Source organism: Maniola hyperantus, chromosome 3, assembly GCF_902806685.2.
Source record: "Maniola hyperantus chromosome 3, iAphHyp1.2, whole genome shotgun sequence".
Taxonomy (NCBI): Eukaryota; Metazoa; Arthropoda; class Insecta; order Lepidoptera; family Nymphalidae; genus Maniola; species Maniola hyperantus.
In genome coordinates, this window is record NC_048538.1 from 10,364,472 (window position 1) to 10,473,162 (window position 108,691).

The window sequence follows — 108,691 nt, forward strand, 5'->3', positions numbered from 1 at the left end:
CCCGTTGGAACTCTTTAATTTTCCGGGGTAAAAAGTAACTTATGTCCTTCCCTGGGATGCAAGCCACCTCTGTACCAAATTTCGTCAAAATCGGTTTAACGGATGGGACGTGAAAAACTAACAGACAGATACACTTTCGCATTTAAAATATTAGCATGGATTGCGTGTATTAAAACGTTCGTTTCTTTCTTATTATACCTGCATAGGTATATGTATATCCATCCATTCATACGTCCATACATCCATCCGTACGTATATATGTACATACATACACCCCTAAAACATTATCCTCCTGGTGCAGTAGGCATGGCAGTAGGGTAAAAAGTTATGTACCCACACCATACCATCGTTCCTCACTTTTGAATTATTTTTCCACGCTATTCTGTGTATTATTGAAGCTTTTTTATTTAGTTCGTTAAATTATAAAAATGCAACAAGAAATAAATTCAGAACGCAAAAAGAAAAACATTCGGTGGGTATAAATCAACGGTGGGTCGTAATCGTCTCTAGTCGAATAGGTAAGTACCTACTAACTATGCTATTTCAGTTGAAGGCAATTTCTTGAACGTTTGTAGCGAGCGTAAAATTGTCGTTTTGTTTCTATTTCTTAATACTTACGTTACTTAACCAGCGTGATAGTTATACCTACGCTATCACAGCTAGACCATACGTTCCTCCTATTCCCAAACTACCAGACTGATACACTACCTAATCTAGTCTATACCTAAAGGAAAAGCTAACTGACTGATTGATTTATCTACGCACAGCTCAAACTACTGGACGGATCGGGCTGAAATTTGGCATGCTGATAGCTATTATGACGTAGACATCCGCTAAGAAAGGATTTTTGAAAATTCAATCCCTAAAAGGGTAGTTAAAATAGGTGTTTGAAATTTGCGTAGTCCACGTGGACGAAGTCACGAACATAAGCTAGTCGATATATGTATAAAAGGAAAAGTTAACTGACTGCCTACTAACAACCTCATCACAGCGTCTTCGCCGGCGAAGAAGAGGTCCCCGATTTCTAACGTCACCCGGACGTGGACTCACGCCACGGCCTCGGGGGCGTACGGACTAACCAGTAGTCCAACAACTCCGCCCATCCCAACGTCATCCTAAGCCGTGGTCCGAGCCTCACAGGAGGCGCCCTTAGGAGGACGTTGCCCCCCGACCTCTCGAATTATTTCTTCGAGCCCTAGGGCTCACCCCCAGGCGGAGCTTCGCGCTCGCCAACCCCCCGGTGACGCTGTAGCGGCCAGTAGGGCCTACGCAGCATAGTCAATCCGAAACAACACAAAAAAAGACTGCCTACTAGCTGATCTATAAACGCAGAGCTCAAACTACTGGACGGATTGGGCTGAAATTTGGCATGCAGATACTCGTAGCTATTATGAAGTAGAAAACCGATAAGAAAGCGTTTCTGAAAATTCAACCACTAAGGGCGTTTGTGCACTCATCCGTTAAATCACGGATTCCGTAAAAATACGAATCGAATGACTAGGTACATATCTGTATGACGGCCGCTTCGAAGAACCACGGATACGAACGAATACGGATGAGTGCACAAATAGGGGTTTGGAAATAGTGCTGTCCACGCGGTCGAAGTCATGGGAATAGCTAGTTAATAAATAATCGCAAATTATTTTTTTTAGCTTTCGTCGATGTATTCTTTTTATTTAAATTCCATTACAAGTTAGTCCTTGACTGCGATCTCACGTGATGGTAAGTCATGATGTAGTTTAAGATGGTAGCGGGCTAGCTTTTTATTATACCCATACCATACCCCTTATTGGTTTCTACACCGCATCGTACCGGAACGCTAAATTGTTTTGTGGTACGTTAGGGTACTATACGTATACTAGCCATGGCCGTAGCCTCCTACTAGACTAGACCAGAGACAATTATTTAGAAATCATGAATTCTTAAATTGCCTCCCATTTATAAGACCACAGCACTCACCACTGCACTACGCCTGTGAGGTCGTCAAACCTACAATAAAATGGTATTTACTATTTACCATAATATTATGCTCTTTATTTACAGTAGGTAGAGCTGCTAATAAAGGAGAGCCAGCGTGTGCCAGACCTTCATTATTTTATAAAAACTGAAAGTTTCTTTGCGTATTGTGCCCACCACGGGGAGGAAAGTTTGTTTGGATCATGGTGGCTTTGGGAGATAACAGGGTGCAAAAAATCTTACTTATTAAACTAAGGGTGTCTGGCAGAGGGTTGCCATGATACTAAGTTTCTGGCAATGTATGTCGTGATTTCTAATATTATTCTGAAGAAAATATAAAAAACTTTGACGTCGATTTTTACTCCTTTATTACTTGATATCTGGAAAAACCACCATGATCCAAACAAACATCCAAACAAATGTTCCTTCCAGTGTTGAGGACAATACGCAGATAAACTTTCAGCTTTTATAAAACGAAGGTCTGGCACGCGCTGGCTCTTAGTCCATAAAGGGCCTGTGATTACTGACCGAGAAAAGTAGACTGAAGTCTTTCACTCCAGTAATTATTATTAAAGGCAACTTTGTTGGCTTGCTCGCTGAATGAACAAAGCTGAAACGCGTAATATCAAAGAATATAGGCAGTGGCTTTTAACTTCCTTAATTTCAGTTTAGGTTCCTTTAATATACCTAAATCGGTTGATTTAGGTAAATAGGAACCTCACCCACTAATACTTAATTAGTGCAGAATACAGATTCTATACCTACCTACAGTACGCGACAGCTGGTCGAGATAGCAATTGGGGTGGAGACGCCCCGCGCCCCCGACGTGATGTGCAGGTGTGCGGGGCCTCCCCCCCGCCTCATACCCCGATTGCCATCTGGACCTGTTACGTTATACGTACCTACTATGCCTACCTACTTAGGTGTAATCATGGTGTTATCAATAGGAGTAGGCGGCATTTAAGGAAATATTTAAATAATTAAAACGGATTAATTAACCAGGCGGATATATTAATTTCATTTCTTAAAATATACAGAAGAAAGTCGTTAAATAAGTAGATAGGTAAAGTGCCTTTTTAACCAACTTCAAAAAAGGAGGAGGTTCTCAATTCGTCAGAATCTTTGTTTTTTAAGAATTAGGTATTACAGAGCAACCAACTAAGACGAAAAACAAATTGGCTCCATTCTTTAAAACTATTTAAAGAATGAAGGCAATTTGTATTTCTTACGGCCTTGTCTACATTTTACTCAATAGGTCTCAATACCTAGGTACTCATTTCTTGCTTCTATCTAAGATATATCGTGTTTTAAAGTTTTCTTGTAGTTTTGTTTAATATACTTAGAATAGACCGCTACATGACGACGGTAAGTGGTAAGTGAAGATGCAGTCTAAGCACAGGTCTAAGTTGCGGAAATATACGAATAGGTAGATCTATGCAATCGTAATATTCCTTAATCAATACTGCGTGGTCATATAATTAATTTGCTAATCACAAAGGTCCCCTTTCTGCTCTTTGTAGGTAAGCTTCTAGTTATACAAGAGCAGCACAAACATGAGTCATTCAATCACGGCTAGCATTCGTAAAGCTTTGTACACAGACACTCAAACTGAGGCATATTTGGTATGTGCCTAACTGCAGTTTTGTAGGTTCTATTTTTTAGGAACTAGATGATGCCTGCGACTTCGTCTACGTGGATTTAGATTTTTAAAAATCTCGTGGGAACTCTTTAATTTTCCGGGATAAAAAGTCCCTGGGATGTAAGCCAACTCTGTACCAAATTTCATCAAAATCGGTTAAACTGTTGGGCCGTGAAAAGCTAGCAGGCAGACAGACAGACACAGTTTCGCATTTATAATATTAAGTTTGGATCTAATTTACCGTTGTGTAAAAAGAGCGGTAAGAACCTACACCTTTTTTTCGTGAGAAAAATCCACCATGGATACCACTGGACTCTTTCTTGTGCTTTTAAACGCCTGCGACCACGAAAGGACTTCTTAGGTACTTCTACAAGACCATGTTCTAAAGTTGTAAGTATCGACCAATATACAACAAAATATATAATGCGCAAAAAATGACATCTCACGTGCCATTTTAACTTTGTGTCTAATTTCATATCAAAAGTACGATTTAATCCTTATTTTAAAGGTGAACCGTACTTCTGACACGACAGTTGACCCATAGAGTTACAATGGCGCGTGAGAAATCATTTTGTAAGGACTATATAGCTATGTATGTATACTTAGTCAAGTGTTAGCACTTAGCAGTGCATTTTATGTAAGTAGAACACAAATGGGAAGCTGCCCTTAGGCTAATGTTTATTCAGATACGGTCTTTGGTGACTGAATCGAGTTACGAAGCTAAATGTTTGTTTTACGTTTATTTACGCAGCACTGTACCTACTGTCAGGTTTATTGTTTAATAATTAATCTTGTTACGAGCCTATTTGCGAACGGCAGATGGCAGTTGCTTCGTGTACAACTTACAAGCTTTTTATATCAGAACTAGATGATGCCTGAGATATAGTCCGCGTAAGTTTCGGTCTTTTAAAAATGAAAACTCTGATTTTCTGAGGTAAATAGTACCTAGCCTACACTCTTCTCCGGGATACAAGCTATCTCTGTTCTGTACGTAATACATGATGCTTGCGAAAATCCCGTGGGCTCTTATTTTCCGGCACTAAAAGTAGGTAGGTAGGTAGGTAGATCTGGAAGGTCCTTTTCCGGGACGCAAGTTATCTTTGTACTCGTCGTAAAAACGACTAAACAGATGGACTTGGAAAGCTATAGCAGACAGACAGACAGACAGACTCACATTCTTAATAAATAGGAAATGGATCATAATATATGGATAGTAAGCAGATTCTGGTCCTAATCATACCGAAAAGTATATGCTAGAGCGAATAAAAAAGAGAAAGATGATAGAAACTTGTACCTAAAATATGAGTTTTTACTTTTATCATGGCATATTAATTTAGTCGTCTGTGCGGAAGACTGCTGCTAGTGGATAAAAAGTAACGTATACCAATCACGTCATGAGCTTAAAAGAGGCAATGTGTTTAGGTTTCAGAAGTGTTGAAGAAGGGAAGCAAACACATTAAGGAATGATGTTGCAATTTGTTCATGAGTCGGCTCCGGGCTCGCCGTCGTTGAAAAAAGCTCGAAGGGTCTATAAATTATCTCTTTATACTGTGGCTATGTTACTAATCTTGTTCACTCATTCGATTTTATCTTCCTATTTCTGTTTAGTAGTTAAATCTATCTTCTCGACTCGTCGTCGTCCACAGCTAGACACGATGCTGCACCACCTGCCGCATCCTTAATTGTTTGGGAACCTTCAACTTTTACTTAGGTACCTATTTACTTTTAGCCAGCTATTAATAATATTTCAACGTGGTGATTTGCGATATGACCAAAAAGCATTTATCAAGATTTAGAAGCCCGCCTAGAATTGGAGACCTGAGACTAGCGCCATATCTACCTAATCTCTGTTACTGAGTCTAGAATGCTCGCGCTTCATGCGCCAGAGTTAATTAATCTGCCTCAATTCAATTTTATTTATTTGTCTTTGCCTTTAAAGCAGATATAGTGATTTGAAACAAGTACCTATCTAAAGCGCGAATGGTGTGCTTTTGTTTCCTCCGACCACCTTCGCTGCCCACCTACGCTTGCCCCGCTAGTCGCTACGCGCCGGCTCAGGAGGCAGGATATATCTACCTAGTACCTAGGTACATGAAAACGACTGTGAGCTTAATTATTGTCCGGTGTCCCGAGTCATGAAGAACACGATCGCCCTGCGTCTTACTCTTGTTAATTAAATTGTCAATTAAAGAATGAGTTTTAACTTTTTACGTAGGTAGTTAGTTAATTTTGTAGGCTTTATGTGTGACCGAGCTAAGCGGGTCTACTGGAGTGAAATTGCACTTGTCCATCTGTCCGTCTGTCAGAGCCTTATCTATTCTGAATTACTGAACGTAAGTTTTACTTCTTTGAACATAAGTAATAAGTAAACTGATTGCAAAAAAAATATACAAAAAGCTTTATTTCAGGGGGGCTCAGATACGAAATAGAGGGCTTTAAAATGGAGATTGAATTTGACGCTATAATTAAGTCAAAAACGCGGCTACATATTAGAAACTGTAATACCAGTGATTGGATGTAGTGGTAAATGCGCATAATATACTTAGATAGGCAACCATATACCTACTTACCTACTGTATTCTTAACGTGAGATAGGTACAAACAATCGTCCCTGAATCGCAGGTCGCAATCCTGTAATGGAATTGTTTATTTACAGGACGCTCGTGGCTCCCTAACGAGTGAATCGAATTACAATGGTGAACATTTTGCTACAAAATCAGAGTTGCTCCGGTATTTTATTTAAGGAATTGTTAAGGTGCCGAAAAAAGGTGTTAGACGATCGGAGTCAAAAATTTATGAAAACGTTTAATAGGTAATTTCCTACGCTAAGCCTACGCTATAATTTGTTCGGTGCCCTGGCCATAGACATTGGCCCTGGCGCATTTCGGTCGAGGTCCGAAATTATTGTTCGATCGTTGCGCCATTTATTCAAGTTTTTAGAAATGGAGAAGGCAACCCACTGTAATACAGTGTTTACTAGTGCAGGGGTTGCCCATTCATACGTCTACTAAACCTAGGTCTACTTAATTATTACTTGTTTTTTTTATCTGTATTTTATATGTAATTTAATATGTAATAATATCCAATATCCAATTGTCAACCAACCGTATCCTACTCTAAAACAGATTGTAATTGTTCTCTATTTCATGAAGATATCTACATAATCTATACTTAATACCTTCCTACTAAAAAATACGCTAATACTCTTTCTATCATGAATGTAGCTTAAGTGGCGAGAAGAGAGGAACAGGGCTTTAGTAAAACTAATAAAAAAGTAGGTACCTACTTAAGTACGTACCTACTCCTAATTTATTTGAACTTAGTTATAACGTCCAGAGTTGTACAGACCTAGATTTATTTGAAAAACTATAGGCACGTACCTACGTAAAATTGTAATGTTGTTTTATAATTTATACCTACTGCAAAACGTACAAAAAAATAAAAAAACACCCTTTATTTATTCTCACTGAAACAAATATACCTTCTTTGTTCATGCTTAAAAATCCGAAACGATCATTTCTCAATAAGTCATCCGAAAGATCATCTCCCCATTTCGGCACATAGATACGAAGTACCGAGCATTTACTAGTGCCTGGGTCCTAGAAACGAGTGCTGCACGGCTGTTACATCCAGAGAAAATTACATTTCACGGTTGGCCTGGCGAATGGCGAACTCCGAGTATAGTGGATACCTAGAGCTTGCTTTTAACTTCAATCTAAGGACAGCATTATTTCTATAGCTAATAGGTACCTACTTATATTTCAGGTATATTTGTATAATTTTTTAGTGTTTTGCGTGTTTTGTACTCTATAAAATGGTGCATTTAAATCAATGACCTCTAGGTACTTATAATATTACTTAGTGGAGGCACAGTTAGAGGTCGGTGACCTTGGTGACTGAACTGTCTGATAATAATGATGTGTCACAGAAGCACACAATACCTATTGACAAAAGTTTTATTCAAATCTGAAACTTCGCCGATTATAGAGATTTGTTAGTGTTACCGCTAAGGTATGTATTGGCATAAAAATTTAAGTACATACAACTTTTTATTGTGGAATAGGGTTATCTATAATTACAAAAACGAGACAGCTTTATATCGCTGGCATAAATTCGTTTTGTTCAAGTCAAAGTGCGCTCTATAGATTTAGCCTGACTGAGCAAGAAAAAGGTGTCCTACCGTATACTTTTTTCAGACATAGATACACCTACCAATACTTACTACTTACCTTTCTAAAATGCAAAATGTGGTGAGGTCTACTAGGTAGACAAGCACTGGCATGTAAAATTTAATGCGCGACTATGAAAGACGAGTAGCCGTTGAAATGTGAGTACCTAATAGGTATGGAAGTACCAGTTGAACAGTAAGTAAGTAGATATTTAGATAGTACTAGCTTATGCTCGCAACTTCGTCCACGTGGACTACACAAATATCAAACCCCCATTTCACCCCCTTAGGGGTTAAACTTTCAAAAATCCTTTCTTAGCGGATGCCTACGTCATAATACCTATCTGCATGCCTTTCAGCCCGATCCGTCCAGTTGTTTGAGCTGTGTGTTGATAGATCAGTCAGTCAGTCAGTCAGTTAGTCACCTTTTTCTTTTATATATTTAGACTAGCTGATCCCCGCGGCTTCGCCCGCGTAGATTTTAAAGATCCCGTATAGCCTATGTCACTCAGGAATAATGTAGCTTTCTACTGGTGAAAGCATTTTAAAAATCGGTTCAGTAGTTCCAAAGATTACCCCCTACAAACAAACTTAACGACATTACCTCTTTATATAATAGTATAGATATAGATATAGATTCTTGCAATTGCAAAGAAAACTTTCAAAGTAGAAATAGGTAGGAACAAAGTAAACATTTGTTAAAATATAGCTGTCTGGTTCTACGGTTTATGTTATAACTATTCTGTATGGATCTATTTTTATTATAAATACCTACTTACCTATTTGTTATGTTTATTTGAACGTGGTTTTGTATATAATTACGAACGTTATATTTTAGCAGATGTATCTACAAAAATAAGAGGCCAAGAAGAGGTAGCCCCATTGCAGTGGTCTAAAAAGGACTCTGCTCTCAGTTCACTACGTCTCCACGTTACTCTCCACAATAGCGAAGACAGCTGATATGAATGGAGGAATATTGCGCGAGAGAAAGTTGTCCGTGGCAAAGATCCCGACCCTCAGCCAAAGGTGACTTGACGATGTTGAGAGCGGGGAAATTACATAAAATGGATTTGAACCTTGTTTTATTTTATTTTGGTGTGGACTTTCGTTTAAGTACTTGATTATTATTTATCACTCTACCGGCGTCCTACGGATTAGTCCGATGAGATGGATCGAAGTAGGTATTGTACGTGAAAGGATTTAAATAAAACTTCAGAATTTAAGTAAAGTTTTAAATCTTAGGTATCGTGTTAGTTGCTATTCAAGGAAAACACATGGTATGAACTATACCTACAATTAAATAGGTAGCTCAAATTGAAAACGTTGATTTGAACTTTGAAGGTCCCTAGTCCCTAGACTAAGGACACATCTTCAAGTAGGTATATATACTTATGTACCTAAATGATTCTAAACTTACTCAAGCAAATCACTATTTGCTCAATAAAACCTATTGAATAGTATAAAATATAATAAGTATAAAATTCATGCTTTATTCATAAAATAAATAAGATAATTTACTAAGATTTCTAATCTAATCCCAGCTGGGGCTAGTTTGTTATTTATTTATTTTTATTCAGATACAAGTTAGCCCTTGACTGCAATCTCACCTGGTGGTAAGTGATGATGCAATCTAAGATGGAAGTGGGCTAACCTGGAAGGAGTATGGCAGTTTTTATTAAACCCCTTTGGTGTCCACACAGCATCTTACCGGAACGCTAAATCGCTTGGCATTGCACTGGACTGAAATGTAGGTAGATAGATATGAAGGTACATTAAAATGGGGCTTATTTGCACCCGTTACACACCAGCGGAAAATCTGCTTTAAAATCAAGCACAATGAACAAAATCTCTTTATGCATCAGGCATAAAAAATATAACGTTTTTTTTATCGCCATTGCGGTTTTACTATTCCCTCGATTCTACTCAAGCCTATAAAAGCTCCATATTGCATTAAACGTATTGATTTCCACTTGGAAAATACAGTAATGGTCCAGAATGTGCGAACGATAAACATTTATACTGCAATGAAAACCCCGATCCAAAATCCAAGCCTTCTTTTATATAGAGTTGCTGGATTGGTGTTAAATTTTTAACGCTTTCATTTAACGGCCGAAATTAATAACAATCAATCCTATTTGTAATTTGTAGATAGGTTAGGTACCTAGCAACGGTGTTAATTGTCAAACAACATACATACAACGTACAATACCTACATAATATTTTTCGACAATTAACAACGTCGCTAAATAACTTATCGATAGTTTCCGGATAATTGAATTATTTTTAATTTCCGCCGTAGATATGTTCCAGCCTCCAACCCAAAACAAAATAATATCCACTCGTGCAATTATTGTTAAATCACTTAAGTTCATAAGATGAGGAAGCTTCGTTTTGGTCACGAACTGGCATATTTTCTTAGTGACATAAAATATCATAAATAAATTATTTATTATAATATCGCCTCTAGTGCTTTACTTTACCAATAATATTTTAAGTTAAGTTTATTTACAGCAGTCACAATGTCCACGTAGGTATATTTTTTATTGTTTTCCGACAGAACTAAGATATTTTCTGAAATAAAAAGTAGTAGGTGGACCTCAGGAATACAAACTATCTCATCTTTTTACTATATTTTACTACTTTTTTTTTTTTTATTTTTTATTCGGGTACAAGTTAACCCTTGACTGCAATCTCACCTGATGGTAAGTGACGATGCAGTCTAAGGTGGGAGCGGGTTAACCTGGAAGGAGTATGGCAGTTTTTACTAAACCCATACACCTTTGGTTTCTACACGGCATCGTACTACAAGGTATTAATTAAAATTTGACCTCAACCTCAATGATCTGCTTCAGGTTACTACCTATTACTGAGACCTCATTAACTTTTATTAGCCAAAATTAATTATTATTTATTATGCTACATCGCAATGTGCATGATATGAATTAAAAGTTTGTAGCCAGAACCAGATAAAATATAAGTACACTAGATACTTACCTACTTATTTATTTTTTAAGTTTCTAGTAATAGTAGGCTCAGCTCAGACAGATTTTTCCTAAATCATACATAAAGCTAATATGTATTTGAGTGTTAAAGAAAAATAACAAGTTAAAAAAACACTCACCTAATCGCTCGGTATTCGCGACTTTTTTATTTTTCATTTCCCAATTATTGTTTACTTAGTTTGGAATTTCCCCGCTATGCCGACAAAATATCGATATACGATAAAAACTGTGCTATTTAGTGCAGTCATATTCAGCTCTTGGGCAAAAACTCAATTTACTCTCAACTCTAAAACTCATCAATTAGCATAAAATTGATATTCGTTTCAGTGAAGTAGGTATGCCAGTCGTCGCCTACGCGATTTATCATGATGAATTCATAATGAAGAATCACCGCTATTGACCTTTTACAATGGACTGTAAAATGGCGAAGTCAGTAATGCTTTACCAACTCTTTCTTACTGAAGAAGTCAAAATTTTCTTGTCTATAGTTATAAGCTTTGTACGGAGGTATTACGAAACGTGGAAGCCTAATACAATAAACAGCACGCCTGTGTTGGCACTGAGGGGCCATTAAAGTTTATTAAATCAGGATGTATTGTGTTAGCCTGGTTGAACCTAATAAATAAATTCCTATTCCTCTAGGTTGGTAGTTGGTACCTAAATAAATATGGTCATATATGGCATCGAATTCTTCGATTTTACTGATAAGTATGGTACGACTAGATGTGTCATTATTAAATTCCGCTCAACAGTAGAAGTAAAGATTCACAAAATATTATTATGTTACTTAAATAGAGCTTAAAACTGTCGTGTTACATTAAGCTCTATATCTATGATTATTATGATTTACCTATATTAGTTTAATCGTATGGTGTTTGATATAAAGAATTCAAAATAATTTCCTTTTGTCTGGGATTTCGGGGAGGGGGGTTTGGACTCAAAAAAACACCCCCCCCCCCTGGCTACGGCCATGTGTTAACAAACAATTAAGCTTCACTAGTGACAGGATATTGTTTTAATTAAACGAACACCTGTGGCGGACGTGACACTATGTATTTTTTTTTGCATACTCGAATTGATCCCTTGATCAGTTTGTCGGGCAGAATCCTTTGTTACGACAAAACCGTGGCCCGTGCCGTGCTATAGAATGATTGTATTGATCTGCGGTTCATAGTATAATATTTCTACACACTCTTAGCATTATGTCTTTATGAGTAAATACATTTCGCTGCATGTAAAGTTATACCTTAAATATTGCAAAACTTTCTTAACATTAAAATAACACAATTCTCAAGGCGAAATCATGATCTTTGTTTAAATCTGCGTCTTAGGTCTGAACAGTAGGCATTAACTGAATAGCGTTTCCAGCGAATTTTATTGCTTTCCTAAAAGCATTATGCTGTTATAACAGATTTTCATGGTTACTCGCCGGAATTTCCTTCTTACATAGAAATATACTTGTTACTTATACTTTTTGACTATCGATGAAATAAAGAATAGGGTAGCTACCTACCTGCAACACGCACCTTGGTTTGCATGCATATACGCAGTTTATGTGACTATACTTAGCTACTCAGCTTTTTATATTTTACTTTTGTTTTTCGTTTTCGAGATTCAAATATAGGTTTTTTCGCTCTCAACTCGCTGTTTTTTTATACTACAATTGGCCCTATTTTTTCGCCTATGTTGTCTTTTCTATACTAACGTTAGGAAACTTGCAGTTTGCACTCAGCTTTTTCTCGCAACCCGCAATGTTTTTCCTACTGCATTTATCCCTATTTTTAATTTTGTCACTTGTAAGAGCCTCGATAGCTTAACAGTTTTAGGAGCGGACTGAAAACCGAAAGGTCGCCGGTTCAAACCCCACCCGTTGCACTATAATTGTCGTACCTACTCCTAGCACAATCTTTACGCTTTATTGGAGGCGATAAGTGAGCATGATAAACTTGGCTAATATTATTTATTTTTACACATAGAAACATAAATGGTAGGAAACCCTACATTTATATTAGGTATATCTCTCTATAGAGATTGAAATTTTAAAAAGCACTAAGTAATAAATATGCTGCCGCGATAGAAAATACGATTTCTCTATGTTAAATTACATATGAATCTATAAGTACGATTCAAAGTAAGTACAGTCTTTTTTATTTTAATACCATAGGATGAAAATATGCATAGCACAACTCGAAGAATTGATAAACGTTGGTATCCCTATAGGCACAGAATATAATAATAGTACTTAGCAGTGGCGTGCACAGGTATTCAAGCCAGGGTATGCAATTAGGTACGAACCTATTTAGTCATAGTGAAAAATAAGCATTGAGTTATTAGGACTAGGGTCATTAGGGTAAGCAGTGCATTTATGCCTCTATGACCTGCACGTCACTGGTACTTAGGTACTGGAATGGTGAACCCTTTCTGGAAAATGCTTCATTGGAAGACCACCACTGCTGGAAGCTGCGTTGCGAGTGAGCAGCTGTGCGACACAATGGCAACGTGTCCACGTTGCCATTGTGTCGCACAGCTGCTCACTCGTTGTGTGTATCAAGCTCAAACAGTTGTCTCATGTCTCTGAAAATATATAATCTAATTAAATAATTCCGTCAAACCCGCCACATGAGTTTACAATAATTGCTCGGCACCTGGCAGTCTCAAAGCCTTAACGCATGACTTATTTTTTTAGAGTTCCGCACCTTTAAAGGAAAAACGGAGCCCTTATAGGATCACTTTGTTGTCTACCTGAAAGTGAAACCTACAGGGTACTTCCCGTTGACCTAGAATCATGAAATTTAGCAGGTAGGTAGATCTTACAGCTGACATTTGGGGAAAAATCTGAAAACCGTGAATTTAGGGTTAGATCACACAAAAAAAAATTGTGGTCATGAACTAATAATTAGTATTTTCAACTTTCGAAGTGAGTGACTATTATCTAGTGGGGTATCATATGAAAGGTCTTCACCTGTGAATTTTTAAACAGATTTTTATTTATTTTTATGCATCACAGTTTTTGAATTATCGTGCAAAATGTCGAAAAAATACGACTGTAGTACGGAACCCTCATTGCGCGAGCCTTACTCGCACTTAGCCGGTTTTTATTTTAAAATAGCGAGCAATTGAGCAGGCGGGTCACCTGATGTTGAGTTATTACCGCCGCCCATGAACATCTGCTGTACCAGAGGAGCCTATGGAGATCTATGCGTTGCCGGCCTTTCAGGAATTTGGACATGTCCTATTTACATCTAAAATGTTTTGCCAGAAGCTGTTAAGTTAAGGCCACGTGCAAGGTTTTTTAATACAAGTTCTCAGCTACTAATATTATCACAAATAAACCAATATATTTTTTTACTATTTTTTTTTTAATACAATAAAACTTAAGGCTAGCCTTATCTAATTACTATATAAATCATGACCGCGTGGAATGGTGCCAAGAATACTGGCTGCATTTCCGCGCTGGACAGCCAGGCTGATCCGCTGCGCAAAAAATGAGCCAGCCCTTCTGTCACCAGTTGAGGCTATTAATCGCGGTGAAATGTCTCGTAAAAAATTTTTAGCACTAAGACTCCATGGCCCCAGGGGTCTCCACGGCAAACGGCACAAAAATGTAACTCTCTATAAGAGAGGCATACTTGCGCCGCTTGCCGTTTTCAGCTGTTTCTGCTGCGGCTCCCGGTCTTGATGCTGTCTTCCTGATATGACACGGGGCCAATGTGTCAACGCAAGTTGCGTCCCACATTAGCGCCCGTCCCCGTTCCCAGGGAACCAGCGTCAATCCATCAGGTCTCTTGCCATCATCCCGACTAATCCCTGCCGGCTCAATGAGCGCAGGAATATTTATGGTGGCAAGAGCTCTTTTAATTGTATCGTTAAGAGAGCCATGCCTAAACAGCCTACCGGAGCTCCTTTGGCAAGAGAGTCCGTGGATTCCAAATTTATCAACCTCTTTTCCACACGGACATCTGTGCTGATGGCACAGTGGTGTTCCCAATCTGAGACCTAGAGCCACACGAAAACTTTCGTTATCTAAAAGTGTGCCGAGATTTTTTGATGGCAAGGCATGCAGCCAATACCCAGATTCCTTTTCGGATAATGCTAGAAGCCTGGCACGATCTCTGTCACTTGTAAGATTTTGAACCAAATTCGTATGTGTCAGTTGAACCAATGGCAAATCCCAAAGTTTTTGTGTAGTACGTTCCTTCGGGATGTCGACATTGGGACATCTGACCTTCCAACTCTCTAGGGCCTCTGCGGCATAGGTCAATGATGAATTGGATTTGAGAATTTGAGAGCTAAGCTCTTTTATACTATGCACAGAGGACAGAAAAGCCGGAAGAGCTACACTGGAAATTTTCCTCACGCCGATGCCACCGTACTTGACCGGTAAAGTTGCTTGGTTCCAGGAGTGCTCATCAAAAGTTAAATTTAGAATTTGTTCTAGTGTACTTTTAAGGGTGGCATCCATGTTATCGAGTAGTCCATGAAATTTCCAAATTGGGCTCGCGCGGAGAATGTAAATTAATTTAGGTACAAAAAGGCAATATTTTAGGATCGAAAATGCAATGTGAGAATTTAGAGTGCCCAATTTGTCGGTATTAGCCGAAAATGTTCTGACTTTTTGATCCAAGAGTGGTTGTATGGATTCATTATAAAGAGGAGCACCGAGAAGGCAAAGTGAACGTTTATCAAGTATTTTAATATTAGGTGAAATTTCATTGAATAATTCAGAGGCCAATAGAATTCTTTCTTGCGACAGTTTTTCTGTAAAAAACAATTCGCATTTCGAAAAATTAAGTTCTAAACCAATTTTCCCAAACTGTTGCTTAATATGATTAAGATCTTTTAGAACGTCATCCACGTTGCCCCCAATGGTTCCATCATCAAGATACCATATGTTAAATTTAGATGTTAAATTTGAGATATGGTTATGGATCCCTAAGCTGAACAGGGCCGGACCTAAAGGATCCCCCTGCTGAACGCCTACAGAAGACTTAATATCGCTATCTCCAAAGAATAATTTAGAAGCAGAGCTGTAACATTGCCAAACATATGGGTAAATTTCAGGAAGTTGCGTTGAGACTTCTGTCAGCAAAGTTGCCCTGTCCAAAGAATTAAAAGCATTCTTTACATCTACTTTCAGCAGTACCTCAACCTCGCCATTCGTTAAGAAAGTACGAGCCGAATGAACTGCTGCTTCACAACCTCCTTTACTGCCGAATCCAACTTGAATAGGTTGGAATTTATCCTTTAGGGTAGAGACTATGTGACTACACGCTAATTTTGACGCCAAACGGCGAAAAGTACAGCCAACAGCGATGGGACGGATGCCACCATCTTTCTTATTGAAAGCACAAAGCCTCGCGCCATAAAGGAATGGTAGAAAGGATGAATTTACCTCGCCAGATAACATGAAATTACATAGTCTGGTAATGTCGCTCAGTAGCGCCTTGCCGGCGTCCCCAGCAGTAACTCCCACAAGATCCTTAAGATGTTGTGGCGTTATGCCGTCCATGCCACCAGCAGAGCCACTAGAAAACGACATTATCGCAGCGTAAGTTTCTTCATCCTTTATCTGTAAATAAGAAGTGTTAGAAGGTGGATCTGGCAGCACAGAATCGGTATTTGGTAAGGGATGCTTGTCACGTAAGGCTTCCAGCGTTATATCATTGAATGGAGCCAGTGTATCACTAGAAAACAAAATGCGGGCGGCGTTTTTAAGATCCCCATCCATAACCTTGTTTTCCACAATTTTCTTCAAATTGTAATTTTGTGTTCGAAATGAGCAGTCAGGGATTGGAAAAACGCGATCAGCCAAACTATTTTTTTTTAATTTTGTACATAGCGACCCGATTTCTGACTTATTAACATAGAAATGTCTATATGCAAAAAAAAAGAGGTTTTGCCAATCTAAAAGTGAATTTGATAGCACATTTTGGATTGTATGTGATAAGGATCTAGCTAACGATATCCTAGCTCCTCGCGGAATGCGTTTTATTAATGGAATATTTTGACTGTATTTGGATAATAAAATTTCAAATGGTACCTGGTTATCGCTTCCTGATTGGGTTTGATCGCACATCAAATTTGGGCAAGTAAGAGGCCGTGTAGGCGGTCCGTGACAACGTGCGATGTGAATATTAAGGCCTTTGCGACCCTTAAACTGCCTGCCATCGCTACAGTGGGGGCATTCTAGGTATTCACCTTGAGAAGCACTGGGGTTCATACTTCGAAACACGTAAAAATAAAAACACTAAAACACTACACAATAGCGTCTATAAGCGCGCGGACCAATATCCACTTACCGATCCAATTAAAAGATACCTGCTACTACATTAAGTGAAAATTGCATTAAATTTGTAGTTGTGCTCTTAATTGAAAATTTAACTAACCTAGTCGTATTTCCTTCAAACCACTGCACCACATTGTAGATTTGGCTAATTGAATTGTAAATCTAATGGCGACGACCAAAAATAGTCGCTTCGACGAAAGCTTTATTGTTCCTTAGTCGGCTGTTTTTATTTGAGTGCACACACAGATCTCATAAATGAAAAATCAGTACGTATTTCACATGATACAATAGGTAGTATATTGCTGGCACGGTTATAAAACATTCAGCTTTTAGGCTCAGCAAGAGAAGGGTCAGGGAGTCCGGTAAGTGCCAACCGCAGTATAATTAATGTTAATAAATTGTATTAAGTAAGTACCTTTTTAACATATTCTAGGGATTACAGAAAATAGCATTAAACCTGCATATTTTAGTAAGAAAAGGCTACCTACGTTATCTAAACTATGAGTTCCTACACTAATATTATAAAGGTAAAATGTGTAAGTTTGGATGTAAAAAGTAAAAACTCATGTGATTTCAAAAATTCTTTTACTATTAATTGAAAGGTTATTCCAGATGGACATTATCTATAGGTAATGATATTTACTACATAATATTAATATAAAGAGAAAAGATTTGTATGTTGTAATCGATAAACTCTGAAACTATTGAACCGATTCTAATAATTTTTCACCATTAGAAAGTTACATTATCTAGATCTAATAACATAAGTAGGCTATATGTATATACTTAGAATAACTGATCACAAATATAATAGCTATAGGTATATCAAATTTCATACGATCGAATCCGGGCGGATCAGCTAGTTACTCGTATGTATACATATACTACCTTTATCATATCCGAGCAAAGCCAAGCGGATCAGCTAGTCGGTAGTAAAAGCCTCCACGCCTTGACTCGTTGAAGCTTCAATAGTTCAACGACCAAGAAGTGGACTGAAATCCGAAAGGTCGATAGTTCGAAGCCAACCCATTTCTTTATTGTCACACCTTCCAGCACAAACTGTTTGGTTGGAGGAGAGAAGAAATATCATCAACATTATCATTTTCAACCGATACACGTTCGCCGCTGGCTATATACCTAAAGTCTCTTGCTCTTGAACTTAGTCGCACCATCAGGGTTTGATTTTTATTTTTGTTTTGGTACGGAACTCTAAACATAACAAAGACAGGTACATGTCAATAAAGAGAGAGACATACGAATTCACTCAAAAAGATTAAGGCTTACAGTCAGAAGGCCTGAGTCCACTTTATACAAAGCATTGAACTAGGATTTAGGAGAAGTGCTATAAAATCTAGGGACCACTCAGGCTAGATTTATTTAAAAGTTTGTGCTCGTAGAGGCCATGTAGAGGCCACGTAGAGGTCTCTACGTACTGCTACAAGCTTTACTACGACACTCGTGTGCTACGACGACGTTTCATATTATAAAATACCTACCTACCTATTACTAATTATTATACCTACGTCATTGAAATTTTGTATTTATATTTATAATGCTTGTAATTCTTTAACTAACCCTAGTGGAGCATGGCGCGGAAATTAACATGGTTTCGAAATCAATTTAATGACATTGTGTGGAATTACCCTACATTTGCATCTAGTAAGAGCCCTAATATAAACCGCACAAATTGTCTTGTATGTGTTCTATTTAATTTTTTTCTATATATCACGTTTATACTAGAATTTAAATAAGAAATAATAACTACTTGTTGTATGAATACTTATTGAATGGAATAAGCTATCATTATACTCTTCTACTGGCTTTAATAGCACGTTGTAAAATATCCGTTAAAATAAAGTGCACATTTGACCTACTTTTTAAATATTACGCACTAGATGATGCCTGTGACTTCGTCCACCTGGATTCAGGTTTTTAATTTTTTTTTAAACAGACAGACACACGTTTGCATTTATTATAATAAATATGGATTTACGTCGCAGTTAATTTCAAACCTATTTTCTTATCAGATAGTGATAACTGATAAATAAAATTAATGAATTAAAATGACTTATTAACTATTGTTTAAATCTTCTTATCTATTCAAGCATATCTAGAAGGAATATTTTAGGTAATCACTGTATTATCACTACAACCATCTCGTCTCTACTCGAATTTATTTGATAAATAATTATTAATGTTGTTTTGTGAGATTGGATTAATATGAAATCGATTACAGTGAAAATTTAGTATCGGTGAATTAAAAATATTTTCCGTTTTGGAGAGGTCAATCGTTACAACGAAGACATGTTGAATCCAGAGACGATAACGTTACTTTTTGCGTTTTATTCTGCAATCAATACCTATCCTACCTACCACTGAAAACTAATCTCCAACTAAAAAATTATAGTATTTACGAGGAGCTACCCGTGCAGTGTGCACCCACCGACTTCGCCCACCAGTGGGTGGAAGGCGAATTCGTATTCCCCCGTACACCCACTGTGTTAGGGTTGGAATCACATGTAATAATCAAAACCTGACCCATTGGTGTATAGGAAGTATAAAGTATGTGGGTACGAGGCAGGGTCCGGGTACTGAAATCTTTTATAATAAAATTCGTGTCACTAAAAAAATTTAGTCAGGTGAACTGAAAATTTTCTAGTCAGGTGAACTGAAAATTTTCTAGTCAGATGAACTGAGAAAATAGTATTCAGGGGAGCTGAATAATCAAAAATCTGGGACTGAATTATTTTGGAAGCATTAATCGTCACTACTCTTGCTATTGAATCTGGAAACGATACTAAAATTGTTAATTTTTGAGATTGTATTCTGCAATATTAAGTAGGTAGGTATATTGATATTATGAAATCTATGCATCTGAAATTTTTTCTAGTCTCTAACTGAAAAATAGTGGTAAATGTGTAAAAATCAAAAGTTCGTTACTGCAATCGTTACAACGGTGTTATAACGACGCGGAAGCTTAGATGCTGACTCTGGAGACGGTAATGAGGATGTAAATTGGCGTATAGGGAGTAGCAGGGACCGGGGGACGAGGCGGTGGCCCGGGAAACCTGTGGCGTATCTGTTGCGCCCGCCCCGGCGCCCGCGGCCGCGCTCCGGGCAGCAGCCAGTCTGCCTCTCCGCCTCGGATGGTCGCACCGTTCGCGATACCGCGCGCACTTCCGCAAAACGCACGTGCAAAACCTTTGTGATAAAAAAATCATCATGTATGCGAAAAGTTTACGAGTGGTCAGTGAGTCGAGCCCGCTCGATCTGTAACTTTGTTCCGCATTTTTCGTTAAGGTAATTTTGATATTTGTGCTGTGATTTATAATGTTCCCTATTGGATTGATCCAGTCAATTGAATTTTGTTTCGTATGTAGCAATTTTTTATCCAAATTTATTTTTATTGTTATTTATTATTTTTGATAATTTTAATAATGATTAGGCATTTTTATTTATGTAAATTATTACTGAACTTTATATTTCAGGAAAAGATGTTTAATATGTAAACAGTTGTAAGAACAGATTTATTTTTATTACATCATATAAATTTACGAGTATAAATTATCTACTCATAAAACAAAAGCGATTAAATCTTTTTCATTCAGACAAACCGCGCTCATAAGTTTGAATAAATGAAAATGGTATGATATTTACATTATACTTCGTTCGAAATACCTATTTAGTGTGAGTGGATAACACGTTAAAGAATTCAAACGTACACCGTCAAAATATGTATCCACGTATCTACTATAATTATGTAGGTATATAAAAGTACCTATACTTACATTTGTATTTAGACGTTTCTTTGGATATATTATATAGCTATTGACCGCGACTTCGTCCGCGTTGTTTAATTTATAGCAGGTAGCACTCGAGTATAAATTAGATAGCTATCTTTCGATGAAAGAATTTTTACAATCAATCGGATTATTACTTCCGGAGATTACTCCCTACATAAAAACTTACAAACTAACAAACTTTACCTCTTTGTTATTTTAAGAAAAGTGCATGTTGTTTAAACCCCTAAATCCACGATGCCATCGACGATGGTTGCAGCAGTCAACTAATATTATATTATACTAGGCATCTATTAACTTTACGAGGTTATAATATTATACCATCAAACTACGTTTCCACTTAGTAGGTAATCCACATTCGCGCAGGTAATAAAGAGCGAGCTGTATTGTTGACGTTGGTTAAATATTTATCTTGTATCTCTACATTAGATGAGTCAATATAATATTCGGTTACGTGTGACTAAAGGTTGATTCATATCACAACGTGTCTACGTTCTATTACGTCACATGTTCTATTACATTGGGAATGAAACGTTTTTAATGTGATATTTCAAAGGTGCCTTTCTAGGTGACCTATATTATGCCAACAGCCCCATCGTTACACACTAAATTAAAACCAAATTGTAATTAAATCTAAAGCTACTTATAAAAATTTGAGAAAATCACTAAATTTTTACAGAACTAGATAAAGCCCGCGACTTCGTCCGCGTGGATTTAGGTTTTTAAAAATTCCGTGGGAACAAGCTAGCTGGATACAAGCTATCGCTGTGCCCATGTTCGTCAAAATCGCTTGAACGGATGGGCCGTGAAAGGCTAGCAGACAGACGGACAGACAGACAGGCAGACTTTCGCATTCATAATATTAGTATGAAAATATAGAATAGTTTTGTATAGATATTCCATTCAGAATGTTCCAAACTCAGGTTTCAGAGTGAGAAAATGCAACGGTCCTATAGGCAACGTTGAGTAGGTATGAAATTAACCTTTACTTAACCATGATACTGAATATAAAATTATGAAATAGTTGGTATAATTATGATGAAACTATCTATCAGCTTACCTACTCATTACTTGAAAGAAAAACTAGGGAGGAAAACATAATCATATTATCACTCTGCCATGCATTCCTACCTTTTATGACATTTAAAATAATACTAAATCAGTATTAAAAATTACTTAAATTTGCTCACATGACGCATCTATCAGTGAAAGAATTTTCGAAATCAGTTGAATAGTTTAGGAGATTACATCCTACATCAAAACTTACAAACTTTACTCTTTACAATATACGTGTAGATAGAGCCACTGTTTTTTTTGTGATGTTGGTTATGTTGCTTTAATCAAACAAGCTTCACATAAGTGTGAACTAATGTGTGAGTTGAAAGTTGATAAAAAATACAAAATTCTATTTTGTAATTTAGGATTTAACAAAACAAAGGCAATATCATTACTTAACGACAGTATAATGTCTCATCAAGACCGAAGACAAGAACAATGTTCTGAGAATAAAGTCTTTAAACCTAAATAAACAGGCAGATTTTTATGACATGATAAGCATATTTGATCGCCGCGTTTGGTTTTTCCAAGTTTTCATCACAGTTTTCTTATATATTAGCATAATTTATGCAATGTAAATAATTTGAATTGACGTAAGTTACTCGTGGAGTCAATTTAGAGATTCCTAAGTTTGATTTTTGATAAGCTCGATTTATTTAATTATTAACGACCTTATTTAACTCAAAGAATTGCTAAGCTGAAGTATAAATGATCGGGGTACATTGCTTGTCGTATTGATAGAAGTTTTTTTTGTTCCATTACAAGTTAGCCCTTGACTGCAATCTCACTTAATAGTAAGTGATGATGCAGTCTAAGATGAAAGCTGGCTTAGGAAAAACTTGGAAGGGGTGTGGCGGTTTTTATTAGGAACACCCATACCCCTAATGGTTTCTACACATTATCGTACCGGGACACTAAATTATTTGGCACCGGCTTTGCTGGTAGGGTGGTAACTAGCCACGTCCGTAACATCTCACCAGGTCCAGACCAGACCAGAAACAATTGAAAGATTATAAATTGTGCCTGCCGGAAATTAAACCTCGGACCTCCCACTTATAAGACCAGAACGCTCACCACTGAGCCAGGGAGGGACGGAGGGAGCCAGACAGGGACGTTTAGGTAACAAGATATTACTGGATAGTCGACATTGTACCGGAAGTACTGACGTATAGTATTGATTGACCCTCCACTCCACTTCGTAGAAAAACGATAAACGCACAAAGCCGTAGTCTGGAAAATCCTATAGAACTTGGCGGACACACTAACGTGTGTCTCCATAAAAATTCTTTGTACAGCTGCAGTGGAAGCATTGTTGGTTGACCCCCCACTATGGAGAGAAAAGATAGTTAGGTAAATGCTGAAAACCATGGAGTCTGCTAAATCCTACAAGAAACCTTTGTGTTGTGTTGAGTTGACGAAGACGACATGACCTCTTAGTCGGAAATACCTTTGGCATTTACCTACTTGTAGGATGTAGCGTGTTAAAGACGCAATATAGACAGTCATAGAGACGTCTAACACAAACGTTCCATTAAACATGGAAGCTGAAAGTAGGTAGTAAGTTCTTTTGATTCTAATCCACAATCATTGCGGCATGTGGAATCCACTCGGAACAATCCCGATCACTACAGAGCTGAAGTTATTGGATTGTATAGCTACCTATTTTTGTCCACTATCTTTATCTGCTATCTAGGATCGATACGTACATTAGTCACAGTCGAACATATCGCACGACCTTGATCCTTAATTTATAAAAACGAGACGAAAATAGAACTGTAGTTATAATGACTTAGGTACACTGATCTCTATTAATACAAGTACGCTGGACCTGCGATTGCCGATCTGTTTTTGAAGCAACTTAATTTTGCCATTGTGACGCAGGTCTGGTAGCAGCAGTGAACGTCATGTGAGCGTACTTGGACCTGACCTAATTGCACTGTTAATGATGAGACATCTATCAACATAGTGCCAACATGAAGACCATTTGACACAGTGTCAATTTTAATTCCCGACATGCTCGGTGGGCGCTTCGAATCGATATAAAACATATAAAACAAGGTATAAAAAAAAATTGACATTTATTTGGAACTAGCTGCCCTGACGAACTTCGTTAACCCCGTCTAACAGTCGATTCAAACTTTTTAAACGTACTTCAAGGAATCACCTCCTTACTTCCTTCAGGAAGGAAGGTAGGAATATTATAAAAAAAGAATTAGCGAAATCGGTTCAGCTGTTCACGAGATTTGCGATGACCAACACATTTAGGGATTCATTTTTATATTATAGAAGATGAATCCAGCTTATTAGTATCTTTTAAGCTATTTCAGTGGTACTTAAGTATACAAAAAAAGATTCATCAGATTAGATGCCTATATCGTAGAGTTTACTCATACACTACTTTCAGCATATTATCACCAAACCACAAGACGCCGTCATTTTACCTGCGGTCGTCGTGTCGTAATCGTTAACTTTTTAAAATGTTTTTACGACCAAGAGAAGAGTTGTTATCTATGTTACACTGTATAATAAATACACCTAATAGGTGAATGTTTTTGGTTGCATTAAAAAAGTAAAGCTAGAGCTGAGGTTTTTAATAATTTTAAGATAATTAAATCAAAATTAGAGGTTTGATATAGTCCACGCGGACGAAGGGAGTACCTAAGCTAGTAAATGCATATTTTTGCTAGCGGACTATCCAGGTTAGAATATTTGCTGAATAAACTAAAAAAAATGATATATTTTATCTACAGATTTTAGTTGGCTAAATTGTCATAAAAGCTTAGTCATCACGATCATTATCTACCCATCGCCGGCTCATTACTGAGTACGGATCTCAGAATGAGATGGATGCTCATTCTGAGATCCGTATTCAGTAGTCCACCACGGTGGGCAAGTGCGGATTGGCATATCTTTAAAATATACTTAGTTAGAATTTTCTCAAAGGGGTGTGAATAATTATTTAACTGTCACATTCCTTTATCTCTTCCATTTCGACTCATACGTTACAAGTAGGTAGGTATTAAGTAGGTACACAAAATCGATCAAGTTTCACCTTATTGAGCAATTTCTTTGAAGTAGATTACAAGCGCTCAGCGTTGTACGGAAAAGTGCTATAAATACCGCTGTAAAGAGTTGAGCAGATGATACAGAAAATAATCAACATTCAAGTGCCATAGCTTCATCGATTGCCGCGTGCATCTTGCCTGTAAAATAATCCATACTACTTAATATGTATTATAAACGCGAAAGTCTGTCTGTCTGTATGGCTTTTCACGGCCCATTCGTTTAACCGATTTTGACGAAATTTGGCAGAGATAATTTGCATCCCGGGGAAGGACATAGGCTTACTTAGTAGGTACTTTTTATCCCGGAAAATCAAAGAGTTCCCACGGATTTTAAAAAACCGAAATTTACTCGGACGAAGTAGACCTCACATAGTAATTAATAAATAGGTATATCTACTTATTACTTATTAAGCTTGTGTCACACATCTTTGAAATACACATGCCTTTGTCGTGATTACGTTCAAATGATCTGCAAAGACCCTGTACCCTTATTATAAATGCGAAAGTGTGTTTGTTTGTTGGTTTGTAACCCCAACACAACACCCCAAATAATTTGGGATACGACTACGAGTCATATTGTAAAGCAGGTAAGCAGATATGAAATATACTTTCTACACCATTAAGCGATTTTTATTCTATATCTTGTGAGAGTATGGTGAATAAAGAGGGCTATAAAGTGGAATGGATATGATTGAGATACGGTATCGGAAAGGTCCCTTGAATGCATCGTTTATATAGGTAAGTAGGTTGTGTTTGATTTGCTAAATATTCAATTTACAACGCTGGATCAATCAACTGGAATATTAGGTATGTAAATGTTTTTCTTTATTTAAGTACTATCTCTCCTGTGGAAAGGTGTGGCCCAAGACAAGATAAGCTTGCCTATGATGCTATAGGATGTATTGTATGAGCATAATGTGATAAAGATATTAAAAAAGTCTTACCGCAAACAATACCCGCGTACATATACAAAACCGCGTGTTTATTTTATTTCATGCAAAACAATCAAAATTGTCAATATATAAAGATTGCAATATCAAAAACCCAAACAAAATCTTCTCTTGTTAGTGGCACAATTTTTCGACCAATGATTTTACCTATCATGTAAACAATGTAAATTGTTTATAGAAGCACTATTATTATGTATTAAGAAGTAGACGGAATGACACACTTTATAAGCCTTCGTGGTTTTTTGCTGTGTCTAAATTGGATTTGTTAAAACTTCTTTATGTTGGTAATTTAAAAAAAAATTTATGAACTTTTCAATATTACCTACTTATCTAAATTAAAACTATGTAGTTATTATACCTATAATGTAACACAGAAAAAAATCACGGGGCCGAAGTCGCGGGCGTCAGCTAGTAATTTATAAATCACAATGCGAGACTAGGCGTTGACTAGAATAGAAAAACATTGGATTGCGAGATTGCAGTACCTACTGCAGGAAATGATGACGACGCATTTGCAGCATTTGCATATCTTTAACGAATTCGGGTTTCAAATTCAGTTTGATAGCATGCAGGCGGCTCGGTTAATCTTCCGATTTCCTTCTTGATTCAGTATGATTTTCTACTTCACCAATTCTGCCTACCTCTTCGAAGAAAAATCGTGATGCGATATAGGTACTCTTAGTCGCCACACTGAATTTCACGCGGGTGTAGCCACGCTAGTGTTAGCTAAGTCTAGACCAGAGTGGATGAAACCGACAAGTTTTGGCGGGGGCAAGTAGATCGATCGTCGAGAGCATCGTTCCCGTACACGTGCAACTTCTCAGCAGCTGTCGCCTCTTGATTTCCTACTACACCTGCTCTCGAGACTGTTATATATAGCCATCTCAAGCTAAATGAATGGCAAATCCTCTTTTTGTGTGAGAATATGAATAATGATACTTAACTTAATATCTGAAGAGTCTAGAGTCTAGACAATATAACACGTTTACAACTTTGGATGTAAACCATTTTATTATTAACTTAGTAGATAAGTACCGCAAGATACATGTGCAACTACTTATGCAAGTTTCTGCTGTAAACAAGTCTATGCGAGAGTAAACATACAATCTCTTGGTGTACTAGGTACAATGAAGCATAGGTATTTAATTTAATTTCAACAGGTAACGTTTGGTACAAGAACTGATAACTACTACATACGTACTATAAGTTCGCGACAGGTCGAGATGGCAATCGGGGTATGAGGCGAGGGGAAGCCCCGCACACCCGCACGTCACCCGCGCCCGCCTGCACCGGGTTAGCGCGAGGACTGTGCGAGTGTGCGGGGCATTCCCTCCGGCCCCGATTGCCAGCTCGTCCTGTCGCGTATTACAGGTACATTTCGAAATATTACATTATACTTACTTAAAGACAATGAAAAAAATAATTTCAAGATCTACTTATCATAAAGATTTCTTACCCTATAGGTACGTTGACACAAGTAAATGAAAAGAAAATTTGGGATATTCACTTCGAAATTTATGTGTTGCTACTTTAAAAAATTCATATTATAAGATATAACCATACCTAAAGCCTGCCAATCCGCACTTGGCCAGCGTGGTAGACTACCGCCAAACCCATCTCACTCTGAAAGGAGACACGTGCTCTGTAGTGAGCGCGGCAATGGGTTGATCATGATGATGATGATGATGATGATACCTAAAGCAAATATTAATTACTATAAGTAGGTGTTTCTACAGTAACAGCCACAAAATTGTTAGAAATACTTTTGAGTATCAACCTATGGTGACCGGGTTGGCTGTTAGCCGGGAGAGCTTAATCGATCGACAAGTCTGGTGCATCGTACCTACAGGCTACATACGTGTACCTCCCAGCGACTGTTTTGATTTCCTACTACACCGACTCAATCTCCTGCTCCCGAACTGAACAAATACTACGTTTACGAACAGAAATAAATGTGTAGGTATATCTACGGAAAAGTGAAATAAAATAAAGCTTATGGATAAAGTTTGTCGTTGTAAGTTTAGAGACGTTTTCCATTTCAATACGTTTCTTATCATGTTCTTCTATGTTTGTTATATTAGTACCTATGGATATTGAATAACCATATTCCGTACCAATATTATAATTACGAAAAGCTAGCAGACAGACAGACATAGACGCGTACCTATGTCTGTCTGTCTGCTAGCTTTTCACGACCCATCCAGTCAACCAATTCTGAAAGTTAGCTTACATCCGAGGGACGGACATGGGCTACTTCTTGTCCCAGAAAATCAAAGAGTTCTCACGAGATTAAAAAAAATTAAACTTATGCCGACATAGGCGCGGGCAACATCTAGTAAGTAAATAAATAAATAGCAGGTAAATTAATTACAAACGTAAAGCTTTTAAAATTCAAAACAGCTTATGAGTCGGGATGATCGTAATAAGTAATATTAGATTCACAACAACCAGTCTTGAGCTTACATTTACCAATATAAATTCAAACACGCGATATGGAGAAGCCTACCCACGTAAAAGTAATCTCGTAGGAAAAGCTCTGGTATTATACGATTGAAGAATGTAAATTCGTGGATTGAACTTTATAAAGGGAAATAAATGAATCATATTTGCACGTACCTACTTAATTAGCTGTATTTTTAATTGAAAAAGTAAATCGACGAGCAGGTAAGTTATTAATTATAATAGGTGTTGGTTTTTTGGTGCAATCTAAGGCATGTAAGTACCAATAATTAACTGTTCAATAACGGATCATTGATGTTAGGATTTGTAAAGTTGATTTAAATTAAGAAGGTAGGTAAGTACATAAGTATAATTTCGTTACTTTTAATTAGGTGCCTATACGCGTACAGTAGCTTTTTCTTCTCCAAGATTTCAATGGGTCAAGTGAGGTCGGTACTCGAACTTGGGGCCATAATAATGAATTTGGACTCTTGATTCTTAAACGAAATTAATGTATTTTAACTTTTATGTAGTTACCTATGTAAATAAGGTATATTCAAAAAAGAGCGATTATTTTATACGGGTCATGCATATTATTAAAAACAAGTAGGCATTTTATTTCACAAATTGCTAAAGGTTTCAACCAAGTATTTTTAAATAAAATTTATCGTATGGTGAAGTCAGTAGGTATACGTATTTGGATTGCTTGATTTTTATTACCTACGTAAAATGTGTTCCTCCTAATTTGTTGGTAAGTGTTATAAAGGAAAGTATACGTATTAACATACCTTTATCTTGTGTCGGAGAATGTATTAGTTAAGTATGCAGATGATGTGACGTAATAGTCAAAGAATTTTCGTATACCTAGGAATTGTTCTGCGGGTACAGCGCCAATTTGCTCTTGTGGGCGTGAAAAATTTTTGTTTTTTTTTTTATTTTTTTTTATTTATATAGCGAGCAAGCGAGCAGGCGGGTCACCTGATGTTAAGTGATTACCGCCGCCCATGAACATTTGCAGCACCAGAGGAGCCGCCGATGCGTTGCCGGCCTTTTAGGAATTTGTTGGTCCGCCCCAAAATGTAATAAAAAATGTATATTTGATTGCAAAATATACTAAAGTGCTCGCAGTGCAAAGTTTTGGAAATTCTTTTGTTTTAATGTACTTACAGCTTTACAATTTCAACTTTGGATTTCAGTATTAAAGAGAAGACGGCTCTCTTTAGGAGTTCTCTATCGACTCTATAATTGGGGAGTAAGTATGCGCTTCTGAAGACTATAGGCGTTTGTACTGATATTCTTCCGCACCGCACCTTCCCGGTTTTGCCCTTTGGATATTGTTAGGTACTTCGGGCAAGTATTATTAATTGTGCCTCGCAAATGTAAATCGTGGAAGAGGTATACCTATCGCATTTACCAAAAACTACGATTTAGGATTATTCAAGGGGCAACGCATTAGAAATTCCTCTGGCTCTGCAGATATTCATTTAAATACAAGTCGACAGCATTAGTTGTTGCGGAAATAAGCTGCTGTGATGGACGGATGGAAAATTTTGGGATTCCTTTTTTACAATTTTGTCACTGGATACTTACTATAACTAGTTATACTACAACATTTAAATCCATTGAATGTGGGCATGATGTTATATTTAGAGACTGAGATTTGATTTACATTATCACCTGGACATGCTAAGTGAAGATAATCTGTTGTCAGACGGACGTATTGTATATGTATACATAAGTATTTCACTTTTTATTTCACGTCCTTGTCAGCTTCTAGAGCTAGACGTCAGAGTCAGTGATGGTTGTGATAGTTTCCCAGGTAACCTTCCCGTAACTATTCGTACTTTGAATTCAGAGGAGTTATAAGCTATCTGATGCCAGATTAAATAATTCAAACAGCTCTATTGTGGCAATTTAATTCGTTATTTTTAGCCGTTCTAACACAAAATCAACAATTTCCGGCTCAATGAAATTGAAACTGGGTCCTGTTTTATATTTTTTTATCAAAGCAGTAACATAATTTTCATTCTTGGAATAGAGAGGATATTTAAATTTTTATCTTAAATCTTTTAAGGATTAGGTCACATTCTTGAGGATACGTATTTAAATTCCACGTCATTCGGATTTTAATACGGTAACCGTGTAACGTGCTTTTTCACTAGAAATGTGCTATGCAGCTATGCTGTGAGTAGGTCAAAGCTAAGCTATGAAACTTTTTCCACTAATGCTAAGTGGTGTAGCGGAGCGGGTAATTTGTGCTATGAAGATGCGCTCCCGCGAGGTAGCTGTGCGAGGTAATAGATGGCTGATACGCGACTCGAGGTAAGCGATCGACGGTAGGGAGAGCATGCGGCCTGCACCACCCGCGCATCTGTAGGTCGCATCCGTAGCTGATAGCTCTCATCCATAATACGCATCCATAGCACATGAGTAGATAGCACGCATCCCTTCATATTATAAAATTGACATTGTTCTGAGGAGGTTATAAGTGTTCAGATTGATTTATGTATTATTTAATTTATTATTGTGACAAAATTTTATAAATATTTATACTTTTTTTTTTGTAAAATAAGCAAATTTAAAATAATAATTAAAAAAACGTAAAATAATTCTAACATAATATTGCATGCCTTAGTATATAAGGTATTTGGCTGTACTTACCACAATGTATGACTAAGAACCATTGTTAACCCAAATAAGCAATAAATAATTTGATTTGATTTGATTTTGATTTGAAAAAAAAACATACCTTTGTTGAACCCGGTTCCACCAATTCTAAGCTACCTGGAGCAATGAAAATGATTGGTGGATATCACACGCATCCATAACAACATAACATAGCACATCTTTGGTAGAAAAGCAGCCTTATCGTAATACGTAGCTGCTTCTTTCTTTGGTTATTTGGTTTCAATATCGTTTGGTAGATAATAAAGCCCGTATATAGAGATAATAAGGCTCAGTCTTGTAGAAAGTCGAACGAATTGAAGATGCTTTTGATGTCAGTCGTGATTTGATGAGTGGCGTTGCTATTCATTTCGCATAGGTAGTCAAATAAATTCCGCGCTTAGGGGACTCGTCGAATTTAAATAATGTATTCCATAGGTAAATCTTTGTGATACTATAATATTATATTTCTGTATTTTTAGGGTTCCGTACCAAGGAAAAAAGGAACCCTTATAGGATCACTTTGTTGTCTGCCTATCTGTCTGTAGCTGTCAATGTAATCAAAACCTATGGAGTACTTCCCGTTGATCTAGAATTACCTATGTTTGGCAGATAATAATGTCTTATAGAGAGACTAGCTTATGCTTGCGACTTCGTCCGCGTGGACTACACAATTTTCAAACCCCTATTTCACCCCCTTAGAGGTTGAATTTTCAAAAATCCTTTCTTAGCGGATGCCTACGTCATAATAGCTATCTGCATGCCAAATTTCAGCCCGATCCGTCCAGTAGTTTGAGCTGTGCGTTGATAGATCAGTCAGTCAGTCAGTCAGTCAGTCAGTCAGTCAGTCAGTCAGTCAGTCAGTCACCTTTTTCTTTTATATATTTAGAAAATCTGAAAACCGTGAAAAAAATTTAAAGAGTGTTATTGTACATACGATGCATCGATGGTACGGAACCCTTTGTGTGCGAGTGTCACATTTGACTGGGGTTTTTTTTAAAGAATAGAAGTGCCTATTCGTATATTTTACTGATGATTGCAGCCTTGCGTGGGTGTAATGTTGCACTAAGCTTAGTTTAGATGATAAAGCTCAGCAGGCAGGCACGCGTAGGGGATAATCTACATATATGAGCGGGGCTTATCTACCTTCACAAAGGACACTTAGTTAATTACACCTTTTGATGTTGTCACACATTTCTCTTCACACAGCTGACCTTCGGGCTGACCAATCCACTTTGCATTCCCGTAACCGGTAGCTTGTTAATTATTATGTTGATGAATATATCTTACTCGTATTCTGTTAACGATATTAATTCTAGCGTTCAAACTATCGTGAGTGGTATACTTATTATATCCATTATAAATAAAACTATAATAACCGACTAGACTCACGTCATTAGTCGAAGACACGTGAGTCTCACGACTTCAACTCTCGAGGTGGCTCCAGATCATCACCCAACAGTACCTGCAAATCTTCATCACTGCCACTACCACCGTAGTCTGCATGAATGCTGGACATGGTGTCCTCTCCCACGGATGATGGCATTGTCTTAGCGTTAAAAAGCGGTTTCCACGTGAGTCTAGTTGGTTATTAGTTATTTTTATAATTAAACTAGCTTATGCTCGCGACTACGTCCGCGTGGACTACAAAAATTTCAAACCCCTATTTCACCCCCTTAGGGGTTGAATTTTGAAAAATCCTTTCTGAGCGGATGCCTACGTCATAATAGCTATCTGCATGCCAAATTTCAGCCCGATCCGTCCAGTGGTTTAAGCTGTGCGTTGATAGATCAGTCAGTCAGTCAGTCAGTCACCTTTTCCTTTTATATATTTAGATTTTGCACAACATCGTGTCGTAACGTTGAAATGAACTAAACGGTTGTGGCCACTTACAGTATCGGGGTTAGCTATATAAAATAGAGCTTAAAAATGTATTCGCGCACCAGAGATGTCGTCACAAAAAACGTGATCTTTGTTTTGTAGCCTCGTAAGTTGTAAATAACATAACACAGATTACTCTGAGGTTCCATAAAGCTTTGTTTGTTTATTGTATAAAAATGTAAAAGAAGGCTTCAGCTTCCACATAAAACTGAATATTCGTCTATTAAACTGCTAGGACTTTTCGTATAATTCAATTTCAGCAATCCCACAGTCCTCCATAAAAGTGTTTTTATAACTACTTTTTACTATGGTTGTATAATTATAAAACGCGTAAATGACTGCGAATTTATTGCACAATTTTTTTTTTTCTACGTTCATTGGACATTTATCCGAGCCATATTTACTATATGATGTTGTTGTTTGGAGCGCAATAATTCTCAGGCCAGTACTGTGGTTAAGTGAAGATGGACATGGACACGCATACTTATATAAATACTATAGTACGCGAAAGGTCGAAATGGCAATCGGGGAGGGAACGCGCTACACACCCGCACAGCCCCCGCGCTAACCCGATGCAGGCGAGCGCGGGTGACGTGTGGGTGGGGGGCTCTAGTGCACCCCATTCGTTGCGTAGCCAGGTTTCAGGTTCCGTAACCTTGCATTTACATAATATATTCACCATCGCATCGCATCGCGCCCGCACTACACTCCCTGTCATATTGTCATGTTGGTGCCAACATATCACTCACGCGTCAAGTTACGATGAACGGGCACACGTCATGTCGCCACAATCTCGATTGCGATGAGACCTTGGACGATTTAACCTAAAAGGTAAAATCTGTAGGTAAAATCTGTAGGTTAAATCGTCCAAGGATGAGACGGGTTGAATGTGTGAACAAGTAGTTCGCATTCCAGTTCGCCACTCTTTGCGTCCTCTTTTGCGAATGTGTAAATGCACCTTTAAACAAATTGCGATATGCGATAATGTATCACGCATACGTCAATACGTCCATATCAGGGAAGTAGGTAATAGGTATATACTCACCTATGCGATAGTGAGTGACCCTCTTTCTACTTAGCTTTATCCCGAATTATCCGGGTCCGTTTTCCGGATTACCCTACTTCACTTTGACTGAAATTGAGCTTCCGTTTTATACGAGGTTTATTGACTCTCATATTATCTGCTCTCTGCAATGTGTCGAGCTTACCTTTCTTTGGGCTGTTAGTCACAGATCACATAATCATCTGAAGGCCTCCTTACTACACAGTAAGTAATATATATTTTACGGGGAAAATCAGTATAGTTTATCGATTTCTATCTTTTTATCATTTAGTACTTAGCTGATAACGACTCGTTCTGACTTTATAATGGCAGACATCCCAATGTAATCAAAACCTATGAGTACTTCCCGTTGTACTAGAATTATGTTTGGCAGATAACAATGTCTTATAGCATAAGTAAAGAGAAAATCTGAAAACCGTGAAAAAATTTAAACGTTTAATTAAATATTCTGTGCTTCTAAAGACTATAATGTGAATTTTTTGAATGATGGTCGAAGTCATAAGCGAACATTTTTGTGACTTTATACCTACCTACTATGCAAAATAGAAAGATAAAAATAAAATAAACTTTACAAGAGCATTTGAACCGTCGAGTGATTTGTGCCACTGCAGTGGTTGGAATGCCCTGCCTACCGAGAACTACCAGCAAGATACTCGTAAAAATTAACTTCAATCAATCAGCCTGTTTGCGTCCACAGCTGGACATCCCTGGTCTTCCCGAGAGCTCCGCTTTCCTCATTCACCCACTCCCCATTGCCTCAGTCCAGCGGGTTGGAGGCCTACACTCCAGAACACGTCTGCCCTAGCGGCCATCGGTTCTGCGACAGACTTGGCCTGTCATTTCAGCTTGCTAATTCGTTGAGCTATGTCGGTCACTTTGGTTCTCCTACGAATTTCAACGTTATGGATTTTGTCCCTCAAAGAGACACCCAACATAGCCCGCTCCATAGCGCGCTGAACAACTTTGAACGTGTGGACAAGGCCGACTGTCAGTGTCCACGTTGATGAACTGATTTTATTTATTTAATATTAGTTAAGACAGTTAAGCGTCTAAAGTAGTTAATTTACTGTACTTAGTATGATTTGTAGTATCTTTTTGAAGTCCTACTTAAGTAAATAATTGCAAATCTGAAGATGGTCCAGTTTCCATTCGAATCAAAAAAAAACTAGAAACGGTAGTTACGTACACTACGATAATTGGCAAACAAGAAGACTAAGGATTGGTCTAGCGGTCTTTCAAGTCCAATTACTGGATATTTTATTTCCAAGTTTGTAAACCCAGTAGGTACTGGTACCTATATCTAGGTAGGTTTCTATTCAGATATCTGCAGTGACCTGGACACTACTTGCAAAATGCATTTATATGAAACCTATCTAAGTACTTATTGTTTTTAAGAAATATTAGCCATATTAAACATCATCATCATCATCATCGCGTGCCTTCTTCGCAACAAAGTTTGGCGATCATCATGCGAAAAGCTTCCCTATTTAAAGCCACCTCTTTTAACTTTGAGTAACTAGCCCTGTCCACCATCGTCCAACCATTTGCGTCTTTGGCGACCTGGAGCCCTTTTGCCTTCTATTCTTCCTTGTAAAACTAATCTTGGGAATGTTAAACATAATAATTTATTAAGGTTACACTTCATACGCGCTTGTCCAAACAAACAAACATATTACGCGGATTAATCTATTATTAGATATTTGTTGTTCTAGAATCTAGATCTAAAACAAATTCATGATCGATTCGAGCACCCCAAAGTCGGTTACGGTCAACGTTGCTTAGCGAGCACAATCCAAACTCCAAACCAGCACAATATGTGAGATCTGAGACTATCCATTTTAAGATCCTTGTGTTACACTTACTAGGTACCTATTAGTTAATTAACTAAGTAATCGGTTTTGGTAAATCAATAAACCGATCTTATGCCTAACAATTTGTCAAGCAAATTTACATAGGTAATGTAGATATTTAGTTTAATAGCGTTAGATCCATAGAGGAATAGAGTTCCATTATTAATGTACAATGTAGTTGTACATGTACCTATGCTTTTACAATCTACACCACTGAGTATAGATTACGGAGATTACAAAACTGCCACAGACCACATTAAAAACACATCAGTCGTCGAAAACCCCCCAAATCAAGGATGTATAATGGAATTAATAAATTATATTTTTTATATTAATTTATTTAAGTACCTATTTCCTCTACACTTGAATGAAAGAGTTGCGTCACATATTACCAATGAATGACAAAATATAAATTCTAAGAAGCGCTTAAAAACTGTAAAAAGTAATTTTTTTATCACCAAAACGAGAGAATATTCAGAACTGATCTTTCTGAAAAATGCTATGTAGGGCCAAACGAAAAACTAACTAAAAACCGTGGTCCTACTATGTAATAATATGTATTCCTTTTTTAGAAACATCACTTTTTTTGTAAATTCTCACGTTTTTTTGGCGATAATTCTTAAACTATTTTTTGCAGCTAAGCGCTTTTTAGAAATAGAAAGGCAGTGATACAGCTTTTCTGTAATTGACCGGCTGATCCTTTATGACATTGAGACCGTTTTGCAGAACTACCTACTCCATTCTTAGCACCTCTCTGGCTTGGGGTATATATACCTAACTACAAAACCAGCTAAACTGTTCAAAGGGAGGGTTTAGACTTGCGGTTTTATCAGTTTATCTGGTTTTTTTGTGTTGTCGCAGCATATGACAATCCGAAACAACACAAAAAAACCAGCTAAACTGATAAAACCGCAAGTCTAAACCCTCCCTTTGAACTGGTCTTTGTAGAGCCTAATGTTTAAAGTTAAATCTTAAAATGTGATTAAAGTTTTGTTAAAGCTTGCAAAGTTACTGCTTTCGGTATTATTTACCTCACAAATCCATTTATGCGGGTTGAAGGAATGCCTAAAGTGTTTTATTATGTTCCGTAATGAAAAGACGAATGAAATATAATGTAATGAATAACGCTTTATGAAATCGTATTATGTAAGCTTCGACTAAAATTTATATACAACGATAACGAGTAGGTACATGCCAAATTGCCAAAACGAACGTAAGTATAATGCGCAGAAAAAACTCTAGTATGTAACCAGTGGCGTGCACAGAGTTCGAAGCCAGGGTAAGCATTAGTAAGATAGGCCTGATACACCTTATATAGACCTACTGAATGGCATGTCATAAAGAAAAATGGGCTCTGGTCATTTCAACAAGGGTAAGCAGTACTTTTATGCCTCTATGAATTGCACGCCACTGTATGTAACCTCCTATAATTGTTTTGTGAGTGCTTATTTATGCTGCTATTGCTGATTGCGCCTCCGCCCGGGGAGCCACCATATTGATACTTAAAGATAAATAATATCGAAATGAAACGCTTGGTTATCGCCAAGCCATACAGGGATTTGCTTACTAATGTAAGGGCTGAAATATTGGCTTTTCAAAAAGGTAATAATCGTTTAATAACTTTTTATAAGTAGAAATACTAAATTTCAACTTAATTGGTCCAGTAGATTCGGAGCAAATTGCCTGTGACAATTGGACAGACAGGCACACGAGTGATCCTATATTATGGGTTCAAGTTTTTTATTCGGATGTCCGTCGTCGTTAGGTAACCTAAAAATGTATAAGTGCCACTATTTTATTATTACTCACCAAGCTCTGAGAGTTTTAGTTTTTTTTAGCTAAGTAGATACAAGTACTTGGGTGGCCTATGCTTTAAAATAGATAAAGGTTGTTTAAATATTAAAATGTTGAACATATGGGATCAGTTCAAAGGTGGTGTTTGTTCTCTTTTAAACATTTTTTATTGCTACCAAGAAGTAAACTAATTAATAAAGAGGCAAGGCAAGCGGCGGTATATTCCAGATTTTGGCTATTTGCCAAACCACGTCAACCAATACCTAATTGATAGTATCGTTCGAAATATTCGTCGTGTTCCAATATGTGTACACAGAATGTTGCTCTACAACAAACCTGGAACAGGTTCCTATTCCTATTTTTATTTAAGTAGGTAGGTGCCATATATTACTGATATTTTAATAATTCTTTCATCATTAGAAAGCTGATTTATCCAAAAGTTACAGCGTCATATCGTCTTACACATAGTGCAAAAATCCTTTGTGGGGTAGAGTATACGTTGTATAACATGATTCCGAAGGAATTCTTAGATTTGCCATTGCATAGATTTAAACATTGTATTAAACATCATTTGCTTACTCGTGGATAATATGCAGTTGAGGAATTTCTAAATGACAAGGTTGCATGGTAACGGTTGGCTTGGCATTCAGCAGCCCAAAATGTAGTGTAATAGTTACATGGCTTATGTATATTTGATTAGGTACATATTGTAATATTTTGTTTTAAAAACGAAAAACAATAACTACTGAGTTTCTGACCGGCTCTTCTCATACTGCATTCCAAACCGTTGGTAGAGTCTTATCCACCATTGGCACCATGATGTTAAATATGAAATAAATTAACTTCATTTTCATTTTCATTTTCGAAGTAGCACAGGTTGTATCGCAACATCCGTGTGGATTCATGTTTTTAAAAATTTCTCGGCGTCTTTCTTTTTCCAGGATGAAAAGTATGTATCATAATATGTATAAGTATTATAATATGATACGGGATGAAAAGTATGTATCATAATAATGTATAAGTATTAAAAATATATAAATATAATGTATAAGTATTAAAACGGAAAAAGAAAGAAGCCGAGAAAATTTTAAAAACCTGAATCCACACGGATGGTGCGGGCAAAGCTTGCAAAGGCTCGTTCAAGCCACACGTCAGTGTGTTCGCCAAGTTCTATTATATTCTTCAGTATTCCTTTTATTACTTAGTAATTAGTACCTATCTACAGCGGATACATGGAATTTATAAAACTTCAGTTTTCTGTTCATCACTTAATGAAAAGAAATAACTAATCAATACAGGTAAATAGATTGATTTAAATGGGGTTTATAGTTTATCAAAATCGACAACAAATCCATAGTCATAAAACATGTTAAGCGTAAATCTCGTCAGTAAGTATCTTTATAAATTAATACTGCTTTTAATACCGCATACCGAAAACTGGATCATCATCATTCAAAGTCTCTATGTAGGTATATTACGTGGACCGTGGTCCCGATTACAATATCCTTTTCAAGCTATTGAAAAGTTTTTGTTGCGTCCATTTTAAATAAGTAGGTGTGTACCCTACAACGTTATTTTTATCAATAGGAAAGCCGAATTTTTTATTAAAATTCTGTGTAAGTATTTTTTTGAATAATAAAATATGAGAATAGCCGTTGTTGGGTCGTTGTCGGCACAAAATCATAGGTATTAGTACGGACAGGTTGAAATGGCAATCGGGGAGGGAACGTCCCACACACCCGCACAGCCCCCGCACTAGCCCAGTGCGGGCGTCCGTCCCACCGCCTCATACCCCGATTCCCATCTCAATCTGTCGCGGACTATAGGTAGTAAGTACTTAATACCTACCTACTAGTAGGTACCCGACACGTATCGTCTGTCGTATATAAGTAGAATGTAATGTACTGTGTAAAATGTAACTACTTAGGTTTGAAAATTATTGGAATCGATTAAGTTACTGATTCGGCACAACTTATTTTCATGTCAATAAAATAATAACGTATTTATCCTGCCGACAATAATAAGTAAAATCAGAAAAACATAACGTGAATGTAAGCGCGGCGCGACGGAAACGTGTTCCACGCGGCTCTAACAAGTTGTCATACAAAGGGTGCCTTCACATGGCGCAGCGCGTGTAGGGACTAGTGCCACGCTCCAGTAGCCATGCGTAGTCAGCTTTAGCCCGCTGCAGCGCGAGCGTGACGTCGAGCTTCATACGGTGAACGACAAAGCATAGAAATATTCCGTCCGCTTGTTTTAACGTAACGGAATCTCTATGGTGCATAATAATATATACTCTACCATACGTGTCTTCAATTCGATTTTAGCTCCATAACTGTCACGTTGATTCAGCTAACCACGGCAGCGTGGTGTGATATGTATAAAACCGCGTGCAGTTGTCATCGCACCGCGCTGCTTTATATACAACGCGTATAATTTAACTCCTCACGCGCCATTTTAACTTTTTGTGTTAAATTTCATATCAAAAGTACGATTTTAGTCCATTATTTAAAGGTGAACCGTACTTTTGACATGACAGTTAACCCATAGCGTAAAAATGGCGCGTAAGAAGTCATTTTTACGGACTATACCTACTAGTATTTTGATAAGAAAATGTTCTTTCTTACTCGAAGTGCTATGATCACGCCATTAATCACAAAATGAAGTTCATTGTTGTTTGTGATTTCACATCAAAGATATTCTCGAAAAATAAAAAGTTGCCTATGTCCTTCCCCGGGATGCAAGCTATCCCTGTACCAAACTTCATCAAAATCCGTTGAATGGATGGCCCGTGAAAAACTAGCAGACAGACAGACAGACACATTTTCGCATTTATAATATTAGTATGAATTATAAAGATTTTTAGTTTCTTTAAACCGATACCAAACATTAATTGAATTAATTGAAATCCGTGATAAATTCAAAATACAAACACTTTTGGAGTTTTAGCTTCGATAAAGTGGATCTCAGGGGACTACTTATACAGAGAGGGAACGAAGTAGCAAACGCCATTTGTTAAGTAAATAAAGGTTATATAGATTAAATGCTAATTGTAGAATTGTTATCAAAGGAGAAAATGATGAGAGGTTTTTAAGATACAAATGGAATTTTTAGCAAGCTTCTATTTTTTTTTCTCTTTGTCTTGTTACCTACTGAATGTCTCGAAACTGGGTTTGTTACAGTTTATGAGTTCAAATATAATAAAAGTGATAACTGATAGTCGAGTTCACATATAGCGGTCGCTATATAATAGTGTCGTGTGATGTCACTGAAACAAAATGGCGTGGTATCTTGAGAATATTTTTGTCATCGAAATGTCGCTGTCGAACCATGCTCTAGTCTAGTGGTGCTCTCGCCACTCACAGTGGTAGTCGTTGTGTGAAGGCACTACTAATCTCAAAATCTAAAGCCTAATGCAAAATGTCCATTAGCAATGAAACTTACAGAAGATAGCCCTGGCAAGTCACTTGCACTCTGTAATTTTCATAAGTTGTAAAATTCTGAAATTATATTTCAAATTTCAATACAAAGACTTACAGAAATTGACTTCAGAATTCGTGTATAATATTACTTATGTATCATATTAAATTCTACTGGCTTATTCCTGCGACTTCGTCGGCTTGGACTACACAAATTCCAAACTCCTATTTTACCCCTTTAGGGAAATTGAATTTTCAAAAATCCTTTCTTAGCAGATGTCTACGTCATACCAAATCTATCTATCTATCTCTCATCCCCATCTCTATTATCTATGTCTATCTTCATGCCTTTCAGCCCGATCCGTCCAGTAGTTTGAGCTGTGCGTTGATAGATCAGTCAGTTTGTCAGTCAGCTTTTCCTTTTATATAATTATAAATTTAAAGATTTTAAACAATGAATACTGAAAGTGAAAACACCTACGTATCCTTCGAAGATACGGAACTCTCGGTATGAGAGTCTGATTCGCACTTGGCCGGTTTTTATAGGTAGGTATGTAGAATAGAAAATAGTAAACATTGAGACACGTCATGTCCAAAGCGAGCAGGTGCGTTTCTGTTATCTCCGAGAGCCATTGGTTGACGAATATCTCGTGTAGCTACGGCGATAAAGGATTGCGTTTAGTCTAGGCTATTTAAAAACGTTATTGAACAGTAACGTTTTTAAATAGAATAGTAACGTTACTGAAAAAAAAGCTGTGATAGACTAGTGGTCAGGACGTCCGCCTTCTAATCGGAGGTCGGGGGTTCGATCCCGGACACGCACCTCTAACTTATTGGAGTTTATGCGATTTAAGTAATTAAATATCACTTGCTTTAACGGTGAAGCAAAACATTGTGAGAAAACCTGCATGCCTAAGAGTTCTGCATAATGTTCTCAAAGGTGTGTGTCTACCAAGCCGCACATGGCCAGCGAGGACGACTATGGCCAAGACCATTCTCTCTGAGAGGAGACCCGTGCTCAGTGGTGAGCCGACGATGGGTTGATCATGATGATTTTTTATTTTTTTTATTTTATTTATTATAGGAAAATCAACAGCGAAATAATACAATAAGTTTCTTAAATGCTAATTACAGAAGTATGGCCAATTATAGATTTTCTCGAAAAATTAACAGAATATAAGAGTGAGTTAAAATTATTTCATACAGAGGAACAAAATTAAAAAAAAGAACAGTTATTGGCTAAGTACATGACATAATATCAAAACTAAGTGTATGAAGGAAATAAAAACATAGTATCCTTGGAAGCCTAGAGTAAAAAGGAAAAAAACCAAGTAAATTATGAAACAAATATAAAGTGTGTGTGTGTGTGTGTGTGTGTGTGTGTGTGTGTGTGTGTGTGTGTCGTGTGTGTGTGTTCAGTGTATGGGTAGCGTTAATTACGCGTCCATGTATGTGAAGTTAAGTATGTTACGTTAAAATAAAATAAAGTAAAATAGTTATTAGTGCAATTGTGAAATGTGTCGCTTAAATGTGATGCATGATGATGACTGAATAGTTGAAACATCTATTTAATTCGGACTTCACCTGTTTGGACTATTGTCATAATGATAGATAACTACATCACTGTTTACCACCTATCTACACGCTCATTGAAGGAAAGCCAAAAAGGTAATTTATGAAGTTTTTTATTTATCTAATGAAACTACCTTCCTTCCCATATTCATACAAATAAACTAAGTATTTCATTTCATTTCACGCCGAACCAAAAACAATTATCCTACTTTTCCTACTAATATTATAAATGTGAAAGTGTGGATGTTTGGATGTTTCTTTTTTCTTTCTTTTTTCAATTCCATTACCTATTGGCTATTACTGTTTATGAGATACAGCCCGCTGACAGACAGAAAGAGTAGGGACGGACAGTGGAGGCTTATAATAAAGTTAGTAATGGGGTCCCGTTAACATTCTTCGAGCGCGGAACTCTAAAAATACATGTCGTCTATGGAGGACTTTACCAACATGACATGGCAAGACTACAAGATACTTAGATCTATAATGCAAACCAAGTCGAAATCCACTGATCTGTTCGTTACTTGTTAATTAAACCTCCAATATTGGTCTTAAATTCATTATAGGTAATTACTAATTACCTTGTCATCATCTCTAGAGAAACGCAGAACACACATTTACGGCTAATAGGTTACTTACTTACACCTCAATATGTCACTAATTAGTAATTAATATTGTTAATCACACTAATATTATAAAGGCGAAAGTTTGTATGGACGCGGACGACGTCACGGGCATCATCTAGTACCTATTATAGTAATTATTATCTACTTACCTACTATATGTTAGATTTGAATTTAGACACCATCCGTCGATGGTCATCTACCTTCTTCCAAGGAGCGCTGATATACCTACCTATTTAGAATTCGATAAGTAGGCTTATCGAATGCTAAATAGGTAGGTAAATACCTACTCCGCTTTTCGCAAAACATATCAAAGCGATGTCTTAGAAACTTCTAAACCGATGAAAGAACTGCTTATCAGCCGCTATTATTTCGCTTGCAGCCAGGAAGTAAGCCTAGGACAAGTTCACAAGATGATGATAAATCTAAAACTTTATCAATTTACAGCTGTCATAATACCACAGATGTACCCTTCATCAAGCCGTAACCTTTGAAATTCAGTTCGGTCGAACTGTAACAGTCTTAATTTACTGACTTCCCTGACTGTCTACAGTTCTCGAACGATCTCATCAGAACCAAAGATTAGACGAAGATATTTCAGCCGTGTATTGTGAAACTTGTTAACTATGATCAAACTATTCTGTATTCCGTGGAGTGTACTTCCTTCAAAATTAGGAATTTACATAATGTACTTGCATATTTCAAAGTTGACAAGATTCATGTATTTTCTTGTTGAGAGAAGTTATGTACCTATTCGAATTCGTCGAAATAAATCAATCGGCTCTACGAAAGGAGGAACACATATCAAAACCTCTGAAAGCGGCAGACTTAAATCCACACCCCAATTCCAATTAAGATACGCACTCCACGATTACCGATATTGTATCTGAGTTTTGCCGTGCCAGGCGACCGTAGTTTTACGCTCGATCGCTTCTGCAAGTTTCAGTTCCTTTCTGAATGAAAATGTTTTCTATTTGTATCTGGTGAATACAGATTTGAGTTTAGATATAATATTTACAGATGTTTTGAAAATTTTATTCGAGACATTACTCTTGGCCAAATGTGTAAGAAAACTCATATTATGAGTTTTACTGTAGGTACGGTTAAGTACTCATTTTCTGTACCATAATGGTGTTATGAATATACATAAATATTTCTTGGTGATTATAGATACTGATAGGGACACTGTAATGAAGTTTTTGTTAGATACGGCGGTGTATTGTATAAATAGGTACTAAATTACATGTCCATTGATACAATGCAGCCTTGAAATTGGCTGAAATAGCAAATCCGACTATACCTACCTACAGTTGTAAACGTCTACATTGATGTAAATTACAAATTGAAGGTTAGGTAAAGTATTAAATTATGAACTTTAGGTTGTAGGCTAGGTAACATTTTAAAATAGCTATATCAAAGTAGTATGATTTGTAAATTGAATATTTGAAATAAAAAGAGTAACCGCCTAGTTTCTTGCTGGTTCTTCTTGACAGAAAGGGCGGGTGTTACGAACCAGTGATAGATTCACCTGACGACGATTCCAAAGCCCTTGTTCCAAACTTAGTAAAAAATATTTCTATTTCTTTTATACCATATTATTGCCTTTTAAACTAGGCTTCTTGCTGAGGTTCTTCATTGGAACCTACTTACCGAACCATTTCTTCTAGAAATTATGTCTTAAGAGCCATAAGTTAGCCTACGTGAAATAAAATAATTATTTTTCATATTCATAAAGCTAAACCAATATATTTGAGAGTAAAGAGAACTTGTGATAGCTGATATTACGTAATCAATAAGCTACCTATTTTTTCTACTTGCTTTCAATTTCAATTTTATTCAAGCGTTATTAAAGGTTGGAATGAAATGGTTAGAACGATATTTTTAAAGAATACTACTAGGTACCACTATAGTACGCGACCGCTCGAGCTGGCAATGGGGATGGGGAAGCCGGGGATTGCCATCTCGACCTGCCGCGTATTATAAAGTGGCTGGTGTGGCCTAGTGGTGTAGGGTGTAGGTGACGGAGTTCGACCGCCTGGCTCGAATTTGGCCTTGACTTTACATACCTGCGTGCCTTGAAGAGAAAATAACTTTTACTTTACTAGCATTCCGTACTACAAAGTAAAAACGGAACCCGTATAGGACCACTTTGTTGTCTGTCTGTCTGTCGAGAAACCTTTAACCTATAGAATACTTCCCGTTGACCTAAAATCATAAAATTTAGCAGGTAGGGTAGGTCTTATATCACACGGAAGGAGAAAAATCCGAAATCCGTGACATTGTAATTACATCACAAAAAGTCAGTCAGTCACCTTTTCCTTTTATATACTTAGATTTATTTACTTATACAAAATAAGTATCTACTTATTTTTATTTAAATAATGTAACTTATATTTTTGATTTTGTAGTGGATTGTTCTGAAATTAATATCGTCGCATATCAAAAGAGAACCCCTCTACGCGTGCTCTACGCTATGTCAAGTGTTTCTTGGCGCTATGTGTGTCAATCACCTCGAGTATAAAAATGTGCTTTATAAATTCGTTTCTAAGGTATCTACGCTACGTCTTGCTATAAAGTATACACTATATTGTCCGTAATTTTTCAAAACACCAACGAATATTATTATATATTATTATAGTAAAATTTAAAATTGAATTTGTAATGCATGCGTCTGTGTTAGTAGTTACTAAAATGTATATATAATTAATCTTAATGTAAGTGAACATGTTCTTTTTGAGAATAAATTCTAAACCGATATATGTAATTGTTTATTATGAAAATAAGAATCTACAAAAGAAGTTTGTTGCTCAATCATCGATTTGGCTGAAATTTGAAATTGAAATAGCTTTACCTCTACCCCACGGAGGAGAAAGTGACCTACCCTAACTAAACACATATAGGCTACTTTTATGCGTGTTTTTTTAAACTATACCTATCCACATTCCAAGCAACCGAATTGGCGTACGGTCTACATCGCCTAAGTAGTATAAAATAATAAATTTCCGTCGTTATATTACTTTCTCGAGAAATTGGTAATGATAAGTTATTAATCTATCTTTTGTGATTTGACTGTGATTTATTACTTAGTTAGGACTTAGAAAGGTCCCAGTTTTGCAAACGCTTTGCACGTTGTTCGCTAACGAATTTCAAATTTAAATAGGTAAAAGTATACTGTTTGAGCCGTTAAATACAGTTTTCTCACTAAAACATTGAATAATAGTAATACCTAAATCCCGAAATGCTTTGATGAAATAGTCGGTAAATTCCCATTTCATTGGTCGTAGTAATTTCCTAGACCTATGATTACGTACCAAATTCTATGTGTACCTACTGGGTCCGCTTGGTGGAAGGCATCGACTGTGACTATATTATTGCAAGTTGCAACCCTACAACTAAAGACGTAATTATATTATTATGCTTGTCATCAAGCGTTTTAGCATTGAGACGTAGAAGTAAGCGAAGGGTTTCTTAATTTTCCCATAGAGTTTTTAAATTAAACTGCCCTATCCCTGCCAAGTTAGCTTAGTGCCATCTTATACTGCATCGTCACCACCCGGTGACATTGTAAATAGAAGCTAATGTAGGGAATGATAGTAAAACTTATTTTACTTTAATATAACACCTTATGGTGCCGAGTTTTTTTTAACAAATTCGATACAAAATATAATTTATCAGAGATTTCATCATATAAGTATGCCTGTAGGTACATTGGATCTCCATTGGAAACCGTATCGCGTTCGCGAATTTTCCACTCTAAATAATTACTCTTATTGTGTTCAGTTCCCGCACAGCATCGATCGGCTTAAAGTAATACAACTATTTTATTTTTAACAAATACGTGCGACTGGTGCAAACTGCAAACGGATCGGACGCGGTTGTCATAATGGCGCGCCAAAACGTACTCAAAAATGCCGCTTGCCTCGCTCGTACGGACGTACGATCTAACCAGTAGTTCAACCAATCCACCCATCCCAACGTAATCCTAAGCCGTGGTCCAAACCTCACAGGAGGCACCCTTTGGAATGTGCTTAGGAGGACGTTGCATCCTGACGTCTCAAATTATTTCTTCGAGCTCTAGGGGTTCCCAGGCGACTCAGAATTGAACTACGGAATGCGAATTGTAACTCGTATTCCGTAGCATTGTAATCTTGACCCGTAAACTATTGGTCAGGTTTCCAATATAGCGCTTCAATTTAATTCGAATTCTAACGTATGAGCCAGCTTAATATAATAATCATCATCAATCATCATCAACCGACGTCCACTGCTGGACATAGGTCTCTTGTAGGGACTTCCACACGCTACGGTCTTGCGCCGCCTGAATCCTGCGGCTCTCTGCGACTCGTCTGTGTCGTCCGTCCACCTAGTGGGGGGTCTTCCAACACTGCGTCTTCCGGTGCGAGGTCGCCATTCTAGCACCTTGGGACCCCAACGTCTATCGGTTTTACGAACTAAGTATATTGCCACTGCCTGCCCTGCCCATTGCCACTTCAGCTTCGCAACCCGTTGAGCTATGTCGGTTACTTTAGTTCTCCTACGGATCTCCTCATTTCTGATTTGATCACATAGAGAAACTCCAAGCATAGCTCTCTCCATCGCCTGCTGAGTGACTCTGAGCTTTCTTATGAGGCCCATAGTTAGCGACCATGTCTCGGATCCATATGTCATCACTGGCAACACGCACTGTTCGAAAACTTTGGTCTTCAAGCGCTGAGGAATTTTAGACAAGAAGACATGTCGAAGTTTCCTGAACGCTGCTCATCAGAGTTGGATTTGGCGGCTGACCTCTTTCTCGAAATTGGACCTAACCAACTGGATTGTACCCTACTTAATTATGTTACCTAAAATTTTCACTTGATAATTTAATACTTTACCCAACAGGGGCACTACTGTCACTAATAACATAAATCCGGCCTAACCAAAACTTGCCCTGACTTAATTGAAATACGTGGACCAGAAAATTTTATTAAAACGGCATCCACTCTACCTCCACGTAATTTATTCGGCGCTATTTCACAGAATAATTAGAGTTTATGTCGATAAGGGTACCCCTGAATCTATCTGATTGTCGCCTAAACCTTAAACACAAATTGCGTATAATTAGCATCACAATTTCCAAAGGTGAGTAATATAGAGAGAGCCAGTGCGTGCCAGACCTTCGTTATTTTATAAAAGCTGAAAGTTTCTTTGCGTATTGTCCCCAACACTGGGAGGAACGTTTGTTTGGATGTTTTTTTAGGATCATGGTGGCTTTAGGAGATAACAGGTAATAAACGTGTTTTTTAACATCAAAGTAAAAAGTCACTTTTTTATATTAAGTATACCCTTAACGTTTAAAACTTTAAGGGTGTCTGGCAGGGTGTTGCCATGATACAGGGTGTCTGGCAATGCATGACGTGATTTCTCTATTCCGAAGAAAATACCTATAAAAAAAATTACAATTGACTTTATACTTTGACGTATTTTTTTTACACCGAGTCGAGTAAAAGGAACTCGACTAGGTTCCTAGCACTAGGACTAGGTTCGTAAAAAAGAAAAAATCCAAATTGTAACGATATGACATCATTTCCGTTTATATTGCAAAATGCATTGATAGATTTATGTTCACATTTATTAGATAGATAGATTAGCTCGTTACAGCGGTAAGGATATGACTAGAAAAAGGTAAGAACCTCGGAAACCCATGAATTTATATTATTACTAGCACATTTATGAAACATAAAAAGTTTATGAGAAGGTGGAAAGGCTGCAGCCATATTCTAAGACAGTTTATAGGTCACCTTAAATAGAGCTTTAATTATACCGGGAGATTTATGGAGACGGCTAATGAAAATGCGGATGCTGCGTGCTAACACCTGTAATTAAAATTTATATAGAAAAATTCTGTTAGTACATTGATTATCTTTTTTATACTTTACCTTATTTCTCGTATCTAATAACTTCTTAGATACAATGCAGTGCAGTATCGACACTGAATTATCTACGGTTATGGAAATCCCATGTATTAGATCTAATAAATGTGACTCGTGTAACTAGTGATGTTCAAAATCGAAATCAAAATTCATATTTATTTCAAACTACTTAGGTGTCTTATGCTATGTCTGTGACTCTACCACTGGTTTGAAAAGCAGATCTATTGAGAAGAGCCGACAAGAATATTTTTCAATTTCTTTCAAAATGTCAATATAACTATTTACTACACCGTCGTGTGGGTACTTGAAAGTTCAGCCAGCTGCTTCCACGTAACTAAACTAAAAACGTCATCAACTGGATCAATTGTACGCGTATATAATAGCCTCGACTTCATAAGTGAGTTTTTACATAATGTTAAATTTAAAAATTCTATCGGAACCATATAATTAAAAAAATGCACAGCCTGAAGCCTCACAAAGGATTTCTGTACTTACAAAGACGACATAGCGGCGTTGCCAGCTTATTGACTTTGACTTTGACTAGCCAGTATGCTTCTTTAGAAGCCAGTTAGGTAGGTATATCTAATAATCCTTGATAGGTCCAGGTTGGCACGTCATCTAACACAATATTAATTATTATCATCAACACATAACCCACAAAGAGAATACCAATACTTAGTTACTTACTTAATTCTCGAGTCATATTGTGGTCAAGCGCGAACCTGATAAAAAATAAACATGATCTTCAAAATTACCTGGTAGGTAATAACTCACCTTCAATTTCAACTTTCCAAAGTATAGACGGGTACACAATATACTTATTCGTTTTACGACCGAGGAAAGCATCAAATTTTCTTGAGAAAAATTGTTATTTCTTTGAATGATAATATATTGGGTCTTGGAAAGGCCTTACACGATAATATTATGTAGGTAGGTAAGTAGTTAGTTATTTTATGTGTTCAAACAGAATGGGAATGATATGTATATTTACCTTATATTTTTACATTAGGTATATTTTTTTTGTGGTTTGGAGTCAAAATGAGTACTAATGACGAAATTATACAAAGAGCGCGCCCCGCGACTTCGTCCACGTGGATTTTGGTCTTAAAAAATTCCGAGGGAACTCTTTTATTTTCCGGGATAAAAAGTAGATATGCCACTTTACTATATCCATGCAAAAAATCACGTCGATCCGTTGCTCTGTTGTGACGTAATTGAAGGACAAACCAATAAATCAACAAACAAACACTTTCGCATTTATAATATGGGTAGTGATGGCTAGAGTCTTACAAAACCGCACATGGAACGGGCAGTAAGAGCTCGTTCCCACTTATCGTCTGTTGGGCCCGGATTTTAATCGGATGTTCCAGTGGCAGAACTTTTTATATGAAGCTATTCACACTTATCTGAAACTAATTTTGAGTAAAAATGTTCTGCCACTATAACATCCGATTAAAATCCGGGCCCGGAAGACGACAAGTGCAGGGAACAGGCTGTAACAGTTGACATGTACCTACCTACTACAGGTTTCTAACTTTTCTATTCGTAGTTCGGTTATATCTATTTTAAATGATCAATATTTAAAGCAATTCTTGATTGTTATAATAGTAAATTCCTTGATAAGTTATCTGAAATCCGAAGGGCCTACATCAAACCTCATCCGTAGGACTTTATTGTTATTAATTTATTAAATCGATAGACTTTAGCATGTAGTCTTTAGGTAGAGCACTGAGTTCACGAATCACGGCCGCCTTATGCCTAAGGGGCCTATCGTAACTTATTTAACTTAATTGTAAATCCATCGTCGTCACTACCAAAGCGATATTGACTTATTATTTATGTTTCGCGCAAAGTCCTTTTCACTTTCAGTATTTCTCTCCTCAAAAGAACAGATCAAATAAAGAACTTATTAGAGTTGGCGAACTCGGTTATATCAAAAAAGTTTCTTATGACAGTCAAAAGTAGAACATGGCAGTCTTGCTGTTGGTAAACTATAGGGAGGAAAGTTTTAAGTAGAAATGTTTGTGTCATAAACCTCAAACCCGTTAAAATAAGACAAAAATATGTTTAAATAACAAAACCCCTGAAAAAAAATCATAATCCAATGCCCTAACCAAATGGCTCAGCTTGGTACCTCCCGCCAACTTCACTCACAATGTACCTAATATTATGATGATGCTTACATTTTGCAAAAGAACTCGCCATACTTGCTCTGTGTTGACTAGTAAGTATAAGTCCGCAAATTGCTATTGCGCTGGAACCATGTCTCATTAACATCGAAATGACGTCATTTTGACGTTTCACGATTATAGCTATATTTAGATTATAGTCCCTAACTAAGGGTAAACCGTACTTTTAACATGACTGCCGACACAAAGCAGATAATATGGCGAGTCCTTTCTCAAAATTGACGGACTTAGATATTTGTTACAGTCTTCTTCACCTTCGTTGTAACTCGAGTTGGTGATCATGGTCATTACAAAGTGACGTTTTTGAGGGCAGATGTTATGCCCCTCATGAGCATTCGCCACTTCTCCCTGCTGGCCAATAGCCTGGTTCACTCGTGCAAGGGACAGTCCACAGCAAACTTAACTTGGTCGCATGGGCGTTCCTCCTCGTCCTTTGGTCTGCACTGCAAGATGCTCGATGGAGTAACTCTCACGCCGCGCCGGGACTCTAGTCCGAAAAACTTTAGTATGAACGTTGGTAAGAAAATCGGTCCGTGAGACTCCTAGCACTATGAGTCAGCATTCAATTTTCTTCATCTCGACAAGTGCAAAGTTCATATCTCCCGAGGCATGATAGTTTAGGTACAAAGTTTCATAAAAAACACTTTTGATCTAAGTAGCTTTATCAGATGGGTGATGATCGTTTATCTCGTATCTCGAAAAGACAGAAAAAGTGTTTATTAGGTGCCACAGAAAGTACACATAAAGAAATATGTAATAAACACTATTTAATGTAGTCTGGCCCTAAGTTAGCGGGGACCCAAAACCGCGCCTTGTTGGATTTGAATAAGGTTAATTTTCTAGTCTCAATTTCTTATCGTTTTATGAAAATATTAGAAATTTTAAATTTTATCAAGGCTTAAAGTATATAGTTATACGGAGTTATATAGCCCCGATCTCGCTTTGAATTTTATTCTTCTCTTTTGTGTAAAGCGTAACTTCATTAAACGAGAAGATCTTTTAAATAAATTTATTTATAATGGAACAATATAATTTGAATTAACAAAATGGCATAATCTTGTTTGTTCCCAGTTGTTTGGCTAAACTTCATTTGTTCAGATGATTAATAAAAATGAACAAATCTCTAGATAGTAGAGTTCACGTTCTTCAGTAGATACTTATAGGTAATACCATCTTGAATTGATCAAAAAGCCTTCCAACAACGAAAGATAAGTCACGTAACGATATTGTTGAAATTGTTCGTTTGCAATAATTATGATTCTCTTACAAACAGAAAGCTCTCATTCGTACTTCGTGAAAATATTTTAATTATTCTTTGTAATAATAACCACAAATTCACGGTTTTCGGATTTATACCTTTAATTTTTACTATAAGACCTACCGAATGATTCTAGGTCAACGGGAGGTACTCTATAGATTTTCTTAACAGACACGACGGACAGACGCTAACAACTCAAAAATTTGTCTAATATGTTACTTTTCTTGCAACCAAGTGCTTATGTAAGACCAACATTAAACAAATTAACACAACAGTAAAACAATTTACCTATTAGGCATACTTACGGGTGAGATTTCAACCTTGTTTCAACCTAAGATCTTAAAAACCGTTGTAATATTGGGGATTCAATCATATATATCTGCCATGAAAATGGATTAGTGTGCGATAAGTTACTGTCCTGAAACTACTAGTTATTTCAATGTCTACAAACTTTGCCAATTTCTCTTAACAACAATACAAATATATCGGCTCTTTAAAGTTTAAAATTACAAGATGTTCCAAAGTTAGTTGCTTATTCAGGTTCCCTCTTAAAGCTTTCAGGACGAAAGTATCATCTCATTATAAATCATTTCAACGTGACTTTGCGAAATATGGGAGCTTCATAGACTCTAGCAGATCCGTAAGAAAAACATTAATCGAATTTGGTACCTAGTCCATACTAATATTGTAAATGCGAAAATGTATCTGTCTGTCTGCTAGTTTTTTACTGCCCATCCGTTTAACCGATTTTAACGAAATTTGATACACCGATAGCTTGTATCCCGGGAAGGACATAAGCTTTGTCTAGGAAAAACAAAGAGTTCCCACAGGATTAAAAAAATCTACGTCCACATGTATGTGAAAAATGTATATCGTATAAGAACTGATAAGCAGACTCGATCGATGGTCTGTCCATCGTCCGAAAAGTTACGCACCATAAGAAACGGTCATAATAAAAAAATAGAGGTCGCGGGACACAGACTAGTCAGAAAAATGACCGGCAACACGTACCTATACTCCTATTTCGCAATGTCAACGTGATGCCGACAAAATTTAGCTGAGCGCACGAATCTAGCTGAGCGTCGTTCGCAAGTTGACATTTGAGACTTCTGCTGGCCTACTTTTTTCACATCGTTGCTTCATTATAATCATCTCACTTTGCGATCTCGTTTTGACACATTTAAACTTCACCAGTCCTGTCTCGTATTCGTAGAGTTCATTTATTCTAAATGCAAGCAACACGCTTTTCGCATTTCTATCGTTACTAAAGTTGACACTTTGTCATGATCAGGTTTCCTTCGGAACCTTAATAATATCATCTTGTTGGCTCTTTTTTATATTTTTATTTATTCTTCGTTTTTTGAAACGACTCCAGGCATTGTTTTAACTCTCCTTAGATAGTTCACAGTGAAAAAGTAAATTGTAATTAAGTATAGTATAAGTAACATAATAAAATATTTATTTGCTATAAAATACTTAACTCGGAAAATTGTCTCTACTAGTTAAAACTGTAAGTACATAACAGAGAATAAAGGCGATTATTATATTCGTTTCATAGTAATAAAGATTCATCATCAACCTTCCAAGCTTTCTTTTAGAATGAGATAAGCCATAGTCCGCCATGCTAGTCAAGTGCGGATTGGCCGACTACAAACACCATTGAGAAGCTTATAGAGAACTCTCAGGCATGCAGGTTTCCTCACGATGTTTTCTTTTACCTTTGAAGAAAATGATATTTAATTACTTAAAACGCACATCTGAGGAGTTCCGCGGAATCAGAATTAAGTGACTATTATAAATTCTGTAGTGATACATAATTCATAAAATCTGTATGAATTTGGATGTGAATCCGTTCATTAAATAAAAAAACAAATAACACGGTTCGCCCGAGTTAAGGAAACAATAAGCCAAGAATAAATAAACATTATATTCTTCGTAGACAATCAATGTCTATTAATATAGGATTATAAAGTCGATGCTAGAAATAGATAATGTGTAAAATGCATGTGTATATTTTCCTGTCTTTCAAATAGGTGCGGAACTACGCGAAACTACGTACCCCTACCTACACTACCGCAGGAAATCACTGAATAATCTTTTAAACAAAAGTGAATAGGCATCTTCTAGGTAAACGCGTCCCATCTTAGGCCGCATCATCACTTTCCATCAGGTGTGATTGTGGTCAAGCGTTTGCCTATAATGAATTAAAAAAAACAATTCGCGTTATTATGGCGGTTTTATATTTTTATAATGCGTGAACAGATAGCTATTATGACGTAGGCATCCGCTAAGAAAGGATTTTGAAAATTGAACCCCTAAGGGGGTGAAATAGGGGTTTGAAATTTGTGTAGTCCACGCGGACAAAGTCGCGAGCATAAGCTAGTAAAATATAAATAGACAGATAACCGATGAAAACAAATCACTCTTGTCGTTTTCAGTAATACTATGATTAATGTTGGAGAAACAAGATATAAATCATTCGGCCAACCATTAAATCTCGTGTCAACTTGGAAAAATTATCTAAAGTGACCTGACCTGATTCTGAGCGTTACAGACGGGGACTATACGAAAAAGAAAAATAGACTCGACTCGACGACACATTGTAACAATACAGTGGAATATTTTTTCCGCATTCTCATCCCAAAAGTCGTTAGAAGCAAAGTCGACATTCATAGCGCTTTGGAGTAGGAGTAAAAAGGTTGAAATATAACAGACCAACAGAGTACGGAATTAGGTATCTCCAGAATCTACACGTAATTTATCAGTTACCACACGTTTAAGTAGATTCAAATTGTAAACCAACAACTGACAAGACGTTATATCTACCTAAGTATTGTAATAGGGACTTCATAAGTACCTATACTTAGTTCAATTAATAGTAGGTAGGTACCTACTGCGACTGTCTGTAATTCTGACTTTTTGATAACTGATTGTTATACAAAATCTGTAATCAGAGATATTTTGGTTTCAAACGATCTAGTGAGCGTAGCGATAACCAATAATTAATCTATGGATTTAGTCTTATTCGAATCGATTTTTAGTAAAATATCTTTGAACTAACCTTTAAGGTTATGTCAAAGATATTATAAAACTAATCCGAAATGTAGCGGGTCATCTAGTTCAAGATTTACGTAAAAATGAAAAATAAGTTCAAAGTTATGATTTCGATAATAAATATAAATAATTAAGTATATTGAAGAAGCTTTTTGTACCTCCATATGTAAAATTATTTTCCCGGGTAGAGGTATTAATACGATGAAATACTTAGAAACCCTTGCGTTCAGCGTGTGGAACCTATAGCAGAGCGTATTTATTTAGGGCATGTTATGATTGTTTTCGCACTCTGTGTTGGCTTCATTATTATAATTTGATCATATACCTGTACGTAGATCTTAAATTTCTCTATCCCATCCAAATTACTCCCATCATCTAATTATATTTTAATTTACTTTAAAAGGTGAATACTGAATACAGATATAATATTTGATAATGGTTCTAAAAAGCCTACCTACTCATAACGCGAACAAGTACAATGTGGCTCCGATTTCCGATACCTCTGTAATACATGGAGTGGAGATGTCTGAGGAGTGTATTCGGAACGTGCTGAGCGAAGCAATTGGCTTCGCTCAAACCTCAGCCCTGCCGTTACCCCATACACATTCGTGTGCGGATAGGCCGATGTTTCGGTAGTAGTAAAAGGATGTTCGCTAGAGTATCAGGGGTGTGATGCCATCATGTTCCGTTCAGGTTTTTATTTTATTTGATGATGGAGTCCTTTTATTCCCTCGTGAAACTTAGGGCTGTAGCAGTTATTTGCCATGGCCCCCTGTCTTCCACAGCGGCTGGCTTTACATAGTTCCACGAGAGCCCCACTCTTTTAAGGTCTTCAAGGTTTCAATGGACCTCCTCCAGGTGTTGGTTTGTCTACCAGGCAGGCTACCATTGAAACTCCACTTGAGCAGCGTTTCTCTCCTCTCTTTGCAAAATATAACTGACTCAGCGCCATCACCTCAGAGCAATTTCCTTGCATAATGCATACATTTTGAGATCTTACTCGCCATTTTAGCGCTTTTGTGTCAACTGACTTGGCAAAAGTACGATTTTAATACTTAATTTAGAGGTGAACCGTACTCTGACATGTTTACGATGACATGACAGTTGACACATAGAGCTCAAATTGCGAGTGAGATCACAAAATGTACGCACTATATAATATGCCGAGGGTTAATGGCAATTTCCCCACAAATCTTTTTATTTACTTATACTACTAATCTGAATTCGGTGCTACACTTGCCTACTACTGATACTAAAGTACTGCTTCTGTTACAGGTGGAGGGTAGGGAGCGCGGGGCGCGCGGCGCGGGGTGATGCCGGTGCGCAAGGGGCTGCTGGCGCCCCAGAACACCTTCCTCGACACTATAGCCACACGTTTCGATGGCACACGTGAGTACCTAACTTTACATTCATCTGTATTTTATATACAGGGTGTAACCAGAACGCTAGCAAAAACTCACGAGTTATTGTTAGGTATACTACCTAAACACAATCAAATACCAATAACCATTTTCCTCATTTTGTAGTTTTAGTGATTTAGTATTTTTCAAACCCGCAATGTATAGCGTGCAAAACTCGGGTCAATGCCCCGCCTACGACGCGGTATTGACTCTGAGTGACCTTCTTACGTAACGTTCGTTGACCTCTATAGTCAGTCTGATGTTTTATTTGCAATAAACGTTTTTTTAAGATATCATAATATCAGTAATCATCAGTACTATCGCCTGTCTTCGTTTTTGCTAGCGTTCTGTACACCTTGTATAAAATTCAGTCCTGACTGACTGACTCATATAAATCAACGCAGAGCCCAAGCCGCTGGTCCTAGAAACATGAAAGGAGGGATCTATGCTAAATCGTCATCCGTGCGTACTGCGTAAGTATCCTGTCCGGACATACCGAGTCCACCCATACACGGCCTGACACGTTGCACGTAGCATCATCCTTGTGGATCTCAACTCAATTGCAATTAAGTTATATTCAGCCCAGCCCAACTCACACGTTCAACGTGACGAATTCATTACCGTGGCGTAAATAAATATTTTAGCGAGAAAAACGTGAAAAAAATGATACGTAATGTTTAACAGTTTTCTCATTCTGTTCAACATGCCTGAATTGTTGTTTACACGATACACTCATTTGGGAAGGTTGTTTTTACTATAATTTGTGGCGTACCGTATTGGTTATAAAATATGAATACTTAACTTGTGAAGCAGTTGTTTACAGATGCCTGTTGGACATTTTATGTAGGTACAACAACAGTCACATTACTGATGTAGTAAACTGTGAAATACTAGTAAAGGAGATTGCTAGAAACTTGTAAGAGCCGAAAAGCTCCAAAGCTTCAGTATTTACTGAAAATGCGAGTGACGTTAGCAGCATCGGGCGAGCCATATAAATGCGTAAGCAGAGATCAATTCAAGGCCGACATCCACTGACGTGTCAGCATTTTTTCGTGCGCCCGATGCAACCGACTCTTGCTTAGTAGCAATTGCGTTTGATGCCAGTACGTCGTAAAATTATAAATCGTCTTCATTGTTGTCCAGAGCTTTTTTTACCTGATACCAACTGTATACGATACCTAAAGAGCAACAAACAAACCTTAACATGCAAGCAAGTTTCGAATTCAATTAACGTAACTCCGATGCCTTATTCAGAGAGAAATGCTTTCAGGAAATAAATTAATCAAGTACTTACCTCCAAGCAAACAACGACCAACGTAGCTTAATACGAAGTTATTTGTAAGAGGAAAGTTACATTGATTGCAGATATCCGCGAGTTCTCGGAAAAACATCCTGATATTTAATCCGCTAAATAAACATTTGTGTTTGTTGACAAACAAAATGAAAACTAGTGTTCGGATTTATTTGGTATCTTTTCGTCTCGAATTTTTAATTACTTCAACTTTAACCGATTTATAAGAGACTTCGATCACGGGTTTCGTTACCATGAGAATTAAGTCGCCAGGTCGCCAAAGACGCAAATGGTTGGACGATATAAGAGGGTGGACAGGGTTTAGCTATCCGAAGCTAAAAGAGACGGTTTTAGAAAGAGAAGCGTTTCGGATGATGATCGCCAAACTTTCGAAGAAGGCACACGATGATGATGGTGAGAATTAAGTATTGAGAATACATTATGTGAACTCCGGAAGAATACATTATGTCAATCCTGATGCTGTAGCGGCAATTTCCAAAATAAATTTCGAGGACGGACGGACGATCAGTAAAAATAAGAATTGATATCACTTATCAGCAATATACATGTAAATTCATGTCTGTTATCATGTCTGTGATTGATACATACCTACATTAATACATATATTAGATATGAGTAATAATCAGGTATTTAAATAAAATTGTTCATAATATCTTAATTGTTAATAGGTTTAGGTAAATAATCCTAATCCTAATAATATTATAAATGTGAAATTGTGGATGTTTGGATGTTTGTTACTCAATCACGCAAAAACGGAATGGAGATAGATTATGCCCTGGATAAACACATAGGCTACTATTTATCCCGGTAAAGGAAAGAGTTCCCGTGGGATTTTGATGTGAAATGTAAATCCACGAGTACGAAGTCGCGGGCATCAGCTAGTTATCAATAAGATGCAATAAGTATGGTTTGACTATCAGTATTCGAAGATACGAATCTTTTAGCATAAATCAAGGATTCGAAGGCTTTATATTTTATCTTATTGGAGTTTGGAGACTGTGTTAGTGAAAGTTCCTACCCAAAACACACATATATGTAGGTATATATGTATATTGTATATACAAAAAGCATAAATATGCATGAATTCTAGCCTCGAATAAAGTCTCAAAGAGTAATTTGGGTGAAGTCAAAGGTGTTGGTTTTAAAATTCAAAAACTTTTACGCCAAATGTGTTAGTTTCAATTCTCTGTTTCGGTTTTTTCAAACGTTAACCATCTACGAATATTTTCTCTGAGGATTTTATAGTAGAAAAAAACGTAGAGTAAAATGCTATATGACACAATGTAAATACGTAGGTAAGCGTAGCGACGGCTGCCGCTTGGCTTTTTTTTTTCTAAAACCTTGGATATAAAATATTCAACAGATTTTACATGTTGGTAGTTGGAAAAAGGCTTTATTCAAAAAATTCAGTTTTCATATTTCAAAAGCAAACATTTTATTCACTCGGGCTCGAACCTCTCATACAGTAAGATTGCTGAAAGGCAACAGGTCGAGATGGCAATCGGTTGAGGACGCCCCGCACACCCGCACAGCCTCATACCCCGATTCCCCGATCTCTTTACCGATATTTATTGGTACACTCAGTGACAATGAACTTTATTACAAATTGATTTTCCGGGATAAAAATTAGCCTATGTCCATCCCCGGGATGCAAGCTATCTCTCTACCTTTAGTGAAAATCAAGGACAATCGGTTACATGGATGGGCTGCCCGTGAAAAGCTAGCAGACTCACTTTCGCATTTGTAATATCAGTTTGGGTTACTGATAACACTATTAAGAATGTATAGCTTTGTGCTACAGTCCATCCAGTATTAGGTTCATAGTTATTTTACCTTTAGCCATCAAGTTGATAAAACTGGATAATATTTACCGGAAACGAAACAATCGGATTGAAGATTGTAATCTTAATGTTTTTTGAATAGAGGTGGATATTTTAATTTTAGAGCTAATGTAGGAGTAAGTTGACAAAAAAAAAGCTTCAAATTATCAGTCAATTTATTTAATTACGGCTACTATGGTCGTTAAATAACACCTATTAATATGTAGGTATTTACCTGTGGAAAACTTACAAGTAACATTTTTTTTACTGAAGTACTTGCCATGAAATAATTTCGAACATACGATGATAAAATTTGTCATAGCTAAAGTAGCTCTGAATGGACTGTAAATGCTGTAGGTAATTTTGATAAAAAATAATGGTACGTCTCCAACTCATATATTCACTGTCCAACCAAACACGCACTTTCATAAGAACGCCCCAAAGGCTTTTCAAAAGATATAATATTTTTCTTTCCCAAGCTTAATCGTAAACCTGCTGAAAGGGAAGATTATACTTAGGTATGCCACGATTCAGTTTGTACGTATATCCAAGAATTGAATGAGGATACATAAAACTGGAAATAGGTATCTAAATACTATATTGGCATTAGACAGGTACATATTTTCTCAGATTCCTTTAATGCCTATACCTACTATGTGCCATTTGAATATTGTCTAAGGGCCGATTTTTTTTCTAAAGAATATTAGAGCCAAATTGCTGACTAATATTCCCCTTTCCCCTCCAATTAAGCGTAAAGCTTGTGCTAGGAGTAGGTACGACAATAGTGCAACGGGTGGGATTTGAACCGGCGACCTTTCGGTTTTCAGTCCCCTCCTATAACCGTTGAGCTATCGAGGCTCTAAATCATGAAGAAATAGACCGAAAGTACGTAAACTATTGGTAATGTCAATAAGACACAACAAAGTTGTTATATTTCGTCAAAAAACCATAAAATTTTTAACAAATAGAAAGTAACTTATCGTTACATTTTGGATAGATTGATTCTATTAATTTAGGCTGTAATTCAAATGTTTATCATGTGTTAAAACATAATATTATGTAGTTTGTTGTAAAGCAGTTTGAAGCACAGTTTAAACAGAAAAGGTTTTATCAATGTGCATTATCTAACATCTTGAAACTTTGATCAATGAAAGCACCGTAGTTTCGATCGCAATCACCTCTGATTGACCGACACTCTCTCATAAATATTGCTATTGTATTATAATACACATTAATTTAAACAAGAATATTGTAAGTTATTTTTGTAAATTAAAAAAATCATCAAAATGTGATAATCACAACTTTTTCAAACTTCTCGGGTTTGGTATGCGACAGGTTGAAATTGCAATCACGGAGGGAACGCCTCACACACCCGCACAGTCCCTGCGTTAACCCGGTGTGGGCAAGCGTGGGTGACGTGCGTATGTGCGAGGCGTTCCCCCGATTGCCATCTCGGCCTGTCGCAGACTGTAGGTACATATTTTTTACAGATTACTTGACCTCCTGCCTAAAGTTTTGATCTAACAGAGTTGGAAGTGTTACCTTATACCTAGGTGCACTGCTCTTTTTATACTACTTAAGTAATACGTACATCTGTAAATGAAACCCTTTGGTTCGGAGAAAAATTGGATAGGTACTGTCTGTTGAAAATTGGTCTTTTATCAAGCAACTCATGCACCAGGCTTTCTATTTCTCAGTGTTTTTGCGCTTATACAACGCTCTGTTGTTTGCAAAAGAATTGGTGCATCGATTTCCCTAATTGGAATTGTAGTTAAACGAACGAACCTGAGCTTACAATCACAAAATATTCGTTGTTTGAAGGCTATGTGAACAAGTGAACCAAAATAGTCCCAGTGCATATCCCAGTGTTGTTTATCGATTTGATTTCGAACAATTAGGTAATACTTACTTACTGTAGATTTAGATAAATTAAATTAATTATCTCTGTATCCTATCCATAGTCTCCGAGTAATTTAATTTGAAACTCGCTCTGTAATCCATTATGTTGTTGATGTTATAAACTCGAGCTATTTACTGTCGAGACAAAAGAGTAATATAGCACATTAAATAAGAAATTTTATCATCGCTGTACCATTATTCATTTAGGTAGGTACCTAGTCAGAGCCTTTTTTGATATTTTATTAAGAACTCAAGTTCTCTTTCTGAAAATCGTGTAGTTATTTTTTTACATATACGGTTGCTTGGTTTTAAATATAAGAACGATTTGATCAATTGCAAAACACGTTTAATTTTTGAAGTTGGAATACTAGCTGACCCCGCCCCGTCTTCGCTCGGATGAAATTTACAATTTACTACCTATTTGCCGATTACAACTAAAAATATAGATGTTTGAGCAGTTTTCGATTTTTTCTATCGATGAAATTATCCAATCGTTATTCTATTTCATGATGGATTTAGATTGAACAGCGAATAGCACATATTCAAAAGTCACAATAGCACATATTCACCGGGTAAGTATAATTGTCAGAGACCGTACGGAGATCGTCGTAGATTTAAACCCTATCAGTGGCACTGTCACTGACACGGACGGACGGGTTTTAGACCGCTATTTTATTTGTACACTACTATTTGAAGCATTTCTGAGACAGGTCGACGCGATATCTATTAGCTGAGCGCTGTATTACCAGTGCAGCGCCGACTTTCAGCGTGAGAAGAAAACCAGCCTAGTTTGCTTTATTTTCACGAAAGAAAGTGGTAGGTACGTACTATATCCATCTATGCGTTGGAATTTGGAAGCATCCAAGGTTACTGTTTTGTAAATACCAACTTTGAGAGCAAAGGCATGTGTATGCGCTAGTACATTAATAACTAGGAACTTTATAGCGGTCATGAGTGCAAAATGGTGCACGTTCGCAAAATGCTAATTTTACCTACGTTACGGTCATTGTGCCGGCCGAATCAGAACACGAGTTAATCGCTGCCGGCGCCAATTGGACCGCGGGTTATGTGCATGCAATCAAACTAATTCATGAAGATGATGCATTACATTTAAAGATGTTTGCTTAATCTGATAAAATTAAGTAGGTACGTCTCTTGCCTGTCTGCGTTCAGATGTGACGTAGTTTACTTATTGGTGCGGGTTTACATAGCTGGTGCGGGTTTAGAAACTTTAGGAATCAGAGGGTCAGGATACTACACATAGTAAGTAATATATAACACGCATTATCCAAAGAAGATCGCCGTATAAACGTTAGGTAATTCTCTTGACGGCAATCTGACACGACCAGCGACAGACACGCCACAAAACTAACAACTTTTCGTACTTTCTGAGAAACTGCAGGACTGTTATAGCGCCCATTCCGAGCTGATAGCATAGTATAAAGGACTACTTACTATCATTACCCTGTGCTGCTAGTAAGAATTTCTGGACAGAAAAACTCAATCTATAATATAAAAATGAATCACTAAATGTGTGGGTCATCGCAAATCTCGAGAACAGCTGAACTGATTTCGCTAATTCTTTTTTAATAATATTCCTTGAAGTACGAGGATGGTTGTTACGGAGAGAAATTTTTTAAAAATTTGAATCGACTGTTAGGCGAAACGAAGTTCGCCAGGGCAGCTAGTAGATAATATTTATGTACCTACTCGACCCTGGTATTGAAAACCGGGATCTCAAAGGTAGCCACTAGACCAGCGAAGCAGACAGTTTTGTTATAGAAAGTACACAAATTGAATGCACGGAGTGCGGTAGTGCGGTGTATACCTAGGTGTAAAGTGTGTAAAGCATTTTATGCTATAGCCACAGAGTAGGACTATAGCCTCATCGCCCCGCTTTGAACAATAAACTACTTCAGCACGAGTGGAGAAATTTATTCAGTATGCCAAGCATGTGAATTTATACACGTACCTATACTAATTTAGAACACAATAGCGAAATGCTGTAGGCATTGTAAAAGTTTTTTCTTTTAATTTAAAGTCATCATCGTCATCAACTCATCGTACACTACTGTACCCGTAGTACAAGATTTTACGTCTCACCAAACGAAACCAAATTCGAGAGTCGAAATACTTCCGCGTTACAGTAAAATGGACCTAAACAGCCTTGAATTGAAGTCAAATATTCAATGCCACTAATTTTAATTTCGCAATGTTTCCGCTTGGAGCGCTGGCTGTAGAAGTGTAGACAAACTTGAGCTTTAAAACAAGACATTTGAGATCCAGTTTACTGTAACGCGGAAGTATTTCGACTCTCGAATTTGGTTTGGTTTGGTGAGACGTAAAATCTTGTACTACGGGTACTGAGCACGGGTTTCCTTTCAGAAGGAGAAGCGTTTTGGCCATAGTCCACCACGCTGACTCAGTGCGGATGGTAGACCTTTGGTAACATTATGGAGAACACTCATGATATGCTGGTTTCCTCGCGAAGTTTTCCCTGACCGTAAAAACAAATGACATGCACATAATTTCGAAAAGTTAGAGGTGCGTGCTCGGGATCTCACCCCCGACCCCCCGTATAAGAGGCCGATATGTCTCATCCATTAAGCTATCACCACTCTTCTCAATTTACACTAATATTATGAAATTGGAGAGTAGTAGCAAGTTAGCTAGATATTATAACACACATAGATATTATATTACATCACCTTGGTGGTGATGGTTTTTCATTTGGAGTAAATAATTGATATTATCATCGAGAGATAATTAAATTATTTGAGCGTGGAGAACAATGCGAGAACGCTGACAAATTTAACTTGAATTAATTTTGCGAATTTGCAGGGATTTAGCAATCATTTTTGATATGATAATTAATATTTAGTCAAATTAATTAGAATACAATCACAAATAACGGTATCTATTATAACTTAAATTTTCATACCGTATTCAATTTTAACTAAGAGGATGTATTTGGAGCGCGCTCCATACAAATGAAGCTTGATACTTATTTGAATATGGTTTGTGTTTTGTGGTATTCTATTTAAGGGAAACAAGATTTGAAAGAAGCATATTTTATCCATTTTGGTAGGCAAAAAGAATATAAATACAACACGTACAATTTTTCTGAGGAGTGTATAATTATTTTAGAGCTTAAAACGTTGTTCTTTAGGCACCTCGGTATAGAGTTTTTTTCGGTAATGCCCCGATTTATATTTCGGTATAAAGTGGGTTTATTTTATTTGAAGTTAACATATTTTGGTGAGCATTTAAATTGTACCGTTTGAATATCAACCAATCAAATACAATCTATAGACACGCTCTTGAATTTAATAACTAGTCTGTGGCTTATTAGATTTCCGTAAAAATATGTAAGTAGTTGCAAAGTTACAGGCTCGCGTAACTTTTTTATATTTTACAGGAAATCTGACAAACTACGGATATTTATTTGTAGAACGTCTATAAAATTTAATTAAGGTCGGTTGGTCAATATTCAAATAGGAATCAAACTCGATTTTTATGGTAAGTGCTATAAACTTCCATCCCCCATTTAACCCACTTAGGGGTGGAATTTCGAAAAATCCTTTCTTAGTGGATACCTACTCTTCACAAAGAATAGACCCTCCAAATTTCATGTCTTTAGGACCAGCGGTTTAGGCTGTGCGTTGATATCTATGTCAGTCAGTCAGTCAGGACTTTATATATATATATAGATGGATAGGATATCACTGCTTTGAATTCACTTTGTATGAATATGCCTACTTCAAAGAATATAATATTATTGTATAAAATATAGTTTACAGGAGGGTTAAGCATGTCCTACTTAGATCATGGCACTTGGCAGTAGTATTAGGTATACCTACTGAAGTTCTGAAGTACCTATAGTACGCGACAGGTCGAGTTGGTAATCGGGGTATGAGGCGGGGGACGCAAACCTGCACGTCACCCGCGCCATCCCGCACCGGATTAGCGCGGTGGCTATGCGGTTGTGCGGGGAGTCACAACCTAGGGGTCACCCTATTGTCATCGCGACAGGTCGAGATGGCAATAGGTTGCTATCTCGACCTGTCGCGTACCTACCACACCAGTAGCGTACCAGAGTAGGAAGCGTATACCATCAGTAATCACATATTATCATTATTTATTTACTGCAAAATATTCCAACGCATTCTTACGAGCTTGAGAAATTTCAACTGAAACCGGGATTTACAAAAGCGTCTGTAGTTAGTACCTACGTATAGAGAAATACGTTTTATCGGGAACGTTGTAATCTGTAGATGGACCCGAGCAAATATGAAAATACAGTGTGATCCCACGTTCTGTTTACTTCCTCACCGTCTATTTTTCAATGTGTGCAAAGTCTGGATTTATGTTTCGTATACTTTTACATATATGTATATATGTTTCTCACGGGACCGCATGACCTTTAATTTTGAAGATGAATGGTAGAGAATAAAATATTATAACTTAAACTAAGACTATGAAACTTTTAAACTTTAAGGGCGTCTTGCCACGACACAAAGTGTCTGGTAATGCATATCGTGATATTTAATACTATTCCGAACAAAATAATATAAAAAAATAGAATTTATACTTTGACGTAAGATTTTGTACACCTTTGATCCAAACTTCATAGTCGCCGATCATTCCTCCCTGTGTTGGAGACAATACGCGGAGAGACTTGCAATTAAACCACAGTATGTAATTTGTTAAAACGCAATTTTACGCAAGTTTGAAGGTAAGATTCACGATTCACCTTCATGTCTGCTTTCATAAGTTTGAAAACAGGGAACAGCCGGCCGCGGTACGTAGGTACTTTTAAAATTCCACCCTTTATTTTCCGTTTTCATCATTGTTCAAGCTTTTAGCTTCAAAGCAAAAAGCGGGCATCATGCTAGACTATTCCTACCTACCCTACCTACTATAATATGGGTGCTCATTTTTCTTACCTAATACCTTTTTAAGTAAACGCTAGATGTTTTTAGAGGAAAGGAGTTCAAAAAAATGATGAGAGCAAATGGAGATTAGAAATGATACAGCGCGGGCTCGATTAAGGTAAAATGACAGTAGCAGTGTGACGATTCAATCGCCTGTGATTAACCGATGCTTGCTCACTATTGGCTACAAGGAATTGTTGCAATAAGAATACCGTAAATCTAGCCAATTACAAAAATTGCCATTGCAATAATGATTGATGCAGGTTTTCCGCAATCCACTAACTTCTCCTCTCTTCTGGATATCTTGCAATTAAGCATACCTACCGATATAAATGTCATAATATAAACTATCTTAGAAATATATACAATTTAACTTCAGATAGCCTAACTTATTAAACTATGCCAAACGAGTAATTAAATTACTGTACCATACCTATGTGAGTAACTTATTCGCACTGGGCCTTCAAATAGCTTCCTTCCATGGTATCATCCAATTTTTATTTAAATGAATGCCAAAGTGCATACAAGTTTGGTATACAATATACATATTATGAAAATGAAACCATAACTCGTACCTAATGCTCAATAGGGAGGCTTTTCCTCGTTTATCTTTTTTATTTTAAACTAAATGATGCCTACGACTTTTTCGATGTGGATTTATAAATCCCGTGAGACCTCTTCGATTTTTCGGAACCAAATGTAGCCTATGTCCGTGCCCACTACTTTTTCGATGTGGATTTAAAAATCCCGTGAGAGCTCTTCGATTTTTTGGGACCAAATGTAGCCTATGTCCGCGCCCACGACTTTTTCGACGTGAATTTAAAAATCCCGTGGAAACTCTTTGATTTTCCAGGACAAAATGTTGCCTCTGTAACAATTTCGTCAAAATCGGTTAAACGGATGAGGCGTGAAAAGCTATCAGACAGACAGACAAATTTTTGCATTTATAATTATATTAAGTAATGGTTTTGTGATAAGAAAAGAAAAATAAATAGGTATTGGAAATAATATTGTCTCTGTCGTTGCCACGTAGATACTCCTCCCACATTTATCTAGTTGTAATATATTTCGGTTACTGTAAGCCCAGTTATCGATGTTTATGAGATCAAAATCGGGGCCAAGGCTATATTACATCTTGATTTTAGAATATTACCGTAATACTATCATCAATGTCCAAAGTATTTACTATATTGAATATACAGTTGCACAACAATGCGTACTACCTATTATATGTAAATTTTCTTGTATGTTAATAATACATTAAAAAAAAAAAAAAAAAAAAAAATTATGAACATGAAACTACCTACCTAAATTTTATTTATTTATACAAGCCTATGACAATTTAATATAAAAAACCGGCCAAGTGCGAGTCAGGCTCGCTCAACGAGGGTTCCGTACTACAGTCGTATTTTTTCGACATTTAGCACTATAATTAAAAAAACTATGATGCATAAAAATAAATAAAAGTCTGATTTAGAATGCACAAGTGAAGCCCTTTCATATGATACCCCACTTGATATAGTTATCTTATTCGAAAATTGAAAATACTAAATTTTAGTTCATGACCACAATTTAATTTTTTTTGTGTGATGTAACCACAAATTCGCGGTTTTCAGATTTTTCCCCAAATGTCAGGTATAAGACCTACCTACCTGCCAAATTTCATGATTCTAGGTCAACGGGAAGTACCCTGTAGGTTTCTTGACAGACTGACAAACAGACAACAAAGTGATCCTATAAGGGTTCCGTTTTTCCTTTTGAGGTACGGAACCCTAAAAATAGTTCCTACGCTAGTTCTGAAGTACCTACTCGTTATAAAATGTACCTAGATAGTTAGCTTGTCCATAAAATCCAATATCACTATTTTATTTTAGTGTGGAATATATCAAAAACTATTGAATCTAATCGGACTCGCTTTTCAGGCAAAGGCCTTGCCTCAAAATCGACAACGCGACTCTCAATCGGTAAAATGGATGGAATGGAACAGACAGACAGACATTCATACACACTTTCGCATATAGTACAATAGTATGGATGTTAGTTACGTATGGGACAATCAACGTATGACAATTTAATTACAGCACAACCACAAGCTTTTAAATTACTGAAAAATGACTGATGCATTTCGTACGATTTGACCCAAAAATTTAATAGAAAACGGGATTGAGGTCCGCCTTACGTTAGGTAACGGTAGGTCGAGATTTCAATCGGGGAGGGAACGCCCCGCACACCCGCACAGCTCCCGCGCTAACTCGATGCGAGCGAGCGCGGATGACGTGCGGGTGTGCAGGGCGTCCCTCCGCCTCATACCACGAAATCGGTTAAACTGTTGAGCCGTGAAAAGCTAACAGACAGACAGACAGACAGACAGACAGACCGACAGACAAACAGACAGACAGACACACACACTTTCGCTTTTATAATTTAGTATGAATAATTTCTTTTCTGAACTAGGTGTTATATATTTTGCAATCTGTCTTTATCGTAATATGAACCTTGCGTTATCCTGGATGGAAAAGCTATGAACTGCTTTGAAAGTACTTTCAGGGCTTCCTTCGTTAGTTAGTGGAACGTAAACTTTTGCTTCCATTTTGGATGAAATGCAAATATAGGTATTATGTTTAGTATGCGAGTTGTTTTACTATTTATTAAATTGTGATTTCGTGGTATTACTTTATACTGTGTTATACCTACGGGGAGTATTAATCTGTGGTAGGTATTATACATGCCAAAATGTTACTTTATTTTAAAAAAAATTCAAAATCACGGAAATCATGATAACGGTGTTTGGAACAATAATAGACCACTCTTATATAGATTACCTACTTATAGCTCAATGAAGTAGATTTATGAACAACTCTAATCCATCAGCATATATGCGTCCACTGCTGGACATAGGCATTTTTAAGAGCGCGCTACTAAAGTCAAAGTCAAAGTCAAATATTTTATTCAAAATTGGTAATTAATAAATTTCACTTTTTGATGGTCGGTTGTTGGATTTGTAAGATGATTGATGTGATAATCTTTACGCGAACTTAAAACTAAAGCTACGAGGGTTCCACTAAACACGGTCCTTCGTCTTCCTCATCCACCCACTGCCCATCACCTTCAGGTCATCGGCCCAGCTGTAGTATAGGTACCTATAATAAATTTACATTTTAGTCTATAGAATAGGTAAGCCCACATTACAAATGTGCAAAACCGAGACGAGTCAGCTAGTGTACCTATACGTATAAAACATTTTTGCGATGCTGAATTTTTTACGTTTCTCTGTTAACAACGAAACTTTACAAGCGTGTATCCTTCAGGCAGGATTCGATAGTTTCAAACAACTTGCTACGTTACTCAATTTGGGTTTCTCTAATTGGGTAGCCATTTGCTTTCACCTCCCTGCAGTACTAATTGTCAGTAGAACAGGTGAAATACATACTCTATATCATCTTCAATTATTACTTTGGATCACATTTCGATTTTGATGGAAATTGTCTGCAAATAATATTGTTTCCTGTTTGATTACCTATATAATATACTAGCTGATCCCCGCGGCTTCGCCCGCGTAGATTTAGGTTTTTAAAGATCCGTATAGCCTATGTCACTCAGGAATAATGTAGCTTTCTACTGGTGAAAGAATTTTTAAAATCGGTTCAGTAGTTCCAAAGATTACCCCCTACAAACAAACTTAACGACATTTACCTCTTTATATAATATAAGTATAAGTATAGATAAGTATAGATTAAAGTCGGTAAAAAGGGAGAAAATCATTGGCTAAGAAATCAACGTACAGCTCAAGTCACTGCATCAAAAAACTAAAGCTTTTATATTACTTATGTAGGTTTTATTCGTTACGTGCAACGTGCAACGATGCAAATTGTTAATTTGCATATTTTTTAATTAATTTTGTGATTGGTGTGGCACTCTCGAAAAAGCCTTGTGTCCGGCAATGGAAGATGCAAGCTGATGGATTGGATTGGCTCCCAAATCAGTTTGACGTTCTAACTTTAAAATGCCGGGAGAATGATAGATGCGGAGCCAAAGTAAATTAATTATGAATAATGTTTTTAGGGTTCCGTACCCGAAGGGTGCCAACGGGACCATATTATTACTAAGCCTCCGCTATCTGTCCATCCATCTGATTGTCCGTCCGTCCGTCCGACCAACCGTCCTTCTTGTCTGTCAGCGGGCTGTATCTTGTGATCCTTAATAGGTAAAACGTTGATACAGAATATGTAATTTCTATTACAAAAAATAATAATAATTTCGCAATGCGCCGCCATGAACGTTAAAAAATTAAAAGTGTTATATTGTCGTCTCAGTGATCGCATCTTTTCAGCGGACGGCTTATTTTGTAGCAGTTCAGCCTACGAGAGGCTCAAGGGTGGTTGAGGTCTTCCTACGAATGGTCGAATGGAAGCATTTGAGCGTTTCATATTTACCATAGCGAAACTTGAGCTTCTATTTAAACGCAATAGCTTCAACTGAGAAGTCAGTGTGCACCCAGTCTGAATGAAATATCTATTTTCTCATTGTGGTTTCAGCAATAAAACTTTAAAAATGTATATATTTCTTATTGGAAAATTAATTATTATTGAAGTAGAGGTGCTTCGTTTTGTTCTCCAATTATTCCATCCGTTTTCTACTGGTTCCGATATCAATATCAAGAGTCAAACTATATAGTTAATAAAGACCTAGGAAATATTTCCCATAATTAACTCAATTAACTGATCATTGGACCACGACCACTATTATTTAATCAGAGCACGTTCAAAATCAATTAATTTGAAAGCAAATTGTTACAAAAATCTAATTAATCTAAGTAGGGTAGGTAATATTTTTCTCTAGAATTTATTACCTGCGCAATATTTGTTTTTTCTTATTATATAAATCTTAATCCGGACAATCCTTTATTCGAGCGAGCCGTGTGATAAATGATTCAAACGTGATACTCACTGAGCACTTAGCAATGATTAAATTTTCTAGGTACCTTTCGTATTATTTTTAATTTTACTATCTAGTATAAAAACGCAAGTAATAGATAAATACGTTTTCTTCTTGTACCTCTCTATTACTAATTATTGCCATCTCATCACATAAGGCCGTATCCTTTGCCAAACGGAAAAATAGTGCTTTTGGCTATCCCAATAATTCATAACTGACCGACCGAACGAAGAAAGTTTGATAATTCATATTTTGGTCGTAGGGATTCGGCATTATGTAGGTACACTAGGTACACATTTAAATTAAGTACATGTACTTAATATAAAATAAAAGTAACTAAACTGTGAGATATTTTGGACTTGCTCTAAAATTTATCTGTTGTTAGTCTTTACATTTGAATTCAAATTAAGGCGTTCGAAAGCCGGATAATACTCAGGATGATAAATTAACTTCCATTAGAATTACATTTCCATTCAACTTTGTGTGTTGTCAGTTTCTGATGTATTTACACAACTGTGTTTGTTTATTTTCTTTTAATTTAGTTGTGTAGCATTATATTTTAAATCGTACTTGATTCATAACGAGAGTAGATAATGCTCGCGACTTCGTCCGCACGGATTTAGGGTCTTAAATTCAGTGGGAACTTTTTTCTTAGTAAGCAGCCTATGCCCTTCCCCAGCATGCAAGCTATCTCTCTAAACAACAGAATTGGTTAAACGGATCGGCCGTGAAAGACAAACAGGTAGACACACTTTCGTATTTATAATCCGTAGTATCTGTTGGATAGTAATTTATAAAAACTACTAGAATGATTTCATTGGGGTTTTATTTCAAAATATGTTTTTTGTTTAAATCTGGTCTAAATAAAGTCTGAGGTAAGTGGGTACGTTATATCAACGTTCATTGAAGTTCATGAAAATAAAATTGTAAGAGTCGTCGGAAAGTAATACTTATAATTCACCGGAACGCTCTGCGGAAGACGAGTAGAAATATTCCACAATTTTCTATTACTTTCACAGAGTGGTGAGCAACAGCTGCTCAGTTTTTAATAGAGCACAGCAATTTTAAAATGTTGATTAAAAATACAAGTAAGTAAAGTAAAGTAAAATAGATAAATAGCCTAGTAGTATAACATGTTTTATTGCGTTTCGTCATATTCTATCCAGCGGACTCTACCGGCTTCACATAGGTGGGCTTGCTTTTTTATGAGTATATAGATCACAATATAAGTTTACATTATTATTGTAAATGCCACACTGTGACATTATAAATTCTTTGTGATTTTTAGGGTTTCGTAACTCAAAAGGAAAAACGGAACCCTTATAGGATCACTTTGTTGTCTGTCTGTCTGTCGGTCGGTCTGTCAAGAAACCTACAGGGTACTTCCCGTTGACCTAGAATCATGAAATTTGGCAGGTAGGTAGATCTTATAGCTGACATTTGGGAAAAAATCTGAAAACTGTGAATTTGTGGTTACATCATACAAAATAAAAATTAAATTGTGGTCATGAACTAATAATTAGTATTTTCAATTTTCTAAGTAAGATAACTATATCAAGTGGGGTATCATATGAAAGGTCTTCGCTTGTGCCTTCTCAAACAGATTTTTATTTATTTTTATGTGTCATAGTTTTTGAATTATCCTGCAAAATGTCGAAAAAATACGACTGTAGTACGGAACCCTCATTGCGCGAGCCTGACTCTCACTGGACCGGTTTTTTTATTTGTATGAGGGACGCCCTAGTTGAAACAGCGCACATCAAACAACGTACTAGTTAAGCAACGTAGACCCCGGAAAATTGACCGACTATTTATATGGTCCGAATTAAGGCCTTTCCTCCGCGTCTCGAAAAGAGTCGAAATCTCGTTCTCTTGGTCGAGTCGTAAGCGGAAGGACGTTAGAAACACCCGCATTATTATCCCAAGAAAACGCCTGCCATTATGTGAATTAAAGAAAGGGGCACGACCCTCAGTAATGTGGAAACCGATGCAGTGAGTGTGTGTGTGTATTAAAATGCACTAAGAAGCTTAGAAGTTAAGGAGTTATAATCGAATACGGAGATAAACGTGGATTGAGACTTCATATTTAGCAATTTTTATTGAAGCTTCACTAAAATTCTACGGAAATTCGATAGACTACGACGATTATGGCATTAGATGGAAGGTTCAATAAAAATATAACAAGTTGTATTATTATTTAAAAAAATCGGTGGAAACTGTGTGATAGGAATCGCGAAAGTTACAGTGACGAAGTTTCTTATCCAACTTCCTTTAGAAATGTTTGAGTTACCCAAACTACCTTATACCCTTTAGAGTTTAAGTTTTAACACGAAACAAGTCTTATTTAGTTTGTCTACAATCACATACTTCATGGCTGGGTACTGTCAGGCCAGGCGTACTTCGTATTTTAGGTATAAAGCTACAAGTACCCGGCAGGACCCGTCCGGGCGAGCGAATTCAGAGGGTTAGATTCAATTTCATACAAGAATTTGGGTTTTTAAAAATTGTAGAACTTTTTGTTTTTCGGGATGAAAACAAGCCTTCTCAGGGATGTAAGCTAACTCTGTACCAAATTTCATCAAAATCGGCTAAATTGTTGAATCGTAAAACGCTAGCAGGCAGACACACTTTCACATTTATAATAATATTAGGAATGGATTAAAGATGTTATATCACTTCATCATTTGTTTAAACTTTTACATACCTAAGTACGTATATTTTGTTTGATCATCATACTATAGACTACGAATTCATTTGCCTAATAAAGTCACTTTATATAAATGGACTAAAGCTACAAAAGCTGGGAGTGGATTGAATATAGTCATTTTGGTATTGAGAAAGCAGATATACGCTTATTGGATACTCGCGCATGCTCAAATAAATATCGGGAAAATTTCAAACGGCATACTTTTGCCATCAAGAAAAAAAATTACAATTTTGCTAGGTTCAAAAACTATAGAGTTTTCATACACGAAATTATATTTTTAAGGTGATTTTTGCCACTTTGTCAGCGTTTTAATTTTACGGATAAAATGTTATGCATCTCAGAAAATAATGTCAACAAAATGGGCTAAAGAGGACAGCGATTAGCATATACCTCTACCACCACTAAGTAATCTTCCCTCATTTTGTTACTTCCTACGCTAGACTGCAATTTTGTTAGCACATACAGAAAGGGTATACACGTTCCATAGCTCCAACTTCAACACAATATAGTAAAGAAAATGAGGGAAATGTTATAATGAACGATGATGTTGTCCTGTAATAAAGTACCTACTGTGCAGACTGCAATTTTGTTAGTAGGTAGGTACATTAATTTTCTGGGTAAAATGTATCACTTTCCAACAAAGTTTTCCAGTTCAGCTCAACAATTATAGTACCTACCTACGTCATAAGACTGAAATATTTGTTCATCAACACCCTTGTTAATGAACAACTCAACAATTATAGTACCTACCTACGTCATAAGACTGAAATATTTGTTCATCAACACCCTTGTTAATGAACAAATAATAATCTTCTCTTCATAAGGCTTTTGAAAATTGTTAACACTTTTCCAAAAGGGAGGGGGGAGATCTGTAAAATGCGTAGTTCGCACAGACAAAGATATTTGTTTCTAAAACATAATATAGGTTGAGTATGATTATAAGTGGTAAATATACAAATTAAAACCAAACTAGGTTTGTATGGACAGTTCTGGGGAGCGCATTGGGTTGAGCGCTTCTCCTAATAATAAAAATATGTTGATGAAATCTGACTTACCTAAAAGGTTTCTGTCGTACCCAGACGTTCCACGGAATACAAAATAGTATACATACTAGTCGTACCTACCATAACCAAGCTGAAATCAGAAGTCCGTATGATCAATTTGTTGTTCATCTATCGGTATGAACAATTTGTGTATCTATAGTCGATACACATGCTCTAAATAACAAGTTATAATTAATAACGATTACAGAGACTCTGTGTATATAGACCTTGAGTAGGCACCGCCTGAGTAATAGAAAAAATTGAAGTGTATTTTCATACTAAAAGTCAAACTCAAATTCAAACTCGCACTTGATCACCTTAATATTATTGTATCTGAATTATGAATACGTATCTTCTGGGTACATAAAATCGGCCTCATTTTTTATAATTATTTAATTGTTGGAAAAATAAATTAAAATAAAATAAAAAAATCCCATTTTTTTAAGTTGGCTAGCCTACCCCTTCTCACAGTCAGCGTTTCTTAATTTTCTCAGCTTTCCATCGTCGTCACATCTTAATAAAACATCCCGTATTTTACTCAGCAGATTGTTATCTTTACGTTAATGAAATTTTTATTAAGACGGTATATACCATTTTAACGATACTGTAGATGTGTTTTAATTAAGAATAATACAAATCAACAGATACGTACCTACTCTTTATGAATATAATATCACTCTGTAGGTAAGTATAAATAATTCTTTCTAAGCTTTGAAGGTGTTGGGAAGAAAATTTAAATTTGAAAAATGATAGCATGTCAATAGCGTCCGATCGAAGGTCGATTTCTGGTCGAAGCCGAGGCGATTAATCGGCTAACGCCAACATTCGGCCGAAACCAAAACCGAAACCGCAAAAACCCTGAGAAAAGTTCAAAATTGGCTAAAAGTAAATTTAAAAAATAACGGTTCACTGTTGTCTTCTTGAACTTGTCATAAAATAAGAACACTTCAAAACAATATTATTTATTGAAATATTTGTTTCCTTAAAAGTATTAAAAACCGGCCAAGTGCGAGTCAGACTCGCGCACATTTTTTGTGACTACAAATTCACGATTTTTGATTTATTCCTTTACTTGTGTTATAAGACCTACCTTACTACCAAATTTCATGATTCTAGGTCAACGGGAAGTAAAGTACCCTATATGTTTTTGTGGCAGACACGACATACAGACGGACAGACGGACAAACAGACAGACAGACAACGCAGTGATCTTATAAGGGTTCCCTTTTCCTTTTGATGTACGGAACCCTAAAAATGTATTCACTTAAAATAAACTTACGCATAGTTCGTTAGTACTTATATAACTAACGCTTGCTAGAAACCTTCGGCTTCGACCAAAAGTTCGGTCCATTTTGGGAGAAGCCGAAAGTTTGGCCGAAGGTGGCCACAGCCGAAGCCAAAGGTTTTTTGGACACCGACATTTTATTTAAGTGTATTATTTACTTGTACCTACCTATGCATTATTCCAAATTTCAAACTGATAAAGGTAGATTGTGAGGTAGAAGGACCTTTCACTGTTCAAAGGGACTTTTCATAAAAGGAACGTGGGTCTACGGACCGCACTAAAAGTGCTCAGTGATTCAACACTTTTGCTGTTTTGCATTAATGCTGCCATTAGTAGCTTTTGCGGTGACTATTATAATATGGCTTATTGTTCATATTTACCTACTGTAGAAAATATTAGGGTTAAGGAAATATTGAAACAATCTGATATTTTCTCTGGCGTTTATTTAAAATATTTGGAAAAACTGCACTATAGGTACAAGTATTTTAAACAGGCTTCACTGCTAGCTTTTTTTCATTCAGATACAAATTATACTTTACATAAGTAAAGCCGAGCAGTGAAGTTCGGTAGAGTTAATATTATGATCTTACTATAAAGCTATATACCTAAGTAATATGATGATGATGATGATGCTTGCGACTATGTCCGCGTTCATTTAGGTTTTCTAAATATCCCATGGAAAGTCTAATTTTCTTAAGTAAAAAGTAGCCTATCCGTCTACAGAATGCGAGCTATCTCTCTATGGGGTGTGCCGTGTGAAAAGGTAAAACATAGACAAACATACTTTCTCATTTAATAATAAATAAATGATAGAACCTTCCTGAAACTTGCTTTTGACCTTTCCGTGGCACGTAGGCAGGTAAGAATATTTTATTCACCTAGATTCTAGGTTAGATATGAGTACCTGCTGGGCCTTACATTAACATGGTAACTAGGTGTAAGTTATGGTAACTATATCTTTGGAACTTTTTTATAAACATAATCTAGATTGTACTTACATTAATAGAAAGCTTTTTAAAATATTATAAAACCGGCCAAGTGGGAGTCTGACTCTGACTGCACCGAGGGTTCCGTACTCGGCTATTTTTTACGATAGGTATTATGCCCGATAAATCAAAACTATTATGCATAAAAATAAGTAAAAATCTATTTGAGAATGTACAAGTAAAGCCCTTTTATATAATAACCCTATTGGTATAGTTATCTTACTATGAAAATATAAAAAACTAGCTGATCCCCGCGGCTTCGCCCGCGTAGATTTAGGTTTTTAAAGATCCCGTATAGCCTATGTCACTCAGGAATAATGTAGCTTTCTACTGGTGAAAGAATTTTTAAAATCGGTTCAGTAGTTCTAAAGATTACCCCCTACAAACAAACTTAACGACATTACCTCTTTATATAATAAATACAACGGGCCGTGCAGCAGAAATCGTAATATTTTAATTTCGCCATAACTTCAAAACCAAACGTCCAATTTTAATCATTCAAAGACCAAATATTATCTCCATAAACTGTTCTTAGTGATGAAATCATTTATTTTGATAAGGATTAATAGCATGAGTAAAATAAACGCGTTTAAATGTAGTCCAAAAAAAATTCAAGATTTTTAAATAAAAAAATGGTTGCTGTGCCTCACTCGACATAGATGGGTATAGTGTGTCGCGGACTTTTTTGTAGATATTTATAAGATCTACAATTAATTAGAACATTTTATGGTTCTATCTTTTATAGTTTAGGCAGCGTACGCAAAATAAGTAACTTTTCTGGTTGATTTTTTACACCTTGTGTCCGAAAAACCCAAATATCTTACGGAACCCTATTTTTTTCCAAAATAAAATATAGCCTATGTTACTCGTGGATAATGTAGCTTTCGAATGGTGAAAGAATTTTTAAAATCGGTCCAGTAGTTTTTGAGCCTATTCAGTACAAACAAACAAACAAACAAACAAACAAACAAAGTTTTCCTCTTTATAATATTAGTGTAGATTAGTGTAGACTAGCTAAGTATTATTTGTTCATGAACACATTTTTTTGTGATGTTACCACAAATTCACGGCTTTGGATTTTTCCTTTACTTGTTTTTTTTCTACATAAGCTAAAGAATACTTAATTGCATAAGCATAAAATATGAGAAACTTAACGGTAACAACAAAAAAACTTTACTTGTGCTATAAGACCTACCTACCTGGCAAATTTCATGATTCTAGCTCAACGGGAAGTACGGAAGTACCCTATAGGTTTTTAGACAGAAACGACAGACGGACAGACGGACAAACAGTCAGACGGACAGACAGACAGACTGACGGAAAGACAGACAGATGGTCAGACAGACATACAACGAAGTGAGAGTTCCTTTTTTCCTTTTGAAGTACCGAACCCTAAAAATAGTTAAAGAGGTATCGTGTAAGTTTAACCTAACGCTATAAAGTATAAATGATTCCATTAACTAAAGCTTTGGCGAAAAGACATGTAAAGGGATGGACAAAATGATCCGCCCGCCCTCATCAATTCTGCGTTTTTGCTTCCAGCGCAACTTTGTGGATAAATTGACATAGGAAATTGGTTAAAATAAAATTGCGTAAACCGGTTCAGCAACCTTGAAGTGATCGGTATAGGTATTATCAAAAATATTGGTATATTTACGCGTATAACTTCATATAGGTATATAGGAATAATAACTACACTATATAATACTATTATACTCAAACTTCCCCGAAAGCAATGTATTTGTATGTACATTACATAAGTGAAAAAAAAATCATTAAAATTGGACCATTCATTTTCGAGATAGTCACGAACTAAACGGGAAAAATACTTCTAGAATGTACCCTACATAACGTATTTTGCGTCGACATCAAAAATTACCTATTATACTTATTACTTACATAGACTATCTAGCACAAGCACAATACAAAAACAGCAATTTTTCCGGCTTAACAAAAATATAAATGGCGAGTTATATGTATATTACTTCTCATTATTAGTTTCATTTAAGTATAAGGAAGGCACCAATCGGTTAGAGTATTAAAAATTCCGTGAAAATTTGTATCAGGCAACTTGTAGCTGTATTATAAACTTAGCAATAACAAATAGGTACGTCCTGAAACATTCAACAGTTTCGAACTACACTTCATATTACCTAATTGAGTTTCCGTTAATAGCTGTGTTAACTAATAAACTGTTAGGTAAACAGAAACAAGTACCTTACAACATATAGTTGTTCCACAGAAAACGTAAGCTTAAACAACGCTGTTTCTGGAATGGGTATAAAGTGTTACTCAATACGTTTGTTTCTGTTCCGTGGTTTTAATAGAAAAAAAAACCAATAAAACCGACTTCAATAACCACAAACGCTAAAGTCGATGATTACATGTCTCCGAGTACCGCCGTAAGCTCAAGTGGTTCCCGATTCGTCTTCGCAGGAATACTCATATTCTTCATCTTTACTGTATACTGTTCAATCCCTCCATTCCTCTTTATCGTATAAAAAATACCTACAGAGTGATATTATATATAAAAAACGCTTTGAGTACCGATGTGATACACGCTCTTTTTCTCTTCGTTCTCAAAGTAATCTACGCCTGAAAGTTCCTACACACTCCTCTTCTTATTATGCTAAATCATTTACTGCTACCGCTATACTGCTATGGAACTCTCTCCCCTTGGATATCAAACAGTCTCAATCACTATCAATTTTTAAAACAAAATTGAAGCTATTTTATTTATCCTACATCTGGTGTGTTTATTTATTTATTTTTACTTTTTATTCCACTTATCTGTCGTCTATTCCTCTCTTATTTACTGTTGTATTTTTATTTATATAAAAATACAACAGTAAATATACGTATATATATATACGTATATTATGTGTATTTACTTTATTTAATTAGTACACCCCTTCCGCTTTCTTTAATTTTTATAATATCCTCAACCCTAAGGTTGCCTGGAAGAGATCGCTATTTTAGCGATTAGGCCGCCTATTGTACATGCTATCTTTGTTATATATATATCTATTGTTTTTGTTTTGGTGTACAATAAAGCATATTTTACTTTACTTACTTTTACAGTATAAATTATTATGAACATACAAGACTTACGAGTAGTGTACCTAGTTCTATATATTATGTAATATTTTTGGAGCCACGAATCGCGAATTTTCTTTTAATGTTTTTTGTGGTACTTATCTAGATCTACCTCATTGGCACCCAAAAAAACGCGTTGAATTGAGCACCTCCTTCTTTTATGGAAGTCGGTTAAAAATGTTATTTTTATTTTATTTTAATAAAAGGTGTGGATAAGGCGGCTCGATATGTAAGCGTATTTCACCGATTTTCACTTATAATACCACAAGAGCTTCAAAATTGACCTTCAAGATTCAACCTTGAGGGAAATGCCAGATAATTTTGAAGCTCGTGTGGTATTCGGGGGATTATTTTTCCGTCCCAAATGTCGGCCAAAATCTCCAATTTTCACAATTGAATTCAACCTGTCAGTTTGACGTGTGGTTAATTTGACTGGATCATGTTTTGTTTTTTATATATAGCAACTACCAGAGAAAATTTTCAAAAAATTATCAGTATAATACCATGTAGGTTGTACCACGTGACGTCGAATGGTGCAATTCTATTGGTCGACATTTGGGTCGGAAAAATAATCATTTTTATTCTCTTTTGTTTTTGGGTATTTTAATTTTTATCGAAGTTTTTGTATTCTTTCTCCCTATCTGTAAATACAGTTTTTGGGTCGACAATTTTATTTGTTACTAGCGACTCGCCCCGGCTTCGCACGGGTAGCTTATTTAAATTTTCACAGGGATCTCTAATTTTTTTGAAATTACAATATAGCCTATGTTACTCAGGAATAATGTAGCTTTCTACTGGTAAAAGAATTTTCAAAATCAGTTCAGTAGTTCCAGAGAGTACTTCCTACAAACAAACTTACAAACTTTACCTCTTTTTATTATTAGTTTAGAATCTAAACTTTAGATAATATAATCAATAAAATAGTGTAAGACCTGTCTTGCTTCATAAAAAATGTTTATATTAAATTTCTACATATTGAAGCTTTTCTACTTGATATCGTTATTTAGATTTGGGAGCGTTGAAAAGCCGGATTAGTCTCAAGAGAATAACAATTTATTCTCTACTATTTATGTTAACCCTTTTCTTTACATACGATAGATTTTTGATATGCATTATTCATACTGATAAAACTAACTTTGGATACGACGCCCCCTTTAGTATTTTAATTTTTAACTGAAAATGTGTTTTGAATAAAGGAACGTGGTTTAGGGTCAAAGTGAATGCTTATAGAATAGTGATTGTACAGTAACATGAATGGTCGTAGTGGATTATTTAAACACCTAGCCCTCCATTCTGTGACAGACCGGGAGGCTGGACGTTTACCAATAAATCAAGTCGTCCTGCTACCAATAAATCTCTATAGATCTAAATCTACATTAATGTTATAAACAGGTAAAGTCTGTAAGAATTGATGTAGGAGGTAACATAAGGGTGCGTTTCCATTGAAGCGTAGCGGAGCGGAGATGTGTTCAATAAACCAATCAGGCTTATTGTTAGATGACATAATAGTTTTAGCACGACATCTTATGATCTCTCAATAATCTGATTGGTCGAAAACACGTGTCCGCTCCGCTCCGTTTCAGTGAAAACGCATCCTAATGCTTTGTTTAGCGTAGGTACGTAGCAAGTATGGGTTAGGTTGCGTTCATATACCACTAAGCTAGATCACCATGAAATTGAGTTTTCCTTTAATTTAACCTACCTACCTAATGCTTCACCTAAAATAACAATAACATAGATAGGCTTTTGCAGGATCCACATTTAGCATAATAACGAGGTATTAAATTGGGGTGATTTGCCTTAGTTGGGGTAGCATCACAGCCTATATCACATTTCACCTTTCGTAATCGCCTAATTAAAATGATTATGGCGTTACTAATTATAACATAATTTCCCTTTTGTTTCTTAGAAAACCGATCATGATTCATCGCGATATATTATGGTCACTATCAACCATTACATGATACTTAAATAGTAGTAGTAGTCAAACGTAATATAAAGGTCGTACTACTAAAATATATAGATTTTTTTGAAACTGATGGCCCAATATAGCTATTAAAAAATTTGTTTGTTAAAATACCCGTAGGAACTTTGCCAAGAAACTACAACACCTAAACACTGGAGAAAATATTGTACCGGAAAATAATTGTCATATTAAATTTTAAAACATTTTCTTTCAACTAAAAAGTAAAAACCGAACAAATGCGAGTCGGACTCGCACACGTCGCATCGTACGAGATATACCGGATTTACCTAAAGCTTATTTCAAACTTCAACAAACAATATTGTCGTTCTCAACATTCTTAATTTTTTCGTGAACCACAAATTGACAGTTTTCGGATATTTTCTATAAGACCTACCTAACTGCCAAGTTTCATGATTCTAGGTCTAAGGAAGTATCCTAAAGGTTTTCCTCTTGAAAAGGTTACTTTTTCCTTTTGAGGTACGGAACCCTAAAAACCAAATAAATACACACTAACTCCTTTATTTAATGTATCTACTCGTAGATATATTATGAGGTCTTTACAACATATTAACAAGATAAAAACACTGAAGCACTGAAGAAATAAGTAAATACTTAGATGAATTTTTCTTTTCAGATAGCAACTTTGTGCTGGGGAACGCGCAAGTGCCATCATACCCTATCGTGTACTGTTCGGATGGGTTTTGCGAGCTGACGGGGTGGGCTCGAGCGCACATCATGCAGAAGGGCTGCGCGTGCAAGTTCCTGCATGGGCCGGACACGAGGGAGGAGCACCGCCATGAAATCGATGCAGCCCTCGACTCCAAACATGAGCTCAAGCTTGAGCTCATTTTCTACAAGAAAAATGGTAACACACCTATATAAATAACTAGATGATGCCCGCGCCTTCATCCGCGTGAATATAGGATTTTATAATCCTCAGGGAACTCCTTAATTTTCCGAGATAAAAAGTAGCCTATGTCCGTCCTCGTGATATAAGCTAACTCTGTACCAAATTTTATCAAAATCGGTTGAACGATTGGGCCGTGAAAAGCTAGTGGACAGACAGACAGACAGATACACTTTCGCATTTATAATATTAAGTATGGAGTATGGATTAAGGATAATTTTATTGATTGCCTATTGTGAGGAAACAATAAACAAATTAATGCAATAAAAAAGTAACATTGCAGTTTGTACAAGGACAACGACAGATTGCCAAGTAAAATCTAACGATTTTTCTTCCAGTTCCAATAAACTTTGTGTTCAACAAGAGCTTAGGGAAATTACTTACGTTTGTCGTTATCTAGCCCGTATCTGGTAGTGGGTTATGGGTATCTGGTATCTAGTAGTGGTAGGTACGCCTGAACGGATGCTCTTCGATTCGTTCTATAGTTCTCATCCGATTCAGTCGTTGTTATAATAATTTTATTAGGTACGTTCAGAACTAAATAGCTGGCTCGATGCTGAAGAGGCGCGGCTTGTTGATATCACATAATATCTGTGGAACTCAGCTATATTTTATGTTGAAACTATGGTCGTACCTAGCTTCTTATTGCACAAGCTGTACATAATGTACGCTTAGGGAAACGGGAAAATATTATTATTATTCCCAAAATATTTACAAACATATCCAGTGCAACAGTTCAAGAAGCAATAGTTATTTGTCATGCAAGGGTGCAAAGATGTTATTTTGTCCCGAGAGTTTGTATTGAATTCCGAGCCAGCGAAGGATTCTAAGGTTGAACCACGAGCGAAGCGAGTGGTTCAAAGATAGAATCCTGAGCTTAGCGAGGTACTTGGTACGAGGTCACTTAACAAGTTAGTAAATAATAATAACAGTAAAGACTGTAAGGACGAACTGCTTTTCTGAACGTTTCATTATGTGGTATTTTTAATAGAAAGAAAAATTTAAGTAGGAATTTAGGTAGAAATTTATTCGAGGTCCATGACGCAACCATAGACCACAGTTCGTCACGTTCGAATTTCAACTCGTACTTTGCGCCCTAGCGAGCAAAATTACCACTTTCCACTCAGATTTCAAAGGGCAAACGGATTTTTTCCGAGCGAGTGAGATGAAAAAGTTATTGAAATATTCATTGATTGTCAAAACTTCACTTTAGGTAAATAAACATCAAAGCGTTTCAATTTTATATTTAGTGTGTCCTGGTTATGTTTAATTAATAATTAAAGGAAGCCCAAAATCTCCGATTAGGCCAAAACAAACAGTTTTGTTCTCATGAAGATGGTAAATTACTGCCTTCATGAAAATAAATGGACGCTTAGTTTAATAATAGGCTCGTTTATTTTGTAGGTCGTTGAGACCGTAGACAATTATGTATACCTACCTACTTATTCTTTTCATCTTACACACCTATAGGGATAGAATAGAAGAGTTTTTGTCTTGATGTCCTTGACGATTTTTGTATTTAATCATGCTTATAGATTTTTTTCACTTACGTGAGTGATACTTATTGTAAGTATATTCCGCTAGTGAACATAATATTATGAGTAGGTAACTTTTATCTCGGTAATCAAATCTCTTCGTCCGCGTAGATTTAGGTTTTTAAAAATCCTGAGGGAACTCATTGATTTTTCGTGACAAAAAGGAACATAAATATTCGTCTCCGGGATGAAAGCTGTCTCTGTACCGAAGGAGATAGCCAAAATTTTATGGCTGTGTACCTCAGAATGTACATGGATAAGTGTTCACTAATACATATATATATACATATATAATACATATATATATATACCTACAGACCTATTTGAGTAAGAAAGTTACACATAGCTATCCAGTTGGATTAAAATTATGAAGGTTTTAATTAAAAGTCGACTTTGTCACTACCTCCAAAAGATTCGGTTAAACTTGGTCAAAAGTATGGGCCGTGAAAAGGTAACAGACAGAAACACTTTCGCATTAATAATATTAGTAAGCGCAGTCAGTATGGGTCTAAAAAATAATGTTCGTTACCTATTCGCGTATCGTTCATCCAATCAAGTTTTATACAGTTGTTGTTGGGACTTGCGGAAAAGTTTCTGACAAAGTAAGTACCTACTATCAGCGTAAAAGGTGGCGCGCGAGTCGCATTGCAACGCATTCGCTAGTAATTGTGTTCAATTCCGAAGTAGAGCAGTGTGGTGAAACTCATTAGGAATCTACTGAAAGAAAAGACTTCGCCCAACTATTTAAATACTAACTAAGAGCATAAAATATTCGTACCGTATTTTATCAAGAAAATCTTCTTTCAAGAAGGTGTCTTTTATTATTATATTTTTAAAAGAAAATAAAAGCATATTTTAACTCTTAAACACATGAGATTAAAGAAAACTTAATTAAACAAATGGCAAATTAATGCTCAGTGACTGGACCACTGTAGGTATTTATTCACAAAAGTAGAAATGAGGGTTCTGTTCGTAACCAATGTTGCAATGCTGGTTACCAAACATTGGTTACCAACGTGGACGGAACCGAGATGAGTTGTATGAAGAGAAAGAACTTTTTCTTATTGGACGGGTGAAAAGCCTCTCAAAAGTTATAATATACTAGTTGTATTCTTGCAAAAACACTGCATATAATAAGGTTTACGGATTTTTCCTTTACTTTTACTATAAAACCTAACTGAAAATTTCATGTTTCTAGGTCAACGGGAAGTACTCTATAGGTTTTCTTAACATACACAGCAGACGGTCAGACAGACAGACAACGAAGTGATCCTATAAGGGTTCCTTTTTTCCTTTTAAGGTAGAACCCTAAAAATTTGAGAACTTATGCGATTAGTTTCCTGATTTCCAGTCCACCTTCTAAAATTTATAATTTATAACTATTGAGGCTTTAAAATATCGAAGTAATTAGTGGTTGCGCCATAATAGCTTAATTTAAGAAATTCTTATGAGACTGCTTAAATTTCCAAAATTCCTCTCCTAATTACCCATTTTTATATCCTTAACCTATATCGGCAACTTTGCAACCTACCGCGAGATGGCACTACGTGTCTCAAATACAGGATAATTGCATATTATGGAAGAAGATCGCCCGCACCCCGCGCAACCCGCAAGATCGAAGATGGCGATCGGAGACATCAAGTTGACATGGTGTGCACCGCGAGTTTAATTATTATCGAAAATCCGCATTTTTGTCCAAACCGCTACAAAAGACCAAATTTACCGTGAAATACGCGTGTGCCCAAATCTAAATAATTATAAATAGACTGTGTCCATCGTGAAACAATCGCCAAAGGTGTCTTGGAAGATTAAAGGCCAGCAAGGATATGTGAGAACGCCGCAGCTGTGATGTCAAGGTACGCCGATTTCCTTTTCTGATTCCCAAGTCCCTTACGCAGTCAAAATAACCAAATTACAGTCCACAAGCCCCCCTGTCGCATTGTCGCGAAGCCTGTATTCGAAAAGGATACGGCTTCGACTCCCGCGCCGCCAATTAGCTATTGGCAGTGGCACTCAGAAGAAGTTATGAAAATAATATGGCTCTCCCGACCACAGCAACATAATACAAAGTTGTTTCCTAGCCTAGTATCAAACTGTTTTCTGAAACGAGCCCGTAAAAGAATGGTAAACATTTTTCATTTCATATCAACTTTGAAACTATGTTAGATAATTTATCGAAGCTATTTTTCCTCTTATTAAAGTTTTAGTCATGATATTTTTAACAAGTAAACTTGATGGAAATTTTATAATGCTTCTGTAATTAGCAAATAGCTAAGGCAGAAATTGAAACGAGAAAATTTAAAATACTTAGTATGATGGACCAAATATTTAAATTTTCTCAGCTATCAGATTTCTCAGCTACCTGCAAAAGGCACTATTGTCTTATTTATATTCCTAGCACAGTGGTAAGGGCCGTGGGCTGGAGGTACGTGGGAAGTCCTGAGATAAATGCCGATTTAATTCCTTAATTTTCTCTGGTCTGGTCTCTTTTGAGGTTTCGGCCATGGCTAGCTAGTAGTAGTACTCTACCGGCAAAGATTGCTACTAACCGATATACCGTTCCGGTACGATGCCGTGTGGCAACCGAATTATAGGTATGAGTTTAATTCAAGCAGTCGTGTCCCTTCTGGGTTAGCTGTAGGTATAGTCATTCGTTACTTAAGTACCACCAGAAGAAATCTCAGCCATCAAATACAAGACAGTAGTCAGTGACACGGAGTACAAAAGGGGAATATAAAATTACAGACTGGAGTATCTAATAAAACTATTTTATAGTAAAGTAACACAATCTTGAATTACACGATTTAATGCAGCTTCAGTAAATGAGCGAGTACTTAGCCAATATATACTCGTTCCTACAGAGAATGTTTCCATTAAAGCTTCCCAGCAGTAGTTCGTTCAAGTCGCCATCGTAAACAAGACCAATAACAACTTTACGATTCCGTTCGACCAAATTAAACTTTTACAAACACAGCTGCTTGTCCCCACTCATTTAAGAAGACTTCTTTTAATAAAATTATACTGACATGGAATACGGAATACCTTAAATTTACATAGGTACTTAACAAACAATCAAGTTAGTAGTAAGAAAAGTTAATCTATAACTTTTGAGTGTATTTCAATTTTCAATGCGGTTTTCACTATTGTCACAGAATATGATATTAAATATTTGATTAAAATACTTACATGTTTTAAAAATGAAAAATCATTCGTTTTAATGTATATACATATTTACATATTTTTACGCAGATAAAGTTAGCAGGTAAGTATTCACGGCATTTCACAGGTAATGCAAGTCGATGAAAAAGAAGTTCTGCAAACTTCAGATTGAGTGTAGACCTACCACGTATACCTACTTACTGCACGTTTTGGAGTATGATTTCACAATATACTATTATAACACTAATCCCTCTAAACATACTATTGAATGATTGTTACTACTTACACTGTTAATTTCAGTCAAAATAAGCCTTGATTATTATTTACAGGTACGCCGTTCTGGTGCTTGCTCGATATCGTCCCAATTAAAAATGAAAAACGAGAAGTGGTTTTGTTCCTCGCCTCTTTCAAGGATATCACCAACACCAAGATGGCCGCCATGAACACTAATGAGGAGTTCGACAGCGGTAAGTGCTTCGAAAATGCGAGACTAAAAATTGTGCAAAAAAATGTACCTACTAGAATTTAATCAAATTAAGAGAAGTAACCCTAAGATTTGTACGTAAGTCTTTAGAGCCAGTGTAACTTTTAAACTCCACGTTTTTATAGATATCTGCAAAGCCACAAACATAGATTTTTGTTTCTAGAACGTGTTTACAAAATTTCATCGAGTTTGATTGAGAACTACACTACATTTGTATGGAATGCACTGGGGAGCGGGCTAGGGTTACTTCTTTTAAGAACTTTTGTAGCCCTTCTCGGAAGGACCTCTTTCACAAAGATTGTTTCGGTTGTATAATTGTAATAACGTGTACTGAGCTTATTGCTCTAGTCTTATAGATTTCATAAGATCGATTCCCATAGCTCCCATAGATCCCGTTCGCCGTAGCGAGTTACGCACATCATGGCACGGTAAAATTTGTTGAAGTGTTTATTAGAATAATTCTATTCAGAGATAAATATTAAATGTTATTCTTTCAACTAGTCGAGTTCATGTAGCGAGAAGTAGTTAATTGTTGTAAGTTGTTTTAATCAACTTTTCTCTCTTTTCTCTTCATTATTTAATGTAATGGTATTAAATTGTTCTAAGCTGTTTGGTGCACATAGTTACTTCACTGTTATAAATTAAAGTATTTAGCTACACATTCACTTAGTATTTTATACTTAATTCTGGTGTCTTTCTACATCGTTCGTAAATATATATAGGTACATATCTATGTAGATCGGTTTAGTTAGCATCTGTTTTACCAGTTCATTATACTAAAAATATACTAACGATTTATTATTATTAATTGTAGTGGGTATTGAGTGTGATTTTGAAAAAAATAGGTACATTTGCATAGTGTTTAAATAAAAACCACCCTGTAAATTTGTTCTTCAAATACAAAAATAAAAAACGTTAAATTGTTATCATCAAAAAATGTAGTAGGTACCTGTTCAGCTTGTAGAACATTTGATTGTGAATTTCTTTTATACTCGTATCATACTTCGAACACAGTTTTCATTTTTATTTAATGTATATTCCTCTGTGTAGAAAGCTGGTAATTACCTACCCATTTGTAGCACAATGCCTTTTTACGTTGACGAAATTTCATCTTAAATCATCAACTACATTTAAAATCATTCTTCCCCAACTTTATTACCCATTTACCTGAACACTCAGTATTTTCAATAAATAACAAAGAATACAATACATTCCATACGACCATACTTTACTATATTCGTAGATTTTCATTGGATGCACGCTTTTTACTGAATGTTTCTTTTTGTACAGTTTTATTCATATTTTAAAGTCGCTTTTTATTAAATATATTTTAATACATTTAAAAAAATAAAGTATACGTTATTTCAAAACGGGTTAAATATGAAATTAAGTGAATTATTTTGTTCTTATTATACTTTCGCTTAGTATGTGCTTTAATGACAATTGTATAACGTCAGTGGCAACCAATTTTTCGCCTTTCGTCTGTAAAAAAGTAATGTCCAAACTTCTTATTTATTTCGATATTTTGTACTTGTTATTTCTTCATACATTTTATAATATTTCATCGTCCGTACAAGATTTTCTGTAATTCAATTTAATATTCCTTCAGTAACACACATTTTCGTTTTCGCTAAAACATTTCTTTTCATGAATATTCATTACGATTATCCCCGCATAACCATTGAATAGATCGCTGAAAGAATTCTCCGCGCTGCTGGAAGGAAATCTTGTACCTACGTAAAACTTTTTTCATTAGTAGGACCTGATTTAGCAAATAAAACATGTGTGCTATCATACGCTATGCTTCGTATAAGCGCAATTGCTGTATTGAATTGCAATCGCTTTGATCCTTCCAACTTCGTGTACATACCTATTACCTATCTATTCATTTCATTTTATAATTACGGTAATGGAAATGAGTACCTACTACACTAACTTTTAGACGTAGCGATCTATTCACAAGCATCGCGTATGAGAGCCTTAAAGGCACGGGTGAAATAGTAACAGGGTGGTTTGTGCGTACAGGAGCCGCGGTGCGGCCTTCGGCTGGCGTGGTCACTCTAGCGTTATCCCCATTTGTACCCGCAGCGGCACTTTTGGGCGCCCGGTTTCGAGCTGAATCTAGTTGCCTACTTCCAGACCCGAATGGCAATCTTGACCCCGAAGCGCCCTCACCCGCCAACATGGGCAGACGGCGCTCCAGGGCAGTTCTTTACCAGCTTTCAGGACATTACAAACCAGATAAGGCGAAGAGTAAATTAAAACTCAACAATGTTAGTAAGGTAACACAATTACACTATAAAAATAGACAATCGTAACTTATATTTCAATTTCTTATACCATTTATTACTTTTAATTATTTCAGTTAATTACAATGCATTTATCATTTTAGAACCTTCTGCACTCATCTGATCCTCCGCTGCCCGAATACAAGACGTCGGCAATAAAAAAGTCAAGATTTATTATATCACATTATGGTGTTTTTAAAACCTTCTGGGACTGGCTGATCCTTATAGCCACATTTTACGTTGCTGTTGTGGTTCCTTATAATGCCAGTTTTGTTGATGAAGGCCACCCAAGAATTAGCGTTACGAGTGACGTCGTTGTAGAAGCTCTATTTATTATTGGTATGAAATGTTTTTCTTCTTTTACCTGTTCTTAGTTACTATTTTATTTTACATTTTTGGTATTCTACCTGCAGAAATAAAATTAACGTATTTATATATTATTTAACACATTTGCTCTCCCATTCAACAGATTTGAGTTAAACCACAATTTTATCTGAGGAAGTTATGAAAAAGAACGTAATAATAACTTGCAGTGGAGATGTATGGAGAGGAGAGACATACCCATTAGTTTTTGAGCACTATACTCAAGGGGTTTTGCCTGACGATGGTGATAACTATTTTTGCAAGATGGTCATCAAAAATATTTTATTACTTCATGCGAAACCCAAATCTATGAAGTCTTGTTCTAACAACGCAAATTTTTACAGATATTATGCTCAATTTTCGAACGACATTTGTAAGTAAGAAAGGAGAAGTAGTGTCCGATTCTAAAGCAATAGCCCTTAATTATATCCGGAGTTGGTTTGTCGTGGATCTCCTGGCCGCGCTTCCGTTTGACCTACTTTATGCTTCAGACGTTTACAGCGGGGCGGTAAGTTTAGTTCCGACTAATTAATATAACCGCCTAGTCGTTTGAAATACAATTGCTTTAATTTCACCAGCGTAAAGGACCTTAAACTTAAGAAACAAAAGAGCAGTTGTTCGTTGTTGTTCAGAGAAAAGTTCACGAGCTGTTTAACTTTCTAATTAAAAATTAATTATACAAGGTTACTTTTAAATAGGCCCAATTTAATGATTTGTGAATAAATTAATGAAGAAATGAAATCACTCACATATTTGTTCGCATCATGTTCGCTTGTGATCACAAGAAGTTGTAGATACAGTAAGAGGGCGCATTTACTATTTTTATGTTTTTACCCGACTACGGCAAAGCCAAGAGGAAGGGTTATTTTGGCAATTTATGGATGTATGTATGTTTGTATCTATGTGTATTCCACTGTAGCAGCTAAACTACTGGACCGATTTTGATATATGAGGTGTAAATTGATTTGTTATTGTGGATCCTACATTTTACTTATACGAACAAAATCGATCTCGATACATCTAATGAAGGGTGGGGGGTGGGGGGGGGGGGGGGCTTTAATTTTTTTTGCTGTTGTATCGAGTGGGATGTCAAATGAAAGAAAATGAAAAAATACTGAGTTCATATAGTATTCATAGTACCTAGTACAGATTGTTGATAATAATATAATGATTATTTCAGGAGTCGACCCACGGGAATGTGCATCTTGTTAAGTTAACTCGGTTATTACGACTTGCCCGTCTGCTACAAAAGATGGACAGATATTCGCAGTACTCAGCACTTATACTGACTCTTTTGATGTTATCCTTCAGCCTGGTTGCCCATTGGCTGGCTTGTATATGGTTCATAATAGCTGAAAAGGAGATTGACTATCATAGAAATGAAAGTTGGGACTTAGGTAAGTTTTTCAATCTCTAAGTTTGCATTTTTTTCTGACTGGATCAACTATATTTATCATTTTTAATGAGTTAATTTTCTCTTAGTTTACACACAACAACAAGGCGTTTCCGTTCTTATCTGTTATAGGTACTACGAAGCTCGAAACGTGTAGTTTTTCTTAGGTATAAAAACCTGTATGTAACTAATGGAAGAAAAATCGCCTCATGCAGCGCTCTTATCAATTGTTAAGCCGCTTTGTTCCTTTTTCCCGTAACATTATTTTATTTGTATTTTGCGGGAAAAGTTTTCTATTCCAGATGTGTTTGAGCTTTCTTATTGACATTTCTTGGAACGAAAAATCTTCCTTTATTGAACTTAATCTCTTATTAGTCTCTATCTAAGTACAGTAGCCGGCAAGAAATATTGTACATCGACCTTTATAATGAGATTTCGGGTTTGTAGAGCGTTGTTTCTGTCACTCATACCTATCTGACATTCCGTCGGTCTCAACGACAGAAACAACGCTCTACGAAACCACTATCTCTTTTTAAAGATTGATGTACTGTAGCCTTATTTATTTGCTCATAGGAGTCACCCTCGCACCCTGCAGTGAGATAGTTTCTTGTATTGAAAGTGTGAAGTCGACTTGCAGTTTACCTCGCACTTGATGTCTGACGCTTTAAATAAAACTTTAAAATATACATTGTCATTCAGGTTGGATCAATAACCTTGCGGACAGGTTGAAAGTGCCGATCGGCAACATATCGCACAGTGAAAGCTATGTAACAGCACTCTACTTCACTTGCTCGTCGCTCACCAGTGTTGGCTTTGGGAACGTGTCAGCAAACACTTTGCCTGAGAAAATTTTCAGCATTCTCACTATGTTGGTTGGAGGTTGGAATTTTCAACTTTTCTTTGATACATTTTACGTGTTGTGAAAATAAATATTTGAGTACAAATAACGTCAGATCTGACTCGCGAAATACCTACAGTCCCTTATTTCCTAGCAAAATGGCATTGGAGCAAAAGCTCACGTTGCGCCAATCAAAATGCCCGTCTATCAAACTCGAGAAGCGTTCGCGTTGCTATTAAATTCCATACCATAACATAGGTATTTCATTTTTGCACTATTTAATATTAATTTACCTTTTATTTATTTTAAATCTTAATGGATAGGCTGATGCAATGACATTCTAATAAGCATGGACACATCGTGGCATACAACACAAGAGCCCAAACAAGGCACACGTTTCTAAATTCACCCTATTTAGCTTCAACTGCTCCATTTATACATTCCCGCTAACATTCAAGTCCTGTAAACTAACCTCAGTGATTAAGCCGCAATGTAAATCGATTAAGCACTCAAAGCTGAATAAGGTGATTTTAGAAGCAAACTTGAACAAAAAATGGAATGGAGTAGTGTAGCACTATTAATTTTTGTTATTTCTTTGAGAGATTTTTCGTTTTTGTAAATATGAAACTATTATACTATATCTATACTATATAACTATTATACTATCTGCTCGTGCTGATTCACTGACTGTCTGTCTGACTGACTGACTGACTCATTTGATCACCTCTTCTGTAAAATTTTGTATGTTTTTTTTACCGATGATTTCGTATAGAGGACAAAAAATGATTCGGAGGAAAAATATGGATAGAGCTGATGATTGAGGATTTCGGTGAGGAGCACGGCCAGGGTATTGAAGATAGGTGGGGGGTGCTCGAACAAATGTCACTCAGAACTTCATACAATTGACAGGGAGCTGAAAAATAAAACCAAATAAAGATAAACAATATTACCTTCGAAGCATGTAATATGTTTTTCTTAACTGGGAAAACTTGCAAGTTTTTTTATTCACTACAAGCTAGCCCTAGATTGCAATCACACCTGGTGGAAAGTGATGATACAGTCTACGATAGTAGCGGGCTAACTTGTAGGGGTGGGGTAAAATCCACACCCGTTATAGATGTTTCTATATGGCATCGTACCGGAACGTTAAATCGCTTGGCGGTAGAGTGGTAAGTAGCCACGGCCAAAGGCCTCCCACCAGCCGACCTAAACCAATTAAGAAAATCTCAATCGGCCCAGCCGGGAATCGAACCCGGGACCCTCGTCATACCAATCCACCGCGCTACCACTGCGCACCGGAGGTCGTCAAAAGATAATAAAACAAATGTGATACAATAATGGCCAATAGATTTTACACTGAACAAAAAAAAGCTACTCCACAGTTTTGTTTTTCCGACATTCGTGACGCGCCCTTCCATCTGTCTCTTTCCGATGTGCGTGAGAGGAAGGAATGGGAACATTGTAAATAATTTTAGATATTTCTAGTGTTTTCAATGGTTTTACTAAGTATTTTACACTTTTTCGCATGTTATCTTACGTAAATAAAATTAACTTACCGGTGGTAAGTCACACCATCTCTTTTCTGCGTCGTTAACGTATTTCGGCACTTTTTGATGGCGCATTTAGGCGTCTTGACAGCTTTGCAGTCAACATGCGACTAATGAAGAAAGTGTGCTTACACCGAGTATAAGCACACTTACTTGGTCCCTTGTTATGCGCGCCAGTGCGATGTCCTTGCTTATTAGAATGTCATTCATTGGACTGATGATCAAAAATGCCCTTGCTGTCTCATGAGGAGTATATAGGTAGTCCAGCTATGTAATAATAATAATGATAGCCTGGAAGAGATCGCTTTAGCGATAAGGCCGCCTTTGCATGCTACAGCTATTAGATTAAGATCCTGTATTGTGTTTTTTCAATGTTTACTTTGTGTTGTGTGCAATAAAGTGTAAATAAAATAAATGATGGTCATGAGAACGACGCTTTTTGTGTTTGTCAATTTTAGGTTTCAAAATCATACATAGTTTCAAAATGGGTGTTAAGTATACCTACTTACCATTTATTTCGGTTTAGATGCAAAGTTTGGTAGTAAAGTTCAGTACAGTACCATCAGCAACCTCTATCGGTAAATATAAATATAAAGTATTGCATAACTAGCGATAAGAACTGCTTGAAATCTTTTGCAGCCTTAATGCATGCCGTAGTCTTCGGTAACGTGACCGCTATTATACAAAGGATGTACTCCCGTCGGTCGATGTACCAAAGCAAATGGCGGGATCTCAAAGACTTCCTCACGATCAACCAAATACCGAAAGAGCTGAAACAGCGTATGCAAGACTACTTCCAGACAATGTGGTCGCTCAACCATGGCATTGATATACACGAGGTATGTAATTGAAGTTTCATGTTTCAGGCAATCTCTCAGACTGATCACTGAACCGAGAATTACACAGGGAGGTTTATTATATACCGTTTATATATTGTACAGTGTATAAACTTCTCACGAAACATTCCTTATAACATTTTCTTACCTACCTATTTGAGTTTACTTGGTTTTACCTTTAAACCCACTGACAAGGTCTATAACAAAAATCTCTATAACTAACGGAAATTGTATGAAAGATTCGGAATTTCTTGGGGTTCGTTATCTTTATAACTTACACCACCTTTACTGAGAGAACTTACTTAAAGTTCTCTAGCTTACACCACCTAGATCTACTTATTGTAAAAATATTCGCTTCAAATCAATCATAGGTACGTTTTATTCTTGGTTTAATTTTCATTGGGACTTTGAAATAAATTGAGATAGCTTTTCTAGGCATTAAATCAGTGTTTACTCATCAATTTTCCCCCGGGTATGACAGGTTACCGATGGAGTAACTGATATCTAACCTCCGGAATTTGTTAAAGCAAGGTTTTACCTAATAATAAATCGACGCCACAAAATCTTGTTACACAAAACAAATTGATGAGCCTGTCCTTTTCGTAATTTGCCCTTTGCGAAAACAGCGAACTTAAAAATTATATTACAAGTTTAAATTAAAAATTTAAATCACCGCCGACAGGTCAAAGTTACTTACCATAATATTGCATTGTAGATGGAATCGAGTCCATAAGACAAGTAACATAAATATCAATTGGATGTGTGAGACCTCTACACCGACCGAGAGAACAGCTGACAATCCTGAAACGGTTGACCAGATTTTCGTCAAAAATAGCTAAGAACCACCTGATTATATACTATACAGGCTTTCGAATCACAGAAATCGCATTTCAATCGGTCCGCCCGTTTGGGCACTATGATGTCACACACATATAAATACACACGTTAAATTTATGACACTTTTATGTCGGGGGCCTAAATAGTAGTTGTAAAAATACTGCTTTTTTATAATTCTAAATGAGTGTTCTCAGGCATGCACGATGTTTCCTCACGATGTTTTCCTTCACCGTTAAAGCGAGTGATAGGGATTTAATTATTTAAAACGCACATAACTCTGACAAATTAGAGTAGCGTGCCCGGGATCGAAACCTCAACTTCTGATTACGAGGCAGACGTCCTAACCACTAGGCTATCACAGCTAAATTATCATTAGTGGAATAATATTTTCCATAGAAACTATGAGTTTAATATATTATTTTACCTACCTACTCTGTTGCAACTTGCAGCGAGGTGAACTAGGTCACAAAGCTTAATTATAATTTTCAATTTTCATAAATATGAGGTGTTTAATAACACTGCTCAGCATAATTTTCTGATGCTAAATAAATATTCGTCACTACGTTATTCAGCGAAAGTCTCACCCGGCCTCATCTAAATTAAATGGCTCGGAAATATTTGATGCTCAATTTAATCCGCCCACAATTTTTTTTATGAAAATAATATTACTCCACCAAACTGATGACTTTACTAATTCCATGTTAAACTGTTGACAAATTGTTCGAAATGTAGTTTATGTCAAAAATAGATTGATGATTTGTTCAACCGATTTCTGATATTGTCCACTAGTTTTGTTTAGTTTGGTAGGACAGCGGTGCCGTCACATAGTGGTCGCTATGAAATGAATGAAAATGAAAAAATGAAAATGAAATGAAAATCTTTTTTTATTCGTATAAACTTTTACAAGTGCTTACGAATAGTCGGATGCATCTACCACTGGTTCGGAATGCCTTTCCTATTATGATAATATTATAGCGTCGATTGACATCACTGTAAAGTTGGTCGCCTGGTTTTCCTTTCCAGAGAGCATTTATACCTACTGAGTATATGACTGCACCGCTATTCTAGGAAACCAGAACAGAAGTGATCGATGAACGTTAATCTAAATATATAAAACAAAAAGGTGACTGACTGACTGACTGACTGATCTACCAAAGCACATCTCAACATACATATAGTAAGCGATTGGTCGATATGGAAACGGGGGTGGGGATGCCCCACACACCCGCACAGCCCCCGCGCTAACCCAATGCGGTATAGCGCGGGTGACGTGGCCTCATACCTCGATTGCCATCTCGACTTGTCGCGTGCTCTAGATCATCCTCTAATTTTGCACAAATGTCCGTAGGCTGCGGTTATTGTCGGTTATCGGTAGCTAAAGTGTCGTTTGAATCGGTATTGAACGGTAGGCTTTTATACTTTTTCATGATGTTTTTCTCGAATTGTGAATACTCTATCTAATTGCAGACTCTCAAGGAATTCCCAGAAGAGCTGCGGGGGGATGTTTCGTTACATTTGCACCGCGAGATATTATCTCTTCCAATATTCGAGACGGCATCCCAGGGTTGCCTCAAGCTACTATCACTGCATATCCGTAACAACTTTTGTGCCCCCGGGGAGTATCTGGTTCACAAAGGAGACGCGCTTACTTACATTCACTACATTTGCAACGGGTCCATGGAGGTTATGCAAAACGATATGGTAGTCGCTATTCTTGGTAAGTTTAAATTGATACAAATTATAGCTATTCTCGCAAACATTTTCAGTTTATTATGGTTATGTACCTAAAAACACGGAACCCTTATAGGATCACTTTGCTGTATGTCTGTCTGTCAAGAAACCTACAGGGTACTTCCCGTTGACCTAGAATCATGAATTTTGGCAGGTAGGTATAGATGTTATAGCTGACATTTGGGGAAAAATCTGAAAACCGTGAATTTGTGGTTCCATACGGGTGATATACGGGTGTGCGGGGTATCTCCCGCCTCATGCCCCGATTGCCATCTCGACCTGTCGCGTTCTACACTTGAGATCATCAACGCCGAACGCAGAACTCTTATTTCATAACTCTAGATCATTGGGATCGAGTATTTTGCAAGTGTTAAGTACTAGGTAGGTACTATATTATCATCAAATTTACTACTTTGTGGTGTAAAAAAATGTTTTTTTACAGGGAAGGGTGATTTGGTCGGATGTGATATGAATGCCCACTTGCAAGCGCACAATGGAACAGGCACTTCGCAGCCCAACAACCCTGACGTAGTAGTAAAATCGAGCAGCGATGTGAAGGTGGGTAAATTTAATCTATTTATATACGTTGATAGATCAGTCAGTCAGTCAGCCAGTCAATCAATCAATCAGTCAGTCAATCAGATCAGTCAGTCAGTCAGCTTTTCTTTTTATATATATGGATTATATATTATCCTCTCGCGCTCTATAAAGATCTTCTCGGCTCAATGAGTATTCATTAGCCTAGCTGTTCAAAGAGATAACTCTGCCAGCATTTTAAGCACTTTGTAACCTACTACGGAAAATTATAAAATCAATGCAATAAGATTAACACAGATTTTCATCAATCAAAACATTTCTATGTGGAAAATAGTGAGTCCAACTTTTTTCTTTTTGAATGATAAAGCGCGACACACGAAGAAAAAAACTGAATATACTCTTGATTTATCTCTTGAATTACTCTTGATATTTGAAGCGCGTCGAGCCCAGCTTTTTGAAACTGCTACGAAACGTGCTATTGCTACGCCTTCCGTAGATACGCTACGGTAGGTGCGGACTGCGGATTATCAACCCACTATGCATATATATATTATAAATAAATATATTTAATAAAAAATACATGAAAAAATTAGTCAATTATTATTGGGCGATACGTATGACGTTTACCCAGACTCGGATTTTTTCATTGATATAATCCTATCCTATATTCCTTTACAGGCTTTAACTTACTGTGATTTAAAAAGTATAAATATGATCGGGCTTGCTGAAGTATTACGACTGTACCCCGAGTATCAACAGGTGTTTATGCACGATATACAACACGATCTCACATACAATTTAAGAGAGGGTTACGAGGCTGAACAGGAATCTGACGGGAATGGACACCCGTCGTTGACCCTACCGTCTATTTCAGAAGATGACGAAAACGTCGCCGAAGAACATGCACTTTCCCCAAAAAAGCCTTTATTATCTAGTACGAATAGTCCACGACATGCAAAATTTAGGTAGGAAATTCATTATAATAATTAATAGATATTTTATTCTTAGCACTTTCTTATTTTAGTATGATTTCAGGGGAGGAATTAGGTAGTTACTTTTTACTGGCAGTTCATAAATCATAATGAAAAATAGGCTATTTAACTAGGGTAAGCAGAGCTTTTAAACCTACTTCGATATAATCTTTACGTCATTATTTTAGGAATATTTATTCGCCTTTTCATTCGTATTGACAGTCAACAAGTTTTCTCAGAAACTGACCTTTGAACGTGTCGCTCAGGCTCATTATTTCAACTCGTAGGTTAGCGATTTTCTCATCAGTGTAAATAAACCGGTATCACCCACTAAACGTGGTCTCCGAGGCACAAAGCAGGCCGAATTCGGACCTACTTACGTCGACCGCTGCGATTTTGTTTATAGAACGTACTTGAGTCAATCGCTGATTTACACTGACTTAATGAGGCCGATCACTTTCGTTATCATCGTCAACTAATAGACGTCAACTGCTGAACATAGTTCTCTTAAGTATAACGACTTCCACATACCGCGGTCTTTGCTGCCTTACACCACCCATGTAACTAGTAATAAATGTAATTAGTGGATACATTCTAAACAGGAATTTTGTAACTGAGAAATCTTTATTATTATAGGTCAGATGGAACAACACGCCTTACCCATAAAGAATTACGAGAGAGAATCGAAAGACAACGCTCCGTAGCAACACCCAAGATAACTCGAGCCGACTCTTTGGAAGGTCTAAATTTAGAAATGCATAACACTCGCTCCTCAGTGGACAGGCTCGACACACAAGTGTCCAGCCTACATCATGATGTCGCCGCTCTTAGTATAGAGGCAAGTATCAGAAATTTCAGATATCGATACAAATAAATAAAATTGCAAAAGTGTATGTTAGTGATTTTGAAATAACTGCTCTTTATTAAACTCACATGAACTGGAACAACCGAGAATTTTTCTAATTAACCAATCGCGACTAAATGGTTTTACCATTTAGTCGCGATTGGTTTTAGACCATTTAGTCGGGATTGACATAATATTCCCAAAACCTAAAACACCCACTTTGTTCATACCAATCTATAGAACTGATCTATAGGTATAGGTACCTATTATCTTCCATACAAATTAATTCTAGTACCAGCTGTGTTTTATTGAGCAGTAAGCATGTATACCGAGGTGGTTACAACGTTACGTAATAAACTCAAAAATCTATTTTAAATTTTTTTGTTCGTCTGTATGTTTGTCCGTGTTAAGCTTCGAAACAGCTTAGCCGATTTTAACAGGACTTTCGCAGTTTGGTAGAGGACTATGCGGTCTTATTATCCCAAGAAAACAAAGGTCGCTACGGGATTTTAAAAAACATTAATTCACGCAGGCAACGCCTTTGTATAAGTAGTATTTACCGGAATCATAGATTGATTTTCGCAGGTTCGAAATGCAATTCAAGCTTTACAAGAAATGACGGGTCCGGTATGGCATGCTGCTCACTCGAATCCTAATCTGCAGTGGAGCTCTCCACCGAACCAATTGGCACGAAGTTGCAGCCATCCACCCGACGTTTTCTGCTGGGATCAGGTAACTTATGGATATTATATTAAAATCACCTCTCTTTGGACTTTTATTAAACTTGAATTAAATCTTGTGGTGCGATTTCCATTTAATAAGCGGAACGGAGAGATGTGTTCGGTCGACCAATCAGATTCTTAATTATAAGTAAAAATCTGACTAATTCTTTGCTATCATTGACTTGCTGCGAGTATACCTACTTAATACACGTCTGTTTGTTTTCGTTTCCCGCCTAAAATGCTGAACTGATTTCGATAGGTATAATATTATTATGGCAAAGACAGAAGTACTTAGTTTGTAATCTGGGGATGGATCAGTGTTTCCATGTACACGGTAATTACCGTAGATGCACCGTAATTCAGTCCTTATCTACGGTCAAGGTAATATAGCCATTACCTTGACCGTGTCACCGTAATACAATACGAATCTCAGTCACCTTAGCATATTTCGTAATAACAACATTTCTCTTGCTCTCGGTTTAAGCATCAAATCTCAGCAATCTATTTTCGTCCTTATTCAAGCAATTAGGAAGGAGTGAAATGTAAAATTAATGAGATTTAACAAAATATTAATATGAATAAATCCATTTATGAAAAAGATATTGCTATGCTAGGAGAGTCGGATTCAGAATAATATTAATAATTGATTAAAAAGCAAATTCGTGACTTTTTTATTTTAAAAATGACACGGTAATTTACACGGTATTCTTTTAGCTAATCCACCGTAATTTAATCTAGAAACACCGTAATTTTAACCCTTCAACACGGTAATTCTCGATTTACATATGGAAACACTGGGATGGATATAGAATAGGTACTGTTTATCCCCGGAAAATAAAAGAGTTGTCGTGGGATTTTTAAAAAACCTAAATCTGCACGGATGAAGTCGTGGGCATCAGCTCTTTGCTAATATTTACGTAACGTTACAATCTTCTTAGCTGTAACGACTTTTGCAATGTTTAAATGTATTTTAGTGCTCATATAATAATTTCTTGGTATTTCTGCAGCAAGAGCGGTCGGTTAGTCCTGATCGACCGAAAATAAATCGAAGCACACAAACCGAACCATTCCTACATTGTATTACTCAGTATATAATCGAGCACCCAGCAACTGTGATGCTCCTTCTGGGCCTAGACCCAATGGCCAGTTTGGCGCCAGTCATACCACCAACTGTCGAGTACTACGACACAAGAAGTCGTCGGCCGAGCGGCCTCGAGCAGATCATCGAGTCGGAAAACGGGAGTCAAACTCCATCTAGCTCAGCCAGCGATAAGCCCGAACTAACAAGAAGTCCCAGTGGAAGTGCTAAAGATCTCGATCTACAGCCGGAAGTTAAAAGGTTACTAGAAAAAGACAAAAGTGCCAGTTTGAAAAGAAATAGATACTCTGCTAGTGATCTCTATGATGTGAACGAACGATTGTTACCAACAAAGACCTCGCATCCGAGCACTTACAGTCTTAAAAATAATATTAACAGTTAAGTGATCATAATTCCAATCTGCTCATTAGTCAATAGTTTCAAGTGGACTCTGTGTTATTAATGTTACTTTGAAGTCAATGGGCACTCGTCTGTCGCTTGATGCGGATCCACACCTGCGCTCGCGCACGAACCATGCACGCAACGCGCATCGAACATCTATGGACAATTTGATATCGAACATCAATAACATCTGTACGCACGTGCCTGGCGCGAACATAACATATCATCCATGTTGAAGTGTGGATCCACCTTAACCGACCGAATAAAAAATAGCCTTTAAAACGGTGTTGCTTTATCAACGAAATATTTGATGGGTTATGGGTATAACTACTAATACATATTAACTGTGTACATATCAATATATTTATGTAAATGACTTCATTGTTAGTTTAGTATTACCTAGTTATTTACTGATTTATCTAGTCACTTGTGTAGAAATTAAGAGAAAGTTGATGATATGAGCGCATATCTCAAATATATCCTGCAAATTGCAATATCGACTTATTAATAATATTACATTATTGGTTTTAGAAACATCACTGAAGTCCTTTTCTGTATTTTTCATAATGTTATTCTTGAAAAAGGCGAAGAACCAAAATATATTTTTATATAAATATATACGTTTTCTTGAAAACTATTCTATTTTCCCGAAAGACAAGATGTGCCAAATTTTTTATCTAACTTTATTACTTGTAAAACTTATAAAAATCATACCTATTCCGCTAGTACCTTGGGACCTTTTATAGTAAAGTTGTGTTTGAAATTCCAATAAATTCCATTTGAGAATTAGGTACCTAAATGTAGCTCCTTCTTTGAGAAGCTTCTTAATTTATTTAAGCGATAACACTTTATAGAAACAAAAACTAAATATTTATACCTATTATTGGATCGTCTAAGCAGAAATCGTAATGATATAAATTTGTACAGTTTAAAAATTTAGCTCTTACTTTGAATTTAATAGTATCATATAACTACCTACATAAATATTCAAACAAAAAGATAGTTATAGTTAATTTTTTTGAAATATAGGCTGAGTAAATTGAGAAAAACATTACCTACCTATCACAATTAATACGTTTATGTGCCAAAATAATAGAAATTATTATGATAGTTGTTAAAAAATGATGTGAAATTTTTCCCTAGGTCAGGTAGGTAGGTAGGTACGGTTAGATTGGATTTGATCTCAAACTAGTCGTACACGGTAGTTATAACTACCAAACCTTTTGCAGTGATTGTTATCCGTTAAAAACATAATATTTTGTTATTTAGATTCTTTATTACTGTATAGTTGAGCGACTAATTAATTCTAGTTTATTAACTTCAGTCTAGCCACCGGAAGGTAATCTAGTAATTATGTAAAACAATATATTTAAGCAATATTAATGTTACGTTTAATTAGAAATATTAAGTAAAGTCATTTTCCACTTTTCACATCTCCAAACCCTACAAACATTTTCCATTAAGGTAAAAATCCAAAGATACACAGTTCTGTATGAAACTCTGAGCTCTAAAGCCAGGTACTCATTAGCGAGTTGTAACCGTATCAAACATAATGTTAATAATAAGTGGTTCGCGAGCCTGCCGCGAGCGGAACGCGCTGCGCTCGACGCGAGCCTACTATTGTCGGTTTTTGCCGCGAATCAAAGAACGCTCGCAGAGCGCAAGTCAGTTCGACGTTACGGTTACAATATATTTTAGGGATGTGTTATGCTAACACGTGGCGGGCGCAGGCCGTGCCACGTACGAGGCACGAAGATTTTATATGAAGCAGTTTATGCTTTACCGTGTGACGTCCGTGTTGATGAGACACGGACGCATCACGGACACCGCACGGTGAAGCAAAAACTACTAGGTACATACAAAATGTTTGTGATGTTTTGTCGGCCGCGTCTCGTACGTGGCACGGCTTGTGCCCGCCACGTGGTAGCATAAATCATCCCTTATTGTGGGCATGGCGTACACACAAGAAACTTGTTACCTACTGTATCTGTACGGTTACTGTACAACTCGCTAGTGAGTATCCGAATTTAAAATTCCTACATTTTCACGAGAACTAAGTACCTAGACTTCAATTTTAGTGTTCTTTTTTAAGGCCGGCATTTAATAAGAGACTGTGTATCTTGTTTCTTTGGCTGGGCGCTCATTGACTAGGTACTAGCCTAGTAGCCTGAGTGATCGATTGATTCAGCTGACCGTCTGATTTCAGCATCGTGGCTTCTATCGGGTGTCTGAATGGAAACTTAGAGAAACCTGAGTTTCTTCTGTAGCAGCATGGCTGCTAAAGATTAGATGCTCAGGCGATAGAAGCCACCAGTTTTAGTCTATATCTAAAAAATAATTTTGTTAGTTCAATTAAATTTATACAAGTGAGTGTTATAGTAAGAGCAAAACGGAAGCGAGGTAATAAAATGTTCATGGAAACTGGGACGCAGTTCAATTGAAAATAAATGTTCGCGGTTCGTTTCCGTCAGATTATTACGGTTCTCTTCATATCTAAGTACTTACTCATGGCTCGAGAGCGCGTAGAAAATTTTAGGAGGTGCTTCATAAAAGCTGAAAGTTTGTAAGGTTCTATATTGCCTGTTTAAGGCGAACAAGACCTGCCAGCTGGATTCGTGCGTAGTTCACATATTTAGAATCCAATTTTGTGACTCGTCTTTCTTACACTGAAGCAAATTTCAGATCACTTACAGGCTCTAGTACTTACAAAATGTATGACAACAAACTGTTTTACCATCCAGAAAGCGTTAGAAGCGGACATAGGTAGAATCCGGCCAAATTCTACGCGTCTACGTGATCTACTTAGTATAAAATGAATTCAGACAAATTCTTGTAATATGCGGCCATATGTAAAACGCGTTTGCTACTTGCTTGGAACACTTTCCAACAGAGTCGGTTACCACCACAGTCCGCTAACAGGTCTTGTGTACCAAACACACAACGCATAAAAACTTCATTCATAACTTTCAGCTTAGAACCTCCGAAAAAGTACCCACGAGCTCTCGGACCGCAAATTCATACTGTAACACTGGCTGAAATGAAAGTGCATGAATAGAATAAATTGCATGTGTATTTCTCGCGAAAGGTAGTTAAAAGTCTATGATAATAATCAATAAGGTGTATTATCATAGTAGCTGCATTGCACATTAAAGTGGATAATATTCTTCAGTAAAAATTCTCTTCTTAGAGTTGCTTATCGTAGTGGCAAACCAGAGCTTTACCAGAGTCAAGAAATTAATAGCGCAAAGCTAGGCAAGTAGGTACTTACTACTAAAAAAATACTAAGAACCTACCTAACCTGTCCCGCAAAATGCTCTGAATCTCAATCACTAAATGGATCGATCTTTCATTTCCTTGGTAGATAAGTACTCAGGGAAGATGTAACTGAATGTGTACATGTGGTAGTTACTATGCTATTATTCACCTTAGAAGAACGGAAACGCTTACTAGAATAAATGACTTATCAAACATGTGTGTACGTACGGTGTAGGTACCTACGTTATACCTACTCTTTATAGAGAATGTGATATGAGGAAATATAACACGTGCAGTGCCTAAATTATTCTTATTTATTTAAATAATAAAATACTTGAGATTTTATTGTAATCTTATAGTCAATAGAGGCGCACAATGTAAGATAAATATATTGTGCGTGTTAAGCTAATATTTTTTGTATATAGACGTTATAGTTGATCTTTCTCTTGTAGTACAAAATTAGTTACGTAAAATTAAATAAAGACAAATTGATGTTTCACTATTTTCTTTTATTTTGTTTGTTCGGGTTTTTTTTTAACAGGAGCAGCCTCGAAAGCACATGTACCATTTTTAACCGACTTCAAAAAAAGGAGGAGGTTCTCAATTCGTCGGAATCTTTTTTAGTTCCATCCACGTTGGCAAATATTTTATCGTAGGTATGATATCCAGATACAAAATAAATTGTACTTCGTCTTTTCGTAACTAGTAATCAAGTTTCGTAACGTACTTTCGTAAAATCAAGAATATTATAATCATACCATTATGTTCGTGGGCACTCGTCGACAACCGTCCATGGTCCTATGGGTCCTACTAAGAAATCCATGGTACTTATTTTTATACCATGAGGTTGAATTGATTTGTGGTCCTCCTTGATGGTAATAAATGGTAAGTAAGTGCTGTGATTAAGTGGGTGGTCCCGGGTTCGATACCAGGCAGACGGAAATAGGAATTGTATAATTTCTAAGTCGTCTCTGGTCTCTGATTTGCCCGCTTCCATATTAGAACCCATCGGAGTAATCCAGGGATAACTGTTAATGACTACCTACCTTGTCTACGAATAAAAAGGTACATAGTAGGTAACTGTAGGTGCACTTGAACCGCCCGCCCGTTCGACCTTTTATAATTCCACGCATATGCAAATGCGGCGGTGGTCACTAGATTAGGTACAACATCGGGTTATTCAAGGGATCAACAAGCTCCTGAAAAGCCGGCAACGCATTAGCAGGTTCCTCTAGTGCTGCAAATGGTCATGGGCGGCGGTAGTTGGTATTTAGGCAATAATCGGGTGAGACCCACCTGTTAGTTTTTTTTTTTGAAGGTTTAAGTAATAGTTAGCAGGTTAAGCTTTTCCTCAAAGTAAGTAGTTATTGATGGAATGTAAAATACAATCATAGCCATTATATTCATTTATTATAGTTTGGCCATGTCCGTCCGTCCGTCCGTCCTCAATCTGTAATTTGGCATGGGTATAAATATTAACCACGCCGGCAAAGTGGTGAAATGAAATTGTGATAAATATTTTTTAGGGTATCTCCCCTACATGTACCTATGGGGATGATTTTTTTTTTCTTGTCTACCCCATAGTGCGGGGTATCATTGAATAGGTCTTTTAAATATACTGTGGGACATCATTTTTCGATTTTTGATTTCGTTTGTAAAATATGATGTTTTAAAGTGCTAATTTTTATTAGTCAAGTGTCCCCCCCCCCCCCCCCCCCTCTACCAGCCAAATGGTAGTAAATAGGATCGTGAAAAAATTCACAGCAGTAGTATATATAACCAATTTTAAAAACTATCATGGCTAAGTAGGATTCACAGGTTAAGGAGTTATATCTGTTTTTCGAGGCTAATAATTGTGACTACGGAACCCTACACTGCGCGTGGTCCGCCCGGTTTTTTTATTTCTTTCTGTAAGCGGAGAGAGGGACGATCATTATGTCCTCT

At 36.6% G+C, this 108,691-nt stretch overlaps 1 protein-coding gene across 6 annotated transcripts; it reads left to right on the plus strand.

Moving 5' to 3' along the window:
- The first annotated feature begins 20,192 nt into the window (after positions 1 to 20,192).
- Positions 20,193 to 107,246, plus strand: LOC117996416 (voltage-gated delayed rectifier potassium channel KCNH8-like). Of its 6 annotated transcripts, none has more exons than XM_069509293.1 (16): positions 20,193 to 20,351; positions 56,913 to 57,026; positions 83,655 to 83,885; positions 88,951 to 89,088; positions 91,131 to 91,387; positions 91,498 to 91,732; positions 92,101 to 92,264; positions 92,937 to 93,153; positions 93,849 to 94,028; positions 96,174 to 96,373; positions 98,675 to 98,924; positions 99,381 to 99,496; positions 100,154 to 100,440; positions 101,083 to 101,284; positions 101,876 to 102,022; positions 103,020 to 107,246. In XM_069509293.1, the coding sequence occupies exons 2-16, from the start codon at positions 56,951 to 56,953 to the stop codon at positions 103,491 to 103,493; spliced, it is 3,174 nt and encodes a 1,057-aa protein (XP_069365394.1). In that variant the 5' UTR covers positions 20,193 to 20,351; positions 56,913 to 56,950; the 3' UTR covers positions 103,494 to 107,246. The 6 variants fall into 6 exon arrangements, with proteins under 6 accessions (XP_069365394.1, XP_034840364.1, XP_034840365.1 ...); XM_034984473.2 differs by having other exon boundaries at positions 91,131 to 91,378; XM_034984474.2 differs by having other exon boundaries at positions 91,194 to 91,387.
- Positions 107,247 to 108,691: the final 1,445 nt, after the last annotated feature.

What these genes read in the sequence shown, in the direction of transcription:
- LOC117996416 (XM_069509293.1), top strand. Translation starts at nt 56,951, where the DNA reads ATGCCGGTGCGCAAGGGGCTGCTGGCGCCCCAGAACACCTTCCTCGAC. An exon ending in CATTTTCTACAAGAAAAATG is followed by an intron (nt 83,886 to 88,950) that starts GTAACACACCTA and finishes TATTATTTACAG; the next exon opens with GTACGCCGTTCTGGTGCTTG. An exon ending in AATCGAGCAGCGATGTGAAG is followed by an intron (nt 99,497 to 100,153) that starts GTGGGTAAATTT and finishes ATTCCTTTACAG; the next exon opens with GCTTTAACTTACTGTGATTT.